Source organism: Phaethon aethereus, assembly GCF_964289735.1.
Source record: "Phaethon aethereus genome assembly, chromosome: 9".
Classification (NCBI taxonomy): domain Eukaryota; kingdom Metazoa; phylum Chordata; class Aves; order Phaethontiformes; family Phaethontidae; genus Phaethon; species Phaethon aethereus.
In genome coordinates, this window is record NC_138585.1 from 28,471,741 (window position 1) to 28,615,919 (window position 144,179).

The 144,179-nt window shown below is 50.6% G+C and overlaps 1 protein-coding gene across 17 annotated transcripts; it reads right to left on the reverse strand.

The window, feature by feature from the left end:
- Positions 1–10,666: 10,666 nt before the first annotated feature.
- On the reverse strand, positions 10,667–85,341 carry MBNL1 (muscleblind like splicing regulator 1; the record flags this gene model as incomplete). Of its 17 annotated transcripts, XM_082003927.1 has the most annotated exons (9): positions 10,667–10,723; positions 14,057–14,151; positions 14,851–14,886; positions 20,624–20,777; positions 21,690–21,743; positions 22,834–23,091; positions 30,400–30,600; positions 36,918–37,088; positions 85,168–85,341. In XM_082003927.1, the coding sequence occupies 9 exons, from the start codon at positions 85,339–85,341 to the stop codon at positions 10,667–10,669; spliced, it is 1,200 nt and encodes a 399-aa protein (XP_081860053.1). The 17 variants fall into 17 exon arrangements, with proteins under 17 accessions (XP_081860053.1, XP_081860069.1, XP_081860067.1 ...); XM_082003943.1 differs by lacking the exon at positions 30,400–30,600; XM_082003941.1 differs by lacking the exon at positions 21,690–21,743 and having other exon boundaries at positions 20,624–20,672.
- Positions 85,342–144,179: the final 58,838 nt, after the last annotated feature.

The following is a 144,179-nucleotide window of genomic DNA, read 5'->3' on the forward strand; positions in this document are numbered from 1 at the left end:
CAAGTTAGACCCTTGTTCGTTCCCTCAAGCTGTCTTCCGTAAGCTGCTGCTTTTCACTCTGTATCTGTGCATCTATTTTAGGACGAAATTTTCAATTCAGCACAGATGTTCAGAACTGGGTTTCATGCAGTAACGATCTTTTCACATCATTTTCCTTTTTGCACTAGAAGTTATGAACAGAGGAAGAAGCTGGAGCCAGCAGCAGCTGTCGGAGGCTGGGTAAAACGACACACGGGAGAGGTTTTCCCCTTCGCTTGCGGCTGCCGATGCCGCAGACCCTGTGAGCACAGTCACAGACCCCTTCACCACCAGGCGTCGGTGTCTCCTACGTCACTCACATCCCAAACCCCACGTTCGGGGCGGGCTGCCATTGTTGGCTCTGTGAGGAATGCACCAGCTACCGTTCACCAGCCCGGCCCGGGAGCAGCCCATCTTCCCCGGTGTGCAGCACCGTACCCAGCCAGGTCCAGAGAGAGACTGATCCGTTTAGCGCATGCATACGTACTAATTAGGAAGGTGGCATTTTCAGCACAGACGTTATTTCACCACCGGATCGGTTTTGCTGCAGGACACGTGGTTCGGCCGCGACAGCCCCATGAGAAGCGGTGACCGGCACCGCACACTGCAGCAGAAGACGCCAGGCCGGCGGTGCCGAGCACGCGGCAAACGGCGAGGACAAGGCACGGGCAAGCGGCTGCCCGTCACCTGCGGCCCCGGCTCAGGGCGCTGCCAGAGGTCGGAGCTATCGCCACCCCAGCTGCCGCTGGCGCGGGGCGCGTGGACACCAGGTCACCCACTCGCCAAGTGCCCCAGCGCGTTGCTGGAATCATCCAAACCCGGCACTCGGCCCCAGCTCCTGCCCACCACGGGGGGCTGGGGGGGGGCTGCCGGGTGCTCGGGTGAACCTGGCGTGGGGGAAGAAATGCAAACCCGCAGCCCCGGCTGGGCGCACGTGCCCTGCGCAGGCTGCAGCCATGCTTTCTGGCTGGTGGCAGAAATACCCCACAAAATGTGGCGCAGCGCATCCTGCAGACCCAAAGCGCAGCGGCTCTCAGTGCCTGACGCTGGTTTTTATCCACCGCTAACGAGCGCGCGCTAGCTGAGAGCTCGGTGCCAAGCCAGGCCCTCCTTCGTGCTGCTCCTTCAGCATTCCAGCACAGCCCACGCTTCCGCTGCGGCGGGTCCCGTGCACGCATGCCCAGGGAGCACCCCGCGCCGGCGGGACCCCGGGCTGCGGCACCGCTGCCACCGCGCGGTGCCGAGCCAGCCCCCGCGCTCCGCCAGCGCTAACCGTGCCCCCGCTGAAACCGCCGGCCAGCACCGGGGCGGCTCTTCCACGGGCCGGCAAAGCCAAGCCGAGCGCGCAGATGGCGAGGGCAGGCATCGCTGCTCCCGGCTGCTTGGCAAGACGTGGGTGCGGGAAGAGGAGGGAAGGGACAGGCAAAGCCCCTCCAAAGCCGCCTGGGCTCTGTGTCCTGGCGCTGCATGGAGGCACGACCCCAGGCAGGTCCACCCAGGTTTGCCAAACCCACACACAAACACCCAGATAGACCCCGTGGTCAAGTGAGCACTGGGAGAAGCTTTTCTTCTGTGCGCTGATGGCAGGACGCGGTGCCTGAGCCGCGGTGAGCGTGCCGTCGGCAGGACACCACAGTCTATCTTTAGCCTTACCAAGACAAGCAGCTCGGCTGAGACTTGCGCGCTCAGCGGAGGTCAGCCACCCCCACGACACTGCACCCTGCTAGCGATAAGATACACGGTTTGTTTTGTACGAAGCGTGGTTTAGGGCTCGTAAAAACTAGCCGTACTTGGGAGGAAGGCAGAAAGCTGCAGCTTCCACTGCTGAGCTTTTCCTGGACCAGAGGTATGCATTTAGAAGAGAAAAATGAGACCTGGGTGGAAAAGGCAACTAGCAGACTGCTCTACAGAAGTGCTTGTTTTGTTTTCTTTAGACAGCGTTTCGCAATGCCCCTGCAGAGTTCCATGGCCGGGGGGCAGCCACGGCTGCGCCAGCCCAGTTGCGAAGCTGCTCCGGGGCTGCGCGCCCGGCCTGGCCCTGCGCAGCACCCCCGCTCCCCGCGACAGGTATAGCCCCGAATACCATGTGCCCATACACAGCCGGGACCGGATAACCAGCACGTCCAGGCAGGAACGGCTTGGGATTAGCAGCAGCGCCGAAGGAAGAGCAGAGAAAAACCAGTTCCCTTGTAACTGGATGTCTTCTCCAGTGCAGCTGCCGCTCTCCAGACGAGTGTCCCACCGCCTTCCTGGCCAAGCCCATCTGGGCACCTCACCGGCACCCCATGGCTCAGCCGCCCACGCTCAGCCCTGCGGTTTTGATCTCGTTCCCCCAGCCCAGGGGACGGGGTGGGCTCGCCCTCCCATAGAGACATACATCCACCCCCCGTCCTCGGCCAGCGCCACAAGTGCCTCCCACCCGGTACCATGTAGCTGAGGGCACGTAAAACAGTCGAAGCTGTTCTGCTCTCTCCACCCCCAAAGCCAAGGGTCCGCAGCGTGCCTGCAGCACCCCGTCCCACCCCTCGCAGGGTGCCTGCCGGGAGGGGCCCCGCTCCGTCGCCCCGAGGGGGGCTGGACACGCAGTGCTGCGCCACGCGCTGCTTGCTCTCGGGAGAGCGTGACCTGTCTTTCCCCACACCATAATTGCCACTCTTCTCTTGCCACTATTTAATTGGGTATTTCCCTGCTGGTGCCAGGTAATTGCCAATATAGGCCACAACAAACTTGCTGAATTCCTGTGATGGGTAAAAGACTCCAAACTGGCTATTTTAGGTCCTGAGAATGTATACGTGACGAATGCCGTACCCTCGGTGCGCTTTGGGGGTTCAGGAGTAACTGCATTCCTGAGACATCAGGTGATTGGTTTCCTCCCGTGCTTTACTAGCACAGGGATAATGCACCTTCACCAGCTCCCGCGAAAAAACGCGGCGCACCGACGTCTTCCCTGCTTTCGCCTTATTCCCTGAGCCTAAATAAACAAGGGAGACTTTTCCACCACCCCGCCAGCCCCAGCCCCGGGGCTGCAGGCAGCGGGCACCCAGCGCGGGGCACCACGCTGCCAACGCTGCGGTGCTCGGGTCTCCTCCGGCACACGGCACGGCCCCTGCACCGGAGGCGCTTTTGCGGAAGCACCACGAAGCAGCGCCAGGTACTGCTGCTCTCACCAGCCACCCCGTGGCCCAGGGCTTTCCCACGCCACCGCCAGCAACCCGCCATGTGCCACTTAAAGCAGCTGCACGTCAGCTGCTCCGGGGCCTTTCGGCCATGCTTTTCCAACACTCTGCACAGCAATAAACCAGGAAGCGTTTTGAGGGGGGCACCCACGCCGCTGGCAGCTCCCCCATGGAAGGGCCCCAGCACCTCGGGCAGGTCAGCTGCAGGAGATCCATCCCCCTCCTAACTCCTTAAAAGCAGCCTTAGGGACCCGTCACCACCCTCTCATGGCCACCACAGAGACATAAACCCAAGGGGAATCGCACAGCCCCAGCACCGCTCTGCACCGTTGCCCAGGAGCGAGAGGAGCGGGGCTGGACCTCGGCCAGGCTGACCTGGCGAGGAGACCTTGGCCAGCGCGGTGCGAGCACCTGGGCAAGGCCTCCCCTCCCCTCCCTTCCCTTCCCTTCCCTCCCTCCACCAAGGTCTCCCCCAGTGCTGGTGCCCTCCCGAGCCGCATCCCGGAGGATCTCCCCCATGGGGCCGCAAGCCAAGCCCACCCCAACCAGCTCCTACCTGCATGCCCAGAGGCCCCCAGCTCCCTCCAGCAGCCACGGCTCCCCGCAGGCCTGCCCTGCCGCCTCCAGCCCTCTCCCCACAGCTGAGCCCCATCCTGCCCCTCCCCAGGGCTGCTCAGCACCGCCGTGGGCGCTGGGGCAGCCTCCAAACCCGCTCTCCCAGCAGCCCCGGGCGGCAGGAGCTGGCGCCTGCGAGGGGTCACTCCGGCCCACGCAGAGCGGGTGCCGCTCTCACCGGCCCCACGCCTCGCCACGCGTCCCCGGGCGCTGCCGGAGGGCAGAGCTGTGCCCGACCCGGCACCGCTGCGCCCGACCCGGCACCCCTCCCCAGCGCCGAGGCCGTGCTGGCAGCCAGCCGCGAGGCACCGAGGCATCGCGTGATGCCGCTGCCGGGACCACAGAAAATGGCGTGATCAGCCCTGCTTGGGTAGGAAGTCGGATTTTTTAATGACAGCTAATATCTGTACGCAAAAAGAACCTCAGAATGATTCCGTTTCCTTCCTCCCAACGCCATTCCCCGCTCTCATCACAAAGGCAGCTCACACTTGTTTCCAGGTTTCTGCTCCTCCTTCCCCCGTGGCTGAACCCTTCCCTCGTTTCAGAGAGCATCTCAGCTGCAGACACACGTGGATCCCTTTGAACAAAACTCTTTTATTTTGGTTTTAACAACTGCTACAGTCGTCGTTATTGCTCCTGCCGTTGATACCATCCCAGTCCTGGCTGGCGAGGTGCCGCAGCCGTGGGCTGCCCAGGCCGCAGACCGGCACCGCTGTGGCAGGAGCTCCTTCTCGTGGCTCGCAGCATCCAAGCGGTTTATTTCTCTCGGCTCCCCGGCGAGAGCCCCGCCGCGGGCAGAGCTGCCACTTGGTACCCGCTTACCGGCAGCTGTGGCTTGAGGTCCCGGCACCGCCCAGTGCGACGGGAGGGACCCGGCCCGGCCGCGGCGGAGGGTCCTGCGTGACGCCGACCTCCTGTGGGGCTGGCGACCCAGGGGCAGCGCCGGCGGGCAGCCTCCTGCCCGACTCGGTCACAGGAGCACCAGCCGACAGCAGCGGCCGGGGCTGCCTGGTCAACCATGGGCACCTCCGCGGCCTGTGCATTCGTTAGAGAGAAAAAAAATCGTGTGATTTTTTCTAATTTAGGACATTCCTGGTGCTCGACACTTTTTCACTTAGCAGCTAAATGCAACGATACATTAAAATGCTGCTGTGTCACAAGCATCCACGCAAACGCAGCGCGAACGAGCCGGGTGTTCAGCCAGCAGGAACGAGGCGTCCCGACGCGCGGGGTGGAGACACGAGTAGACAAAACCTTTGACCCGAGCTCTTCTGTCAGCTTCTCTCAGGCCCTGCCAACGGACGCAGGAGACACCCGACGTCCTCGTGGAAAACCAGTGTTCCAATGTGTTTCCGTTTCCAAATTAAGCCTGTGATTTTTTTGGCCAGTAATTTTGATTATCGGATCCATTTGTGGGAGACGAATCGAGGAGCAGCAACGCGTGGGAACGGGGCTCCCTCTAACGTGGGTCACCGCCTCGCCGCACGCCCCTCGCCTGCTGCGGGCACCCAAACCGCGGCAGGCGCGGAGGGCCCCTTTCTTTTACCTGCGTCTTGGAAGCGTTGCCGCAAGAGGGTAACACCAGCCTGGTCTGATCGGTGGTACCCCGGTGCTTCGTGCTTACCCTCTGGATTTAACAGCATCACGCGCGCTTAGCGTTCTTGATCCCGTGTATTTAACGTACTACGCACTGCTGAAGAAAAAAAACCCCAATACCAGCATATAGGTTTTTTCCCCCAAATAAATTACACCCCTTCAGTCAAACAAACGCGCAGATAAAATTAAAAATGTGTACAAAAGAAAGCGGTGCGATTTTTAACCTGATGTAGAAAAACGTAATTAAGAAAGAGAATTTTTATTAGGGCAATTTCACTTTATTTTTTCCATACAGCAAGGTCAACTATAGCAGTAATAATAAAATAAGCATAAAAACAAATTGCAGCCCAGGACAGAGTACATAATTTGGAGCAACTACAAGCAAAAAGTAAGTCTGTGATTACATAATAGTAAAACCAAGCACATCTGTCCTTTCAGCAGATGAAAGTTGCGGGGTTGCAAATAAGTGCAACTTCGTTAATTATTCAGTGTGAGTACTGGAGAGATCAGATACAGTCACGGGCCAATCGTTTTTTCTTTCCAGCTTTGGCATCGATAACGACAAGGTTTCTTGAATGCTTCCCATTAAAACGGTAAAATTTCCCAGGGTGGTTTTTTTCACCTGCTAAAAGAACAGGACCACTACAGCAATAAAAAATAATCACGTAACAACTACAGCTACGGTGTGCTGTTTGGTTTGCCTGTTCATGATTTAACTCTTTTGTGAAAGTCAGTATCTGTTTTGAAGAATCTTTTTTGTGAACAATAAACCACTGAAATTGTCAGAAACTGGTTTGAATAGCATATATCTTTAATATATTTTTTTTGATACTTTGATAAACATGCAGTAGTTTTTGAATAATGTACGGAATATTTGATCCATGATTTCACCTTGATGGTTTGAAGTACCTGCTTTTTTTTCCTTTTTTTTTTTTTTTTTCCTTTTTTTTTTCCTTAATGATTTTCAGGCAGATTTGAACCAGTGGAGCTTTTGTCAGTCATGAGATCTCGGAAGGATGGCATATCTTTCCAGCTGAAAAAATCCTGGCAAACTACAAGCTGTCCACATAAAGCAAAGCAACTTTTTTGAAGGGGTATGGAGTGCTAACTCTGTGCCACTTTTGCAAGCAATTTTGTTCAGCCTGTCATTTTATTAGCCTTAACAAAACTCCTTGTAATTATAGACATTTTTATTCAAAATAAGATCTTACTATTATACAGGTTTCTCTCTTTTTTGACTATATACAGAAGTGCAAAAAGTCAACCTTCTCTCTATACGTTCCCACATGCTAAACTGCAGCATAATCAACCCTCAAGAGTTTGCACACACACACTATAATTCTTGTTACGTAAACTTTGAGTATTTGGATTATCAACAAAACGTCCCTTGATCTATTGATTATGCAGCTTATTTATAACAAGGCCTGATATTCAGGGATTTCAAAAAATATTTAAACAATATTTTAACATTTGAAATGGATACAGTAGAAAATAAATTTTATTCTAATATCTAGGAACTAGATTTTCTCATAATAACTAATTACAAACAAAATAAATCATCAAAATATTACTCAATTGTCTGCCAGGATTGTTGCGATAGCAACAACTTAACTTCTTACTTAGCAATGATTATATAATTATAAGATATCCATATAAAAGATCTTTGCTCTTTTAATGAAAACTAGACAAGAACTAACAATGACTGACATTCTTACATTGTAATATTAAATCAGTAAAATATAAATCATTTAGTTAACAATAATACGAATACTCATATGACACTACATGTAAATTCAAAACTGAGTATGTTATGAAGAAAACTACCTTTTTTTTGTATTTTGAAAAAGTCATCAGTAAACTCTAATAAAACAAAATTCTATAAACTGAAATGGTATTCAACTGGTAATAGAAAATGAAAACAATCTAATAAATGTAAGAAATGAAAACTACACTTTTAACAAGAAAAAAATAAGTAATATTCTCTAATGTTAAGTAACTACAATAACATGTGAAGTCACCTATACTTTCTTAACACGATTGAAATTACATTGGTATGGGTTTTAACCCGTAATGTAATAATCTAAGGCTTTAATAGATGTACAGTACAATCAGTAAAATCAACACATCATTCTTATACTATAAAGCATCTCTCTCAAGCATAAAAACTCGCAGTAAACTTGGAAGTATGGAGAGTTCTACAACCGAACTCGCGCTTCTTCCACTCCACGCTACGCTACCAGTGACCTGGCCCCCACTTCAGCACTTTGCTGAACAGAGCAAAAATATCCTTTACTAGCTGCAACATCCAAACCACAAAAAGGAATTCCTTTGGATGAATCCATTCTTAAAACTTGAATGCACATCTATTTTTTTTTGTTTTTATTTTGTAAAGGCTTTCTAAGGCTATAAGCAGTTAATCTGAACAAAAAAAATCACATATAAAACTCACTCAAGTATTTAACCCACCCAATTTCTACACTAATTAACATCTCCATTTTTTCATATTTTGGTTTGTCATGCATCTGATGTCAGTGCTTCTTTCGTCTTTGTTTAGAGTCACCATGTAAAGCGTGACTTCGATGAAGTAAAAGTGAAACCCATCTCTGCAAAACATTTATAGTCCTTTTGACTTTCGACAGAGGCTATAAATAGAAGCAAAAGAAGTTCCTCAAACATGTGTTACTGTGTCTCAGAAATGGCTTTTCCCTTTCGTATATCGTGTTATACAGTAAAATATGCATAAATATGACACTACAATGCCTTAAAATGGTTTCTATATATGTCCAGTATTGGTTAATTTGTACGGCTAGAGCATCTTTCTTGTGCTGTCTACTGTTACTGTAAGGAATAGTTGGCCATTTCTGAGACAGCTTTGGTTTGAAACAGAATGGTGCCCTTTGACTGATGAGTACTAATAAAGTAAGTGAAAACGTGGTTCTGAAAATAACACTGCAGAAATAATACTCTAATCGGATGTACAGTCTATGGCACTTCATGAGAATCCTTAACAACGTGGTACTTAAAGCCATTGATGTGCTTTAAAATATACACGGTTGTGGTTTTGCTTGGCACATTCATCTCTGTCAGATACCTCTCACCACTTCTTACAATCTATTACATTAAAAATATTACTCTTAAACAAAAATTACTGTGCATGCACGCTCTCATCTATAATGGCAATTTTAAATACAAGGTGCACCTTTGTTATTTGTAAACCTTGAAAGAAATAAACTTACTTTAAAAAATTATATCTTGGTCTACAGGCGTACCAATACATAATAGATTTAGGGTTACATCATCGTCTGTCTTTTCAAGGCGACATACATGATTATGTAGGAAATAGGCTACGTATGCATATGCAAATCCACACGCATACTTCTGTGCTAGAAAAGATAGACAATGTTGTAGTTTTTAGACAATAATATCACCTCAGCACAAATATCAATTAAATGTACAAAGTATATAGGCAACAGTGTGCAGTGGATTTCCAAGTTCTTGTTTCATCTCGTTAACATGCAATGTGTGGATGTCGTACTGCTGAGGGAGTTTCCGAGTGCTGCTTGACAGTATATACATTATGGCTAATGAGCTCGTCCTCTTCTCAACCCAAGCACACTGTCCTTTTCTCTTTAGTTGTGATCTAGAAAGGAAAGAAGATAAAGCATTTTCAACCCCGTCATAACGTTTTGTTAGCACCACATCAGCCCAAACTCCGCATGTGCAGCAGGGAAGTCTGGCGGCGAGCGTCGGGGAAGCTCGCACCCAAACCCCTCTGGGATTTCCCCTCGGCAACCTCCTTGCAGCGGAGGTTCACTTCACACCCGAATTCCGCAGCGATAAAAGCGCACAATACACTGGCCTCCCGCTGCTCCCGAGCCCCAGCCGTGGGATCAGAACCTGGGGGACGGCTTCCCAGACCCCAAAGCCCAGACCCTGGGAGGCAGCTCCCCACAAAGTGCTGTGTCAGCGCAGCCCAGCAGCCCCGTGCCCCTCTCTCTTCCCAGGCCCTGCTGCTGCTGCGCCCGTAAAACCTGGGAGCCCAACCAGTACCTGGGAGGCACCCGAACGTCCTTAGAAAGCCGGGCCTGATGTTCCCGAGGTAATTTTTTTCACTTAACTGCCCATCCAGTGTAGCTACTTCTCTGGTCTCTGTTGCCTGTCGCACGAGAGACACCTCTAGAGAGCGACTCCTCCTCCACCTCGGAGGGTCTCTAACACGGGGACGCCCCCGCCCCAGCTGACTGCAGAGGGGGGCCTGGTAGCAAGTTCAGGCTGCAGGTAAGAGGCATCTCACCCGAGTCACTCGGGCAGTTTAACAACGTTTATGCTCAGCTGAAAGCAATAACTATTCTTGTAAACCCACTGCGGCAATCAGTTAATCCTCACCCTAAGTACTAACCCCATTACGGCCGAGCCGTTCAATAAAAACCAGCAGAAACAGAGCGCAAGGGAGAGCAAGGTAATACAAATCAGGAGCTATCCTGGGGAGGCAACGTGCTGCGCGTGTCGTCGTGACAACAGGCAATTTAGTGACAGACTGGAAACTACAGTTTACTCATAGGAAGATACAGGCAGGAAAAAGTCTCTCAAGCTTAGACACACAAACCCAGACTTCAAGCTATGCAGGATAAAGGCTGGAGTATGAAAAGCTGACATCCACTATCTGCAATCGCCGTTCACACCAACACACAGGTGTTGGTACAACCTGTGCCTGCGCTGTGGGACCTCTCCTTCACATACCACCCATGCCAGGAAAATACGTAACACACCGTAGTCTGACAACCCGTGTTCCAGAGGTATAGGGCGTCAGCTAGGCAGACAACCAAACCTGTATTTTTGGAGATGCTGGCTTTCCAAATTTGTCGATTTAAAATTCATTCTTTCCAAAGACAGCTTAACATAACCACCTCCCCTCTAGACCTGGCCCTCGGCTCACATCAGTGCTGGAGCCATCATCCTTTATAACCAAAATGTAAAACTCTAACTTCACACTCTGATTTTGCCGTATGGCTATGTACAAATTAATACCGACATCTGGTCCGACACGCTAGCTAACGTGGTCACTGCTAACTACGGGATCTCCACTCAGAGAAGAACGGCATGTCAGTGGAGTTCAGAGCCTCTTCCCCCGTATCTTATTAGTTTTTTTAGAAAGAAAATAAAAACATTCTGTCCCTGAAAAAGACAAATTATGCACACACAGAGGTAAGAAAAATGCAAGCAACACCACACTGGGAACTTACTGTTTGATGACAAAATGTCTACATCTGTGTAACATACTTGTGGCTAGTCAGATGTTCGGCAGATATTATGGGTATCTATAGGTAAAAAATTTAAATAATGAACAACATGTGCAATGAGCCAACCCACAGACACAGCATTTTGCTATAGAACATAAGTTTGGAAAAGTGAGGATCAGCTGTGAGTTGGTGGATTTTATATTGTAACCATAAGTTAAAGTCAACTGAAGTGTTACAATAGCAACTTAAAACTGGAAAACATTGTGTTAAGTACTACTTGACAAATATAAATAAGCATTTTTGGTTGATTAGGAAATAAGAGAAGTTAAAATCTACAAAAGTCATGCAGTGCAGTAATTGAAAATAGCCCTTTTTGTTGGCCTACACAAAATTCTGTGCTTTCAGTGTATCATTTAAATTCCACAGTGGCCTTGTTTCAGTCTTGATTTTGTGAAGTGTTCACTGCTTTCACTGTCTTGGTTTTTGAATGCCAAACGTAAGATGCCCCGAGTTTGATTTTCACAGCTGGTGAAAATTCACTGTCGAGAAGAGCTACCTGCTCTTCCCACAGCCGCTGCGGGCATCACGGTGGATCAGCGGAAAAGCGAAGACTCCCCAAAGCAGTGAAACAATTCTCAAAATGCTCGTCTGCAGAAACAGAATTCAGTACGTGGCTCTCTTGAAGTGCCTCATCAACTCAGTTTCCCGTTTAAAAAAATACAGCATTACAATGAGAGGTGATTACCAGCAGTACAAACAACACACTTGTACCCTACACCCCGTGCTTGGGGCCCAGCCGCGCAGCCCTCTGCGTGGGGTGCGCCGGCTGAAGTCCATGGGCGCGAGCCCGAACGGACCCCGCAGGTCAGGCCCTCGAGAAGGCACAGCACGAGGCACGCAGGCGTCGGAGGAGCCGCGAGTAGCCCTGCCTCACAAACAGAAGTCCGGCTGGAGGGAGCAAATGGATGCACCCAGGAACGGGGAAACACGCTGGGGCATACGACACAAAATGGATTTGTACGATCACAAATGGCTGTTGCACCTGAAAAGCCTCTTCTTCCTGCTGGACACTAAGGCTGGCCTGCTAATCCGCACAAGAAAGGGAATGGGGAGGTTTCTTCTTAACTAAATCGTTGACAGGTCTTGGTGTCGGTTTTTCCACCCCTTGTGCCCTCTCTTCCCCTAGCAACTCCACACAACTCCACAACATTGCCAACTTGTACAGAAACGTGCTTCAAGCATAACGAAGCTTCTCATACCATTTTTTTTCTACTGCTGCAGGACAGGCTGTTGCACCCAACTGTGTAGAAGCATCAGGGACAGTGCTGTCGGAACATACCAAGGACCTTCAACACCAGTCAATGAAGATGAAGGGCCAGATCTTAAGACTTTTGGCATGCATGCACATTGCATCGTGTGGCATTAAATAATTTCAGCATTGCTCACATACTATATACATATATTGCTTATATATGTATATATTGGGGTTTGGCTGCAGTACTGTACTAAGTGTGTTATGAGGCTCCAGGGAAGATACGCATGAAATGATCAGATTCTGCAACGGAAAGTTTCCCTGTAATCTATTTGGGAAAGTGCATGGTTATTTAGACAGAGATGATTTTAAAAAATAATGATGTTTTTCCGTGGCTTGGCTTGTTCTCACAACTCTCTGGATTTACAGAGGATATAGAGACACATTTAAATTAACTCCATGGTGCAATAAATTACAATATTAAGATACCCTGGGCATACAGGTGGTCGCTTGCTTAGGTGACACATATGCAGAGGTAGTCCTATCTATAAACTAGCTTTTCAAAATACAAAGTAATTCTTATGCTAGTTTAAATCCGTGAGTGACACGGTCATTCAGCAAACATTTCTCAAGAGCAGAAAGTGCTACCTGCTAAGCAGACTAACCTGTGTATTTTTTGGAATTGTAACATATCCAGGTCCCTTTTGAGACTCGGGATGTGCGCGCCTATGTATCACTGCAATAGTACAATTTTTGGAATAATATTTTTGAGAGACCAGTAAGCAGACAGGTTAACAAAGAACGTACAGCTGGGCATAGTACAAAATGGTAGTGCTCAGCAGCCGAAGGTGGAAAGGCTCGAAGCCGAAGACTCTGGACTTTGGTAATCCTGCCAGAGCCTGTGGCACCTGGTAGCCTCAGCGGCAGCACGGCGCCCGCCCTGCAGTGAGGCCGGGGGCTCCTGGCTCCGCAGAGCCGGCGCCGTCCACCCCGCGCACAGAGGGGCACGTGCAGCAGGTCACGGGCAGCTGCAAACCTGACAACTTTACGATGGGATTTTGAAATTGTTTAAGGAGTTAGCTCTAGTGACTTCGGGAGCTGAGTATGTCAGGTGAGCCTGCCTTAAAAACTGACAATTCTCTCCAGAACCACATCTGCAAAATGCTGAAGAAAATGTTTAGTTCCCTTTTCTAAAAGGCACATGTGTGATTCCCACTGAGCTGAGAGTAATACTTGCATATTAGACCAGAACTGATGGTTTCATGACATAGGCAATTCTAACTTCCTAGCAAATCTCAAAAAACAATTTGTTTTTATAAGAGGAACAATAGGGTCTTAAAATATTGTTGCACTTTCAGCCAGATGTAGTACAGAAATCTGCGTTTTTGACAAGCCAGCTAGGTAAGAACGACAGGCCGTGTTCTGTTCCCAGGTGCAGCTCCCGCTGGTACGTGTGGGACTGCAGCTCTTCTGCCCCTGGTACTCGCCTTTAGAGCATCGTTTCTGGCTTTTCTGGGAGGACTTTTAATCACTTTAGTAAAGCCCCAACAAACCCCCCCCAACAAGTGGGGTAGCTATTTAGAAATAAAAACAGTCTCTAATGGACATTTTCTTAACTGAAATCTGCCTCCTGCAACAAGTAATTGGCCATTTCCAAGCAGAATCATAAGCTGAAACAAAGGTTTAAAAGAATTTTCTGTGTGGCCCATGCTCAAATGTTTTTGTTTTGCTCTTGGAAGAGGAGAGTCAGAACATGTTCAGACTGCTAAATTCAAAAATGTGATCCTGCAAGGCCTCTGCACAAAGGTTTTACTGGCTTTCACTGGAGTTCTGCACTAAAAGGAACTGCCGGCTTCACAGAAATAGAAATGAATAATGGGTTCCGTGTATTAGCCCTTCCTCTTTACATCTCTCAGAGCAGAAATAAGCAGCATGGCCCATAAATACTAAGACTGAGTCAGAAACCCTATTATCCATTATTTTTAGCATCAGAAATGGAACTGCAGCACCTTCTGAGCACGGATAAAGGCTTATTAAGCTGTGCTGCAGATCTTAGAGAGAATGTGTAGGCCAACAAGAGGTAAAATCAAAACCCCCATGCTCATTAAAAGCACCGATTTCAAGTTGTCTGTAAGGAACAAAGCTGTAAATTAGCAAACCTGGTTGGCTGTGGCTGTTGCAGCGAAGGGAACACTTGTGGCAGATGTTGTTGCTGCAGACACAGTGGCTGGCGTAGCACCGTGCACCATGGGAACTTTCGGAAGGAAAATCATATAAGCAAACATACAGAAGAGTGTAGCAGTATGGGAACCAGAGCGACATGTGGTAGGATAATTGAGCATGGTATTTATCACAGCAAAAAGCCCGAGACGTCATTGCCAGCGCGTGACATGCAATCACAGTGCAAAGCAGGACAACATTCCAGGGAGAAAGAGGGAAGGGAAATGAAAGAGAAAAAAAGGGGAAAATGCTTGTTACCATCAAATCAAGAAAATTGACACAAACAAGCTTAAACATTTCAATACAAAACTCAACAGAAGAATTTTTAAATGCCCTTATATTTACGAATTTTTGTCTTTTAAAAATGCAACCCAAATATTTACTGCAAACAAAAATCAATCTTGTTGAAGGACAGTATACGTCTATGTGGCTATAGTAAGATACAGTCTTTATTTAACACAAGATAAGTTTCTAAACACTGGAACTCATAGTCCAATCAAAATCCACCAAGGAACAATGTGCAATTCAAAAAACCGCTATACAAAATTAACGACGTCTATGTGTCCGTGTCAATTAAATAAAACAATTGCATTTAATTGACAGGTGTTAGTGCAGGAGGCTAAGGGAGATGGATTGGCACGAGAGCTATCAGTTAAAATCTAGCAGTGGATTTTGAGGGTCCGTGAGCTGCACCACAGGTTTAAGATAATCAAGAAACAAAGCTGGCACCTACCAACACTTGTAGCGGGTGTCATGCACAATATTGAGCCTGCCCATCATGCATTGCAACAGGAAGGTGGATTTGGAAAGGGAAAAGAATTAAAACAACCCATCACACGTGTAATTAGAAATTTCATTTGAACAAGAAGAAAAATTGTTATTATGGGAACAGTGGCATGTAACTGTCAGCACAATCAAACCATACAATAGCACAGTGATCCATTAGAACTAGTCCTCAGTGAAGGGGAAAGAGCTGACCGAACTGTGTGCTGGTATATCACGTTTGCCTTTGTAGCACCGTAGAATATTAGCACGGCTAGGAAAAGTTTCCTTAGCTTTATTTTAAAACTCTTTTACATCTTTTTGCCTGTTGACACAAGCTTTGTAACGGTCTTTACCCTGGTTTCCTCAGGTTAAAAGAAATACTTCAAACTCGCACCTGCCTACAGGTGCCTGAGGTCCGCCCCGCCAGGACACCGGGAGGCACGGGCTGGCCGGCGCGGGGGACGAGCACCGCCGAGCCCTCTCCCCGCGGCGGCACGCAGCATGCGGCCCGCTCTGCGCGGGGCAGGCAGATGGCGAGAGGCGGCTCACGGGGCGCTGCCCTGCTAGAGCCGCCTTCTCAGCGGCCGCCCTTCCCGGGTGGGCTGGAGCGACCATTCCTCGCAGAGCGGTGACTCCATCTATACTGTTTCGCTAGCCGCAATCCAACTGCTCCAATATTTAGGCAAACCCCAGGTGAATTTGGCACGCGGTACTTCTGTCATATCTGTAGGATCCCTGTGAGCTGCCGGTGAAGCGGAAGCGATCCTGACTGTCCTCTGGTCTGTTTGCTTAACACGCAGGTCAGAGGAGTGACTGAATAGCTGAGGTCTCCTACGCAGCTTACGGCAGCACCTAAGAACACTTCTTCAGCATTTTTTTCTACACTGTGGGACATATTTTATGGGACATAAGCTGCTGGTGTCTGGGCTCACAACCTGCAACTCTCTTTAGGCCACACAAAAATAATTGAAGTGACAGCACCTGGTGAATTCTGCCCTGCAACTAGAGAGCCAACAGCGGTACGGTGTTTTCAGGAAGATTATGGCATCATTTTAAAAATATCACTAAGTTGGCAATTCTTTTTACATCGCAAAATGCCTTCCATGAGACTGAACTCAGGATTTTCTATTTTTGCTTCCAAGATGATAGATAAATATATACTGGTATTTCAGAAAATCCATTTTTAATACACTATTTACTTTTGTATTTAACAAACAACATTTATTAACGCCGCTAATTATGCTTGACACAGCGGAAACTGAAATAAACTCTGAAATCTGGGAACAGAGATTGCAGTGGAAATGGAAACATATTCTAGAGGACTGCCAGCGGGAGCCACGGCAGTGCTGCTTCCTTGACATTACGTGACCGTAACGGGGGGACAGGAAATTGTTTTAGCTGGTGCCAAGCATTGTAGTGGCTTGCACAGTCTCAAGAGCATTTAACTAAGCGGGGAAAAAGTCAGTCAGTGTAATTACTGCCGAGGACAAGGTTATCCTCTGTCATCACTGTATCTATAAGGCTATAAAGAAAAGGGCATAATCATGTTTCCTAATTACTCTTCTATTTCTGTGTCATGGAAGAGACTGTAAATATTCACAAAGAAAGGTTAAACGAAGGGTAGTCCTTCTGACTTCCCCATGCACAAATCATGGCTGAAGTCAAAGGGACCGCTTGAAAGATTAAAAAATGGAGCAAAATTTGGCTATAAAGCGCATACAGTAAGTAAAACTGCTTTCTCGGTCCCTCTTATGACTTCTCCATGGTGTTAATGTGGTTACAGAGAAGAACCTTTGAGTTCTGCCTCTGTGCAGAAGTGCCCTATTTATAAGGTTGCAGATACTTTATCAGATTTGAAATGCTGTGTCATTCCATGCATAATTACATCTACATGCTAAAGATGAGTTAGATATTCATAATGACTGAAATATCACTGTAAAGCTTTTCAGCTCAAAATTTTAGTCTGAGTTATCATCATTAACATTATAACCAGTGCACACAGTTTTGAAAGGGAATTGAAGCAAATGAACATAAGGCAGAAATGAAAATACTAGCTAGGGTGCAATAACTTGCAAATATGAAGACATAATGCTGTATGACCCTCTTACCAGCAGTAAAAATAATTTTTGCTATGACCTTAATATTCATCTTGACTTCAGAAACTTTGATTGACTAATGAGAATGCATGAATAATAAATGTGCAGTTTGAAATGTTCCCTAGCTTTTCAGCACAAGGCAGAATTTTAATTCAAGGATGTGCTCAGTAACTGATCGTAACTTCACAAACAGATTATTTCTGCAGTGCAATAAAGCTATTTTTATAAATACACTTAGGTTTACTGGTGTTTTAAGCTTTTTTTTCTCTTCTCTCCCTCGTATTATTCCCCTCAGTCTATTTTTTCTGTACAGTATACTAAATCCTAATTAAAAATATCACCATAGACAGCATAAGCACTCCTGCTGAGTTGAACAGTTGTGCCTCATCTTTCCCACCCTAACATTTTGGAGGAGAGCGGTGTTTTTACACAGACCCAGAAGCCTCACGGAGGAAGGTGCTTACACAGACACTGCTTTAGGAAAGCCTCTGTGCACTGGCTGAGTCCCAGCGATGAGCAAGTAAGTTCTCTGGTGTTGAAGCTGCAGCAACTAAGTAAACATGCAATGCGTTAACTTAACGGCAGAGGTGGCTGAAGCCTTTCCGTGGCTGGCTACGTGGTTCAGCTGCCCTGCTGCAATTCCGCCCCTTGCAGGTGCATCAGGCTAACAGCTCCTGAGAGTATCCTGTAAACCTGACCCCCTTCTTCGGGAGGATTACGCTTCTCAAAGACAGTCTGGTCACCCAGCTGACACGCACAGGCCAGGAACAGCTGTACACGCGCAACTGAGGGGACAGTGAGCTGCGGCACAGGATGGTAACAAGCACCAGGGCAGGAATTTCATCTAGTTGCACATAGGAGCTCTCTATCTGCACGTACAAACATACCCCCAGCCAGCTCACGGTTATTGCAGGACAAAGAGCACGTGCAGAGGTAGTGAACACCAAGTAACCGGTGCTCTGCAAGTTCACAGCCCCACAGCGAAATGTTTGCCCGCATGTCTGCCAAGGCGTCAAGAGTCGGCAGCCAGGTCCAAAGTACTAAAACAAGCTGTGAACATCTATTAAGTTGTGCAGAGCCTCCTCATTTGGCAGACTAAGTCCACTTATTTCAACTAGCCAATACCGCAAGTGTTCCCAGTTCTTTCCTGCAACACATTTTAGACTCCCCTCTCAGTCTGGGGACAGCTTCCAGCAGCCCAGGTTTCTGGGAGACCTCAAGAGGGGAGCTGTGCAAAGAGGGAGCTTTATTTGAGAGCAGTGACATGAGTAGCTAAAAGCATTTAATCACTTAAAGTGTGCTGGAGTGCCAGTGTCCATCCCCTGGCATGGGCGACCCCTTTATTTGCTGTCACATTCCCTTGCATACAGGCTGCCAGGATTATGCTTTAAAATTTAGAAGAGGTATCTGGCTTTGTCTGGAACACGAGTGGAAAACTCTCAAGGGTGAAACACCAGGAGTGAAGTGCCCTGCAGAGAGGAGGGTCCTGCCAACATCCTCCATCGGGGTACACACCATCACCGTGTAGGTTCTGGGAGTGTCCTGCCCTTCAGACCTACTGCATTTTCATACATTGCAACTGAGGCAACTAAGAACACATATGAGTAACTACACTTCGGGTGTCTGAACCTGAAAAACGTCACTTTAATTCAGACCCCACTGAATTAACCTGCCTCTGCTCCATGGCAGCGGAGCTGAGGGCACCCACGCTCTGTGCTCTCCCGTCGGTTCTTAGGGACTGACGGAGAAACTCTATTTCCAGACAACTATGCACAAACAGAACTGAAGCTAGTTAATTTTAAGTGGGGAAAAGTAAAAAGGGCAAGGTGGCAGATAAAATTTTCAAACTTTTGGAAAAGAACTGGATTACTGGAAAGCTCAAACTGCTGCTATCTGAAAAATATAAAAAGAAAATTTATAGTAGCTCATGCTAAAAAATCCTTTCCTTTCCTTGTTTAACATGTACTAAACTTCAGTGGTCAAGAAAGGTCAAATGAAGCCTCAAGAACCACTGCGCAAACTCCTGTAGGTTTCAGTATAGATTTGCTAGAGGAAGAGCTGAGATAGGTTGTGTAAGTGCCGACGTGAAAGATCCCGGTCAATGATGTAGTGCAAATGAGGTCTGACGCACATGAACCGTAACTCCAGCTTCTAAGTTCAAAGGGCGTGATTCAAAGCAGCTCGAGTACTTCCAGAAATCATCCAGCCCCTTGCTGATTTAATGGAAGCTGGAAAATTGCATGGTTTACTAAGTACATCAGTTATGCTTTGACAAAACAAATATGTGAAATTGTTTAATATCCACAGGAAGGTCTGTGATTGCATAAGCATTTTTATATGAATTTTAGCACGAGGGCTAGAGATCAGATCTAAAGCTTACTCAGTCAGTCCTATTGACTCCAACAAGCTTTGCAACAAGCTTTTACTAATACATTTCAGTGGTTGCAATGCATTTTTAATAACTTGTTTAGGTTATGAAATGTACTACATCAAGCAACTGAGTTTTGTGCCATTTAATTTATACATGTTGTTTGTACGCCAGATCAAAGAAAATACCTTCGGTAAAAGGCATTATACTGAATTCCTGGGAACATACTTGCCAAAAATGTTTAGGATAAAATCCTTACTTTTTCTTTTGGTAAAGATTGAATAGCTCTATTTTCTTTTCTCCCCTCCCCTCAACGCATCTGCATTACAAAGGGCTGTCGTCACACTCCTTCCAATTTTTTGAGTATAGGTCTATCAGACGTCCTCTGCATACATCCTAGAATGATAGTGCTGTTTTAATGTGGGTTTATATGTAAGAAAACTAACTCAGCTGTGTTAATACGGGTATAAATTCACATGACGTACTAGATATATAACTTTTCATGAAGTGCTGTCTGCAGAACCAAAACATATATTCTAACTTTAAGTGCCATCACTTGTCCTCTGAAGGGATTTCTGCTTATGTAAATAGCACAGGCATCAATTCTTCAGCAATTACACTAGGACAAGTGTAGATTTGATCACTCTTGAATAAGACGAAGTGCACCTTGGTTCTGCTTAGTCCAAAATCAGCCTTAAGGCTTTAGGGGTAGGGGCCTGCACCTTGATTTCTTGTGTAGGTTCATAATTAGTCTATCTGTGAGACTGTCTGCCTGTGCCTTTTTTGATCACTGCACCATAATTAAAATAAAAACCTTCAAGTGTATGACTTGGAACAACTGTTGCTAAGCACGTGAAGGCAAAGGGGTCTTACAGCAAAAAGAAACAAATACAACAGCTTAAGAGGTGTGTAACAAAGAGAAGTTAATCAAGGGAAAGAGGAACAGCAGAGAAGATTTCAATTCTGATTTGGGATGAGAGAGCATGATGCTGATTTTTATATTAGACTGGAAAACACGCACCCAGCTTCCGAGAGCAGCAGAGAGAAGCCAGCCTTCCTGCAGTCAGCACCTCCTCTGCCTGCGGCTCACCAGGCCCCGCCGCGCCCGAGGCTGGAGAGAGGCTGCCTGCGCCTGGCAGTGGCCGCCCGCACCAGCGGCCGCCGCGCAAATACCTCTATACGTGTTTGCCGCCAGGAACAAACGGTTATCTCCTAGTGTCTTTTTTCCAGAATTCCCCTTTCTGCCCCCCCCAAAATAGCAAATGAGAAGCACTTACCTGGTGGGAGAAAGGCCGTATGCTGCTGTAACTGCATGTTGGCAAGAGCTTGCTGGTATTGGAAAATACCAGTGTTAAAGACTGCGGTGGCACCATTGGTTTTTTCAAGCGCAGGCCTCTTTGGTAATGGGGGAAGTACAGCTTGAGGAATTCCCTGAATGGTGGATGGGTATAAAAATAAAGTCCAGTAAAAAAAAGAAAAAAAAAAAGGGGGTGGGGTGGGGTGGGGTGTGGAGGAGGTCGGGAGGGAGGGAGAAGAAAAGGAAAGAGAGAAAGGAAAAAAGAAAAATCAGTAGAAGGCAAAAAAACCAGGCAGCACCATGTTTATCCATGAGCAAGCAAGCAGCATAGCAGACTTAACTACCAAATAAAAGGCAAGGTAAAAGCTTTACAAGGGAGCACTACTTTAGCCTACCATTACAGCGGCACAGGTAACGTGTCGGAGCCATACGTTATGGGAACTGGCGTAAATATCACGCCACTGTAAAGCTTCAGGGTTTCGATCGGGAGCGAGGCTATTGGGGTAGGGGAAGCAGCACTGCTAGCTCCATGAGGATCAACACGTAGAAGCAATGTTAATAGTCACCGTCCGGAGCGGATGGCAGGGCCGCTGGCGCCAACCCACTCCCCGGGCCCCAGCGCCTGCCCGGGCATGCAGAGCGCGCGCCGCATGCCGGCACCCCCGGGCCGCCTCCGCGCCACAGCGCCGCGAAGCCATGCCAACGCACCCTGTGCCCGCGGCCGGTCCTGCGCCGCGGCCGCCCGCGCGGGACCCTCAGGGAGGGGACGGGATGGGACAGGGGGATCGGGAGGGGAGGGGAGGGGGGGGGAGGGGAGGAAAGGGGAGGGGAGGGGAGGGGAAGGGAAGGGAGAGGAGGGGGCCGGCGGGGCACAGGGGCGGCGGGATCCTGCTCGGGAGCCCTGCTCTGGGGCCTGGCCCGGCCGCCCCCGCGCCCCTGTCCGGGGATGGGGGCGGGAAACCGGGATATTCCATTTCTACACATTAACCCCAAACTCGACTACGATACAGCTACATGCCAAGCTAAAAGGTGAAAGGTCATAGTACCAGGTCAAAGGTTGCCTCGAGGGGTCGCTTCAGTGATTTGACAGCCGACTGAGTCTTAATTAGCAGGCAGCGAGCACATGATGGCAATGGCCAGTGGGGTCAAGCGCATTAACATAAACAGCAAGCAGAGGTGCATCATGGGGGCAGCAGTGCATTTGGGTAGGTGAGAAAAAACAAATAAAAACAAATCACCGGATGCCGTGTACAACGGTAACAAGACTAGGCATGCACGGGGGGCCGGCGGGTGGCCCCCGCACGGGCAGGGCGGGCAGGGCAGGCAGGGCGGCACCTGCGGCCGCCTCCCGCCCCGGCCCCCCTCCCGCAGGCAGGCCGGGTGAGGCGCGGGGCGCTCACGCTCCGCAGGAGCGGAACTGGGGCTCCCCGCAACCGGTCACTGGCTCCCCGCCCACGTGGGTGGCGGCGGAACGCCTCTGGGAGCCCGCAGCTTCCGCCTCGCACCGCAGGCGCTGCCGCTCCCGCTCCTCCTGGCCGCCGCGCCCTAGCGCGCCCGCTGTGCTCCTCTTCCCGGACCCTCACGGGGCTCGGCACAGACAGGACAATATGCCACCACAGCCCTCCTCGGGGTGCCGTCCTCTCCTGGCTCGGAAACCCGTTCCTGAGTCGTTCCAGACCTGGCTGCTACAACTATGAGCTTTGCTCGAGTGCCCCGCGAGAGCTGCCGACAGCCCTCGGGTGGGGGACGGCAAGGTGGGCTGGCTACGGGTAGCATTAACACTGTAAGATTGACTTCAAACTAAGTCTCTACAAACACAGACTTTCGGTAACTGAAATACGGGTTTATCTATCTGTGCAACTAGATAGATACACACCTACCCACACACAAACATACAATAAACTATATAAGCATATCTGCACACACACGTACAGACACACACACACGTATGCACACATATATGTACATATAGATACTCTATCAGCAGGCAAAATTAGTGAAACACCTTAACGGTCTGAAACTACTTAAGAGCAGATCTGGCACCACATGCTGAGAAAGCTCATTGCACCGTGTCGTGACTGGGATCCCCGAGCACACGCACACGCACCCCCCTCCAGCGAGAACAGCTAACACATCAGTGACTGCCTCTCGTCAACATACTTCTATTCCCGAGGCAGTTTCTGAACTCACCATGGCAGCTGCAGTCGCTGCTGCCTGGGCAGCTGCAGCTTGGTTAACCTGGTACTGGGCAGCCTTGATCTTGGCTTGCAGGTGTGCAGGAGGGTGAAAATATTTGCACTTTTCCCGTGAGCATCTCCCTTTGATGTAATCCATGCAGACAGTGACTGTGTTGTCGTTGGTGTCGATCATCGCGCTGTCGGCGGGGTGAGCGAACCGGCAGTCGTTCTCTCCCCTGTTGCAGTTGCCACGCTGGTACTCTCGACATACCTGTGACACCAGGAAAAGAAAGTTGCTTAATTTGTGTGAGGGGTGTTGCGGGCACGGCTCGGAGCAGAGTCGGGATTTCTGAAGGTCTGCGAGAGCGCCGTGAGGAGGGGTGCCCGTCCCCAGGTGGAGCACAGCAGTGGTGGGATGGTGGGCTTGGCTCTCTGGCAGCAGGGACCTGGCTTTTCTAAAGCCACTTCTGATGCCAAAGAGCATCAAAAGCCACCGGGATCAAGAGTCAAGCACACAGCCCGCAACAGGGAGCAAGCTGCACTCATGGGGCGTGCGGCGCCACACCAGCCCCCACCATCCAGGCGTCTGCCACGAGAGGGCAATCCAAAACCCGCAGTGGCGGCAGCTGCCTCTCCCGGGCTGCCCGGCATCGTCCTGTGGCTCAGCAGAAGGTGGGCTGCGTTGGGAAAGAGCAGCGGCTGCAGCTAGAGCAGCCACCAGTCCTGCTGTCACACTGCCGCCGCGTGACAGCAGCCGAACGAAGCTGAGGGAATCAGAAATTGCACAAAGAAACCTGCTTGGCTGGAGGGCATCCCCTGCAGCATCCCCGCTGCTGGGACGCGGGCTCCAGCCCGGCCCCGAGCCAGCACAGACCCCTCCCGAACCTCCAGCCACTGCCAGCGGCGCAAACACTAACTTCATCACCACTGCGACAAACTGGCTGCCTCATCACACACCTCGCAAACCCCGTATCTAAGAAAGTGATTTGTGTTCCTTTCATGGTGAGCTCTTCACAAACCGCAAACAAAAACATGTTTGTCATTTTGAGTTTTCCAAAGGCTATAGGAAACAGAAAGGGACAAAAGCAACTAATTTGTTTAAAAATAAAACCACTTTAGTAGATGGAATTTCCTTTTAAAGGTGGGTGCCCATGAGCTTGGATCATCAGTATTTCCTCAAGGACCTTGGCTCTAATCCCTGCAACAAACCAAATTTGGTTCTTATTTGGTTTCTGTCCATGCTAGTGCTCTAAGCTGCTTTTAACCCCTGTGCTGCTTCAAGTACCAGCTGCCCATCATATGAAATGACATCCCCAAAAGACAAGAGCAATGCCATTTGTGAACCCGTTCACAGGAAACATCCATTTTGCCCCAGGGTCATTCCAGCATGACCCTATTTATAGTCTTCTTCCACGTGGTGATGAAGTCTCTGGCTGTACATTTGCAGCAGAGCCAAAGGAGCCAGTTCAGGCACCTCCATTGTGCATCCCCGTGGCCCTACTGCTCACGGCTCGGTCTGTGCAGAACTGTTTCTGCAGCACACATGAAACAGACTGGGGCAATTCCTCATCTGGAGAAAAATAACCACTTGCCTTCCGGGTGATTCTGCAGCCAGATCCCCCCCAGTCTAGACCCCATGCAGCGACACGGACCACTCTGCCAGGTAGAACAACACAGGGTGTAACTGGGGAAGGAGGCAGTGCCTGTTTAAGCCATCAAGAAACACAAGTCATCTTCTGGTATCTGTTGTGTGCTTGCACCATCCCTGCTCACACGAGACTCCTGGTGTCTCTCCCCCCACACTCTCAAGAACACACCAAACGGAGCTGGCATGTCACTGCTTCTCCAAGAGAGCTGTGCTGGGCTGGTCAGCCTCACCACCTGCGGTATGGCTTTCTCCCTTTCATTGGCTAGGAATACTTTCTGGGTCCTGAACCAGTGTCTTCTACCCAAACGCAGGCCTCCCAAATAGACATATTTCTGTACCAGCAATAGTGTGGCCAGCAGGAGCAGGGCAGGGATCATGCCCCTGTACTCGGTGTTGGTGAGGCTGCACCTCGAATCCTGTGTTCAGTGTTGGGCCCCTCACTACAAGAAGGACGTTGAGGTGCTGGAGCGTGTCCAGAGAAGGGCAACGAAGATGGGGAGGCGTTTGGAGCACAAGTCTGATGGGGAGCGGCTGAGGGAACTGGGGGTGTTCAGTCTGGAGAAGAGGAGGCTGAGGGGAGCCCTCATCGCTCTCTACAGCTACCTGAAAAGGGGTTGTGGTGAGGTGGGTGTTGGTCTCTTCTCTCAAGTAACAAGTCACGGGACAAGAGGAAATGGCCTCCAGTTGCACCAGGGGAGGTTTAGACTGGATATTAGGAACAATTTCTTTACTGAAAGAGTGGTCAGGCATTGGCACAGGCTGCCCAGGGAGGTGGTGGAGTCACCATCCCCGGAGGTATTAAAAAAACGTGTGGATGTGGCGCTTCAGGACATGGTTTAGTGGGCATGGTGGTGTTGGGTTAACAGTTGGACTTGATGATCTTAAAGGTCCTTTCCCACCTTAATGAGTTTGTGATTCTATAACAAAAACGGATAATTTCCTTTTATTATTTGTCTAGAAGTAAACTGAAGTCTTTTGCTCTGAAGATAAAGAAAAGGATGCAACTAATGTCAGTTGACTGTCTTTGCTCTTTGTCTTGTACTGATGATCCACAAAACCGAGCCACATGTAAGCAAGAACTACTCCATTAATAACACAAAGATGATATACACAAATTCACATATTAAGTGTACACATATATAAAAGTATCTATATACACAGAGAGGGAAAGAAAATGCATCCACAGATAAGCTAATTTTATCATAGTTAAAAACCAAAGAAGAATGACCAGAAAACTGAAATAGTTAGGCAGATAGAGATAATCTTTGACATGTCCGGAGCAAATTTTCAGAGCTGTCATGCAGTAGCTGAGATAAGGCAATGAATGGCTCGCTCTCATTGCTCCTTAACAGATATCTGAATGATGGTTGACAGCAGTCAGAAACAAACCATAATACTGCTAGTCCTTTTAATCAGTGTGACCAGCGATGGCTTTTCAACCACTGTGATGGTAACTGAGAATGTTTCCAATTCTTGTTTATTTAAAAGCAAGCATTGAAAATGCACACACAGCAATATATCATTCATCTGCTTAAGTAAAGAGAGGCACAGAAACATAGTATGTTGTCTGGTCTTTCAGATCTGGAGAGCTTTTATTTAGTCATTTACTAATAGCTCTGTAATTAGTATTATAATTTTCAACTCAGTATGTTAAGAAACATAAAGAGAGGCACCTGTACGTCTCTAGACCGTCTGCAAAAATGCCAAGTTAGTGCTGCAGTATTACTGACTCGTAATTCACTTAACTTGTTCTAACTTTGGGCTGAGTTTATTCTGATCGCCTGGCTGGGATTCAAGCTGCCCACCCTGGTGGGGAGACAACCGCCACGCCACCTCAGCTAAGGCAGAGGTCCCTCTCTGCTCCCCCAAAAGCTGGGCAGGGGCTTGGCTGGAGGGACATGGACAGCAGAGCTGAGATCCTTGCCCTTCCATGAGCAAGTCACACCTCCTGTCTCCTCTGCATTGAAGAGAATCTGCCAAAATGGGCATACTGTTACCCAGTACGTTCTGAACATTTAAACAAACGGCACCACTAAGTCAGATTTCCTGATTACCCAAGATCTGAAAGTCTCCAAGAACTTCTAAGCTGCTTCTTTCTGGCAAAAAATGGTATATATGAAACAAGCAGGAAACTGCAGCTCAGTTGTGGTAAGTCTTGACTCCTGAATACTTCTAATAGAAATGGATGGCATTCAAACGGAAACACATGCGTTTTAAATAAAACTGTTAGGCAATCCTTTCTCTCTCACTTCCCCTCCTTTTTGCTTCTCCTCTAGTTCGCTGGAAGAGCCACACTTTTGTTCAAGATATTTCTGACAGGAGAGGAGTGTGAGGAAAGCTGTAGGAAAAGCCTGAACCCATGAAATTTCCACTCTAAGATCCAGATTCCTTATGGGAGTGGCTAAACACACTGGACACCCAAACATCTGCATTCTATCCATACAGGCGACACGGTCCAAATACACATGAAATCAATCCTACTGCTAGTAACAGTCTCTGACCTTATCTTATGAATATTCACATTAATTCAGGAGACCAGCCCGCTGCCCAACAGATTTGTGTTGTCTGCTGCTTTCCTTAAAATCCCAGGTATATGTATTGAGAGCTTTTAGCTGTGGAACAGTCTGATTCAGTATCCCAGAACACAAGTGCTAATTAATGCCACAGTACATCATTCTTGAAAGTAAGTATTTGAAATTCTAAGCAGAACAAATCATATTCCAAGATTAGATGCTAACATCATAGCAGTTATTTTTCTCAAGGACAGTTCATTCCAAGGGAGAGTGAGCTAAGCCTTATAAAGCTCTCTAATCATGTCATAACAAATGATAATACCGACAGCAGTAAGCTCACTTAAAGAGCAGGTAGACACATGCTGGCTTCTCTGAGAGGTAACAACCAGACCACGCAAAATCTTTCAAATCAGTTCTGCATTTCTGTAATCCATAAAGTACATTAAAATGTTTTTCTGTTCATAAAAATGATATGCTTATTTGGTATTTGTATACTAAGTTTGGATACTCCAGATTAAATGACCAACAGACTGGAAAGCACCAGCAAATTATCTTCTTGCCTACGTACTTCACTATTTAAACTGCATTTGCTGAAGGGAAACAAGGAGGAAAAGGCACCCCTTCACTGCAACGGATACTAATTTTGTAAGACAGCAGCGTGGTGTGGAATTGCAGAGTCGGTGGGTCAACCTGAATGTGGCTCTTAATCCAGTCAAAATAAAAAGCAGCTTAAAGAAGCTGCATTCCTTTAAGGTGATCGACATGGTGCAATGGCCAGAGCAGAGGCAAGGGAAGGGCCCTGTTAGGAAGGTGGGGCTGGGACAGCCCTCCTCCAAGGCCAAGGACATCTCCCAAGAGCAGAGCCCATGGAGATAAAAGCGATTACAGAGAGAAGGCTGCTGGGTGCTGACGAGCTGGGACGTTAGTCAACTAGAGAATATGGCTGAGAAGTAAGCGCCCTGCTCGACCGCATTCTGGCTGTCGGCTGAGCCCACGGGAGGGCCGGTGCTGCCCCCGCGGCGTTGCCCAGGGCTCTCCTCGGCACGGGGTGCTGCCCCGTGGGAGCTCAGCCAGCCCGCAGGGCCCCAGCCCGCTCCTGAACCACCAGTGTTCCCTGCGGCAAACAAAGTCTGCTCCCGGAGGAATCTGTGCGGGGCACAGTGCCATTGCACCAGGGGAGGTGACAAAAGAGACACGCCTCTAAGTCTCAGCACTTATTTTCAGGGCTTTCCAACTTGGCCATCATCTTTCTTTCCATAGCAGTTGAAAGCAAAACCACTCAGCCTCTTTGCAAAATTTTACTGATTTCTGGTGTTTTTGCTGGCTCTTCTTAACTGATAAAAATGGTTTTTACTGCAAATTGTGTCCCTGGGTATTTTGTGAGAGTAACTCCCTCTCGTGCAGAGGAGTTTGGCTCAGCAGTGTACCACTTCTCTAAATAGCTATATAAAGAAGATGCAAGCGTCCGGAGAACCAAATCCTGCACGTTGAAGTCCCAAATGTCATTAGCTCCCCATGCACTTCGGTCACAGTGTGTCGGCCAGCACAAGCTCTGCCCCAGAGGCACCACATGAAGAGGTGCCCCTGCACAGACCCTCTCAGGCTCCCACGGATGTACACGCTTCCCCGGCCATGGGCAGAGCTGGTGCTCGGGGTCTTCGGGTACGTCCTGCTCCTGCTTACAAACAGAAAGCTTTTGAGCCCGCATGTCCCCAACACCACTGACCAGTGCCATGGCCTCTACATGGGTGGAAGCACAAACACAGCAGCCAATCTTGGCGCTGCGAGCCAAAGGGCTCCCTGCCATCGGCATCCTCCTCTCGGCACTCATTTCTGAATCTAGTGTGATTTATTTATGAATTTATCTAATTGCATTTTGGTTTTAATCCACCTCTGGCGGGTATCCATCATGAAATAGAGTCCTCAAAGGAAGAACATCCCTTGGTGATTCCAGTCACCCATGCGCCAGCTCTCAGCTCGATGCGGCTGCCTCTCCTGCAACCTGACCGCACTTTGGGGAATGCTTTCCTCGGAGAAAACATCTCTAAAAAGGGAAATGATGTGATCCCTCAGAAGGGGAACCTGTGGTGACGTGAGCTCTGAGAATAGTGACAGCGGCAGCAGGAAACGCTCGCTGCCAGATGACCCTCCACACTCCTCCCAGCTCGCAGCCTTTTGAGTGGCAGCTCGTCAGTCAGAGATGCAAGTAAGAAAAAGGAATTAATTTTCCTTGTAAGGAGAATTAATCCCTGTTAATACAGATGTACAGGCAGAAAGAAAAGCATTACAAGTACAACTGGCTGCATTTTAAAACAGAGATCCATCTTGCTCCTCCCATCGTGCTCCCTGAGTTCAGGGACCATATCCAAGAGCATCCACACCCTCCCCATGCAGAGGAGATGCTGCAGCACCAGGATCTCTGAGACCTGCCACCGCCCTGACGCTACAGAACGCTAGTGCCCAGCACTGGCCACTGGGCTGGGGGCTGAGGGCAGAGCAGGAGGGCTGGGGCTGCAGGGACGAGTCACAGCACAGCTCACTCTCTCCACGGCTATCAAAGCTGCCACTGGCTGCTGCGTGGTGCCTGACAGGGAGAGCACCAGCGGCCGTGCTACAGGGAGAGCTGACCTCTCGCAGGTGGTGCATGCCCTAACACCCCCCGTGTCCAACAGACAAACGGGGTGACAGCAGATCACCCTGCCTGCTCAGCCTCTCGCATCACCACCTTTCAACCACCAGACCCAACCGGGGCTGCCAAGCGCACTGCAGGCTGTGCTCGCAGGCTGTGCTCGCAGGCGCGCCCCAAGCGCGTGGCAGCCGGCGGCATGTCGCTGGCTCGCTGCCGCAGCACCGATAAGGTGCCGAAAACACTGTCATGCCTTTCAGATAAGAAAGATTCAGGGCAAGGGAGAGTACCAGCTAGAGAGCACTAACACTTGTCAGGGTTGTAGCAAGGATGATAAGCCGGGCGCGGGAGGCTGGCGGGGAAGTGCCAGCACCATCTGTCCAGAGTGAAAGTAAGAGAGAGGCTGAAAGTCATCTTTTACCCAGGCAGCTGAAGCTCTGCCCTTACACCCGCCCCTGGTGCTCGCTACCCCTGCCCGTGCACCCCCCACGTTAACACTTCTGGACACACATCAACACGGTTTCACGGTGCTCTTGCTGCTGCCATGGTCATTCCTAAAAGGGCTCAATACTTCCACTTCTTTCTGCAATGGAGGGTCAGAAGCAGAACCGCAGGCATTAACTTAGTGTATGATCACTCAGTCACTCCCTGTCCTTACCTGTCACTAAGATGCAACATTATCAGCTAAAGTGAAACTGGCATTATTTTCTTTCACAAGAAAAATATTTTGTATCTAGAAGGCATAATAAATGATACAACTTGTGAGAGTAAGTTACATGCATCGGCTCCTACCTCCAGCCTGTCTGTCCTCATTAGCTTTTGGGCAGCGGCGGCGGCAGCGGCAGGAACTGGGACACCGGGGTTCCCTGTCACCAGCATCGGGGCGGTGGGCAGGATCTCCGCTGGGACCAGGCCTGGGGAGACGGGCCCCAGGTAGGGATTGAAGGCGGCTGATGCGTTGGTGGCTAAGCTCGGTGCAACGGAAAACATCGGCTGCAATCAGAGAAAAGAAGACGACAGACACCTGAAATATTTATACTTGCCATTCCATCAGCATAACTTTTTGGCTATCATCTTGAGCATGATGGCAGTGAATTTCTGTTACTTCTGGGAAAGAAGCGTTTGTCGTGTTTGTGGAACACGAAGAACACCCGTGCAAACGTTGCACACGAGCGAGTCCACGAGGGCAGGCATCCCCGCCAGCCTCCGCTGGTTCTCTGCTCACGCTTCCTGCGCGATTACAGCACGTGGCAACTCTTGCGGCAAACGCTCATTCGACCCGCACTTGAGCAACGCCGTCACTAACGAGCACTCCTCGCGGCCACAGGAGAAAGTCTGAGGCTCTCAGAGGGAGGCGTCCAAAACACGTACAAACATCCGATCTCGGGGAGAAAGGCGTCTGCACGAGAGCCCCGACACACCATCAAACCACGCTCAACTTCAGACAAGATAAATAATTTTCTGACCCTGATGACAGCCAGCACTGGTTCAGAAATTACAGGGTTTAATACAGGAACAAGACTAGATGACCATAATAATTTATTTTTGCAAAATTAAACAGGCTGTCCACGCAGGTATTCAGAAAGAAATGCACTGCATCAAGGATATGCTTTATGTAGACTAAAACATTAAGCCAGAGAAAGAAAGAGCGAGCATGCAAATACTGTTTTTTTTGCTTGGTTACAAAAAAGAAGTCAGATGCCCTTGTATGCTATCACACGTTGTGAAGATAATTGGATGTAGAAGACCAAATAATGCTCTAAGATCAAATGCAGAGCTGTTACACCACAGCAAAGAGTAAATAACTCTTCTGCCCCTTTGCCTCTGAATGCAAAGGCACTGCACTAGCAGTGTAATTGCCAAATAAAATTTAGTCTGGAGTGTTTATCTTTAATATCTAAACACAGTAGTTACTCAAGGCATTTAGGTTTTTCTTCCAAACTCATTTTTAGAGGGAAAAACAACTACAGAGTTAACGCAATTCCTTTTCTCTGTTTCATATCTATTTAAGCCAGACAGCATATAACACCACATGCTTATGTATTCCTGAGGAAATGACTGAACCGTTTGGAAGCAAGGAACAAGTCCATCTGAAATACTGGACAAAAACACATGCAGAGGTTACTGAAGAAAAAAACCTGAAAGTTGTGCAAATGGGAATAATTTCTTTAACATCTCTGGTTCTTCATGTGAAGGAAAAACAAACAGGCAAATTTTGCAGGAAATAAAATGTTACTCTTAAAGACACTATTAATTAACTGCACTTTTCACTACTGTGTTATCAGCAATGTAATAAATGAACATTAAAAATAAAACTACAAACCAGTCTGTTGGTGTGTAACTTAAAGATGTATCAATTTTTGATTTCAGCCCAATATACTCACTATACAGTAAATAAAAGATTACCCCATTTATTTTCTACTGAGATCATTTTATACTAATATAAATAACCTGCAGCCTTTAGACCACTGCAAAATAATAGCGTATTTTATCAGTGCCATTTTATACTATTCTGAAGCTCACAGGTATTTTGCGATGTGCTGTACATGTGCAAATTAGGAGCTGAAAACCTCCCTACAGTCGTACTAGCCCAGACACGGAGCCATGCCGCTGGCAGAAAGAGACCATGAAGTGGTGAAACCTGGGCAGCACACAACCGCTTCTCAGCAGCAGGAGTCTGCCAGGGCACAGAGCCACCCAACACTCCTGCACCCAGAAGAGATTTCTGGCAATACAGTGGCCTCGGAGGACGGGCAGCACAGGCTGGATCTCCCAGGGACCGTCCCCCGCCGCCCCAGCACTGACCCAAGGCTTGGGCGGCTGCGGGACTCTGTCGCGAGGGTCACCCCAAGCACGGCCCTGCCGTCCACGAGCATCAGCCGAGGGTCAGCCTGGGCTCCCCGGCCTGTAACTGCAAACTGGTCTGAACTGGGACCTCAATGCCATGCAGGAGAGGAGAGGCAGGGGGGAGCTCCAGGTCAGGCTGCTCCGCTGGGCTCATCTCTTCTGTTTACTGCTCGGTTGTTTTCCAGGAGCTTTCACTTCCCCGTCTCCAGAAGCAGAGGTAATTCTCTATCAGCATGACCAAACTGTACAACTTCCTACTGGCCTTGCAGTTTGGGCCCTACTATGCTGTGTATCATGCAAAACAGCTAAAAAAGGAAAAGAGCAGCTCTTGTAGATCAGCAGAGAGAACAAAGGTGAAGGAGGACACAGCCTTGGATGCAGCTCTGTGCTGCCAGATGCCACATAACCCACGTTGTCTCCCCTACTGAATGATTCTGCTCTAAAAATGCCTGTGCAGAACCAACGTGAACCTCACCAGCAGGTCTGATCTCCATGGGTCTGCCTTTCAGAGGCACTGCTCACTAACGGGGTCTATCGATTGGGAAGGAGACACGGGGGCACCTTTGGAAATCAGCCTCTGCAGCACAGCGGAGCCACGGCTCCTTCCCAGACAGACAGGCTTTCTGCCAGCGCTCCAGCTCACTGCCCTGAAGGACCGGCTGCCCACACGGAAAGAGCTGGACTCTTATTGCATCTTTAACAGTCATCTACCGAGCGCCTGCCACGCCAAGGAAAGCACAAGAGTGTACCACATACACGAGAGAAACACTGGCACCCTACAGATACTTGTGGGTTACAAACACACCCGCCAGGAAGGCCTGGGACCTTGTGCTGCTGCAGCTTCACACCCGCAGCGTGCAGCGGATTGCCTGTGGAGCACCAGCGCGCTGCAGAAGCACGTGCCTGACCAACAGCCCCGCGGCTTGGGCCTGTGCAGATCGCGCAGCCTGGGAGCTCCCCGTGCTGCCGGCACCCCACCTGCCCCTGGAGACGAGGAACGACCCCGGAGTTTCCAGCCACCGTCACGGTCCACCTCCGCTCTTCTGGTCTCACATCTGCATCTTCCTGCTTCTATTTAGCATTTTTCACACTCTTCTGCACAGGAAAAGGCAAATCCAGGATCTGACATTGCTATTGTGAAGCAATGCAGCATTACCCCCGATGCGCTAGTACCAACTGATGCGCTAGTACCAGCTGACGGTCTAGTACCGACTGATGGGCTAGTACCTGACCATCTAGTACCGATGCGCTAGTACCAAACTGACATGCTAGTACCAACTGATGAGCTAGTACCAACCAAGGTGCTAGTACTGATGCGCTAGTACCAAACTGACGTGCTAGTACCAACCAATGAGCTAGTACCAACCGATGCGCTAGTACCAACTGATGCGCTAGTACCAACTGATGCGCTAGTACCAAACCGATGCGCTAGTACCAAACCGATGCGCTAGTACCAACTGATGCGCTAGTACCAAACCGATGCGCTAGTACCAACTGATGCGCTAGTACCAAACCGATGCGCTAGTACCAAACCGATGCGCTAGTACCAACTGATGCGCTAGTACCAAAGGCATGTTCTAGCTGAGCCCAATTCCCCTTAAAGTGGTTTACAAGCAAGGGGGGCAGAACTGATGGGAGCAGGCAGAGGTCTTCTTCAGGACCTCAGTGTTTGCAGTCAGCAGGACACGCAATCCCCTCTGATCATCTGAAATCCACTCCCTCAAGTGCCAGCTAAAGACAGATAAAAGAATGAACTAAAAACGAAAGATGAGAAAAATCCACAGACAATACTTGCATCTAAGATAATTAAAACATTTATCAAACAGAAATATGAGTGAAAGGATCCCACTGCTTTGCTTACCAAATTAGAGTCTCTCATTAAGTTAGTTCACTTACTTTTATTAAAGCATATGGTATTGATTTTTGTAAAACAAACTGACTGAAGCATCGTTAGACAGGATGACAGAAATCACTTCCTAGAACACCATGAAATATCATCCATTTAAACTGTGCTAAAAAATAAAGTGATTTTAAGGCCAAATTAGTAGGATGACATGTATTTGGAAACACTATTGTTGGGACAGCCAATGGGCCTTGCTATGAGTCCTTGTATTGAATGAGACCGAATTCTGAAAATACACAGTCTGTAATGTCTGAACTCAAAGTGACTGTACACAGAAATTACCCAGGCATGGGTAGAAGATTTGTGCCACACTTCAAAATACACTGACTCAAACTTTGTTCGTTAGGGACAGTGTGAGTGTAGCATAAAGGAGAATTTAAATTTGATTTAAATGTTATCCTCACACTAGCCTCTCTTCATATTGAAAAGGAACGTTAATCCAAAGGACTGCATTAACTTTTTTTTTCATGTTTACCCAAATGTCGGTGTGTGCCTACACACTGCTTTGTATAAAACTGAGCGCGCCGTATTTGGTTACCCTTCATGAAACAAACAAAAAGGTTAACAGAGAAGAATATTTTAAGCAATTGTTCTTATTGTCAGCTGCATTTTGACTTGAGCTTTCTCATAGTCCTGAATATGAATTTCCTGGCACCAATGCTGTATCACTGTACTCAAATCAGGAAATAAAACTAGAATTGTGGCATGTGCACACGCCTGTTTTTGAGCCGTTGAAATTGAAAAATCATTTTGAGGTTGCTCTGGAATTAAAGCTCCTAAAGTACAGCCGCCTTCTGAGCTTTCTAGCTGTACAGACACTCAATTTTACATCTGGTCTGAAGGCCATGAGCAGTGGACACCAGCCCACAGGCAGCCCCGTTTCTCATGCATGAAGGGAATAAGGAGCAGGCTGCACGGCGCAGTGTTAGGGCATCCCCTGAAGCACTGCAGTGCCACAGCATTCGGTGCCTGCATGGTGACGCTGACTCAGCTCATCTCCTTGCCTGGGTGATACAGCCGATTTTATTTAAAGAAAAGCCAATCAAAAGAGAGAAAATAAAATACCGTATCTTTTCACGCTGTGCTAACTGGTACTGAAGTCAATTTACTGTGACGATCTTAGCACAACATTTTCTGCTTTTCTCCCTGACATATACTCTGTCTTGAAACAGCCGAGGCATAAAGCTCTGTGAGAGAGTAAGTTATATTAATTGAATCAAATAAGCTACAAAACGTTTAAGAGTATTCTATAGACCCACAAAACATGGGGCCAGATAACTATTTGGCACAAGTATGAGCCTCCTTTCTGCTGAGCTGATTTTTCCTAAGGATTTAGTTGTATTTTAAGGAGTATCAATTTTCACTATGTCTTTTGAAATAAAAGTTGAAGAACTCATCTAACAGAGTGAATACAGGTTTCCTAATGGAAGGTATCTAAAGGTAAATTCAACTCCCCAAATTCTACCTTTGCCAGCAAGAAAGGAATAAAAGAACTGTCAGAGAAGTGCTAATGCAGATATATTTATTTTAGATATGTTTTTCAACTTTTTTTTCCTATGTTGCTGTTTTACCCATCAAAAGAGACCGCTTCAGCCAGGGCAGCACTGCTTGCCTTTTTATGTAGAATATACCAGCCCTGCTCATACATTAATAAATATCTCTAATGCCTGATCTAGAGATGTATATCAAAAAGGTTCTGGGCCAAATTTATCCATAGGTTAGCGCCAATGACCTCTCTGGATTGCATTAGAAAGGGATCTGGCACAGGGTGTCCAGCTCCCAAGCACGTATGTGCATGGTGGGTTGATGTCAATCATTTTTACATTTGCTGAAACGGGGGATTACTGCAGAGCAAGAAACTCAGCCATGGCGTTCAACTTTGTGGAACACTGCACTGTGCTTACTTACTAAGGTATAAGAGAAACAGGTGTGATGTAATGTATGATCCCATTTTACTGTGACCAGATGAGAGATTTCTGATAGATTCTCCTTCCCCCACCTCTTGGCTTTCTGTAGGAAGTGTGATTATCTGTACTGTTCCTCCTTCCTGCCAAGCCTGAGCTGTTGATCCTGCAGGTCAGACTGACATGCACCACACATCACGCGGGGCAACCTTTCAGCTCTGCCTGACAACGTGCTGTAAAAAGCAAAGTCCAATTCCAGCAAGTAATTCCCTGAAAAGGTTCCCTTGAATGAATGGAAAACATTCCACGGGAATCTTCTCAAACCCAGGGATCTCCTAGAGCACATGAAATTTCAAAGGAAATGCCCATTTACGAAAATCCCACACAGATCACTCAATTTCTTAATTTCAAGAAATATGTAGCAAAAAGTGATTTACATTAACAAAAGACTAATAAATTTAATTAAATTAACAGTATTACTGCAGGTAGGAGAGAATTAAGCAGTACAAAGATATACTGGCTAGCATTTCACTGTATTTGATTCCTCCATCAGTTACCGACATTTGTGGGATTTTACAGCACGTAAAGCACACCCGCTAACTTACTTCAGCTACAACTCACTGTACTCATTGACTGAAGCCAAAAAGTGTACATACCACAGGCTGCAGCGGGGCACCAGGCATCATGGCATTGGCAAGCTGCATCTGCTGGGCCAGCATGGCCATGTTCTTCTGCTGAATCAGGTTATTGCGTCCATTTATCTCCAGCTGCGTTTTTAAGTGTGGTGGTGGGTGAAGATATTTGCAGTTTTCCCTTGAACATCGACCCTGAAGAAGAGAATTGACACAAGTGGCTTAGAAGCCATAGGCGTATCTTTGTTCTTTATGTCATCGACTAAAACAAACACAACACATGCTACAGGCCTCAGAGGAAGGTCCCCGGCTACTTTGCTAGGTTATCTCATACTGACCAGAGCAGACTGACAATTCTAGTACCAGCTGCTTGCTCTGCCTTCGTAACACTGGAGCTCACACTTTCAGTAAAGGGATGGTAACAATAAAAAAAAAAACCAAACCCACAAAAAACCCTAAAAAGGAGAATTGAATCCTTTTGTGGAAAAAAACAGATTCCTTAAATCACACTTTTTTCCTTTACTCATTCATCTTTGAAATAAATCCAAACAGCAACAATGACAAGGCAAAAGATGGCCTTAATTTAAGTAAGAAACTATTTTTATCAGGAAACAAATTAATTCAATATAGTTTGACCTTATACTGCAATTTGATCAGAAAGTTAAAATGCATTCTTCTCATAAGATCTGCCGGAAATCTAATTTGTACCATGATTTTTGTCTCCCCTTAAGGCTGAGATAAATGGTTTGCTGCTGCCCCCCGCCCCCCCCAATTTGTCTCCCCTGCTGGCAGTCCAAAGTTCTTAAAACTTATTTTCATAGTTATTCAACCGACATCTGAGCGATCCTTGCACCGGAGATATACCTGACACAACAAAAAATACGTCAGGTTTTGTGAGTATCTTTAGGCTACGCACCAACACTACAGAAAGTCCCACGAATTTGCAGACCACTACCATAACAAACAGCAAAGAAAGTTCATCTTTGCAAGCAGCCATTCATAATCCCTGAGCACATTTCCTCGAACAAAATGCATTTGCCATTGCACAATGCCGTCCACCTCCAGCAACAACACAGAAGAGCTGAGCGACTGCTGCCAGTCACAGTGGGAAGGTGCAGACGAACGGAAACCCTGGCGCAGGCTGCCCCGCCGCTCGGCCGTGCCGTGCTCGCTGCCGCCTTGCTGGCCCGGGGCCGCAGACGTCTGTCTTCTCCTTTGTGGCAAGAGTCAGAGGGCTCCCCCGAGCCCTTTGGCACGGGGCCTTCCCCGTCCCCTTCGACAGCCCTCTGACCGGGCTCCCGCGGGCGTTTGCTCCTTGGACCGAGGGGTGCTATGGGCTGTCCTCGGCAGAGCTGACGCGCGGAAAGGACCACTGAAGCCACCTCCAAGAAACTCTCCCTAGTAACACAGCTCCAAATGTTGGAAAGCAGTCAAGACAGGGGCCAGATAATGCATAAAAGCTCAAAGCACTACATCTATACTAAGATGGGGGAAAAAAAACATGTGCAGCCTGAGAAAATATTTTTACAGGGGAATGGAGCTTCCTACTGCAAATAAGGATTAGGATACTTCAGTAACAAACACGAATGATTCATAAGTACAAAAAACAAACTGATGGTGGCAACAGGAATCTGTGTTTATGAAGTGTGAATTTTATACCTGTGCATATATAAACATACACGTGTGCGCATATACACACCTGCTGGTCGCTGTTCCACCCGTGGCAGCTCCCCAGGACACCTCCAGCCCCGCACGGTGAGAGCAGTGGGCAGCCGCCAGCGGGGCTGTGCCCGTCCGTGTCCGTGGGGACCAAAGCCAGCAGCCGACAGCCTGGAGCATCGGCCAGACCTACACAGGGGCCAGTGCAGCCTGGAGTGGACCAGCCAAAACGACGAGCGGGCTTATCCATACGCTCGGGGGAAAGCACGCTTTCAGCCTGGAGGAACACTTTCGGACCAAATGACCCTCGGTTCTCTTCTTCAACACCTTACCAACAACGCAGTTCAGCATTTAAGCCATTTTGCAGAAATCAACCAACCTCATTTCAGCACCTCCCCCCAAAGCGTTTCACAATTATACGAAATGGCAGGTAAAAGGCAGGCACTTTGGAACAACTTACTTTATACCAAATTTTCTCTTGATACCAAAGCCCATGTTAATTGTTGCTACCACTAAGTAACACAGGGCAAAATGACACATTTACTGGCTGACTGGAAGATGGTATCTTACATTAGCAGAGTGTAAAAATCAGACTTAATTACTCCTAAATGAGTAACATGCAATATGTGTTGCTGGAACCAGAGAGGAGCAATTAACAAACCTGATTCTGAAATGCAGATTAAACTCCATGTCCCTATTTCAGTGGTGGGGTTTAGGCTGCTCCACACATTTCCAGACCGGATCTGAAGTCTGGCAGTACGTGTTGTACATGACGACTGCTCAAGGTGCTTCATAGACTCAAATGCTTTAAGGTCAGAAGAAACCATTCCAGTGATCTAATGCAATGTCCGCTGGCTCCTGGCAAACAAGGAGCCCCCTCCGCTGTTTCCCCATCAAGGCCATCATTTCTATTCGCTTAGCAGCTGGTCTTTAAGGAAGACAATTTACTCTGAGTTAAAGACTACAAGAACATATCACATCCCCAGGTAAACTGTGCTTATGCTTAGTTATCATTAGCTGCTATCAAAAAGTTTGTGTCTGTCTTGTTTGTATGTCGCTTTGGAGTCCAGTGTGGCATCTAACTTTCAATCTTTTTGAATTTTCAGATCCTAGCAAATTTTCCAAAAGGAATGCAGACTTCTCTGTTTTGGAAATGTCTTTCTTGTCTTATGTATATGTTCCATGGACCTTCAGAAACAGTCCACAGAGTGCGCAGGACTTGGGAAGAGCAGGCTGAAAACCACTGTCAAAAATCTTGACCAAGAACATGGAGTGCATTCATCTCCATACTGCAAGTAGTTTCTTAATTACCTTTTCACTAGATTCTGGTAACTTCAGTCAACAGAGTTGAAGGCAGATTTTCATCTCTCTGAACCTTTTCTGAACACTTTGCTGTTTTTTTCAATCATAAAAAAATGACTACTATCAGTGAGCAAATTCAGAGAAGCGGAAGTTGAGGATGCTGGCAGCCTCCTGAAATGCTGTACCAGCACACTGGTAGGGTTTTACCAGAACTGTGCTGGACTAAAAGTTATTAAAAATGCTCCTGAGGCTCCTCAGGCACACTCTGCAGCAGAGGCCGCCGGCGCATCTCTGCTCCCTCCAGACAAGCGGGACAGGGCCTCCCTCACAGGCAGAGCCCGCAGGGAAACTCGAGGTGCATAGCGTGACAGCGGCAGTGGGGAATCACTCACACAACAATGTGGTATTTGGGCAAAAACCTGTTGCCACGATCCTGCGTTTACTTCTGCGCTCAGGACTCCAGCAGGAGGAAACCCGGCCCTGGCTCACGCTGCCGCTGACAGCCGGAGCAGCGGCTCCCCGCCCGCAGCGCAGAGGAGAAGAGGCCGGGCTGGGCCCAGGCAGTGCTGCTGGAGCCGGGCCTGGGCATGGACCCGCTGCGGTCCCCGGGGTACACGGGCCCGAGCGAGCCACGCTTTGTGGCCACGCTGTGGCTGCGCCACCAGCCTCCTGCGGGAGGCCGGGCCCGGGTGGCCTGCGTGGCCTGCCAGCCAGGCAGGGCAGCGCCAGTGCCTGAGCCCTCCCCACAAGCGTCACTGCTAAGCTATCCTTCCGTCACTAGTACCCATCAGCTCGCACGCTCCCAACAGCGGCGTCACCGCAAGAACGTGGCCCCGCTCGCCATGAGGAGTCTTTGTGAATGCCCTGCTCACAAATACGCCCCGCAGAGCAGGGAAGAAGAGGGCGAGCCCGGCCTGTCAGCCAGGCAGCTTGGCGTCCGCCCAGCAGGAATGCCGGAGCGGGAGGACGTGCCGGCCGCTCTCACATGATGTTTTTCTCCAGCTATCATATCAACAGGGCTCAGGCAGAGAGCCCAGGCTGGACTAACAGCCAGCCTGACTGCCATTAAATCAGGGCAGCATGACGTCTGCAGTATTTTAAGCTGTCTAGCCTTGGCCAAAGCAGGCGATGGGACAGGGAGCAGCGGGTGGCACTTGCCCGCCAGGGACCTGTGCGGGGCCCGGGAGGCGGAGCTCGGCCTGGGGCCGATGTCAGCTGCCCCGACAGGGCTGGGGGAGCCAGGGCTCGCTCCTGCCCCCGCCTCGCTCTGCAGCACGGCCTGCGCCCGTCAGACGTTCGCAGGTCCCTGACCTGAGCACATGGCAAGCACGCGCTGAGCCGCGGGGGAGCCGTGGGGGGACCTGGCTGCCTCCTCAGCCCTGGGGAGGCAGGAGGGATGGGGCTGGGGGGCCGTGGGCTCAGCATCGCCCTGGGGGCTCTGTCTGTCCATCCGCCCCCACTGCCTGCTGGACCCAGTCCACCGCTGAATACCTGCTGAATCTGAACGCCACGCAAACAGGAAGCGGCGAGGGCTCGCAAGGGCAATGCCAAGACAAGACATTTGTTTGCAAGCTGGTCTACCTGCACGTTACCTTCTGCGCCATTCCTCCTCCTAGCAGCGTCTCCAAGACCCCTTCTCACGCCTGTGTGTGCTGCTGAGCTGGTACAGCTCCTGTGCCCCGGTGCAGGCGGCTGGCCCCGGCTGCGGGGACACACTGCACCTCCACCCAAAAATGCCCGGAGGTCCTCGTTTGCCACTCACTCCCTGCTGCTAACAGCCAGGCCCCAGGCTCGGAGGGCGCTGCAGACTTGCCACTGGCTTCACAAGCGCTCAGCAGACACCGCTGGCTGTGCCAGTGCTGCCAGATGGCATCGGCACCCGGCGCTGCTCCGGGGAAGCTCGGTTTGCATCCCGGCCAAAACTGCAGCAGCCAGGAAGTAAAAAAAGCCAAACTGGGAGAGCTGCAAAGATGGCAACTGCAGAAAAGCAGGAGCTGCCACGCTGCATGAGGAGCCAGCACAGGGGTGAACGATCCTGAATGGCCAGGGACACCGGGATGCTACATGGAAGCCATCAAACATGGCTTTTTCACCCTTGCACAGCTCCCTATGAAACAAAAAGTAAACCCCAAAGCATGCAAAGAGCTGAATACCTTAAAAAAGTGGCTATTGCTAATCTCAATTTTTTTTTGACCTACACACCAAGCCCTGAAATCTAGGTATTTTCCTGAAGATTGCTGTGCTCTTGTAAAAACTGCTAGCCAGATTATTCTGCTGAGGAGTTTTTAGTTGGAAATAGGAATTAATAAAAATGTGCTCACAGGAAAATATTTACTTTGTTTATTCATTTGTTGACAGAAAATACCTGTTTTCTTTGAGTTTTCTATTTATTTCCCTAGACACATGGAAATGAGTACCGCTGTCTCTCGGCATGCACCCTGCCTTCTCCGAGTGCCAGACAACAGCACTTGCCGTTGTATCTGGGAAACCACTGCGACGTGGAAGGGACGGAGTGAAAGGGGTAGCCCTTCTGTGTTGTTATTACTTCCCAACCACAGGGAATGTGGTTTTCCTACTTTAATTTTCAAATTCTCTTACAGAAAAATCATTACTTATTGGGGCAGACACATTCTAGATGTGCAGGTTTTTGTTTAAATTATTAGGAAGAAGTATAATCTTTTTAGCTGACAGCAGCTCTCATTCCAGAAGTAAATCTTTTAAACTCACGCTGGGTCTCAATTTTTGTCTTAGTTTTTAATATACACATTTATTTCCTGTTCTGTACTTCTCACTTTCATTGCTCAAAAATGTTGTACAGAACAGTCCATGCGGGTCATGGGATCAGGACACCCCAGCTGCAGCCTGGACGCTTGCGCTTGACCCCATCAGTGTTGCGTCTCCTGTAATGTCTCATCGAGGTGCAGCGTGGGGTTAATCAAGGTCTGGTGATCAAGAGTCAGGTCGGGAGTTTTCTTCCCACACCTTCAGGGGAGCAGGGACATGGTACCCTACAGACCACCACCAGCACCTCCCAGCTATGCAATTCGCTTTTATTCCCCACAAAGTGGGAGGCATGTCATCTTGGTATTTGCAGAATTGTGGAAGAGAAAACATGAAAAACGCAGGCAAAAAAGAAACCATAGTCAACACTGTCTGGGAAAAATCACCCTAAAAATTCTGCATTCTGAAAATACAGCGTAAATATTTCTGTAAGACTTGGATCATCAGACAGGTTGGATTTTGAAGTTACACCAAGATATTATGAGCATGAAATGAGCTCATTTCTGTGAGGTGAACACTACCATGTTTTCTTCAACACCGTTTTTCTGTGAAGCGAAACTCATCCTGTTTTTCAGATGCCACACCAAATGTTAGCAATATAACAGTAATTTTTGCTCTCTGAAAATAATTTCATTTCAGAAAATACCGTGATTGCATGTTTAATAATAAAAAGTATTCTTGGGATTCACTTCTGAGATTGCAAGCTCCTTTATCAACTGCAGTTACGGCTTAGGTAATATAGGCACTAACAATTTTCACCTCTTCCTTGAGGGAATATTTAATGGAAATATCAGCAGAAGTCAATAACTAATTAACAAGAAGATAATTTGAGCTTAGTGTGCTGCGGAGCCTGCTGTGCAACTGCGCCACCGCCCAGCAGAGAAGCGTGACCCACCGGCAGCCCCGAGGCACGCAGTGCAGTGCTGCGGCAGCCCCGACGCTCACCCACCACTTCGGCCAACGTCCTCGGCACACTGCAAACGCTCCTTCAAAGGCCAGACGTGAGCCTTCCCCTCACTCGCTGAGCAGCAGAGGTCATGGCAGCAACCTCACTGCTGACAGCGGGTACATTTGCAATTAACGGCACCCAAGTTGCCTTTGTCCAACCATGCAACTGCAGAGATCTCAGGGTGGCATCGGGTCCAGCTCCTGCATCCGTGACCCTGGTGTCTCCAGCACACCTCTACTGGTTTCTACCTCCGCTCCGGTAAGGTGCATGTGAACCTCCAGTCTCATGCACACTCGGGCCAAAGTGCACACGGTTTGTGCAAGTATCTGCACCAAGGTTGGAAAAGCAGGTTCCTGACTTTGAGTAGTTGCCACTAGGCCTTCAAAGCTGTTCTAAGATCTTACAAACAGCCACAGCTTTCAGTACTCACACAAACTTTAAACCAATTCAAATTCAAAATAATTACTTTCAAATACCTCTCCTTAGAAATACCGTCTAATCTGTCACGCAAAGGAAGAACAGCAAACTCATCACCCTGATGGACTTGGCTCCAGCCTAAAACCTTCTTGGAAAGCACAGCCTGGTGATGCAATAAATAAGGTCTAATTAGCAAACTGCTCTCGCAAGGTCATTACTCCTCTGGGCGCAACCGGTCAGGACTCCACCTGCACAGGGGACCTGCAGGATCTCGGAGCAGCCCCTGCGCAGGGGCATAGCCAAAGCCGGGACGCCCTGTCCTCGGAAACCCCGTGAGCAGGCAACGGGAGGTTTTCCACACCGAATCCTCATGGGGTGCAGGAAGGCAGGGAGGCCCCAGGCCATCCCGCTGTGGCCTGGCACCCGCGGTGCCATCGCCCAGTGCGATGCCCAACATGAACGCTCCTCTGCCAGACGAAGCCCCGGGGCCCCCACCACATCCACCTCCAGCACCCCTGGAACTCCCAAGGCAGGCCTTTCCCTGCCTTTGGTTATTTCCACAGGGACGCAACCTGCGGTAACGTAACATCTTACTGTCACCAGTATTCCCTCTAGCACCGGACGCGTTAGCGGGGATTAGACAGACTGCTAGTGCTGGGATGCCTGCGGTTTTGGAGAGAGGGCATCCTTTGCGGAAGGGTTGGTTTGGGAGGATCAGCAACCAGCAGGCTGGGCACAGCCAAAGTAGAAATAGAGTTTTGAAGGGACAGAGGCTACGTAAAGATCACAGTTACTGCTGTCATCTGGTAAACACTGGGGAAGTGCACACTGAGCACAGCAGTCCTTCCATCGTCGTTTAAGGTTATCCTTCTGCAGCAGTATAAAACCAGAAAAAACAAACAGACCCAGCCAGCCGGTGTGCGCCACTGACTCCGCACGTCCCCGGTACGGCGCTGACCGCTTGTGCAGGCAGGGCATGCTGCCTGACCCACATGGAGCTCTTCTCTAGTCTGCCGGAGTTCGGCAACACTGACCACCTTCCGCGTAGCTGAAGTAAATACATCTGCGCAGACAAGTCTCATAAATGCAGCTGGTCTGGGAAAGTCTTAAACCCAAGCTGCGCCAGCATGCTGGGTCTGTTTATTTATGCTATTTTTATATCACTGCGGTAGCACAACCCAAGTTACCGAGCACTTGCTACACCACTCGGCGTGTTTATACAAGTACTACTGCTCACAAAAGCGAACGGGAAAGCTGCTCATTTTTCATCAATCCACCAACACTGTGCCGTTAAAATACCACCACAGAAGTCGAGGGGCAGAGGAGAACCGAGAGCACCAACGTGCTACTCCCTGCGTGCGGAGATGTCCCTGGAATAAACCCTGGCTCTTCCCCCGAGGCTCCAGCACCGGCCCCATCGCCGCAGGGAGAGGCACGACGCCCTGCCGGCGCGGCGTGAGGAGCAGCGTGGAGCCCTGCACGGCACGGCGGGGACACCGACGGCCGTGGATGCTGGGGCGGCTTGCTCGCCCCGAGCGCGGGCCGGCCACTTCCTTCAGAGCCGAGATGCTCACCTGCACCCCCGCAGCGCTGCCCCGCCGGGACCGCGGCCGCCTCCAACCACCCACCTAGCAAACAAAAAAAAAAAAAAAAAAAAAAAAAAGGCTTTTACCCATAAACACAGCCTAAGTACAGGATCGATATAACAACCTACATGTGATTTCAGCTGGAATTTTTAACATACATTGCTGTTTGGACATGGTCTGTAGCCAAATTAATTCTCCAATTAAAAATTGTTGCCTAGTAACAAGGTTTGAGATGCAGGAGAGAAAAGCGGGGTGCCCGTGACGGCTGGCCGTGGGCGGGCAGGACGGGTGCAAGGAGCCGCCTCTGCCCGGGGTGCACAGCCTGCAGCTGGTGCCGGACCCATGCTGGGATGGAGGTGTCTGTGCGGCCCCTCCCTTACAGGGAAAAACAACCCTCCAGTGCCGCAGGGAAACACAGCCCAAACTCTGCTCTTGCGTATTCAAAAAACAAACAAACCAGAGGCGAAAGAAATACCAGCCCTGTGGAGTTGCTCTGGGTTTTCAGCAAACATTTTTTCCCTCAGGTGGTTTTATGAAATTACGGTTAAATATGTGATCCTACATGCAGCGTTGCTGTCATTAAATCAATGAGACAACCTCCATGCCACAGGATGAAAAGAACCCAGCTTTTAGACCTAAAAGCATCTAGCAGAAGCAGGTTGTAATCTCTGCTGACAGCCTTCAGCAGCTACCACAGCCTTTAACCACCTGCAACATACGCTGGACTCGCCAAAGCGTTTCTGTGCCACGAGAGTGACCACGTCCTGTTTTTCAAAATCAGACCTATGACCCTCTCATATTTAACAGGCTACGTCCTGAAAACAGAAGAAAAAGCTTCTTGCGGCCAGCAGACACTATTTAACAATTATTTATGACTGACATAATTAAAGCAATCACTTTTGGGTATCCCGAACGTGCCACGATTCTGAATGGCAACAGCCGCAGCTGAGGACGCTCCACTGACGCTTCCTCTCGGCCGGGGGGCTCGTGCCGGCGCTGCTGGTCCCCCCGGGCTGCGGGTACCCGACCCACCCGCATCCGCGCGAGCCAGAGCTAGCAAACCAGCAGCCACGCTGAACAGCGCAGCTGTAACAGATTAAATATTTTGGATCCAAAACAAACATGTGAACACCTCCCTCTTTTTGGGAGTATAAATCCCTTCTGACAGCAGAGAGCTCGGCACGTTAAAACGCAAGGAGGAAGATGGCTGTTACGTAAAATCCGAGTATTGCCTGTAAATGGTAAAACTATTTATACTGATGCCCATGGGTTTTACAGCAAAACATTTAACTACATGTAAGCAATGGTTTGCTTTTTAAAAATAAACTGTTTGCCCTCGCTTTGGTGTAGTAGCTCGCCTGCCAAGCAGGCGTTCAGAGGAATTTTTTTTTTGTATTGAACAAACAGAGTTACTGAACTTATTTTACTGACTTTAAGCATACAGAACGCAGTCCTGGTGAATCGGTGGCTACGCTTACGACTCGGAAGCCGGGCAGCAGCCCAGAGGCAGGATCACGATCGCTGAGGTCACAGCATGATCGCCGACTGCACCACGTCGAGGTACAGCCCGTTTGCAGACCCAGCCCACCACACGGCAGAGAAGCCGCTGCACCTCAGCTCCGCGCCGGCTCCGGCGCTGCCCGGGCGCACGGCCGGCCACGCCCCGTTGCTGTGGGACCGCGGGGGCCTCTCCCCAGAGCCGGCCCGACACCGTAACCAGCTGCTGGTTCACCGCCAAAGCCACCGGCTGGGAGCCACGCTTGCTAACGAAGCCTCAGGCAGGTCGTGGGTCTGTGCCCGTGGAGGCAGGCCCCGCGGCAGGCCCCGCCGCAGCCATGACACCCGCAGCGGTCCTTGCCCGCAGAGATGAGGCAGCAGGAAACGCGGTATAAGGGGTTGATTAAACAGCAGCGAATGAGAATAAATATTGACAACTGCCAAATTTCCTATTAAACAAAGGATTTCACACAAACACGCACTGGCCAGTCACAGTTGAGTATCCCCTTCGTAAAACACCGACGCTGAGGGGCGCGGGACCGAGCAGTCAGTGCATGGCCGCGGCACCAGCTGACACCAGGACAGCAGCCACGTCCTTGCCGCACGCGTGCCGAAACAAGCTCGTGGTGCTGCTGCCAGCTGGGCAAACGACGTCCGACTGCCCCCACCTCACCTCAGCAACTCATCAGCCAAAATAACTGACACTAGTAAATCATGAATTTTACACTGCTTAAGCAAATCACTTTAAGCAGAAAAAAAGAAACAACTACAGGGAACCACTGCGAGGTGCCACTCAGATGGCTGCTCCCCTTCCTAATTAACTGCAGCATGTTTACTTCATTAACATGCCTACAAACGTCAATTTGTTTTTACACCTGCGTTATGTACCCAGTTATTACATTTCACCATGTAATAACAACAACAACAACAACAATAATAATAATAATAATCAGGGTAATGACTTCCTTAGCATTTACATAAATCAACCTCTTCAAAACACCGACGTGTTACAGACCACAGGTTTCACTCTCGGGTCGCTGCCCCGTACGAGCCCTCCAGGAGGTGTCACGGGCCCCGGCGGGAGCTAGGATGGTGTCACTGCTGGAATTCACAGAATCACAGAATCGTTAAGGTTGGAAAGGACCTTTGAGATCATCAAGTCCAACTGTTAACCCAACACCACCATGTCCACTAAACCATGTCCTGAAGTGCCACAAATTCAGGCAGGCAGGAATGGAAAAAGAAGCAATAAAAAATCTGGACCTCGTCTCTCCCTCGCCATTTCACAACACGCTTACACACCAGGGCCTGACCCACTGCCTGTTGATTTTCGGGCAGAGCCCCCACACGCAGCTGCCATCAGCCCTGTGGAAGGTGCCGGGGGCTCTGGGGGCACACACGTCTTGCAGCAGGGAAGATGAAATAAATCCCAAGCAGCACCCAGCAGCAACGGCCCCGCGCTGCCCCAACCGCCAGGCACAGGTTTCTGTCAGCACTAACATTAACGAAGTTCTCACGGAGAACACACTTTTAACTAATAGCAACAACAAAATAAAGGGATAAAAACCATTGGGATAATTTTCCAGAGCCTTCAGTTCAGCTTGAGTTTGTCTTTCCTTAAGGCTTTCTGTTGGCCTGCAGTAGCTGCCAAGTGTTAGCAAAGAAAAGCAGAAAATATTTTTAACAGCAACAGAGAATGCCCTGGGTTTTATTAGGTAGCTGAAATATGCATTTATACAGCCCTTAAATATGGGTCTCACGGAGCGGATTTGTAGTAGGGAGTGAGACAACATCACCAGAGCAGAGGGACCTCGCAGCCGGCGGTGACACCAGCGCAGCAACGGCACATACACCGCGCCATCGGCACCAACGCTTTTCCTTGCTTGTGTTTCGACCAATCTCCTCTGCAAAGCCCCAAACCAGCCAATTCAGAATGTCAGCAAGGCTCAGCGTGATTTTGCTTTTACTGGTCTTTACCTTCCTGCATTTAACACCAGGCTTTAGCGTTAAAGTCCCCAGAGAGCAGGAGTTTCCCTGGCAGCATGCCGGGACCACCCCATCCCCATCCCCACCCAGCGCTGGGCAGTGCCTCAGAAACCTGGTGCAAGTAAATGCAGCTACGTCATTTCTGACTATAAACTTAAACTTGTTAAAGGTCCTGTGGTAGAAAGCAAGCAAATAATTTCTGCTTTTAAAGCGTTGTAAACATTGAGCAGATACTTCGAGTACATTTGGTTAAGTCCTGTTTCCAGGAATACCAATCAAAGCTCAGCCATGCCCTGGAAAAGAGTTAACTTTGGGTCGGAGCTGTTTCACCTTGGTTTAAGGTGCTGTTTCACCAAGACCTGAACCCGGGGCTGTCCTGCCACATCCCCTCTGCCTGCCCGGGGTTCACCCTCCGGGGCAGGCGCCCCGCTCTGCAGCAGCCTCTGCAGCCGAAACGGAGCCCCTCCTGGCACAGAGCTGCCTTCCTCGGGGCTGAGGAGGAGGAGGGAGCCAGGGAGCACGGTGGGGGCGGTGGGTGGCCACCACCACCCCTCACGCCCCCAGCTCAGCCCGGCCACGCTGCCTGCAAGCGTGCTCCTTCCAGCTTCGCCCTTCACCACGGCCGCTGGTCCGGGGGACGACTTCTCTCCACCTGTGACAAGCCCAACTGCAATGTATACGCTGTGCTGCAACTATGGCAACGCATCATTTTGATTTATTCAGCTAAATCAAGTCACCAGCGGCTAAGCAGAATTATTTCCAAAAACCCTTCACTGATTTGTATCTTTAACATGCATTTCTTTCTGTGATTTTAGGGCTATTATTGCAGAAAGGAGGAGAAAAAAAAACAATAGGCCATTTTCAGTTTTTCCTGGTCACTTTGGGAGTTCTTTGCCAAAACCTGCACTACTGAAATAGGTACAAAACAAGCATCTCCCAGCTCAGCCTCACAGACAGCAACAGGACCTAGCAGGAGCAGTGCTGCCGGGGAGCCCCAGGGTGCCCCAACAGCAGCAGCCCCAGGGCCCGCTCGGGCTGCACCGTGCTGCTTCCCCGCCCCGACGGCGCCGGTGACCCGTGTCTCCTGCACGTACCTGCCTGGCCTTTACAAAAGGAGAAATCCAACTTGTCTGAATTCCATAAGACGCTTTGTCGCACTTTTTTGGCATGATGTGAGCTTGGTTATAATAATCAAATTGATTCAGCTACAATTTCTATACTTTTTAATTATCTTTGTGCATCTTTTTGTATCCAGTGTAGCCACAGAACACACCAATGTGATCACTTAATGACATCTTCATGTGTGTACCCTGTAGATAAAACTCTCAAACCCCCTAATTTATCACTTTGGCTCACACTGCTAATGGCACCTGTATGGGAAGAAACACAGAGGAGCCATCATATCGCCATGAAACTCAACAGGCTTAAAAAGCAAGCAAGAAAAAAGAAAACAGTAAGTGGACCCAGTGAACCCAGAAGGAAAGAAAACAGCACAGTGGCGAACTCACCCCGCTGTTTCTGAAGTCTGCCGGGGGTGCCCATGGCTTTGCTGGGGGGGCTCAGCACCCCTGCCAGCTGCCACACGGGGACCAAGGCAGGCGATGCACTCCGGCACTCACCCCAGCCTCTCCCCCAGCCGATGGGATGGGATGGGATGGGATGGGATGGGATGGGATGGGATGGCATGGCATGGCATGGCATGGCATGGCATGGCATGGCATGGCATGGCATGGCATGGCATGGCATGGCATGGCATGGCATGGCAGCACCTTCTGCTCTGGCCCGGCCAAGCCCTTGCCCTGTCGTCACCGCAACTCACAGGGCACAGCGCCGCGCAGGAGCAGACAAGGAGAAACGAGGGGAAACGCAGGACGATCCTCAGCGCCAGGAACAGCGGCACGGGGATGGAGGTGGGGACAGAGGTGAGGATGGTCACACCTGTGCCGCTTTGCTTGGCCCCCTCCTCCTCCTCCTGTGCAGCACCCGCACCGGCGTCACCAAAACGTCCATCCAGCCCAAGTCAGCCTGTGACCCGGGGTAAGGCTGCCCGTGGAGCTCTGCCACACCACCGCGAATCCTTGGTTTGTAACAGCCGCTGGCAAAGGCATCGACAGCTTACGGAAATACAAACATGCTTCCAATCCTTTAATACAATTTGGGATTGACAGTCACATTATTACAAGTATTGGTATATCCACATGTGTCTGTATATACACATTATACATATCAATTTATCAGTGTTTATACTTATAACACCACCACTCCCATGACACACAAACTCCATAGACTGACAGAATAACACGGGATTTCTTCCTAAGTGACCCTCCAGCTGGCCCCACCAGTGCTGTACTGCAGGTCGAGGGGGAATTGTATTTTTCCAGGCCTGTACAGGAAAACCAAACGCGCCGCCAAGAGTCGGTCGTCTCCCAGGGGTTGCCCGTGGATAACGACAGTATTAGAAACTACATGACGTGTCTAGCAAGGACTTCAGCAACTGCTCTAACTCCTAAAGCCATAAAATCCTTTTAGAGCAAATCCATACGATGCTTACTCAAGCATGTAATAACTAACATTTTAAGAGTAAAATGAATGACTTCATGTCAAGATCAAGTAAAACACACGCAAGATTTAATCTATTTATCATTACAGCCTCACGCAGTGCCTACCAGCAAGCGGCTGTGAACAAAGCAGCGCGGTACAAAGCCTCTCCAGCCGCAGGTACCGAGGATTACTTTTATCAGCATTTCTGTTCAGTGTATAACCTCCCCGTAAGTGAGTCGGTCTGAAAAACAGCCCCTTTGCCGTCCAGCCTCTGCTCGTCAGATCTCAGTAGTTCCAAGTAAATGATTAAAACCAGCAGTAAGCTGAAGATCCACTGGGTTCCACTGCCACTGTTTAATGGCTGTACTGCAGCGTAATTAATATTTAATAATATTTTCAAGGTTCCAATTTGTTTTGGTGTGGTATGACAGAAAACAGGCAGGTTGTCAAATGCTACACACAAACTGCAGGAACAAACAAAAAGGACATGGTCCTTATTCAGCACAGCTGCCGAAACAGGTCAACGCTATTTACGGCAAATTTAAAAAGGGAATACCACGAGAGGGGTGACACCATATATGTTATCATACACTTCTTGCAGAGTTGATGTATTTTAAAATTGTTTAGAAACTCTCCCTGGCTGTCTGCTGGGGTGTTCCCACCGTCCCAGCCCCGGCACTGCCGCCAGCACCTGCCCGCACAGTCTTTATGGTCCCGTTGACTCAAGCATAGCCTTCTTATCAGACATCCAACATAACATTTAAGGTAGATACACGAACAATTAAAATACAAAAAAGCCCTGCCGATGTAACTGTTTTCATTTGGTTTTGCATCGCACTGGCATTTTCAGTCTCTTCCACCTGGTGAGAAAGGGGAGGTGGCTGGCATGGTGATCGAAATTGCATGATTAGTGTCCTCACCAAATGGAAATACGCAGGAGAATTCTCTATTACAGGTGCTATATTTAAAACTGAATTGCTATAGTTTAAACATAAAATCTTGCTTTTGTGATTTCAAGAGAGAGAAATTGCCAGCACCTCTGGCTTGCATCTGTGAACAGAGAGTAAGCTGAGGCCGAATACCGCGAGCTGGAGCCGGCAGCACGCGGGACGCGGTGCCGGGGTGGCCCCGGCCGTGCCCCTGCAGCAGGAACGGTTCCGCTCTGACGCTCGATTTATAAAGCTCTCCCTAAGTTGCACAGGCACGACACAAGTGCTACTACAGCGTCTTCATAATAAATCTAACCTGGGATCTACAGAAAGAAGCGGCATGGGAGGCGGCAAGGCCCCGTCGCCATGCCGGTCCTTCTGCGCAGAGCCCGGGACCGAGCCCGTCGGGGGGCACCCGCTGCAGAAGGGACACCCAGCCCCGGCAGCCCCGAGGGCTGCCTGTAGCTCCCACAACGCCCGCGGGCGCAGCGTATCCCAGCCCAGTGACCCCCGCCCGTCCCGCTCAGGGCGGCCGGCCCTTCCGACGTAGCGACGGGACCAGCATCTCCCAGCCCGCAGCTGGATGTGGCCAGCGACTGAGGGACCCCTCTCAGGACGTGCACGGGGGGCTTGGGATGAGCTCCAGAACAAGGGCCAGGAGGGGAGAGGGGGGAAAGTCTCTCCTCTTCACACTAAATCATTGACTTTAGAAAGGGGAAGCGCACTCCTCCCTCCTTTGAGCTCCTGGTGAGGCTTTACCGCGACCATCCACCACTGCACTGCAATTATGGCATCGGAGTCGTGAGCAACGTTCACAGATTACAGCTGCAAACTGCCATGCCTCTTTCTAAACAGGAATGATTTGGTAACCAATTCACAATATACCCACTGCAAAACGAAAAATATCCTTTAAAAAAGATATAAAATATTTTCAGAAAATTTCACTCTGATTACACATGCAATTAATTTCCCTCTTTAAGCTCTGCATCTCATTTGCAGCACGTGGCTCCAACAGCTTTCCCCAAGGCTGTAGCTGCACTCGCAGCTGGGCCTGCCTGCACTTCCACCGCTTCTGCCAAGTGCCCGTGTTTTTTAGTAATAGTCATTTGAAGTCAGTCCTTTACGTAATGGGGGACACCGCAGAAGCCGGTGAATCCCCGGCGATACAGCGGTATCTGGAGCTGGCCACGTTACACCTCACCACCACTGCTGAAATGCATCCCCTTTTTCACGGCACAAAAACGGCCGAGCACTGTAGACCTGTGGGACTAAATTAAAAACAAAGCTAAAACCAAGAGCTGGTAACAGGCTGCCACAAGACTCAAGCAAGACAGGGTGTGGGGGTGCGTTCAGAAAAGGGAAGCCCGAACGCAGGTGTTCAGGGTATAACCACGAAGACGCGGCAAAGGGGAGCCAGACTGAGAGCGTCAGTGCCAAGAGGGACGTTCCCAGCCTCACTGAAGACATCTCACCAGTTTTGTTCAGATGTCCGAAATCTTCATTGCTGTAAACCTCTTCTGTGACATCCTACAACCACCAGACTTACTCTGAAAGCTCCCTCTGTACTTACTCCACTAAGAGAAGTGATTTCTACAAAGCTCCGTGCAGTATTACCCGCTACAACCACGTTACTTTTGCTAGTATATTCTTGCAGTGGTGGTGGTTAATCTCACCCGAAACCTCCTCGCGCCGGGTCCCTTGTCGGGTTAAGGTTTTCAGCACATCGGCAGCTTGTGTCATGCAGGTAGTGAAGCTTGGGAGGTCTCTCACCTGCCTCCACCCTAATTCATAGCTTGGCTGCTGAGGGGTGAGGCCCCAGGCGAAAGGAGGACATAGACCGCAACGCCTTGCCGTGCGGGCGAGACGCCAGTGGCCGCGCCGCCCGCCGACGCCGTGCAGCCCCTTCTCACATTCATTTAATGTTAAGGTCATTGCCGAGTAACAAAAAAATTAACGGCCTATCAATAAATTGTTCTCTACCTTCCGACAGTACACCAACAGCCCTCCCTTAGCAATCTGAAGGTCAACTGCTGTCATTATTTTTTGTCTGGATTTTTATTGACGAGAAGTTGATTTAAAAGCACTGGTGAAAATTGCAGCCCCACACCACCAACACTGGGCATCGCTGCTGGACCGTAACCTGAAAATGCCACCACACCGACACGCCTGGGGTTTTTTAGTGACGTGGTTTACGTAACAGTTACACATTTCTCTATTTTCTTGCCTTGCAAATGGAGTTTTTAGAACTTGCTGTCCCTTTGCCAGTGTTTTTCCTTGTTCTTAGCAAACACAGTAACTCGACACATTATTTTAAGTTTGACTGGAATTAATTTGTCAGGTAAATAGGTTATTGATTGAAAAATAATGACTTTGGATTGACTGAAACTATTTCTAGATTTTACTAAAAATAACCTACCAACATCTGTAGGAAAAATAATTAATACAATACTATTTTAGTCAAGTAAATTTAAATGACAAATTCTGACTGAAGTATGGAAAACTGTTAAACTTAATTTCAAAGTAGCATTTAACTTCACAGTTTAACTGAGAACAAGCGAAACAAAAGCCTTCCCGGTTTGTATTTTGTGCAGCCACAGCATCCGAGCAGAGAACCCCACTATTTGCTTTCTGACGGTGAAACCTCCCAGCAGCGACTCCAGCCGCCCGGGCTGCCTCGCCGCTGTGTGCCCTCAGCTTCAAGCTTGCAAAGTCAGAGGTGAATGGATCTGCCAAAGGGTTAATTACAGGCTGGTAATACCAGAACCGTGATTCCTACCCAAAACACACAGCTCTCGAGGAGGACCTGCTCTAACACCTCTTTCGCGACAGGAGGGACCTACTGACTTGGGATTACTCAGCGGAGCACCGGGCAAGGTCAGCTCCCCTCCGGGGATACTACCAGCCCCAAACGTTAACCGAAATCACGGGAAGCTGCAGGCTCTCCGAGGCAAGACTTACCTGCATCACTCCTGCCGGTCTCCCTCCTTTGGAAGGGACGCCGCTGGGTCCAGGCTGATTTCAGCTGATTTTGGTATCTCAAAGCTGTGCTGAGAAATCATCTTATGTGACAGGCAAATGCTGAAAACTTGTACTCCAAATTTTAAACATCTAAATGGTCATTTCCACCACTAGAAGGCAATGAGGTCTCAGCCGGGGGACCAGCGGTTCTCCCGAGAGCAGGCAGACGCACGCAGAGGACGAAGGAGCTGCCCGAGCACACACCACCGGTGAAGGACTACACGATGCCCTCACCCTGCTGATACGATCGATTTAGGGGGAGAGGACCAGCTTCTGGGGAACGGGGAAGACAGAACGTGAAGTCTGCCAGGCCTTGAGGTACTCATTAAAATATGAAAATTATTTTCAGATAAATAAAACATTTCCCTGAAACCAAGGTCGAGCAGTCAAATGGGAACTGTTCAGCGAATCAATACCAAAGCCTGGGGAAATGACTTCAAACGCATCTGCCGAGCTCTGCTCCGTTTGAACGTGAAAAGACGACACTGCATCTTCACCAGGCGAACACCAGGCACGGGCCCTAACAAATCTTTACACAAGTAATGAAGAGCAGGTTAGTGGCACTATGGGAAGCAACTGCTACTTTTACCTGGAAAAGCGAAGTTACTTTCTCAGCACTAAAAACATTTTTCTGAAAGTTTGCAAAAGGTAACAATTTTGAATTACCAGCGTGAGAAATTATCTTGAATCTCTTTCAGTCATGCCACACTGAAATCTCCACCGAGCAACACGCTCTGCTTCTCTCTGCAGTTCTGTTAAGAGCTGGCTGGCATTTTTAGTCAAACCAGAGAAAGTAAGTCCGGTGCACTTCGCTTGCTAGGAAAACCCACTAACGCTGGGCACCCGCTAACGCTGGGCACGGCCATCCATGGCAAGTCGTGGAACAGAGGCACAGAGAAGTGACCCGACTCCTGATTTTCAGGAATGCAAACAGCTCTCTGGTCCCTAACGCCCACACATGCGAGATTCTACAATACAGTAAACTTTCTTAGATGGAAACATATTGCTTCAATAACACCCAAACCTTTCTACTTAATTACTGCACATACCTGGTACTGCCAAAATAAACCGAGAGCAGCAGCTACGGGGGGAGTGGAAGAGGTGTCGGGACAGCGACTCTCTCGGGCAGCACAGCAAATAACAGCATTTTACGGCTGCGGGACACCCGTGCGGTGCCGCTCCGGCAGAGGTGTGTGACAGCAGAGGACAGGCTGCCTTTGGCAGCTGACGCTGAGTTCTGCCTTTGGCAACCAAAAACCCAACGCTTCTGTCCCTTTTTGTACAGTTTGCTTATACAGTAATCCAATTAAGGCCATTCAGTCTACTCAGTAATTAAAAAAAAAAAAAAAGGAGGGACTGAACTAAGACACATAGCCACACAAGACAGGCCTGAGCAGGAGGCACAGTTCACATTTACCCCTAATTACACTGGATTTCAAAACCCGTTTAGTCTAATGGCACTACACCACAAAACACTAAGCCCCGAGATGTAATTTCCACAGGGGCTTCAGCTCTGAGGTACATGAGGATACCAGGGCTGACGGACCACTAACGTCCATCACAGCAGGCAAAAACTGGACATTGCGACCCTTGGAGTAACGGCGTGAGGTCCCATGTACAAACCTGAGCTGAGCCCCTGCACCAGGCGGAGGGCCGACTCACATCTTTAACAGTGGAGGTTTGCTTTTGGTTCACGGTTGCCACCACCGCGGTACCCCTGACGGGAGGCAGCGGAAACCCGACCGAGTGCCGCCCAGCCTCGCAATGCCCGGCGGTGCCAGCCCGGCTCGCGGCTCCCCGTGGCCGGGCGACACCCCGCCAAGCTGCGGCAGGCGCTCGGGGAGAGGTGCCGGGGCAGCACCATACACCCTGCCAGCGGCCGCCGCTCGAGGCATCCTCTGCTGTGGGATGAAGGATGCGCCTTTCGTCTGTGCCCAGCTGCTAAAGTTCCAGCTAATCCCAGTGCCAGGCGCGAGACGGCGTCCAGCAAGTCAGCACAGGACAAGGAAATGGCACAACGGAGAGCGACCTTAGGGGGTTGTTTAAAAAAAGAAACAAAAGGTAAATGAAAAAGTTCACAAGACATAGGAAAGGAAATAAAAATGCTTAGAGCTTCCAGTAATGGGACGCACCAGGCCAGCGGACATCCCTCTTCCAGCCAGCATTACTGCTGTGACCAAAAGGACAAAACCATAAACATACTCGAGTAAAGCAGAAAATACTTTCCCTGTCCACCAAGAACTTCAGAAACTAAAAAAAGCTGAAGAATTTCTCTTCTAGGGAAAAAAAAAAAAAAAAAAATCAGGAAACCTTTAACATTTTTAAGAAAAAATTCCACCTGTTTTCCACAACAGGGAACTTGGTGAAGCCAATGGCTTCAGCTTTTGACAAGACAGTTATTTCCAACAAAACACACCTCTAAAAAACAACAACCAGCCCCGCTGCAGTCAACACAGTCCTCCTAGGACCGACGGCAGAAATGGGTGTTGGGAGCCGCGGTCACAGCCAGGCTGATGCACATGCGCCGGCCGAGCCCTGCGGGGCACAGGCACGTGCTCCTGCACCGCAACAGCCCCCATGGCACACGGTCCCGCCGCCCTGTCTCCAGAGGAACACCAGGCATCACTCCTGGTGCCGCATGGTGCCCTGGGGCACGGCCACTCGTGTGACCCCGGTTCTGGCACCCCCATGTGCCCCACAGCCCATAAGCTCGGGCCGCCGGAGCCCACGGAAGCAGACCTGTGGCAGCAGGTACACCTTACGGAGCAAACCAGGTATTTAATGTAATAAATTGTACTCCTGAGATGGGAGCAAGAAGAATCCAGAGTGAACAGTTGGTCTGCACACCCAACCAAGCCAAGAAGTGTCAGCACCTGATTATTATTTGCTGCACTGACGGAGCCGGAGCTGACAGACGCTGCTGTAAGCAGCGGTACGCTGAACAAAGCGGTAATTAATGTGCAATCACGCACCAGCACAGGACGAGGCCAGCTGTCCAAGGGTCACTGAAATACAGCTCCTCACCGCATCTCGCCATGCTGCCCGTGCTGCAATTAGGCAACTACAAAGTCTCCTGCAGCTTGACACTACCACATTTAACAAGTTATCAATGGCAATGGAATTTTGCAAGACTACTTCCAGTAGTTCAACAGGAATTAATGGTGGCAGCATGCACCTATGAGCAAGGACAAGACATGGACCTCAAGCCTAAAAGCATCCACAGACCAGCAACCGCCCCTGAAGCCTGGTGTGCCGCGGCTGCCCACAACAGGGCACTGCCACGTCCCACACCTCTCCTGTCAGCTAGATACCCCCGTCCCTTTGACATTTTTCTTTTAAAGCTTAAGTCTGTCTTTTTTGAAGTGAAAGCCAAAGAACAATCATTAAAACATTAGGCTGTCAGAAAATTAACTTGCATTTTTCCTTAAATGTGCAAGACAGAACAAACACTGCTCTTCTCTTTTTCCTTTCTACTGCGTCACAATTACAATGTAAGTAAAATTGTTGGCTTTGGCCCTTTTTTTTGCATGTGCAGAAGCATGTAAACACGCTACTTGAACTTCATATTCCATGAAACAGTGAAACCTTTCTCCTAGAGTTGGACTGATTACTAAAAATCAAGTATGAAAGTAAGTTTTATGTAAAGCAACAGTAAACGTACTTCAAAAGGAAACGGCGGAAGGGCTGGCTATATGGCTCACAACTCTCGTGGACACTTTACGTATTAAAAAAAAAAATAGCCACCTGCCGCAGGGTAAGGCAGGGGGTACTTTCTGTTGCTCTTCACAACTCCTTCTCGCTCTCCTTGCTGGCTGCTGGCTGCGGAAGGAAAGGGGTGTTCCAAGAGTGGAGAATTTGGTGGAAATTACACATGATGTTTGTCAGACAGCAGGTACTGAGACACAAAGGAGATGCAGTAAGTCGAGTTTTTAAGCGACCTGGAGGCCAGCTCTACAAAAACGTGTCAGGAATAGCTGGTGACAGAAAGCTACGCCCTCAGGACAGGTAAGCACAGCGCTGGAGAACCGCCAAAATCAGTGCAAATTACAAAAAAAAAGGGCAGGGAATAAAAGAGAAAATAGAAACAATTGATTCTGATAGGTAGGACAAAAGAGCATGAGGAAAAAGCACTGCAGAGAGCACACCACCACAAGGCAAGTGAGCAGGAAGGAGAGGAGAGGGTGGAGGAGGAGGAGAACAAAAGGCTTTGCGAGATGAAGAGGAGGACGGGAAAGCCCAGAGGCTCTGCCCACACAGCGCCAGCAGCACCCGAGGGCTCTGGTCCCGGGGCACTGAACAGGGACTGCAGGCAGGGCGCGGGCAGGAGCCTCGGTAACAGCTCACTGCGGACGTGGTACCACGTGTCCTGACGGCGGCTGTGGCCAGCGCCCGGCCGAATTCCCCGTGCTGCCCCATCTTCCCTCAAACCTGCCCCACACCAGCGCTCGTAAAATGCTCTCCACTCGTTACTACCCACGCGTTACCCCTGGTCTTTACCTTCCACAGAGAGCAGAAGGCTTCCTCTCGCTCTGGTAAAGGTCCAGAAGACACCCATCATTCAGTCCCACTGCCTGCAACACCGGGAGCTGCCGAGAACGCCGAGTCAGCGCCTGCGGGGGCGGCAGCGGGAGCCAGGCCGGGGCAGCGCCGGAGGCAGCCCCCTGCCGAACACCAGCCAAAGCCCCGGCACCACCAGGTACACGCGGGCCGCTATTTACATGGTTCCGCATACGCAACGAGGACTTGCAGAGATACCTTCTGCAGTCAAAAAAAGATGTTTCTGTCTACACACATCTAATAGCTGCTCAGGTGGCCCTTTGGCCAAGCCAGCCGGCACAGCCGCCTGCACCTGCCCGTGCTGCCGACGGCTTGGCAACCGGCACGGCACCCAAGCGCACTCTTCCCTGGCCACGGGGAGAGCCTGTCCAGTGCCAGTGCGGTATCTGCAAGCAAAATGGGGATAACATCAAATCTAAAAGATGGGCTCCGATAGAAGCACTTACGGCACGCTTAGAGCCCTGCCTGCTCTTGTAGCGGAAAGCCTCTGGAAGCGGGCAGGGAGACAGCCTACAGAAATGAGGAGCGCTTTGTTATGTGGGCATTGCTCATCAACGTAAAACCTGGGAACGGGTACTGTTCCACATAATTCGATAACTGACAGAATTCAGCACATGCAAATTAAAACAATTTAAATTAATAGCTTTTACAGTGGTACAGTGCCGTCAAGCGGGAGATGCTCTCCCCCGTGCAGCCAGGCCTGCTGTAGTCCGTAGGTGACAAGTGCTTTAATTCTACAAGTGAAACTATTTTCCATTCTGTGTTATTTTTCATGCCCAATTTCTGCTGGGTGCTATTGATCTTCTATCAGCTTTATCTCTATTAACTTTTAGAAAATGTTTCTCTGAAAGAAAGCAAATCTTAAACTTGTCCGAAGAGAGCGTATTGCCACAGCATGCTGCAGCGGAGGCGCAGGAGGAGTGAGAAGGGGAGGTCGCAGTCAGTTCCATCAACTTTGCAAAACAGGCTCCTTTCCTTCCACTTAATGGCGCCAGCAGCATTTCAAGTATTATTAGCTAAAGAATTTAGGTATAAACCTCATATTTTTTTATAAATCAGCTGATTTTCAGAAAGGCTGAGTGCTTTGTATCCCTCGTAGCTTGTTGAAACGCCAGTGTAATTAACGGTACCGCGGGCACAGGCACCACCAGAACGGGAGCGGCTCCGGCAGCACGAGCCTGTCTTGCTGCAGGACCTCTGGACCCGGCCCTCGGATGCCCGCTCCTCTGAGACACAGCAGCATTGCCCGGCGGCCAGTGGTCCCTCCTGGGGCACCCACCCCCCCGGTGCTCCCCTGGACCCGTCCCATCTTCCAAAAAACATGGGAAACACCTCAAGTGGTTTCTAAAGGCTTGGGATGTCCCAGTAAGCCCTTGGCGGCAATGCAAGGCGAGGCCCGGGTCAGTTACACATGGCCACCCCTAATACACAAAAATAACTTGTTTATTCCTCCTGATGTTATTTTTACAGCCGGCAGCTCCGGGCAGCCGTGGCGGTTCGCTGCTGCTGGTCCCAGCGAAGGCAGGCGGCGGGGGCCAGGCGCATGAGCCCCGCAGGGCGTTGGATCAGGGGCATCCCTGTCCGGCCCGCCCCGGAGCAGAGGGCTGCCCGCGGGCTGGGAGGGCTCCTGGCACCCAGGGGGTCTACAAGAAACACCGTCAGGCACCGCCCGCTCTGCCAGCTCTGCCGGGCACCTGGGAGAGCTGTCCCCCTCCTCCCCGGGGCACCGGCCGGTGCCTCTGCGCTCCCTCAGAGCTCCGGAAGGAAAGCCCTCCTCAATCCAAACATGCCCGTGGTTTCTGACGAGGCAGGAACAAGCTCTTCGTCCACACGAGCAGCTCAGGACAGCTGGGGACGGCGTAACGCTGCCCACTCCGGCAGCAGCCACACCGCTGCTGGAAGGAAGAACCAACGTGCTGTTGCCTTCCGCTGACTGACGGGCGCTTCTCCCTCGCTACTGCCTCACGCTTCCCAGGGTGTTCCTGGAGTAACTAGTTCAAGCTCTTTTGGGGTTGACTTCTCTTTATAAATGCTGGTTTTGGCGGATAGAAGTCCAGCTAGGCAAACGCAAACAGCCGCAAGGGCCGCCCGTACCAAAGCATGGCTGGTGAAAGGTACGTGGGAACACAACGGAGCGGAGCGGGACAGCGGCAGAGGAAGCTGGCAAGTAAATATTGCTCAACACAACACCAGCAGTGGGGAAAAACTGACAGTGTGGAATAACAGGAAGCTTAGTCACTTCTGGAGAAAACCAGCAAGGCATACGAGAGGGGCGGGAGGGGAGCCCGGCCGGCCGTAGCGGCTGGGCTGGGAGGGCCCGGGGTGAGCACGGAGGCCGGAGATCAGCTCGCAGGCGCAGGCCAGGGACGCGCTCCGCCGTGGACGCCGGACCGGCCGGAGGAGGAGGGCTGGCATATAGCGGTTAGAATTTAAGGGTATTTGTAATTTTGATTACCATCACCGTTCAAATCATTCGAACAGCTTCAGAAGGCGAGCCAATACGGCCGCTACAGCACAGGACAGCGCTCCCATTACGGACCACCACAGAAGCGGCGCTGGAGACGAACAGTGGCTGCAGGGGAGCACGCAAGCCACCGCCGAGGAAAGGGCCCGGCAGGCAGACCACGGACCATCACACCAACGTGTAACCCCGAGGCTTCACGCAGGCCGGAGAACATTTTGCTTGCGCACAGAATTAGCACATTCCTGGCAGCAGTACGGTGTTCAGACCATACGGGTACTCTGCAGAAGCCTCAGAAGTGGGGAAAAAAGGTTGAAAAGTTTAGGTTACCCTGATGGCGGTCTTCCACATGGAAAAGTACTCGTTACCCTTAAAATACGGTCTGCAGTGCTCACTGATGAAGGGATACCAGCACTGGGTGTTCGTAAAGGGACTATGTTAAAGAAACACAAATGCAAAATTTTACTACATCACCTGGAGGGGCGTGCGTAGCAGAGAGAAAGATAAATTTAAAATAGTTAGAGGATACATAAAGAAAGCAACCAAAACATGCCAAAATGAAGACAAGCTTGACTAATAAAGTTTTTTACTGCTTAGGCAAACGAGGGAAGAAAAGGATGTAATGAACAAATGGTTCAGCAGCAGAGAAATAAAAAGACTTAACCAAGTTTATGGTTTAAAAATTACTACAGTGAAGGTCTGTCTGTAAGTAATCCAGATTTCAGTGGCAGAGAAAGAGAGCCAGTAATATTGATATCTTTGATAATGGGAGGAAAAGGGAGAGTTAAAAGTCTTTAACAAAGAACAAGTTTAAGGAAGCAGTGGCAGCAAAGGAAAAGGGTCCAGGGCAAACAAAAGCTGGCACATCAGGTTTGTCTTACCTAGCAAATGTGTGCTAAGGCACAATAAAAGCTTCCTCACCAAATAAACAACCTTCCAGTCCCTACAGGCCAACCGCAGCTGGGCGCGCGGCGGGAGGCCTGGGCCGCTGGATCCAAGCGGCGGACCCCGCATCCAGCACTGCTTCATGGCACGGTTTGGGATGCGCTTGGCATGCAAAACAAGGTTGTTTTTTTTTAAATAAATGCAAACAAACATGATCCTGAAGTGGCGTAACAGCTACATGGAAAAACAAAAAGGATGAGAGGAGGATGCCAGTCTTAGCTGGTGGGCAGGAAAGCTTGTATTGCTCATTAAAGGTGCACGTTACGGACACACCAGACACGCGGCGTGGCATGGCTGCGCGGCAAAGCACAACAGAGCACGTGCAGGGAAGGTGCCCCAGCAGCCAGCACCATGGCAGGAGCACTGCCAGACGCCGCGGCGTGGCCCCGCGGCCGTGCAGGCAGAGGGCAAAGGGCCGAGCAGCAGGCAAGGCTGGCCGAGTGGCACTGGTGTTAACTCCGCAAACCTCATCTGGCGGACACCGTGCGCGGTCCACGCTCGCGACACGATGGGCAAGGAGCGGCCCCCGCAGACCAACGGACGGGGGAGTGCCGCAAGACACCGGTCCCTTTGGTTCCCGCGGCCTGGCTCCAGCGGGGATCACCTGATGCTGCAGGTAAAGTTTTGTTTAATTTGTAATTTGTGGTGGCCCGTTGCGGCTCAGCGTCAGCACGCAATAGCAAAACAACACCCGAGGCACGCGCGCAGTCCAACACACCACGCTGTGATCCAATACTCATCAACACAGGGACACGGAAACGTTAACGAAAATTCAAAGTTTCAGCCCATACCGATGAAGTGGCTCATGCTCAGAGCCCGGTATTGCACCGCCCGAGGCAGAGGGGGAATGGCAGGGCGCTGCTGACCCGGCAGCAACAGGGGACTGAACGCCCTGTGTTGGTCACAGATTTTTTTCATACAGCTTGGGAATAATTTCCTGCACTAAGTGCTTTCCAGGTCTCATAACACTGATATTGCAGATCAGTATTTTACAAAGACAATGCTGCATGACAGATGTATGCGCTAATTAAACCATATCTAGCAGCAGCACTGTATCACACACTCCGTATCCCTTTCAGCTTTTACACCAGAGGTTTGTCCTTGCTCACATTCTACGTAAACCAAAGTGACAATAAAACAACAGAACGAAGGATCCGCTGTCACTGTAAATGTGCAAATAAAGGTAGTATCTACGTTGTCCATACCAGTGCAGTGCAAATAAAATGAAGGCTACAAGAAAACATCACTTGCTCCCATGAGCCCTCCATTTTCTCTCTGTTAAAGCCCCTGTATAGACTTTACTTTTAAAAACTCGACTCTCTGTTAAAGCAAAAACATACATAATTTTTACTCCATTGCATAGATCCGCACTGGTAGAACAAGTCCGATAGTTCTCACGCTCGAGGAGCTGGGACTCTGTATGGCCTCGGACAAAGCTGGCAATACACGGACCGCACACCGCGGCACTGATGCGGAGGGGCCAGGAGCCCTCGGCACAGCCGGGGACCACGTCCGTCCGTCCGTCCGTCTGTCCGTCCCCCCAGCTGCGGGCACATCCCTGCATGCCCTGCCTGCTCCTGAGGGGAGGTTGCTCGCTGGCCTTGGCACTGACCAGCAGCCCTGGTACGATTTTGAGATACCTGCATTGTTCTTGCCGGAAAGGACCCGGGAAAAAAATCCCGTGTGTGCTCAGAAATGTGGCTGCAGGGTGAATATTTGGTATCAATCAAAGCCGTGAAAAGTTGAACTGTCAAAGTCATGTATGGGGGGAAAAAAGGCAATGATAGCTCAGAAAAGCTTACGAAATATGCGACAATGACATTAGAGGAGCAGAAAGTACATAAAAACAGCAGAAGCTGTTTTTCAGCATCTGTAAAGTCTTACAGAGCATCTGGGCTTTGAAGGAATAAAGAGGTGAAGATTAATCTGCCCTTGCTGTTTTGCCCGAATTGTTGAATAGAGGAGGTCAATGGACAGGAATTAGTGGGAAACACAGATGGCAGGATTTATTTTTCTAGAGTTAAATAATCACAAAATATGCCAACATACTGCTTTGTGGTCAGAATTCCCTTTAGTTGTTTATTTTAACATGGGCACTGACAACTGAAATGTCCTGTCACAAAAACAAACCGTGCAGCCAGAAGCAGCAGCTTTCCTCCAGCTGGCAGTTCAGCTGCGGGTCCCTCCAGCCCCCGGGCTGCCCCAGGGGCCGGGCGAGGGTCCCACCCCCAGGGGAAGGTACGAAAACCCCAATGCAATGGTGAAATGCATTTGTTTTAGAGAAGCAGCCTTTCTGTAGGAAGCGGCATTTGTACTACTGGCAGTATAAGTTCGTTGTAAGATGTTTCAACAGTTCCACTTCCTTTCCTGGACACACCGAGAAGAAAACAGCCTCTGCCGATATCGCTGTAGCGCATATGAGCTCAACAACATGCCCATGACCTGAAGACTTGAACGCTCTCACTTGAAGTGTTCAGCCACATAGCTGGTGGGAAATTAAAAATTTTCCATGTGTGGGAGCCAACTGAACGGATGAAACAAAAAGTGACATTCAGAAGGAAGACCAGCGTATCATGATCTCATTTGAGAAGCACTTTTTCCCTAAGGTCAGCGCGTGTCAGGCAGAATCAAGGCCACAGAGATGAGAGCATTGGCCTCAGGGCTGGGCCGGAGAGCTGCGTTACAGGTGTTCGCTCTTCAAGAACTTAAATTCTCCTTTAATATATTCCACACAGATCTATGAGGGAGGAAACAACTCATTTCTGAGTATTAAAAGGAAATAAAACCACCATTACATGCCCCTCTTTTCCCCCACATTTAAAAAAAAAAAAAAGCGAGACCACATTGGCTCCAAAGGTAGTCAAAGAAGAAAGATGGGAAACAGCAAATGAGAGCTTTCTACACTATAAGCAACTTTCTACACTATAACCTCCCTACAAGAAAACAAGTCCAAGGGCGATGGCGAAGGACAAGACATGGCCTCTTCCTTTGCATGGGTGAAGCCGCTTAGGCTTCTCAGCAGGGCTGGCAAAATGAATTCTCCCACTCGAAGAGTGAGGGCTGGAGCCTGTCCGCTCCTGTCACAGACATGGGAGGAGGATGAAGAAGAGGATGAAGAAGAGCAGCCCAGACGAAAAGAAAGGAGGAAGAAGGCTGGAGGGAGAACTGGCGTTGCTGCTCGTGGTTGCTCCCACCGCTGTTCCAGGTGGTGCCACACCACGCACCATCCTCCTCCTCAGGCTTCACGGTGTTGATGGCAAGATCAGACAGCAAGCAGGACCCATGCTGCTGATGCGCTCCGGGACTTGGCGCTGCCAACAGCATCTGAACCTGGATTAGGCAGGCCCACAGAGAGAGTTCCCCGTCCCCAGCGCATGCTCGGCAGCGAGTGCCTCAGCCGGGGAATAGGGGCCCGGCCAGCAGCGAAGCAGGTCCCCAGCCATCAGAGCAGTGGAGGCGACACAGCGATACCTCCGCTGCTGGAAACCCCTGCCTTCCTCGGCTCCCGAGGGCTAAGGCACTTCTTAAACAAAGCTAAGGAGCAGAAGCTGGCCGAGTCCTTTGTCAGGCGAGCAGAACAGAACTTACGTAGTCACTTAATAACATTTTGCTACTCGTAATTTAAATAGAACAGAGAGAAAAGAATGAAGCAACTATGGATGGTGCTGGACAAGTGACCTTTTGCTGTGCTCCAGACAACAATAAAATCCAGCAATGCTTTCCAAATTTTAAAAATTAAACATGGGTGTATTTTTAGCAAACGCTATTTCAATTTGTTTAAGCACAAAGCAGAGTTTCTTAATTCACAAAAGGCCCTTCCAGCTGCTGAAGGCTCCTTTTTACATACAAACTCAAAGTCAATACAACACAGCAGCCTGAAAAAAGCTTGGAGGAGCCGCCTGGCACCAGCTGCTGCATTTGCTGGAATAATGCATAGAAAGGCCAAGAATTCAAGAGACGTGGGACGGAATCGCCGGTGTCTAAGGATGCCGCCCCAGTGATCCATGGCCACTTTATCTCCTCGACACAGGCAGGGCCACAGAGTGCACCACGATGACAACAGCCCTCCATCGTCCCAGGCTCCCGACCTCCCACCCCGAGGGAAACCCCCACCCACGCCGCCAGCGCCAGCCTGCACCCGCGGGCCCGGTGCCACACCGAGCAGCGACGCGCCACGCAGCGTTTCGCAGGCCGAGGGCTGTGCGCTCACAGTAAATCGCAGCGGTAACACCCTACAGCGTCACTCGGCCAGCTCACACCGCGAGGTGGCTTGCGGCTGTCAGAAAGGTGCCGCACCTTCCCAGAGACCGACGGCAGTTCTCTCCGGTCTCAAGGAAGGTATAAGGGGAACAAAATGAGGAAAGCACAGCTTTTCAAAAAGTATTAACAACAAACCACTGTACTGCAAAAATACACACAGCAGTAACATTTGTCCATAGGTACAAGCCGAGGAAACCCACCACAACCATCCATACCTTTATCAGAACACATACACACAGAGACTGAAGAAAGTCAGACAGGAACGGGATGTTTCAGCTCCAGAGCCCTTCTGGAATCAGCGGTAGATAAAGTATAAAACCGAGAAAGTAATTTTGACAGTGTAATTTACATCATAAAGTTTTAAGAACTGTCACGGGAAATAAAATAGATTAAGGCCAAGCTCAGCTATTTTTCAAACCAGTGCAGTTAACAAGGGAGAAGAACATAAATAGAAAACAAAACCAAACTACTTTCAGGGTCATCTTTTTCCCCCTTTGAATACCAGTAGGTGCATGAGACAGACTGCAAGGTGAGACTGGCCTTACAGCAGGGAGACCAAGGACCTGTCTGAATACGACCCTGACGCCCCTGGAGCGCAGCGGGCTCGCTGCGCCTGCGCTTTCCACCCGTAACGCAGTTGTCGGGTCTGTGCTGCTTCAGCAGACTCGTCTGTCGGTCCAGCAGCCGCGCCGCCGGAGCTGCTGCGGGGTGCTGACCTAAACACCCGGCCTCGCCCCAACAGAGTCTGACTCCAGATCGCAGCGGGCCGCCCTTGCCGCCGGCGCACGACTCACAGCCCCGGCGCACCCAGACACGCCGCGCGGGTGTGGCCCGCCGCGGCCGGTGGAGCCCACCCTGCTCACCACGCACGGTGACGGCCTCGGCAGCTCCGGAGCACAGCAGCGCGCTGCGTCTACCCCAGCCGCGCAGGGCCAGAGCGGATGAAAACTCGTCTCCCCGTCAGCTTTCCACAAGCAGACACCACAGACAGGAATGAGACACTCTTGGGGACCTGCTGATCCTGCCAAAACTTTCACCTCCCAACGCCCGCGGAGTGGCCGGCAAGCCACGCTCATCGAGCCCGGTCCCAGCTTACGGGAGACACTGCTTTCTCCCTGGCCTCACCGGGAAGGAAGACGGGGATGTTTTGCAGTGGGGTGTGAAAGGAAAGCGCTGACTAAGCCGTAGCTTTTGTGAATGTTTTCTTTTTCCTAAAATGCTTTGTTATACTTCAAATACTTCACTGCAGAAGTTTTATTTACAGATTTTGCAAATCTAAAGACAGGTGTTTAAAAAATAATTAAAAAGTTCATCTATTGTATTTCCCCTACTTTGCTAAGTCTTTAAGCTTTACCACTGGAAAAAAAAAGAAGTCAGCAGGTGCCTAATCCTTCTCAGGTCACCTGGTGTTTGCCTCGTGTCTTTGGAGGGAACGAAACGCTACCCGTCGCCCAAAGCCCTGCTTCTGGTAAACACCACGAGCGCCGCTCCCCCGCCTTTCACCCACACGTTCCGCGGGGAGCTCTCTTCGGGGTTCCTGCACACGAGTCAACTGACGCCGAAGAGAAAGCAAGCACAAAAAAGCTCTTAAAAACAGCCCGACTTGAAAACCTGCACCTGCTGTAGATAGATAAAAAGCCAGAGAAAGCAAGGCGCCGTGATCAGTAAATCCTGTAAGAGCTGGCGTACCTCTCGGCACCTATGCTACGCAAACGCACAGCACAGGTATTACAAACAACTGTTGCTGACGTGTGTGCGCACACGCGCCCGCGCCCGCCGGCTCACAGCTCATTAGTGAACGACAACACCTCCCCGGGTGCCAAACGCTTTCACCAGAATCCAAACCCCTCGCTGGAAGCTCAGAGCAATTTTGGTAACAGATCGACTTAAATTCCACGATCCTCCCAAGCACACGTGCAGCAGCGCCCGCCTGGGCCCGAAGCCAGCGGGCTCGCACGCCGGCGAGGCGGGCGCCGCGCCGGTAAGCAGGGCCGGGCGGCCCGGGGCGGCTCAGCCCCCGCGGCGCCAGGCCGGCCTCGCCGCAGGCGGCCCGGGAAGCACCAGGGCACGCGCGGCCGCCCCGGGGAAAGGGAAACCCAGCATCTCCCAAAAGCTGCTCCCGCTACGCCGGGCCTCCCCGCGCCTGACACCAGGCGACGGCGATCAGCCCCCGCAAACCCCGAAACTGCACAGCCCTAGAAATTTGCACCTCCTGCCCCTCGCCCGACGTCAGTGAGCCTTGCTTTGTGTTACTTTCTGCCATTAATGGGTGAAGTTTGTATACACGCACATATGTATAACACATACGGTATATAACGTGCGTATAAATAGTACGCAGTGTGTATGTACGCATACATGTATAGCACAGAGTAAAACACTTAGTTGAAAGCTTTGTAACAAGCAACTTGAAAGCTCCACTGTAGACATTTTTTCAGTGTCTAACCACTTAGGTATCTACACATCTAAAATCACCAGAAACATCTAAAGAATAAATGCATGACAAACATAATGTAAAAATACCTTACATATTTACAGACATTAAATATCTTCAGCTAATGGCCTGAAACATTAAGAGGCAGCCTCTGCGTCCCTTTATATTTTCAGTGCCTTAGTTACTTAAGCCGAATGTAAAGATCCCAACAAGGCAAAATTAGATGCACTTTCTCCCATATTAAAAAAAAATTTAAAAATCCATTAAGTTATTAGTTTTCTCTTCAGATATACTTCAAATCACGCCAGTAACCACGTTTGCAACTAGGTACAAAAACCATCTTGCAAAGAGCTGGCAGAAACTGAGAACAAATGCATTTTCTGAAGGAATTTAAGAGCCTTTCTGTATGCAACCGATACACTGCCCTCAGCAGTCCCGTTCTCGACATCTCTCGTGTTTTACTCTCTCTTCCTCTTCCCCGGCTGTCTGCTCACACTTTGAAAACAGAGTCCTTTCTCCTTCGGCATCTTTCAGGTGGTGTAACAGCACCTGGCCTCCTTCAGCCTCGTGCCTTTTTTCTGTCTTCTGTCTCTCCTTTTAACTTCTTTCTTTCTTCTGCTTTGTCGTCTCTTCCAGTTGGAGGTTTAATCACACGTTTTATTTCTGTAAGCTGAAGAATGCCCATGGTCATCGCTGCTTCTTCCCGGCGGAGGACATCAAACCCACCCGTTGCCAGCAGCCAGAGCCGGCCGCCGTTCGGAGAGCTGCCGCTTTCCCGCTTTCCCGCTTTCCGTCTGAGCAAGGGCTTCCCCTCCAAGATGCGAGGTGAAAACCCGCGTGCAAAGAAGGGGCGAGGGGCCAGCGCGCAGCCCGCTCTGCCGACCCGTCCGCCCCGCCGCAGCTCTCCTCCTGCCCCCAGCTGTCCTCCAAAACCCGAGGCACGTATACGCTCTCTGCTTTCACTTACAGCTAAATGCACCGTAAAAACTGAGGCAAACGGCATTAACGATGTACCGGTTCCTCAGCTGGCTACGATAAGGTCATTTACATCAAAATTTTAGCACCTAAGCATCTTTGTTCTTCCAGCCTTGAATTAAAACAAGCAAACCAAGCAACCTCCCCCTTACGGAACTCCCTGCAAAAATATCTCTTTAATGTACTAAAGCAAGTAAAAACGGACCTAAGAAAATTGGTTCAATTTCTTATATACCAAATAGAATGAGATTTAAAAACCTTCTGATTTCAAGAAATACTTTAAAAAGGAAGGAGTAAGTGCAGTAGCTGCATTCAGAATCTGGCACAGAGCAACTAGAATGGTATTCTTCCTTCCATACAGAGTCGTAGATATTTTTAAAGAAACTGCTCGTAACGCACCCTGTTCATCTCAATACGCACGGCTCCCATCCCGTCGGCATGCCTGCGCCACCGCAGGCGAGCTGCGCCGCAGGGCTGGGGCAGGCTCCAGCACCCCGCCGCAGTGGGGCAACGGCGCTGTGCCGCTTGCAGGCACAGCCCGCGACCCGGGCGGGCACTCCTCTAACGAACCTGCGCGACGAGGGCAAAGGAGCGACGCTGCCGCCCACATGACTGACCGGGTCCCAAGTGGGGTCAGTAACATGACGACAGTTAAACGAACGTTAATTATGACTAACCACTTCATGATATGTGTGTTCCAGATCATTTTGGTATGAGATACTTGTGTTTATACTCAATCAAGTTTTCTTCTATTTCTCCCTTCTTTTTTTTCCCCCTAAGTATAAAATCAAGCCATCCATAGTTCAAATAGGAGACATGATATAAAAAAGCAGCCAGAAATTCTGGTATTCTGGACCTTAACCAGCACAACTGGCACCTCTCCTCAGGAAGAGCTGTTTACTTCGACATCAAGAAGCCACATCAACTTATACCTGCAGTGGAGAAATAAAAAAAAGAAACCAACCAAAACAAAACCCTCACCCCAGCACTTCAAGAAGGTTTTAAAACCAAATGAGAAATAATTCCTGAGTCATTTTTTTCTGCATTTTTTGAAATCAGCATTTGAATTCACTATCTGTGTGATTCAAAACTTTTTTTTTTTTTTAAAGTAAAACGAGCAACACTGCATACAGCAGGCACTTTGGAACACCCAACTCTATTCAAAGTAACCAGGTACATAAAAAACCTTAATCATTTACAGCTACTTCAATGACTGCCTTTTAGCGGTGCCGACTACAGGAAAACGCAGCTGTCGGCTGCGACAAGCAGCGGACGGATCCTGCGCCGGTCTCAGCTGCTGCTGGCATCCCTCCCGCAGAGGGCTGCGGGGTCCTGCTCCAGCGCAGTTTAACTGCAGCGGGCAGCTGAACAATGGCAAGGTAACAGGCATCGCTGTAAGACCCCTGAAGAAGCCAGAGTCCCTAAACCAGACTTGGACCCTGTGCACAATTTAAGCTTATTTCAGACAATTTCCAGGCTTTTGGAAAGTAATGTTCCAGGAAAGCTTTAAACACAGTAATCCATGAGCTACACAGTTGCCAAAAAGCTGGTGTTTCTGCCTTCTCACAATGGCATTCTTATCTTTGCCAGTTCATTTATTTTAATGATACAAGTAGCTGTACCACAAACAAAAGTCACATCATGCCTGCATCACACTGTGCAGGCATTTAAATTTTGGTTTATATACAATAACTGTGCCTTTCTCCCTCATGTACATATCTAGATACTTCTGAAAAATTATACAGGCCATTTACACAGCTGGCCTTATTTCCCAATTTATGTGATAGCACTCATTCTTCTCTCATTTGAGTCACCAGTTTTTCAACTCGCCTCCCTTCAGTTTTACTCATGACACTTCATACAGGTCCTCTCACCGTGTTAGCGAACGGCCCCTTTACTGTGCTGCATCTTACTGGGCTGCCATTTAAAGAGTTTTTACGTCCGTTTACCTGGGCTGACTGAGGTCTGCCGCAACGGTTCCCGGGAGCCAGGCAATCCCTGGCCACCGCTGGAAGCACAGGTCGAGCTGGCGGCCACATCAGGGGCCAAGTCGGAGTCCAGAGGCCGGAATAGAAGGGCTTATTTCGGTCCAGACGGACAGATCCTACTGCCGGCGCGCACCCACCACGCTTCTGTCCTGCTCTCCCACTCCGCTTTGCTTCAGTCCTCGAGTAGCACCGTCTGCTACGTCTTGAAAAAGGTCCTGGCTCAGCGCATCTATTTCCTTACATTTCACACGTATTTTAGTTGACTTGTTGCTGTTAGGCTTATTTAACAATTGCATGCAGAAAAGTGAATTTCTCACCAACATTATCACATGCCTTTAGGTTTACTCCTCCTAACGAGTCCAATAAGCGTCCTTGCAAATTTACCTTCCCTCAGCAGCAACGCCACTCCACACGCCCAACACTTCCACAGGTGAGAGCACAGAACCCGCACCCGTGCGATCACGGCTCTGTCTGCTCGTTAACAAAATTAACACCAAGAATGTTTTCTGAACACAAAACACAACTTGCAAATAACTTGTAACAAGTAAGTTACCGGGGCGGGGGGGGGGAACAACAATATTTAAATACTTCCATCAATACTTTGTCTAACCCTCTGTTGACACTACCTTTGCTAGTACCATTGGGACAGTGCAGTTTTACTTCCAATGCAATGAAAAGCAGCATTGACTTTACAGTCTGGAGACTCTTTTCACTTGTGCTCTCCACAGTTCATAATAATTTCCAAAAAAGCCAATTTTAACTGAAGCTGCATGATACTACTGTTCTAAAATGCCTTTTTTTCCTCCTGTTCAGTCCAGCCACAAAAAAAGACTAAAATATTTAGTTCTGGCTACAGCGTGCTTACCCTTTTGCTGCAGGTATATTTTGCCAGTTTGCAGCTCCATGCACATTCACTTCTGTGCGACAAATGCTTGGCCAAGTGAGAAATTCCCCTGACCGACAAAACCCTCCACAAGTCCCTTCCAGCATCAACTGGAAATATTTAATCACAAATTACTTTTTTTTTTTTGGTGAAACAATTCCTCGTGCTCCCCTGTCAAAAAGAACTTTGCATTTTAAGGTACTTTACTTTGAAATAAAGTTGCCCTATATATCTATGTGTACCCATCCATCTGTTACCTGCGTGCCTTGTGCAAGGGAAGCATCTTACTCGGCTCCATAAAGCACCAGATGCAGCCCCAGTGTTCAATAAACAACAGGAATAAATAACAACGTAATAAATACAATTTATACAATAAAATCTCCTGTTTCCTCCACAGAGCGTCTACTTGGAGTGTGAAATCTCTAACCGCTCAGCTTGCCCAGTCAGGCGTTTTCCCAGCTTGCCCGCATTTTTATTTGGTTACAATCACAGCGCAAACCCGAGCTGTCTCTTAGCTCAGCTCATTGCAGGGAGGATTTTACCAGGGTACTGGACAAGCAAGGAGACGTGAATGCAAATGATCTTCTGAGCACGCCCTGCCACCAGAAAGCTGAATGGCAGGCACGAGTCACCATCAGAAGCTGGCTCCCAACCCCGACTCCACTGTAGAAAACGGGAAGTGACAAAAGAGCCAGCAGCCTCTCCAGCTCCAGCTCGCCCTGCCTCGAGCTGCACAGCGTGCCCCGCGCTGCTGCACGCCGACGGCTGCGTTCTGCTCGAAGAGCAGGACCCAGTGTACGCTTTTTTATTCTCAAAGTATTTGCTTCACCAATGTCAGCTTATAGCGAGTCCTGAGGTCCCAGAAAACACAGAGCCACAGAACCATTAAGCTTGGAAAAGACCTTCAAGATCATCAAGTCCAACCATCAACCCAACAAACACTTCATTCTGTTGTTTTCAGAAGACTTCAGTTAAACGTAAGTACTCTTGTTCCTGTATTAACGAACAAAGGAAAAACGTGCGCTGTTCTTGACAGGGCTATGCTAGCTGCTACACACAGCTAAAAATCTGCCAGGCTCCTGTGAAGTGAAACCCTCTCCATGGGCCAGTCAAGCCTGGAAAGAGTTCTCTCTAAATAAATGTGCAACCTCTCCCTCACCCAGTATAGAAGAATAGCACTGAAATCGCGCTGGATTTCAGACTGAATCCCGTCAAGATGAAGAAATTCACTTCTGCAGTGGATTATCAGTCTGTGCTCAAATACTGGAACCGCTGTTACAAATTCACCATGGAACTCTGCATGCTCACTTGCGCTTTTACACACGGTTACTCCTCAGATTTCTCTCCAGCATGTACAAAGCACACGCTAGTCAAATTTGTTAAAATTCACTCTTGTGTCTTATAGCAATCATAGAATCATAGAATAGTTTGGGTGGGAAGGTGCCAAGGCCATCTAGTCCAACCCCCCTTCCAAGAGCAGAGACATCTGCAACCAGAGCAGGTTGCTCAGAGCCCCGTCCAGCCTGACCCGGGATGTTTCCAGGGATGGGGCATCCACCACCTCTCTGGGCAACCTGGGCCAGGGTTTCACCACTCTCTGAAAAATTTCTTCCTTATATCAAGCCTAAACCTGCCCTCTTTTAGTTTAAAACCATTACCCCTTGTCCCAACCCAGTAACGTTTATGATCATCTTGTCTTTATGCTTTCAAGACTGTGGACATTCTTAAAAGGGAGTACGTCTAGAGAAAGGACAGGGAGAGAGAAAACACCATTGGAAAAGCTGGAAATTGAAGAAGCATTATTATTGCTAGTGGCTAAAATGCCATAGGGCTTCTGATGTTCCTGAAGTTCTGCAGGTGGGTATTTCCCTTGGAAGCAACTCAATCCATGACCTGGAGATAGGAAAGACTTAAGCAGAGCAGCAAGCAATGACTTTTACTCCTGCAAAGTGGTGGTTACCTAGTACAGCTGCAGCTACCCTGGGTTTGCATGGCTACTCTTGGATTGTCTGTTTTTTCAGTGTGTCCACAAACAAATGATCCTGGTCCCCAGGCACACTGCAGACCCCCTTGTACCTGAGCTGACTCTTGCCCACGATCTGCCCCAGCCGTAACTGCCATCTTCCATCTAGGGTCCAACAGCATGTGCTCCTACGGCATCTCCCCCAATGGAGGTGGCCTCAGAGCCGCCCACCTCCCACGTCCCCACAGTCCCCTCTCTACACTTTGATCCAAAATACGTCCCCTCTCTATGTCGGCTGCTTCCCGGACCCTTGGGCACGTGAGGACACACACCTTCCCCTGAAGCCAGGACGGCAGGACGGACAGCATGCACAGACATAAAGAACAATTTCCATACTCCGCCATTCCTCCTCCTCAAATTTAAATCCCAATTTCACAACTACTTATGTTTATATTTAAGCCTGGAAACTATCCCATTCAAATCAGTGAAATCAGGCTGACAAAAAGTAAACCGCTTTGCTTCCTCAAAAAAGTGCTCCTTTCTTCAAATAGCACACTCTCCCTTTTTTGCTAACTCTCTGTACTATTTCGCCAAGTTAGGAATGGTCCAGAGGAATCTGGAGCCGAAGAGAGTCTTTCCAGGAACTTCACAGGACTTGAAGTGCTCTCGAGATGCAAGCTCAATCCAAACCCGCTACCCCAGCCGGCCCCTTCAAACCCTCCTGCTAGAGCACCACCGCTTTTCAGCAGCCTTTGAGCAAACTTCGAAAGATTCAGCGTTTTCCTGTTGGAGCAGCACGAGTGCTCCCAGCATCCCGTTTCTGCAAAGCAAGAACTTTGCAGGATCTCCAGGATTGAGAACTGGCAGTCAAAGTGCATTGGGGTGCAAAAGACTGCGGAGTTTAGCACTTTTATGAACCTGGAAGTTTATGCAGTGACTGGAATAAAAAAAAAAAATGCAGTCTGAGGAAACAAGATCCTGTTTATCACACCAACGTATCTGCTACATCCAGGAATGCCGCTACACATTCTGAAGCGGGGGACACCACGCAGCTCCATTTCTCTGTAATGGAGCATATCTCAGCTCCGGGCTGGGTGCACAGACACCCGGGGGGGTATTGCCCCTGACAGCACTCATCAGTTCTGCCCCCCAGGAAACCCCGCTGCCCGCCGCAGCCGGACAACAACCCCAGCTGGGCAGGAGGCACACACCGGACCGCTCTGCCGCGACCCTGCCAGCCACTCGCCCTGCAGGGGTGGCGCGGGAGCAGCACCCGCCGGGGACGCGCCGGAGCTCCCGGAGCTCCCACCAGTATTGCCTGCGTACGAGACCAGTTGCCAGCACAGCCTCTGGTGGGTCACGCGAAGCAGCGGTCCTTCGAGGCCTCCCACGTCGCCTCTACAAACACGGCAGGAGCTTGTGAAGCTGCTGTGTCTGCCAGCTTGCCATTGCTGGTGGGAAGCACTCCAGCACCACTACACCTTGCAGATGAAGGAGTTGGATTAATCATCCCTCTTTCAAAAGTCCACTTTATCACCTGTTACTATTTTCCTGTATTTGATCAAAATCTTGGAGCTGCTTCCAACTACCTCTATGGGTATTTTGTATCAGTTAAATAATTAGATATTCCCTAATGAAGAGGCTATGTCATATTTCAATAAATTCAAACATGAACCCCCAAAAAGTTGTCTTATTTGCAAATCCCATATTTCAGTATATTACAATTCAGTGTTTACGTAAATCTTATTTCAATAGCAGTAGCCCTTCAAGTAGCACTGTGCAAATTAAGGAAAAAGACAGAACTCTGGATCAGAATAAGAGCATCTCTCTTGTTATTGTGTACAAAAACCAACTTAAGGGCAGCCCTGGTCGAAGAAACTAAAAGCCTGGATGCCTCAGCCATGGCGTGAGGCTTGCGTGGCCAGGGACCAGCTGCCGCTGTGCTGCTTGCGGGCAGGTTCCCCTGCGCCAGGTCAGTCCCTCGCGATCACGGCTGCCAGCAAGCACGCCAGTTAGCACAGCCGGCAAGGCAGGGACTCGGTGGGGGGGGCTTCGGAGCCTTTCAAGACCAGCAAGACCTCCCTCTCATTTCCCCCAAGCACTGTAACAAAAGCCTGGTGTGAGGAAGCACGCAGCGAGGCAATCGGTGGACAAAATCAAACAGTTAGTGTCACTGAAATTGCGCGTTGCCTGGGATCTTGGTCCTCAGAACGGGAGGGCTGCCCCGGCACCGCAGGCAGTGCTCCCCCCTTGAAGGTGCTCCAGGCAGCATCGGACTCTGCTCTTCCCTTTTGTTCCCATTGAGAGGGACACGAAAGGCAGGAAAGACACAGGACTCACAGGAATACACTGTAATTGCTCTTCACCAAAGCCTTCTCTACCCCAAGCCTGTGCTCGAGCTCGGGCACAGCTGCCCTCGCGCCCTGGTCCGGACCCCGACCAGCGGCAGGACGGTGCAGGGACGGTGCAGGGACGGTTCCCAGGGCGAGAACCACTGCTGCAAAACGGGGAGAGCAGGCGCCTGGCTCCCCACTGAGCCTGGCCCCACACATCCGTCACCAGTCCATGGGGCAGAAGGAAGCACAAGGAAACAGGGAGAGGATTAATGAGGCCTCCATTACTAATCATCCCCAAAACAATGCTGTTTTTTCTCTGAACAGGGTTTTCACAATCTGACCAAATTGGTAGGAGGGCGGCAGACTTGCCTTGGCTTTGAGACTTCTTCTCTAGAAGAAATCAGAGCCGGCTCCGACACGGGAGCTATTCCTGACGTGAAGCACAGACTTCCAAGAAGCACCCCGAGCAGTATTTCCTAAATGGTATCCCATGGGCTAACAAGGCTGTGCAGTCCCAACAAAGAAACTTTAATGCTTCTCCAAAGTCAAAAACCAGATGCAATATTCAGTCTCAAATGTAATTTGTTGCTTCCAACAAATTTGAGAGAGAACCCTGGAAACAATGCATCTGTAGTCAGAAAAACAGAGCAACAGAGACTTGGGGTCATCCCGGGAGGGGAGCGGCCTCACTGGCTGCTTCTGACCACTCGTTTGAAGACTTGGGACAAATGACTGAATATTCTTGATATGAGGTTTTCTTCTTTTATGCCTTTTTAAATTTTCCCTGCAAATTAGTTCAGAATTTTACTGATTTTGGCTGTACACAGCACAGCTCGACTGTAAGTAACAGAAACCCACCCTGTTTTCTATCATGTACCTCTAAAAAATCAACAGTGCTGCAATGCAATGTTCTAATTTTTTAAAATTTCTTCCTGCAGATATAGAGCTGAAACTGTAATATGAACTTTGAACACCACAGTGAGCCATAAGTCTTTGTCTGGATATCTGCTAAGATTTCAAAATGCCATTTATATTCCCACAGAGGAACATGCATGGTTTCGGTTGCTTGGTTTTTTAATGGACTGTTTGCCACTCAGCTAATAATTGCACCATCTTTCCCAACATATTTGCCACTTTCCCTTTGCTTCCTCTTCTGGAGCTCAGCCTACTGGCAGATGCACAGGCTGAAGAGGAGAAAAATGGCAAATCAGATCTTAGGAATTTGAACTGTTTATATTTTCATTTTTTTCCAAGGGTTACTGCTCTACGAGTTTCCTTGGAATCAGACGTGTGTCCATCTGCCACCCAGCCCCTGAGCTGAACCTCACCTCTGTGCCTGAATGCTGCTACTGCCTCGCACGCAAGCGATGCCGTGCACCCCAGCATTAAAATTATTGAAGAGTCACCTGCTGCAGCGTTCTATAATGACACCTCTGCATTTCTTCTTCTGCCCTAATTAAAGGAGAGACAGAGCCAATGATCTGCCATTCTCACGTTATTAATGAAATATCCTTACCATGATTTTCTTTTCTTTGCATTAAAATAAATAAGGTCCTTACTCTACACCCTTACTAAGTACAACACAATGGGGAATGACAAGTCAAAAACCTGTTATTTTTTGAAGCAGTGACGAAGGAGAGAGATTTGAACAACTAACAATTCCGTCTCTGAGGTGGTAGCAATAAGGTGCTCACCAAGTTAAAAAAAAAAAAAAAAAAAAAAGCTTCTCAGTAAAACGTGGCATGTCACTATTACAGAGTTCAGGAGTTTAATTTTTAAAAAATAAGTACTTCAACAACAGAAAATAAAATACTAACACGCTATGTATTGGTAGATCTTAGCCACAAGGCACCTCAGCCATCATCTGTAAAAAGACTTGAACTTCCTTTCTTAGAATTTCAAAAACGCAGAGAAAAATGGATGTTCAAGACTTTTCAGCTGTTGAAGGAAGAGTAGGAAAAAGCTTTTACGCTTCATCAGGACATCGAACTCAAGCATGAAGCAGCCGCCTTAGCAGGAGCATAACTTAGAGCAAAAATTCACTTGAAAGTTGCAGTGCCCGTGGTGAACATTAGCTCCAAGGGGATAAACTGTGATCCAGCCCAAACCCGGCACTGCTGACGGAGCGCACCGAAACCCTGTGAAGTTCAGGTTCGTTCGAACTGGCATGTTTTGGACCACAACTGATCGCAGCCCGTAGAAACCCCGCTGACGGCGGTGGAGCGGCAACTAAGAGCAGCGCTGACCACAACCGGGCAGCACGACAGAACAGCCCGAGCCCTCGTCACCCTTTCCCCACTTTCTTCCTCATTGTTTTTATACTTTCAAAAATATATGGCTAGGAAAGACCGCACGGCAGCCAAAGGATGTGGCGCGCCCAGACAAGCTGCAGGCAGGCTGGCGGGGGGCCTCCGCGCATCTGCAGCCTCCCTCAAGATTTGCATTTGACATCCATCTCCCCATTGTTAAGACATCTTTATCTCGGCTTTCAGGAAACGTCAGATGACTCATCTATCGGAACATCTGATGAAGTTAATGTAATTTCAAAAATGAATCCTACTTAGGCGTATTTTTCCAAGCAAAAAATGAAGAAGAATGTTTTAAAATTATGCTAAAAATCTAATTTCTGTTGCAAACCGGTTTCCTGATTTAGGAACTCAAGAGCTTATTTTTGCTGTAGACAGTTTAACAGGCTTTCAGGCATCCAAATTTAGGAAAAAAATCCTACGGCGTTTGAACAACGCAGAGCCAGAGCTGGAGCTGACTCAGCCACTCAAGAACACGATTTGAATATACTACATAACCATTCTTGTTTTAAAATTATCCTCCTAATATCTAAGGGCTAGATTATCCCACACGCATTTATCTTGATTAATGCACTTCCCTAAGGACAGCCTGGCAGATTTCACCAGGACTAATTATGAAGCAGGGTATTCAGCAGAGGGATGATAAAATCTCGCTCTGATTGACATGGCCGTGACCTCTCCCTTGCACCACCTCGCCGAGGTCACCGAAATGAATGTGGCTTCCCTTTTCTCCCCCACGTTTCGAACACGCAACAACCGCTGTCTGTTACCAGCTCAGAACGAGGAACGAGCCCGTACGGCGCACAGGCAGGACACGTTTCCCAACAGATGACACGTGCCCAGAGATCAGCGCTGCAGTGCCACACGCAGCCCTGCGAACGCCGACGGCGGCGCCTGCGGTGGCAACGCGGCGCGGCGCAGAGACTCTCGGCAGTAGATGCCCCTCTTGGTTTTTTGCTCTGCGTCTACATATATAGTTTTTGTTCATTTGTTCATTTTGTTCATTTCACAGGGAGGAGAAGAAAAACAAAAAAAGTATTATTTCACTCCAGCTGAAAGTTCCACTTCTGAAATCTGTTCTTCCCTCCGACCAGCAGGCCAGTACTGGCTTGCGGCTGGCCGCGAGCTCCGCGCACGCCGCCCCTGCACAGCGGCCGCGGAGGACACCTGGGACACAGGCCAAAGTCTGCGGGGCAGAGCCGAAGGGTACTGCCATCTCACGGAGTCCCCTCAGAAAGTATCTGCTTTGCCTGTTTACGTTCTAAATATAGCAGAGCACGCAGGCCGCCTCCAGCTCGTGAGCGAGTGCTGCCAGCAGGGCCTGCAGCTCCCCGCAGCACCAACGCGCAGCCGCCTGAGGCCAGCTGACATAAAGCTTTCTTCCCAAGACACGCTAATCCTTGGGAGCGCTGCGAGTGGAAGATGCGTTCATAGGTTGTAATGAAAAATTCAGTGTCTAAGTATCTGTCTTATGTCCAAGAGACAGTGCAAGAATAGCCGTTTAGTTAATACTAATATTACATACATTTATAAGAAATCAAGTATTTTAACATTAAGGTCAATTTTCAGGTGTTTGGGTTATAATAATAATTGGTATAATATACATACCGGTTATAATATATATATTGGTTATAATAATAACCAATTAGGCTATTTTAGAAAAGAGAAAGGACATTACATCCACACTGAATTATTCAAATACTAAAAATTGCTTTTGAATGTCCTAATAAAAAATACTATTTTTTTTTTCCCTTTGGTAAACTATTCACTGACCTTACAGGGTCTGGACAAATCTGGTACAACATTTCCCTAAATTGCTCTTGCACAACATCTAAAGTTTCTGAAAGTGCGGAAAACATAACAAAGTAAGTAGTGCTTATTCAGCTTAGCACACACAAAAATTGACAAAGATGTGAAACAAAACCAAAACTGAGTAATTGCTCTTCTACTGCGTGGACCGGGCGGGGAATTCAATGAAGAGACATTCCATCTTCTGTTTACCAGGGGGATTTTCATACATTATCCAAGCTATTTAACTAATTTTAAAGAAAGCGCTCGGGAGCGAGCGGCTCTCCTCGCTCCGGCGGCGGCGGCAACACCAGCCGGCCCTGCTCCCCGGGCCGCAGCAAGGGGATCCACCAGATCCCCTGCAGCCTCTCCGGCACACGGCTCATGGAGGAAGCACCTCAGCCACAAGAAGACCTTTCAGCGTGAACACAAGCAAACATATCTGGTAAGGGTGTATTTTTAAATAGCAGATTCCTTCCCAGCTGACAACTCGGCTACGGCGCTGACTTTACCCGGGCAACAAAGACTCTCTTCGACAGGCTACTGCGAAGCAACGGGGCACTGCCGTAGTGTTACCCACCGCTGTCGTCCACGGACCCTGCAGCTCTTTACAAAGGTGGTGATTAGCTCCTTCGTTAGAAAAGGAACGGGAAGAGCCCTGCTGATGGCAGGAGCGGAGCCAGCCGCGCCGCTGGGGACAGGGAGGCCTGGCCAGTCCCCGGTTTGTCTCTCACCCAGACACAAGCCCATGCTGCGGCTCCACTGGCCTCCTCGGCCAGCACCGATGTTTTGAGGCACCTCCAGCGACCATGGACGTCAGAAACCTGAGCGGAGGATGCCGATGTACAGCGAACGCGGGTGAGGCCTCCTGCAGCGAAGGAGATTCACATGCAGTTAACTCCGGCGTCTCGGTTCAACCTTTTTGGTTGGATCCTCGCTCTCAAAAGCGCAAGGCCACCGCGACTGCAGCGCGATCAAATACCAGTCCAGTGGGAAACTATCCCCAGTGGGATACTGCGGGCACTGCTTTACCGGTGCACGTGCCTTTGCTCTCACGCCCTCCCACACAGAGGCAGGTTTAAGTCTCCAAGGCCGGGCCCACGTTCCTGGCAGGTATGGCACAGCCGTCCCTGCTGCGGCAGGCTGCGCAGCCTCCGCCAACACGCCAGAGGGGCGGCTGTGGTGGCGCCCGCGGTGCGGCGTCCTCGCGGCGGCGGCTGGCCCGCGCCACGCCTCGCCTCGCCGCGAAGGGGACGCGCCAGGCGGGCTCACTGCCGCCCAGGGGCGGTGGCCGCGGTGGGCAGAGGGGCTGGGCCGCTCCTCCGCCTTGGCCGACGCCTCAGGGCCGGGAGTCCCCGTCAGCGCTGGCGGCCCCGCCACTGCTCCTAACTCCAACTTTTTTTTAATGCATCGAAACATTTTATTTCCACATTTTAAAATGAATTTTTCTTCCCCCCAGGTGCATTACAATTACTGTAATTTTAAAATAAATTTGAATGATACAGAAACAAAAACATTTCAATATCCGTAAGTGAAAACACGGTTGGGGGTGATGGAGCTGGGTATTTCGGGCCCCAAGAGTATTTTAAAGGTTCACCCTCTACCCTCACCTCGGACAAGACACATTTTTAAAGTCAGGAACATTGCAGGATTTCTATAAAACTGCTACAAACCCAATTCCTGCGCCGCTCCCGCTGCGACTGGGGCCTGGCTGCACAAGCGACCTGCAGTAGCTGCTTACGGCTACAGCTCGCTCCCCAGAGCACAGCTCTGCTACGAGCCAGCTCCGCACGCCCGGGCTCTGCTCCGCTTCCCGGGATTTGGTCCCAAGAAGAGGAAATGATACTGTAGAAAAAATTGACAGGCATATTTCTGTTTCCCAACTTTTGATTTTTTATGACTCTACTGAATTAATTCTGTACTGTTTGTGGGATGAGTATTTCCAATGCTAAGATTATTTAATTCATAAAAAAATGAAGGGAAGGTGGTGGGATCCACACGCTTAACACCTATTACTGAAACTACAGCCAGAGTAAACCAGCAGCCATACGTTTACAGTGCCTAACTTGGATATGCCTTCTAAAAATCACAGTGCGACTGTACCCTCTCTGCTACAGCTCTGCTTGCCTGTCTAGAGGCACCTTGCCTTCTGCTAAGCATTGTCCTTCCCTTAAGCAAGCGCATTTCTGAAAGACAGCATAACCACAGCAGTCCCAAACACAGAAATACAAGCAGGGTGCTCACAGACACCCAAATAACCTAGGGAGGAAAACACTCTTCTAAGATTCACCATCAGCTGTCCAGAGACACCAACAACCCGCTGGTAGTTATGAGATGGAAACAAATCATCATATTGCTTACGTGGTTTGTGCTATTAAAAACAAAGAATCCTTACAGTGACTTTGCTGTTTCTACGTGCAGTGCCCTTTATTCCAGCTACAGGCAGAGAAAAATTTGGAGGCAAAGAACCAGTCGCTGTAGCCATACCGGAGGATCTGAGCCCTGCCAGGCGTCTCTTCCCTCTATTCCCCCTATCTTTCCCCTTCCCCCGAGGAAAACAGCAAAACAAATCAACAAGCATCAATAAAATAACAGCAGCGGAACATCCCACTGCTGGCAGCCAGCATTGCTCCCGTTCGGGCTCCAGGGCTTCTCTGGCTACAACTGCTTCTTTCATTAACTGTATATCCTTGAAAATAATATAATATTTACTCACTTTCAATGAATCAAAGCAGGCGATTACGCGTCCATTTTCAACTTGGCAGCTTTTCGATGGGTGTGCAAATTTACATTCCGTGTCTGGTCGTGAGCAAGTCCCCCTTTGGAACTCCCTACACACTTCCAGCGTTAGCCATTTTGTGTCCCGAATCGGCGTGACACTAACAGCCATCTTTAGATTTTACAGGTAGTTAAAATTTCCAATAAAACGGACAAACAAGTAGCTGAACTGATAAACTGGAAATGATGAAAGAGCCACCTCCAGAATATTTTTTCCCCCCGCTCCCGCTCCCTATTTTAAAAGTACGTGTAAAATAGGGTGGCTGCAACCTCAAGGAAAAGATGTGCCACCGGGAGTTCACAGTGGGACACTGTTAGTCGGCAGAGGTTTCGTACTTAGAGAACGCTAGGATGACCAGCAAGGTGACCGTTAAACAGTGTGGCCGGGACTAGCCTCGTGCGCTCAGTAACCCATCCTGAGGGCCAGCCGGAGCCCCCAGTGCAAGCATGAAAACGTGGCAGGCCCTCTGACACGGGATTTCCGAGCTGCTTTCAGTAAAGTTGTCTGAAAGGTAATCTCCACGCAGCTGAATTTGCAACGGGGTTTTGTGGTGCAATCGGTATCGATTAGTTTGGCATAGACAGATGCAGCAGTTTAGAGCAACGATCAAGACTGGTTTGTTTGGGTTTTTTTTTCCTCCTCTCCTTGATTTTCGGGCAGAAGATATCTGACCTTCTCAGCAAACTGTTACGTTTACAGGAAAGCAGCCCGCGGCAAGGCCCGGCAGCGCCCTTCTCTCGGGCTGGGCGGCAGCGGGGCGTCTGGCTAGAGGTGGCGGGCGGATGCGCTGTCCTCGCAGTCTAGCTGGCAGCAAGCAAGGCAAAAAGCAGCGGCTGCTCTAGAAGCGGTCCCAAGCAGCAGAGACGTCAGGAAAGGCACTTCTTAGTACCAACCTGCAGAGAGAAGAGACACGTTACAATTCGCCGGGCGGCACTCCGGGGCGCCCCGCCGAGCCGCCGCCGCCCCGCGCAGGGCACTCACGCCAGCCGCCGCCGGGCTGCCAGGAGCGGGGCCGCTTCCCCGTGCGGAGCCAGGCATGATCGGGAGCGAGCCAATCGCGGACAGCGTTGCAGCGATACTCCGGGCAGGAAGCCAATGGCGGGGGCCGTCTTATGAAGGGTCGAGCCTGTCAGACGCTGGCTGCGCTGCCCCGAGCGCCGAGCGCGCCCGCCCGACGGGGCTCGCCCGGCCGCCGGAGGACGAGCGTGTGGGCCCGGGCGCTACCCGACATGCAGCGAGGGGGACGGACCATCGCGGCGGCGCCGCCGGGGCGCCCACGCGCGGCGCGGGGAATGGTACCGTCCGCTGACCCGCCCGCTTCCTCCCGCCCGCGCGCCGCCGCCGCCCCGCCCCGCCGAGCCCCCCCGCCCCGGGCCCCGCCGGCCGCGGCCCGCAGGTACGGGCGGCCCGCGGGTGCGCAGAAAGCCGGGTCCCGTTCCGGCGCGGCTGTCACCGCCCGGCGCCAGCAGCGGCACGGCCGGCACCACCCCTGCGCTCCCGCCGGCTTCTCTCAAGGGCAGACCCGACACGCCGCTCACCCCCAGGACCGGCTCGGCCCCGGTGCCGGCTGCCCGAGCCAACAGCTGTGCGCCGGCGCATAACGGCGGTCGCCGGCGTGTATCACCGGGGGCACCGCGGCCGCGCGTGGACCTGCATTCGTCCAAGACCGCGGGGAGCGAGGTGCCCGCAGAGGCTCGGCTGCCCCTCTCCAGAAGGGGGTGAGCGCTGCCGGTAACGGACTGCCGGCGAACTGCAAGCTCGGGGATAAACACCGTTCCCTGAAAAAACCAGGCAGGCATTTAACACCCGGAAACGCGAGGGTAACCCTGGCACCAGGGTCGGGTGTCTCTCAGACGGGTTCAGACGCCCGGCTTTGCCCCAGAAGCCCGGCGCCACGTGTCAATGCAACCCCGTAATGACCTGTACCCCTTGTCCCAGCCTGGAGCGGCAGCCGCGGGCCCGCCCGGCAATGCTGCGGGACAGCGCCGGAGCCCGCGCGCACCGCCGACGGGGGCACTTCTCCCGCCAGCATCCCGCCCGCCTGCGTGCGGGGGGAAGGTCGTTCACGTCCCGGTCTAAAGACACCGCTCCATCATTTGTACACCCCTCCCTCCCCCCAAAGCGGCTTCACTGTCACCATCACCGTCACCAGAAGTACATCTCGGGAAGCGGTGCTGGTCAGCGTGGATGCAAACCGAGGACGAGGAAAATCTGCAAGGAGCCTTTTTCCAGGGACTGAGCGATCAGAACAACAAACTAGAGGGGAAGTAAGGCACACCTAACACAGCTAACGGGAGTGTAACAGGCACCGTGGTTCCCTTGCCAGGACGCTTCTAATCATGCCCACATTTTTAATCCCTGCTAGCAGGAGAGAAACAACTGTGCGTAATTATTTGGCAAGCACAAGTTAGCAGCTAGGTATCTTCTTGGTTAATACAGCTATTCAATTGCTTCAACTGCCTAAAATTCAGAAGTCAGAGTCATCCCGTGCCAGCCGTGACTACCGATCAGCACCTCAGGATACAGCAGAGACTCAGGCCTTGCAAACTCGTTCTGTAACGAGTGCTCAGGCAAACCAGTTTGGTTCTCCCGCCCGTGCCACGCTACCCAGCATGACGGGTTAGCACCAAGAGACTGGAAAGTGCAGAACAACGTGCCGGGGCCTGGCGCTGCCGCCCGCCCACAGCCACATGCCAGCGGGCCCCCCCAGGCGCCCCGGTGGGACGGGCTCCAGGCGTCCCCAGCCGCCTCGTGCGGGACTGCCCTTCACATCAGAGAGCTTTCGGAAGCCTAAAATGCAGCACCCGGCCTCCAGCCAAGGCGTACCGTGACGCACCCTTGTCCTCCAGAGACACAGATAACGGATCTATCCTCCTTCCCCCACCACTGCTCTTGCACAGCACAAAATGACAACTTTTGAGTGTTATTTTGTTATGACCGTTCATTCTCTGCGAGACCCTCCAGCAAGGGCGATGCTGATGGAGGCAGCACGAGCTCTACAACAAAGCTATGAAACAGCTCTAAGCAGGGATTTTCTCCTGTTTTTTTCTCTGTTCTCGGTTTGGTATACAATCCATACCAAGCATTGATTTTTCCAAACACCAAGAAGGGTTACAGCAGCAATTGATATATTTTACAGGCTAAAGCCAAAGCAAGTTAAAAGCCACATTTTCCAAACAAGATATTTAATCCCACTCTCATTAGAAGAGTAGCCACCCCTAATGAAGACAGACAGCCAGCATGAAGGCAACAGGCAAGATGAAAACAGAAGAAAACTATCTTTTTTGCTCACATGTAGTGAAAGGAGTAATCTTCCTGGTAAAACTCACAAAACTGTTTTATTCCTAGCTTTGTAGTAAGTCTTCTATTTGGAGTCGGACTAGCCACTTACTCGCTCCTGTTGAGGTCAGCGACATATCTGTAACTGCATTAAAGGCTGAATTTCACCCTTCATTCTTCAGGCTGCCAGCTACAAAAAGAGCAGCATTACTCCGAGGAGCTGTGATGCCTCAAAGGTAAATCTCCTGAATGTGAAGAAATGTTAGATGTGTATTTTGTTTGCAGAGTTACTTGAAATTTGTTTTGTCAGAACCTGTTATCTACCTGACAACATAGTCAGAAATGTCAGCTTTTAAAATAGCCTTCTAGCAAAAATAGAGTGACTTCAGACCAGAGGTTTATCTTCAATATCTCCACTAAATAAAAGAAGATGTTAGCATAGAATTATAATTTTTTACCTGCATAAACTATTTTCCCCTCACTTTGAAATTCTCTTGTGATATTCCAAGTCCATAAGGAGTCCCCAGTAAGCCCCAAGTACTAAAGGATACCACTGCCTGCAAAGATATCCAGCAGACAGATGAGATGTCTCTCTTCGGGACGTCTCTGATAAGCGAGGAAAGACTGCAACAGAGCCGGGGGAGGAACCACAGTGAGAGGACAGGAAAGGGGTTGAGCCGATTTTCAATACTGTGGGGTTTTTTATTTAATTAAAATTTATTCGGGGGCTGGCAGTTGTGAGACTCCACCTAGTAGGCCATTCAGTCCTAAAGACTGTTCTTAACCCACGGCTGGTTTTTGAAGTTCACCTTTTGAAATTTGAAAGTTGTTTGCTACTCATCTTGGGACTGCTGCGAGATAAAGCAACATGCAAGCATAACCTTGCCTTCACTGATTATCAGGAATACAAGGAAAATGAAGCTAAAAATACTGAAAGCAAATTAAAAAGTGATTCTCAGAAAAGACAGAAGAGAAATAACACTGAGAAATCACTCCTTAAGAGGGTAAGAAGGGGGATGTAGTTGTCTGCTGAGCTGGGTCAATGAAAACGATTAAGAAACAAGCTTCACAACTCGATGGAAAGGTTATCTGGAAGTGCCCAAGTAAGTGAAACTAACACAGGAAGAACCATGTGATTATGGTTTCCAAGTTCTGGTTGAAGATGTTCAGTTTTTATTACTTCCCGTTATTGCTACAAAGACACGTTGTACAGCCAGGTTAGGGATACGTTTTCCCTCCTCTTTTTGTTACAGTCCATGACAGAAAAATGTCTGAACAGGAGCATCTCACTGCACTGGGAACCGTCCCCGGGGAGCCACTGTTTTCACTCTTCCTCTAACTGGGTTTGCTGGACGTTCCTGTCTTCTCTGTCTCAATTCACACACGTCTCTTAAAAAAACAGATGTATAAAGCTGGACAGGCAAAAAGCACAACATTGAAGACGAACACTATTTTTATGCTCAGAGAAAGTGGAAGCTGAAAATGCCAGTCTCAGTGACACGAGAACTGTCAGCAAGAGCAGATAATTACACAACATGAATCCATCCTCATGACAATGACTCTAATGAGATAGGAAATGGAATAAAATCAATAGTCTATTTACACTGACAGTACAGTCTCAAAGCTTGAAATTGCCAAATGGCTGTCTTCTAAATAAATACAAAAATTACTGACTGCCTCACAGTATTTTCAAAACATCTCTGCCAAATTCAAAGTTTACCAATAACATATCTCCACATAAAATTTGGAAAAGATACAGCAATTACTTCATGGCACAACTGAGGGATATAATTATAGCACTGTCACAAAATTAAGCAGGAACAATGAGCTAATTAACATCTTGGCCACATAACAGTGAAGGGTTGGTTAAAGAAAAATATTCTTTAGTAAACTACTGCTGAACAAACCAAATTGGTCTTGTACTCTGGCCCTGCAGGAACTGTCCCCACTACACCCACAGGACAGCACAAAAAAGCAGAAAGACGCCGCTCTCAATTTTGTGCTTTCGCATTGGGAAAAAGTAGCGTGCAACAGCAGCAGCACAGAACAGCCAGCTCTGAAGGGGGAATGCCCTGATGCTGAACCATTTGAGATGGATTTCATGGCCCCCCGCAGCCCAGCAACTTGTGACTTAAACAGAGCTTAGTAAAACTACAGGCACATACTAGCATTAAACTACTAGGCAAGTCCCACACCAGATTTGCAAAAAACTGCCAACACTACTTCTATGACCCAGATATTTTGCAGAATATACCTAGTTTTAGTAGCAGTAGTACTAGTAGTAGTGTTTTAAAGGTTATTTCTGTACTGTTTTAGCTCTGACAAAGCTTCTTGGGAAGGCAGTGCAACCTCCCACTGACTTCAGTGGGCTTCTTAGGCAGAGCCTCATCAGATGCATTTTCATCTTGAGTGTATTTCACAGTTTCCGAAACCGTTTTAGCAGAAACACCTGTGACATTACATCTGAATTTAACACATCGAAGTGTACCCAGTTGATGAAAACTGGATAAATAATGAAAAAAAAAAAGGCAACATGTCATAAAATAAGTGCCCCCAACTGCACACAAGTTACTGCAGAAATATTTCCTTGAAATCAGTTCTCCGAGATTTATGTCCCTCATCAAACTGTGAACCAATTCCTAACAACAGTGTAATGGCACTGATGTACAAACACCATAGCCCGATCTTTTCTTACTTTGGATTAGAGTAATGCTATTTTCAATTCAGAAGGCTATACTGCAAATTCCATAAACCCTCTTTCCTCTAAAGAGTAGACAGTTATGCATTAACCACTATTACCGTAATTTAAAAAGCAACTTTAAAGTCAAGAAATATGCCTATTGAAATTTTTCTTTTTTTTTTATAGCCTATGGTACATATCACTCTCCTTTACAAAATTTGGGACTTCAGAGACATGCAGAATTCACATTATCTGACAGCATTAGATGGATGTGTATTTATAAACTAAAGTAGGGAAAGGTCAGTGTCTGCCTCTAGACCAGGAAATGTGTGTACTAGCTATTATTCTGCTCTTTCAACTTGTAAGCCAGAGACACAAAATGGCAGGAAGGACTACTCTGCATTTAATCCATTTTGCCGTTGATTTATGTATTACAAAGCATTCACATATCCATCCACGCCACTGAAGTTGCAAATACTGTTCTGGTAGTAAAAACATACCCATACGATAATGCCTTCACCGTAACATTTACATAACGTATTTTAGAAATAGGAAGTTCTGTATTATCCTGGCATAGGGGAATTTCAGCCATAAAAGAAGTGACATTTCCCACACAAGTCTAAAAAGAAGTTGTCTATCTTTAAAAATAACAATAATCTAGTGATTTAACTTAAAACTCAAAGAGGTAATTTAAAAAAAAAAAAAAAAAAAAGGAACTGAAATAACCAAAAGCTCTTTTATTAAAATCGGTCTTACGTGCTTGTTCTAATTAATATTAATTTTAAGCATTGCATTTCTATGCAAAGACATTTGAGAGGCTGTAACAAAATAACCATGCACTCTTCCAAAAAGTACAGAGCTATTTATTAATCACTTTTGCACATTAAAGACATTTTCTTTGATTCACTGCAAACGTACGTAAGCCAAGTGATGCAGGAGAGGAGCGAGATGACCTACGTCAATGGCATCGCACCAAGATCGGTCTCCCACAAACCCCGCGTCTCCTCTGGGGCAGCACCGGGAGCGCGAGCAGGGCTGGCCCGGCAGGTCGGTCACTCCGAATCGTCCACCCCACACTGTCCCAGCCCCCAGAAAGGCACGTCTCACCTGTAACACGTTCCCTGCTCTCTCCTGCATCGCGCGCGCGGCTGATGTTCTAATTCCTGTTACTTCTCCTCCGTGTTTCAGCGGGAGCAGGCGGGAGGTGCCTGGCAGCCCCATATTGTCAAAGACCGCGGCGCAGGCAGCAGGTTTTGGGTGTTCCGCTCAAGAACCCAGCCACACGGCAAACCTCAGGACGAGCCCAACAACTGAAATTCAAAACTGGGATGTGCTTGTAAACAGTGGCAAAAAGGATTGCTACACATCACTGAAAAACACTCCCATACCGACAGGGGATTTCTAACTGTACCTGTGTACATGTATAAAATGCTGTATACCTAAAAAACCTGATTATTAGCATCATCCACAATAACAACTGCTACAGCAAAGAGCAATGCCCGTGACTCAGCAAGGGAAGCAACCGCTTCCCTCTAACACCAAATTCAGCTGATGCCGATGGTTTCAGGGAGGAAAAGCGACCCGGAGGAGCTCTCACTTGTGTGAGACGCAGCAGACGCCCAGCCTAGCTTCGTGCAGGTCAGATGCCTTAACATCTACTTTATAGCAAGGGAAAATACACTGGCACCTTTGTGCTAAGGTTCCCGCTTCTTACAATCAGATACATCGTTTTTCACTTCCCTTCCTAAAGCAGCTGCCGCGTGGCCCTGGTTGCAAAGGGTGGCATTTTCCTTCCCCAGAAACGGCTGGATAAAGCAGTGGGTAAAATGAGTCCTGAGAGACCAACCTGCTGAGCGCCTGATGGATTATGGCGTATACATGGTCAGTACTAACACTGTTATTAATTTATTACTAATAGCATTTGCTCCAGCCAACAAGCTCCTCCACGTAGCTTCACTAACCTGCCCCGGTCCAGACACCCCCTCCCGCATCTGCCCCCATCACCAAACTCTAGCTTTCAAAGTTCTTGCCCGTTCACAAGATGACTGTTTTGTTATGTGAATAATTATGGATTAGCAGTCTGGATACAGCCACTGCATCCCTGCACATGCCAAATTAATCGCCGAGATTAAACCTGAACTTAATTACCAGAAACGGAACAGGCCATTCATGTCATCTGCTCCGAGCCGGCGTGTCGACCCACTCCCCTGAACCGCCGTGCACCCCCGCTCGCCCTGCGGAGAGCCAGACCACCGCAGCGGGGACGTCTATGGCAAAATTTGGTGTGGGGCACCTTACCACTAACTGCCTGCTGCACAGAGGGGCATGCTCCTCGCGAGGCGAACCCAAAGTTGTAATTGCGTGGATTGCTTCATCTTGCATCTGACTCGAGGGCAAACAAAAAGGGACGTGAGTACAGATAATGAGGAACACGTTATCCAGGGTTCCGCTTTCGGCAGCCAGTTGGAACTCGGGTTTCGATGGCCTGGTCACTTTGGCTCAGTAGCGGTGAGCTGTGGCAACACTGTGACAATCACATGCTTCTCTCCAAGGATGAGACAGTTACGTGGGAATGGGTGAAAACGGGATCGCCGGTGCGGTACGGACTGAAGGAGAGCAGCACTCCCTGGAGAGACGGCGGGCAGCGCCAAGCCAGCGCCCGGCACCGCAGCACAGCACCTCCGAGAAAGGCCCGGGGGACCCGCGCCTCCGATATCACCCGTCTCCAGTCGCAGCACCGCCATGCCGGGGACGCCCCGAGCAGCGAGGCAGCGCCAGCTTAGCACAAGGACGTAACTGCCCGGCTCCTGTCAACATTAACACGAACCACGAGGCAACGACAGTGCTGGGAAACTACTCCGGCAGCTGTTGCAAGATAGGAGATAAAGCTGACTGCATTGCAGTTCAGAGCTTTCTGTTTCGCACAGGATCTCAAATCCAAAGTAGAGTATTTTCTGTGTTTTAATACATTCTGGCCTTACATTTAATTTATATTTATCAGTCATATCCTTCCAGGATAGTAAAAACCTTATACGACTTATCAGCAAATACAATGATTCTAAAATAATTTCTTTTCCTTATTTATGCAAGAATCTAAATCGTAAAGAAGGGGGTTTTTAAACTCTCTGTGCTCTGCCACCATCCAAGGAATCAGAGATAATTGTTATGCACTAATCTAAGAGCAAAATGATTCTTCTGTTTACAGCACGTTTAGGAGGCACTTTCCTTAACGGAGATCACTACACATACAGTGCTCAGCAGCACAGAAACACTCATTGATGCAATTAATTTTGCATTGTGAACAACCTCACCCAAGATAAATAAATATGTGTGTCTTCAGACACCAAGGCAAAGCTCCAAATCAGCCACCAGTATTAATAAGAAATAGTAAAAACAGAACGACTATGCTTTATTTTATGGAAGAAGTGAAAAATGTCTTTGAGACCATTTTTTAATCAGTATTTTCTGTAATTTGTTGTTATGCTTGTTCATCCTTGAATGAGGAGACTTACGCAGCTAACAATAATAACGGAAAACAACCCACTAAGCGGCCCCTGCTCAGAACAGCTTCTTCTGCACAAAACCTCAGCCAGAAGAACCACCGTGACTGTGGAGGGACCGACTCGCTGACTTACGAAGGGACTTTGGAGCAAGGCCCTTCCCAGCGCGCGAGACGGCAGCAACGCAGTCGACAGAGCCTCCGGCGCGGTGCGCTGCGCGCAGGGATTAAGGCTAGCCTTCCTCCCCGGCTCTGGAGGCTATGACTCGTCGGAAGGAAAAGCAGCTCCCGCGTTGTAGCCTTCCCAACATCAGGCTCTCCGATCTCCCGGGAGCAGCCAGGCTCTGGGAATGACATCAAGAGCTGGCTTGGGTGTTTAATTTTGCTAACACTCATTTTGTTCGTGGATTGCCCGCCGTCTGAACGAGCCAGTGGTGTAACGCTGCTTCGGTACATGCTTGCATACAACTTTTCTCTCGTTTTTAGCATTTTGCTGGGGGTAATAAAGATGAACTTATGGGAGGATGAAAAAGAGATTTCTGGTTACTTCAGCACCCAGAAGGCCCTTCCAGCAGGTCTGTGCTCGTACGGGAGGGAGCTGCAACACCGTCACGCCTGCAACCCTGCAGACAGCACTGCAGCAGAAACCCCAGCCGCGGCCGGCACGAGGTGAAAACAGCTTCAGGGACACCGTTGGTGTAACACAAAAGCACATGAGATCAGCCACAGGCTGTTATCATCTGGGCTTAATAAACTTGTATTTAAAAAAAAAAAAAAGAGCAAGCAGCAGCCTGGAATGGAAGGTGCAATGAGTGTGGTGGCACCTTCTTCTGCATCACCACAAGTGGTAGCTACAGGGGCTTTCCAGCTCGGCCAGCCGTTTTTGTGTCTGGGCTACGGATCACGTTATAACCCACTACCTTGCTAAGTTTTTATTTATGGCTGTTGCACGTTTGGGCTGTAATCTTCCACAGAATAATCAAGGAACGTCTCTGAGGCAGAACGAACATGGACCGTTCTTTACCCTCTTGCATCCTTGTACTCCTCATGGTCTCATGTTGCTGCCGGATCGCTCTTGTTCCAAGAACAAGTGCCTGCGACCCGCTCTCGCAGCCTGTTCTGCTCAGGTCAGGCTGAGGGAGCGGCGTTTCACACCGCTGGAGCAGCGCACAAGGCTCGCGGTCCAGCCTCCAGCAGCCTCCTTCCTGAGCAAGGAGAAGTGAACTGTGTCCTTTTTGCTCGCCCTGTAGGCAACCTTTTTTACGCTCAACCGGTGCCAAATCACATAACACATAACCTTCAAATTCCCATTAATTCTTCCTCCAGAAAAAATGGCCTCTGTATATTCATGCAACGTAAAAAAGGATCATTTTCCCCAAAAAGCCTGCTACAACAGAATAAAAATACCAACTTTAACATGTCAAAGAACCACAACTGTGGAACAAAACTTTAGACAAAAAGTGTCTAAAAGACTCGGGTTATAACCCTCTTATTAACGTTACTTTAAACATACATCATTTTTAAGCTAGCCAAAATAACAGCGTGAAGAACGCTGCCACATGAAAACCCAATACAAAAAGTGCTCAAGCCCACTTAACGGTGCCACTCCCGCGCCGAGCGCTCATCCGCAGCTCCAAAGAGCCATGGCAGAGGCCCCTGCCACGCCGACGGCCAGGGGCGAGCCCGCGGACGGGGGAGCTGGCGCGGGCTCAACGTCCCCCCCGCCTCCAGGGCCAAGACCCCCCTCATCCCTCCCTGACCCCCCCAGCCCTCCGGCACTCGCCCAGCTACCGCTCGTAGCACCGCACGGCAAGCGCGGCGGCCCACGCGACACCCCGAACGTCCGTCATCGCTGTCCATTCCCGCTGTTTTTATCCGCTTTCCCATAGTATTGCTCACGTGGAAGATTCCTCTCTATCCTCTACCCGAGTTCTCCTCGATGTGTCTCCTCGTTCATTAACGCACCTGCGCAAGCTACCCAAATTGAGCAACACAGTGAGGGAATTTTGGAAAAAGCTCAAGAGATTATTGTTTTCCTTGTATTCTCACCCTTACCTCTAAAAGCCATTTAAAAATACCGAATGTGAAAGCTTAAAAGTCTAGTCTTATACAGAAAACATGGAATATTTGGAGAATAGCTTCTGAAAAGATGTAAGAAAAAGCAATTTTTATAAAAATGGTGACTAAAGACAGAATGCTTAGAAGTTGCAAAAAACAAAACAAACAAACCCCAAGCAATAATTTTCTCAGTCATGCAGAAAAATGAGTGGAAGAAGTTCAAACTCTTGTATTTTAGTTGCCACCATTAGCTGTATTTAATTAGAAGAATTGAACAGAGCTGCACCTACTTCTCACCAAAAAAATCACATCATTAAAGATTTATTTATGGAATATATTTGCACATAAATACAGGAGCTCAATAAAATGCTGATAAGCAGCAAGATATTTTCCCAGGGACTTTTTTCTAAGCAGTTTGCAAAGCTAAGTCATAGCACCAAGTGCCTGCACTCCCAGAAGAACATTTTTAACTGTTCCACGTCAAAAAGCTGAAGAGCACATAATTATATCAGCAGCACCACGGACTTACTACCTTGGGTTTTTCACTGCTTAAAGAAGTCTCAAAGTCAGTTTGAGTTTTGCCTACTGATCGATCACTGAAGGATTTCTGTATAAAATTACACCAAAAACCAAAAGTGATCACACGCAGTCAAGAATGCTGCCCAGGCACTACTGAAGTCTTCCGAACACTGGAAGAAACATTTTTTGTTTGGATTTTTTTTTCTTCCCCAGCCTCAGAGAGTCACAGAAAAAAAACTCCTGGAGTTTATTTCTCACAAGTAAATCATGCCGTGTTTATCAGTACATGCAGTTGACAGGACCTTTCTTCCATGGAAACCAGATGGCACAAGCAACACCGAAATAGCCAGTGTCAGTTGGGGCGGCGAGCACCGACCCCGGGGACCGGCGAGGAGGAGGAAGGGCGGGCGGTGCTGCACAGCCCCAGAGCGGCCGCCATCCCGCCCGCACCTCCACGAGCAAAGCTCGGCAGATGCTGGAGCACTGGCTCCCGGGTGCCCGCACACACAGGGACACGTATTTTCTATGGTGAATCCAGGCCTAATTACTGCTGCCTTCAGCTTGGCAACCTGCTCGGAAAACCTGACGCATCTGCCTGGGTCCGCCAGCTCCCGCAGCACACACGCTCCTCCACGGTGCCCCTGCGGAGCGCCGAGTTTAAAGGCTCCAGACCTTGGGTATATCTAGGCCCAATTAACGCGGCAAGCTTCGTTTTCTCCTCCAGCAATTTACTTGAATTCAAAAGCAAAGCTTATCTCCTTGACACCGTAGGCGTCACTGCAGCGGAGATAACGTCACTGCGATGCCGGCCTCGGGAGCGCGCTGCCGCCCTGCGCGCCCCGCTGCAGGCTGGCCCGCGCCGGGCCGCGGCCACGCGCCGGTGGGCCATCGCCTCCCCATGCAAAGGGGGGGCCTGGGGTTAAAGAACGGCCCGGAGGAGCGCCAGGGGCCTCACAGAACCGAGCTGACGAGCTCCGATCGCTCTCCCTTTTTTAGAAGGAAAAATTCCCAGTAACTTCTCTGGAAGCAGGATTGGGCCCAGAGCCCAAACATGCTCTGGGTTCCCAAGCCCTTACTCACCGCTCGCAGTCGGACTCGCTCGCGCAGCAGCCAGCGGCGCAGCAGGAACGTGCGGAGCCGCCCCAGGCAGCGCGAGCCCGGGGTCCGGCACCGCGCCGCCCTCCGCTCCCCCGCCCGCACCCGGCACCCGCGCCCGGCTCAGCCAGAGAACAGTCCTGGGCTTCGTGCTGCCGGCGTTAAGGCCATACGTGCACTTTATAAATACTCTCCCTCCCTCCCTGTGGGCGCGTGTAAAGGGTGAACGCAGCTGCCGTCAACCGAGCTTCCCATGCAGGCTCTTCAGGCACACTGGAACGTACAGCCGCCCCGGCCAGGACGCATTACTTACGGTGCTTCCGACAATTTACTTTTCCCTCCAAATAATACCTGCTCCAAGTTCAAGCCCAAGGCATATTTTGCCTTGCCAGATGATCTGTGACCATCTCATGACTTACTACATTGTTATCATCGCTAAGCTTAGCAAACAGGGCTGCTAAGTCCATTAATCTTCTGGAACATGAAGTCTGAAACTGTAAAAAACAAAACATCTCGCTACAAGATACATAAAATGTGGTATAGCGAGATAAGGGGAAAATTCACTGCGCGCTCTGTTAATTTTTTTCTGTGCTACTGCAAGCAAGACTGACGCACTTTTCTAAGAACCAACTCTGAATATAACGCTAATGACAAGTACGTAAGTGAAAAAATTTCCTTTTACAAAAGCAGCCCCTCTCAGGGGCAGACAGTAAGGCATGCTTCCAACAGGAAAACCTGGACTATATGCAGAAATTTAAGCTGCCACCTGTAAATTCAAACAAAGAACTGATAAAATGAGTCAAATGCAGCTGGGTCAGCGATGGAGGGCTATCTGAAAGCTCACTTCGCAAAGTGTCAAGTGACTAGACATATTTTAACCCATCTAGGACTTACTCCTTTTTATTGTGCTGAAATCCATTCTGATCCAGCCACCAATATACGTCGCAAAATATTTTTCTGTGAAAACGAGTATTTGGCACACCTGCCAGGCGCCCAAGGTCCTACAAGCAAGGCAGCAGCCGCGCACCTTCGGAGAGCGCGCAAACAAGGGCCAGGAGCTCTTTCTCCGCCAGGCTTCTCGCCAGCAGCGAGCGGCGGCTCCCGGAGGCAGCGGGGCTGAGCTGGGCTGCCCGTGCCCCCGCGCTGGCCTAACGCCCGTTATGCGCTTGGCTTACGGAAATGATAATCTGGCTATGCAAAACTCACAGCCAGTTCTGGTTTACTCAGTCCTGGCTTCCTCGGTTTTCCTGTGCGATCTGTAGATTCAAATGAAAATGAAACCGAATGTGCGAGTTTGCATCCTAGTGACAGAAGTATACTTTTAGCTTACAAACTGCTGCTAATATCGCTCATTAATACCAAAGAGCAATCATCCCATTGAAAATTGAAGCTGCATTTAGTGGGAAATTAAGTTAGACTTTAGCGAGGACAAACAGATTATATTTATTGCAAACTTTGACTTTTTTTCTTTATAGTATGTTAAAAGATAGTTTTCCCAGCTACCTAAAATAAAGATACTTTGGATAAAAATATTATTTTATAACAATGCATCATATGCCCATAATTTGAAACATGGACTACTTCACAGGGTAGCAGCTGACAGCAAGCAGACATTTTAAATAATCGATCCCAGAGGAAAAGCAATTCTCCGGATACATAGCTGGATTTCATGCCAAGGTCAGCACACATCAAACCCTCACACAGTCACCAAACAGCCCGATGGGTGCGGGCAGCCCTGCATGCGTCGACCTACACCAGCTCAGCGCTGCCGCTCTCCTGTTGCGTCCACTGAAGCTATGGAAGAAATTTCAGATCAGCCTCAGAGCAGGAAAATTTACTGCTGGTTCTGAATGCACATTAGCAGTGTAAAATAACGATTGTCACTGGCTTTATTCTCCAAACAAAGCAATGACAGAGACGTTCATGCTGCACAAACTGTGGAAGGTAGAACGGGAAGGGGTGACACCGACTGCTCGCCTGAACGCCCTGACCAGGAACCACGCTCCACTACACAATGCCATATGCAAAACCTTCACCTCTCAGCTTTTGATATTAACTGTGTATTTTTTTTATCTTGGGACATACCCAAGTTCCATCACAACTGTGATACAGTTTTAATGGTCCCTTCTCTTTCCTTGTTAATTGCTCTGAACTCTCATTGACACTAACGGGAATTACAATTGCACATATTCACGGCAGAACAGACTCCAAACACCATGAGGACAGCAATAAAAAAAACATTCACATGTTTATCCTTTCGGTAAATAATTATGGCGTAGTAGGAAGGAAATGTTGTTTACTTTGCTGCATTACTTGGGAAACTAAATTTACAATATATAAATGTCAATAAAATAATTTAAAAAAATAATCACAGGCAACTGCTCTAATCCCTAAGGAACTCAAATAGTGGAGACCACCACATACGCAGGCAAAGGAAAGGCCTGGAGCCTCTGCCCGGCACGGGGCTGAAAACAGCAGGACAGATTTGAACACCAAGTCCCCAGGGAAGCGATCAAACCCAGCCAGATTCCACACTTTACAGCTGCTGGGTGTATAAAGCACGTTAACCAAAATCCTGGATCTACACGTCCGAGCTTTGCTCGCACTCCGGCAGATCGCCGAGCCCTCCAGCAGCACCTGCACGTTTGTGTGCAGGATTATTGTGCCACCGCTTACAAACGAGCAACAGGACAAAACCTGATTATTTCAGGCAGCACCTGATCACTGACATTGGTGTCCTTCCTTGTTCACACGGGAAAACCGTCATAAAATATGCAAAATACAATCACAGTAAAATTCCTTCTGGACAGGAGTAGTTGCAGGAATTTTTTGATAAATATTCATAGTTAGAGAAGTCATCTTCAGCGTGGACAAAAATCATAAAAATATGTCAACAAAAGGGAACAGAACTTTTTTTGCAGTTTTATCTTAATGAGCTGGTCTTTGTTAACAGCAAGATTGCCTCTTTATAGTATTTGCATTTAAAATGTGCATACGGCAAAGGAAAACGCATATTAAGCCTTTGAAGGTAATGAATAGCTGCTGCAAGGCATCTTTTATAATCCAACGTGTGCAGTGTCCTCAGTGTTAGCGCTGTTGGAAAAATGATGCTCACAGTTTATATATGTGGTTCCTAAGTAGCAATCATCCTCCGTTCTGGACATCAAGAGGTGCTAGGGCTCATCCTCCTAATTACAGGCACTTCTGTGTCCTTACCACCTCTGCATTAAATCTGAGGCAGCAGAATAAAACAAGTACTCAAAGGAAATAAAAACAGAGAGGAAAACATATGTTTCAGTCTGAACTGGCCGTGAGATCTTCATCTACACCACACATCTAAGAACCTTCACTGCAGCCACATAACCCATCCTGGTCAATGCAGTGAGACCACGCAGCTTCAGTGGTCTGTCTCCTCCGGGCGACCAAAATAACGGCCCTGTGGAGCAACGCCCTTTTGACTGCTTAATGCTTCTTTCAGGTGTTTGGTGTGATGCATCACCACCTCCTGCACTTCTAATTTACCGTCCAGGTTTCCCATACACATGGGCTCAGGTTCAGGGAAGTCAGATTTGCCCGACGCAGGGATGCAAAACGGTGCAGCTGGGACACTGTGCAAAGGCCACAGAGTAGTACATTCGCCAGGCCGCTGAAAACCCCTCGGAGGACAGGCTGCAGTCAACCACATGACAGATTCTTCTCAATGGTATCTTCCCTGCTTGCAGAATTTTGGGAAGTAGCATTTTCAGTGCTCCCGAGACATGCAAACTGGACAACCACTAGAAACCTCCATGCAAAAGAGGTTTTTAAAGAAAGCAACAGCAGCACCTGCTACTTTCAAATGCTTGTCAGTGTGTGGTATTTGTCATGGAGGTGTCTAAAAATGTTAGTTCGTTCAATCCTTGGCCTCACTATAGGAATCAGAGTATAGATAAACTCAGTAATTATTACCTAGTAATACTAGAACATGATGAACAGCGTCTGAGACTTAATGACGCAACAAAGTAGTAGAATTCAAGAGGTGGAGTGAGGCAAAACAAAACTAATCGTTCTCCAAAACTGAAAATTTATGTCTACATTTAAGGCTTGAAGCAGCTTGATTCACACTTACTTGTTTCTGATTGTATTGCTGAACTTCCCACAGCAGAACAAACTAACAGCGTTTCCAGTCTAAGGTAAAATTGGCAAAAAACCTGAATTTTTTAGATGCCCCCCCCAGCATGCCGCCACTGGCAGCAGCAGAGGGCTGCGTGCCCGCCGCTGACCCCAGCCCGGCGCGGAGCCTCACCCCTGCCCCCAGCCCCTCCGAGGTGCCCGTGGTGCAGCTGCTGCGATGGCCAGGCACCCCGGGAACCTGCATGGCACCCCACTAAACCCCATTCCAGTACCTCGCTTAGGATTATGCTTTCACCGGCTCCCAAGTCTCACCGGCATGAACCGGGCTGAAAGCCCTCACAACACTGTACACCGACCGCAGCCGGTCAGTGAAGGAACGACTCCTTGGCCGTGGCTGCCTACAGAAAAGCCTATGAGTAAAGGCTCTTCTGAATTACGATTATCATTACTTCCACAATTAGGTAACATTATACCAGAGAAATTTTAAATTAAAATTCTCTGCTTCCACTAATTAAACTGTTTTATTGATACTCCTGAAGATGGATACTATCCATTGCCTTGTTAATCTACTAGATCTAAAACTCTAACGCCTCCTCCACAAGGGTGAAGAACATGGGTCTGACATCTACCTGGGGGTCTGAGCCGTAGGCAGTCATCGGATACATGTGAACTGGCGATTTCCCGTGTTTGCAATACGGCTTTCAGCCCAGAAAAACACGAAGCTCGTGCCTATCCGGCACGTGGCACAGCTGTGCTTCACAACACTTCTGAGACAGCGAGCATAAAGGAGGATTTTGTGGGTAAATGAAAAGAAATCACAAAGCAAGGCTGCTCCCACCGCAGGGAATGCCGGCGCTGTGCAGTGGATGTATGGAAACCATACCCTCCGCTGCAGCCGAGTGGAGTTTCCACAGGACAGCTTTGGCACTGCTTCCTGACTCAACCAAATTACTAATTACTCACATAATGCCCCGATTTTGCCCATTGATTCAACTGCCTCCTAGTACCACAAAGCAGCCTTGGACGCAGACCCTTGCCTGCCATTCAAAATAAATTTAATCCAATGATGGCTTTAAGGAAATGAGACAATAAATATGCCCCGTCACTTTCTCTCTCATATATCAGACTACGAAATTGGTTGCCTGTGTATCTTGCCTTAGTAGCCTGAGTAAATAACAACTGCACAATCCTGTACTTTTAGGTGTCACGTAAGCTAGGCAGGCTCCACAATTACCGTTAATTCATGTACAGAGTATGTAAGATGTACATGTATTTAAATGTACAGAGTAGTAAGTTTTCAAAATTTTCTCAAGTCTGGAGACTAACTCGTTATGAAACCTCGAGTGTTCAGTCATGGCCATCGCTTTTCTATTTAAACATCTTTTGTTTCAACTAAGCCTGAAGAAGTTTTGTAGCTCAGAAGCCCAGCTTTTAAGTCCAGGGAAGTCCAACTCCATTTTACAGTGTTCTAGTCTAGACCTGATCTGACATGAGCTGAGGAAAGCAGAGTGACACAGGCCTCACAAACTTTAAATTGCAAAAGCACATGCTGCAAACGCAGAGCTCAGCTCAGCATGCACCCAGCATCCCCGTCCCCTCCAGATGGACCATCAGGGTGCTCAGCTACACCAAAGACCTGACGGGCAGCGTTCACGGCTCAGCCCGCGCCGCCTCGCAAGCAACAATGCTCTTGGGTTTCCGCGCTGGCACGCCTCAGACTCCCACACACAGCAGTTTTTGTCACCCATTCCAGTGAAACCGGGGATGCCAAGGCTTTAGTTTCTTTCTCTTCTATCTACTTTAAATTGCCATAGTATCCCTGTATGCCAGCGGGTCTGGCAAGGGTCAGCACCAAACGCAGGCAGACAGAGCCTTCAGGGAGCTGCGTGACGCCCGCCCGCACGCACGCCCCGGCAGCGCCTGTGATCCATCGCACCTTCCAAGTGCCCGACCTCAGGCGCTCACCCTCAAACTTCCCCTGCAGTAGTAAGTACCATCGGTTAATTATTCATTATGCAAATTGTTTCCTTCTTGTCACTGCGGAACGTGTGTTGTTTCATCACAGCCCTTCTTCCTTAGCACTAAAGAAGATATAGCCCAGTTATTTATTCAACATTATTCATGATTTACATACCTGTCTCCTGTCCATTACATCTCCCGTTAAACCCCTCATGCGGTTTCTCTCATGCGGTTTCACTACCTCTACTTCCTTATCACCTGTGCCCTTCTGCAACTGCTGGATTTTTGCAGCACACAGCCCCCCTCAAAAAATCACCAAAAGAAATAATCACACATTTTTCTAAAACAACCATTTTATACAGACGACATCCCCGCATTTTTCTCTTCCACTATACTAACATCTTCACAAACTGATTTGTTTGCACGAACAGTTCCGAATTCAGAAACGCTCGGTTTCCACCCAGTTCATCTAGCAGCTCCCGAAGGGACAGGCAGCACAGCCAGCACGTATCAAGACGGGATTCTGCTCGGCACCGCGATGTGCACGCACCCCGCCTGGTGACGTCCCTTTGAAGATACCGTCTCCTTTCAAAATCTAACCTAAATAACTGCGTTTTTTGCGAGCACCCGCATTTCCAGGGCACCGGCAAGGCGCAGTCGGGTGGGCAGCCCCAGCACAGCGGCTGCCGCGGCTGGAACCCCCCCATCCTGCCCGGGCACCCCCCCCGCCCCGCCCGGGCACCCCCCCCCCGCCCCGCTCGGACCCCCCTCCCCGCCCCGCCTCGTCCCCGCACGCCGCCGGCCCGGCCATCCCGCCCAGCGCCGGCGCCGCGCCCGCCCTCGGGGCTTTCCCTCCCCCGAGCGCCCCGGGACACGCCGCTCGCCCCCGCGCCTGCCCCACACGGCAGCGGGGTCGCGGTCGGGAGGGGCTCGGGGCCCCCGCGACGGGCCACGCGTGGCGGACTGCCACAGACGGGCTGCAACACCAGCGGCTCCGCCAGCGCCAGGAAGGGACGCGCGGGCGGGCGGGGCCGCGCCCGGGGGCGCCGCTCCCGGACCCCCCCGGGGGAGGACGGCGGCTGCCCCCGCCCAGCCCGCGCCCCCGGGAGCGGAGCGCAGCACCCCCCTTCCCCCTTCCCCCTTCCCCCGCCCCGGCAGGCCGCCGCCTGCGGGCCCGCCGCAGCCGCCGCGCCGGGGGAGGCCGCCGGGCCCGGCCGGGGGTAGCGGCGCCCCCGGGCACCTGCAGCCGCCCCCGCCGGCACTCACCTCCGGCATGCTCGCGGGGCGCGCGGGCGGCGGCCCTGCCCGGGCACGGCGGTGGCGGCCGCGGCGGCCCGGCCCAGTCAGGGGCTCATGCTGACAGCGCCGCCGGCGCGGCGGGCGGGAGGGAGGCGGCGGCAGCGGCCCGGGCTCCCCGCGCCGGCCTCGGCTTCCGCCGCCGCCCCCGCCCCGCCGGAAGCGCGGCCCGGCCCCGGCCCCGCGGGCAGCCCCGGCCCCGGCATGGCCCCGCGGGGAGACCCGGCCCCGCGGGGCGCCCAGGCCAGGCCCGGCCCGGCCTCGCTTACCTAAGCCAGGCGCAGCCTCCGGGATCCGGGCGACACGAAACCGAGGGAAAGGCGACGAGCGGAGGCGTCGCGGGCGGCCCTGCCCCGGGGACTCGCCCCCCTCATCCTCCCGCGGCCCCGCGCCTCAGGAGCCGCCGTACCCGCGCCCCCGCGCACGGGCCCGGCCCCGCCGCCCACTCCGGTTTGGGAGGAAAGGAAAGGGGAGGAAAAAAAAAAAAAAACCAGCAAAGCGGGGGGCGGGAAGCGAGTGGAAAACGGCAAAACAGCTCGGCCGCCCCCGCCGCTGGCCGCCCGCTGCCAGGTCGGCAGCGCAAGCGTCCTCGGGCTGCGCTGCCCGCTGTAACATGGTTTTTCCAGGCCCCCCCCCGAAACGCTTTTCCTCTAACGAGGCAGTAGTACGGATCTGCTTGCCAGAGCAGGCAAAAAGGCCCTCCTTTCGTCTCGTTTCCCGCTCTTTCTTCGTCTTGGCAAATAAAACGCGTTGCAAACGAGTAGTTTTTGCCCGTGTGGCCCCGGCGGGGCGAGATGAAGGCTGATGGCTGCCGCTGGGTCTGCGGGCAGCTGCACCGTCCGGCATGCCGCTCCCCGCGGGTGCCCCGGCTGCCCCACACACCAGAGAGCTGGCCAGCACCCACCACGGTGGCCAGGCGCTGCTCTGAGCCTCCCCGGGCTCCGAAGTGGCCCTGTCTCTTCGAGACCAGCGCGCCCATCACCGAGGTGCCAGTTCTGCTCTGCCGAGTGTCATGCAGGCAGGCACCGGTGCCGCCACGCCGGTGACACCGGCGGGAGCTGTGTGGAAAAAGGAGCTACAGTAGTGTAGGCGAGTCAGACACAACGTAAAGGTGTCCCTTGCCAGGACGCTCACGTCTAGGGCCACGCGCGAAGGATCCTCAACAGAACCTCATGGCACTAACCTAAGGGGCAGAATAAGAGGAAGACATACACCTAAATACACAGAGGGGCAGGCAGGCTGCCGGGCAGGGGGGCGTGCGCAGGAGTTCCGGGGGACGCGCGGGGCCCCGGCCCACTGGTGTCGGCCCACCGGGAAGCGGGACAGGAGCTCCAGAGATGGTGGTGACGACGAAACGGTGGAGACTGGAAACAGCTTAACACCAAGACTGAAGGAAGCACAGCAACGATCTTCCAAGATTTAAGGACACTATAAAGAGCAGGGAACAATCTTGTCTCTGTATTTATGGTGGTGAGGACAAGAAGGTGGGCTTAAACTGCAGGGAGAGAGATTCAGGCTGGACTTAGAGCAAAAAAAAGGACTGAGAAGGGTACTAAATCAAGGTTAGACACTCATCTCGAGGAGTGGTTTAGGTATACTCCATCCTGCCTGGGGCAAGGGAAGGGATTAAGTGACCTTTTGTGGTCAAACTCTGCCGAGGTTTGCTCTGATCTATACCTCTCTTTTAAAATGTGCAGCCTGTTCCATCCCCCGGGCTCACAATATACCTCTTACATTGTTAATTCTTTTTTTTTTTTTTTTTTTGCCATTTGCCATGAAAGATTCCCATGCCTTTGAAAACTATGTTTTTCAGTTCTCTATATTTTACCATTTTAATAAAATCAGCGGCTGGATTCTCTGACTTTGTCTTTTGATATCAAGTTCTGTCTTAGCCAAACTCATACCTAAACCCTACAAATATTTGCACTGATTCCAGGAGATATTTTGCTTAGTATCTTTTTCCAAGTATTATATTGTATGAAACGACTGTTTATTGATAAGGTTGAGTATACTTTCATGTATATACACATACATTTTTTAAAAAAATCAATCATTCTCTTTTCCCTTCAACTTTTCATCTCAATTTCTCTTTTCTTCCACAGGGAACAATTCAGAGAACAGTTACCTTATGGTGAGCACTCCAGCAGTTCCTGTTCCTCCCTGGTCCCTGTTACTAAATGTAATGGTAGGCCAGCTAGTCCCCTCTCTAGGAAATCCCCTCTTCCCCCTTGGCGCAGGCTCTGCCCGAGCAGCTCCTGCGGGTGCTGAAGCCCAGGCTGATGCCCGGCCCCCAGCCTGCAGGTACCTCGGCGGCAGGTTGCCGGTTGACCAGCGCGGCCGCCTACGCCGCTGGTGCCAGCGCTGCGCTCCCGCCTCTCTCTCCGCAGGAAGGACAGTTACCACAGGGAGCTTCCACCGAGGCTTTAACCGCTCTTGGGTTTGGAAAGCGTGATAAAACGGATATGCAAAACGCTCGCAGCTCCGCCTCCATAGAGCTTTCTCCTCACTTTGGTTGTGAAAATTAAGAGCCATCAAATAAATGAGTGTTCAAGGAGAGAAAACGTGTGAATCCTATAAACAAGTTCTGCTCCCACCATCATCTACACCATGCCAAAAAGACATCACAATGTCTATAAGGAGGCGATCTGTTCTGAAGTCCTGCAGTTGTTACGCATCGGTCCTTCACCGGCAGGGACTGCAGCACGGGGGCATGCACGGTGAGAGAAGGGGTTCAAGGGCTGCTGCAAGGAGCTGGGTACCACGCACTTCGGAAATGAAAACAAACAAAAAAAGCTATAGAAGGCTTTTCCATGGTTAAGTTTTCAAATTTGTTCTCATCTCCCTTCTAGCTACCTGACAGCTCAGGCCCATGCCCCAGTCCAGCACAGACACGTCACCGAAGGGGCTGATTTAATGCTCTGGTGCCTGTGCCACTTGGGATGTCCCGTGCCCCACATCTCTCTTCCTGCTCACCTCCTTTTGTGTGGAAGTACCACAAACTCCAAATGCCTCTGTCCTTTACACCTTACGCCCCTCGGTGACTTTATTCCGAACTCCAATCCCTCTACTCTTTGCTCTTCTCAGCGTTACTACCACTCGACTTCTCGACTGGAAGCACCCAGTGGCCGCAGCGACCCTTGGGGCTGGATGCTGTGACAAGCAGCGGTCGTGCAGTGGTGCCCTGTTGCCAGAAAATGAACACCCAGCCTCCCTCCCCCGGAGCAGGCTCCCATTTTCAGCCGTGGTTTAATTTCAGCCTCTCTCTGTTTCTACAGGCTGGGACTCCCATGCCACGTATTTTTTTAAACTGTGAGGCTGGTGTTCATCCCCAGTCAACATGAACAGCAGACAACAAGGAAACCAGAAGGCACATCGACATCAGGGAGGACAAGGAAAAAGGCAAAGGCTTTACCTCCGGTATCAGGAGTGTAACTTGCTAGTGTTAAACATCTCTATCAACACAGATGCCTTGTTCCAACTTTAGCTTGTGGGGGGTAGTAGTTCTGCTAGAACTTTGTCTTTCCACCTTCTCCCTCTTGAGCTTGTCTTTTTTCCCAAATCTTGTAAATTGTGTTTATAATTCTGAGCATCACTTGTTACCCATGCCCAGTTGTCCCAGAATATGTTTATTTCTACCCTACAAATCAAAAAAATGAGTACTAAGGTGGCATCTCCATTGCAATTAAATGCTACTTTTATTAATTTATAGATACTGAGCTTCTGTTGACTTCTGAAATTTCAAATGATCACTCAGAATTACGTCCGCCACATCCTTCAGTCCGTAACAGAATAAGCCAAATGTCTTTGCTGTTTGCTTTGAAACTTATTAGGCTCGGAGACTAGAAGAAGTCTGCCTTTAAATATGCCTTTTCCCTGATCCGTACTTGGGGCTACACGGAGCGAAGAGTTATGCTTTCTGAAATGAGGTGGTAATGTGCTTTTCAGCTTTAATGAATAATTCCTCACTTTACTTTGGGAGACAAATAATATTCCCTGCTCAAGAGATCTGAACTCCAGCTGTTTCCTTCTTAAAGCTTTTTGTTCTATTATACAGCCTGCCATCAATATAATTAACTTTTCTTCTTGTGTGCTCTAATCACACCCTGCAACAGCACTTCTGAACCCGAGATGAGAAATGGGATGCCTTGAGCGTCCCTCCTCGGGAGCCGCCCCGACCGAGCAGCCTCGGGGAACACCCTGGAGCGCCCAGTGCCCGAGGAAGCGAAGGCACATCACCGACGGGGAGAGCTTTCCTACATTTTCTGTTTATCTTTTTTTGGCTCTGTTATAGAAATTGGAGACTGAAAGGACATGAAGAAACATTCATTTGTCTTTCAGGAAAAGATGCCATGAATTTACACTTGCGTCTCAAAGAAGTTTAATCCAGATCAGTAAAAAAATTGTGACAGTTGCTATTTTTATATTTGCCTGCCTTACATGACTTTGCTGGTACAGATGCCCTGCTCAGATCACTTCAGCATTGGTAGCACACGCCTTGGTCGTCTCTGGGAACAAATACTGTAACGGATCATTTGTTGCTCTTCCTGTTTCTGTTCTATCACAAAGAAATACGTGAGGCTGTTTCCTTTCTATACGCTTACATCAGTATGCTGGGCATTTTCAAAGCAGTTGTTCCGGTCACAAAGTTTTCTGTACAACCTCCTTGCTGCACAGATTTCTCTTAAATAACTTCAGTAGACCAGTGTCCGCACAAATTCTCTTTCCTGTACACAGAGCTAGCTTTAGAAGATAACTGATGTTGAAGCTGTGCCTCCATGTCCTGGCTCGGCCGCGGCAGCAGCGCGGGTACGTGGACAGCGAGACGCTCACAGCTGGAATGGCGGCTCCCTACCCAGCCCCTCCACCCTAAAAGGGCCTAGCTCCACCGCCGTTACTTGGCCGCACTGCTAGATTAGGTTTATTTAGTTTCACTTTCCCGTCAAGTCCATTTTCACGTGACAGCGCTCAGCGACCTGCCTGCTGCGTTTGGTACTTGCTGCCTGCGACGGCGGCAGCGCTGCCCGCGTCCCCTGCCGGGGAGCTGCCAGCGCCGGGCGTTCCTCCTGCTGCGGGCTCCTGCTGGCAGCCCTGCCCAGACGTGTCCCTTCTTTGAGAAGGTGCGGGGCCGGCTCGCCTTCTCCTTGGGCTTATGCCCTGTTACCTGTGACGCCGTTTCTCACTATTAGTGCTGTAAAGTGAAGGAATTCTCTTTCACCTAGGTTTATATAGGTTGCAGGGGAGTAAACCCTGCAGCACAGGTGCCAAGCACAAGCTCTGCAGTAACAAGATGTCCGGGCAGGGCATGCGAAAGAGGAAACTGTAAGAAAATCACAGATCCAGTGGTCTCCCAGCTTAGTATCTGGTAACGACAATTTACCGTCTGGGATACCAAACAAGACAATGGACTAATTATCTTCCAGCAGAGAAAGATAAAGAAATATTCCATCGTACACTCAGCTTCATATGTCATTCAAACAAAAAGACATAAATTAGGAGACGAGGGAAAAAAGAAATACGTTGTAAACAGAGAAAGTATTTTGAGAGACATTTTATGTTTTAGAGTCACTACGTGTTATTACAACTGGCGCAAAAAAGAGGAACTCTCTCGGCTGAGCTAACGCAGCCCTGGCACAAGTGAAGCAAGAGCCTGACCTCTGAAAATGGTGCAACGGTTGCCTGCCCTTCCCTCCGAAAGCCGTGAGGACGGCTGCACGGCCAGCGACCATCCAGCCCAGGCGCAAGCACAGCACTGGGACACCAATGTGTCCTGGGTGCCACGCGAGAGGATGGCTGTTGGCATCCTCCTGACAGCTACGCCTCAAGCAGAATAAAAGCACTTCCCACTTAGTTCCTACTTCGAGGTGATCTGAAGGGAAAGGTTTGAAGGAAAACTCAGAGTGACAGGTCATCCTGTAACAGGCATGGCATTAGGGACATAAGGTGAAAATACATTTAAATTTTCTCTTTGTCATTACAAGTGTGATAAATACTCTAAAAGACTACTTAAGTCTGCAGAATTAAGAAACTTGTATTATGGACGCCTTACAGATCATCTCTAGCCCTCCCTCAGAGATGGGTTTCTCAGGACATTCGGTACGGGCAGGAGAAGGTAACCTGTGATGCATGAACCATGGCGGCAACCGTTTTTCAGTCATTGCTCCATAAAAGCAGCCACCCTGGCAGCCTGCTGCCCCGCCGCGCAGCTCAGGGTCCCTATAGAGGCCTGGTGCCTATAGGCGGGCAGGTGTAAGTGACCGGAGCTGCACAAACTGATGGGCACGCAGCCAGCAAGGACCAAAGCCTCCAGCTCGGCTGGCACCAGCACCCTACTTCAAACCCCGGCTGCTGCTTGGGGAAGACTGTGCATCAAACGGGAATCCTTTGCTAAAGAAGAGCAAGAAGAAGTCAGTTAGGAACCTAATTTAATTCAGAACTAGCTGACAAAGTCCCCGGACTTCAGCCAGCTGGTGTAGCTGGCCCCGGGGGCAAGCAGCCTGGGTGAGCCGCCAGCCCGGCACGCTCCCCGCTGCGTCGCGCCGGTGCCCGCAGCACCCCGGGCGGGAACGGGCACAGAAAGGGTTGTTGGGCTGCGCGGGCACTTCCAACCGCGCACCCGAAAGCGAAGCGTCTCTCTTCAGCATTCTGGGTGACGCAGCGCTTCCAGGATGACGCCGCCGGGAGATCTGCAGGCTCCTCAGCAGCCCGACCCCAACCCCGACCCGCGCAGCGACGACGGCAGCGCCGGGCTGCTCTTCACTGCAGAGCTCCCACCGCGAGGGGCACAGGCTGCTGCCGTGCCCCGTCTGTTAAATGGGGAGGTAAAAGTCGCCACGCAAATCCACCTAGCTTGAAGTATGTCTCGTGGCTTCATTTTGTCATACCAAATGGCTGGAATACAATAGTCACAAAATAAACCTTGTACTCTAACTTTCCTTCCCCCCACCCGGCCTTTATTAAAGGCAGATCCACAAGTTACTGCAAACGCAGACTAAACACCGTTATGATCCTGTTCGCTTCCTTGGGCTGTTACTTGTTCAACACTCATGAAACTCAAGTTCCCCCAAAAGGTCTGACATTAAATTTCAGTCTTGCTGATAAAGAAAGCGATCGTTACATCTCTTCTAACACAGTGCAACTTCTGCAATAACGAACTTCCGCTTCTGCTTCACAGCAACATGGAGGCCGTCGCCTTCACACTACAGTGCTGAAAGATTTTTTTTTCTATTTTAATATTATCTGCATCTGCGTTTTAGTAAAGATAACATACAAATTTCAGACTTGGCCCCTCCACTGTATTGTCCTTTTATTTTAAAGCCTCCTGCAACTATTAAGTGATACTAGTTTTGTTAAAAGTAATAAAGTATTTTAAATCTCTGCTAGTCTACAAGCGTATGAATAAGCAAAATCCACACTGCTAATTTCACCGCCAGTAACTATGATACATGCTCTGCCCTTTGCGTTCTTTGTAAAGATGATTTCTTCATTGCTCTCCAGTTCGTGCCGGAGCCCAGCTGGCGGTGCTGGGGTCTGCCTCTACGGGGAGCAGCGTGGGCGCTCAGCCCGGGTGGACCCTGCCCGCGATCCAGCATCGTATTTAACCACGGGCCACTGGCGGGACGCGCTGGCGGGACGCGCTGGCGGCAGCGTATTTCACGGCAGGAAGCCGAGGGCTCGCGCTCAGGGCATTCGTGTCGTTTTAATTTCTCGTGGGCTTTACCGACAACCCCCAGGGAGCCGGAGCGGGGCTGGGGAGCGCTGCTGCGGGGACGGGCACCCACCCCCCTCGCCCAGGGCCGGAGGGGACCCCGGCGCGGGGGGAGCAGCGCTCGGCCCCCGTTGAGAAACACCCGAATTGCGGCACAGCGATGGCGGCGGTGCCTCAGCGCCGGCATCCAGCCCTGTCTCCACTCCACCGACAGTACAGAATGAACTGTTAAAGCAGCTCCTGGGGCTCTGGAAAGCACATGAAAATCCTTCTCTCAACTTTTCCAGCGGAGCAAGCACCACGGGAGATTAACCGACAAAACGATAGTAAAGCAGAAGACAAGAGAATGACGCACCCGCCAGGAAGGGTCTGCTTTGGAATCTGACTGCTACTTTTAATGCTCTTAAGAACTGCAGAGTTTTGCTACTTAAACTTACATTTAGTGCTCATTTCTTTAACGTATCAGTTAAATCTTCGCTAACTTATCTCAAGACAGCAAGAGCTATAAGCCAAAGTAGGCGCCATGAAATGCCAGCAAAATGAAACAATTTACCTTTCTGAACGACTTACCGTAACCCACTAAACAACGGAACACTGTTCTGCTGCGAATTTGCATGGCCGGCAAGGGCCACAAAGTGGGGTAGAAGGCGAAGTTCTTACCTGGGGGCTTCCCGCGCGGGGTGCGTCGGCGCGCGCTGCAGCGCTCCGGCAGCGCAGCCACCGCCTCCTCCGGCAGGGCGAATTACAACACGCTTTTTTTGCAACGGCAGGATGGTGGCCTAGCGAGAGGGGAAACGGCGAAAGGCCAGCAGAATTACACTTCCCAAACCCTCCAGGCCTAAGGATGTGAAATAAGCTATTTGCAGTAGCATGCAGCGGTAACCGTGGCGACGGGCTGTGGTTTGCATGTGTATTTTCTTAAAGAAGTAAAAATTACTTTCAGCTAATAAAAAAAGAGACGCAAGGGGAAGTGCTTTTGCATTGCAGCCACATCTCGAGTTGCGGCGTGGCTCGCTGCCGCGGAAGCGCGCATCTTGGGCACAAGCGCGCGGTTTGAAATGCACCGGTTGAAGACGCCTGCGCCGCGACCCGCTAATCTGCCCATGGGCATCTGGTGGGGGAACGGGCTCAGGCCACCCGGCACGGCCATCGGCTGCAGGCCCTGGAAGCAGGGCGATGGATGGGGCGGTGCCCTCGGGGCTCTCTTCCTGCTGCGAGCGGCAGATAACGGCTGCCTGGCCGGCGCTGTCGCTGCTGCTGCCGGCGCAGTGCCGGCAGTGCCCGCAGCATGGCCGGCCTCACCAACTAGAGACATTCAGACCCGTTTTTGTTGTTTCTGCTGCGGCTGCCAGCGTCTCCGGGCTTCCTGCGCGAGCAACAGCCCTTCCGCCCAAAGCCCTGCGGAGCGAGAGCTTGCCGCGCGCGGCAGAGCCGGCTAGAGACGCCCGTCGCTCAACGCAGGGAGGCAACGCTGTCCCCCCAGCTCCAGTGGCCGCTGCCAGCCTTCGCAAACCCGCAGAGCAGCTCCCGGCCCGGGGCAGCCCCTCGGCAGAGCCGGCTGCCCGGGGCGGGTATTGCCCAGGGGCGTGGGGGCGGCAGCCGGGGAGCAGCGGCGCGGGCACTGCCGCGGCGGAAACGCTGCCTGGCCTCCCCTCCGCTTGTTGAAGCTGCTCTCCGCTCGCGGCCGCGCGCTTGCGCGGCGCGGTGCACGAGGCCTAAGTGCAAAGCGGCCTGTTCCTGAGGAGCCGCGCCCCTCAGCCGCCCCCGCTCCCCGGCTGTGCTGGAGGTGCGGCCTGCCGGGGACAGCAGCCTGCGGACCGACACCGGCAGGACGTACGGACAGCGTGTCGTGTTTCTTTCCGCTCCCCTACCAGCGTCTCCCTCGACTGCCGTCGCGCTGTCAGAAAGCTGGTGTCAGGGCACGAAGGTTCACCCCCTCACCCTACGGGACGTTGCATGAGTTAACGAATAGCTTTACAAGCGTTACTCAGCCCATCCCGGGGCACGCACCAGCTAACCCAGACCTGGCGCGCTGGCAGAGCGGGCACGGCCCCAGCCAGCCCCACTGCTCGGCCGCAGCGCCGCGCGGCGCTGGCAGCAGCGGCGGCTGCACCAGAGACCGGGGGAGGAAGTGTCTTCATCTGCACAGCCTCGTCGCCGCAGGCGCTGCAAGAGCTGCCCAGATCTGGTCGTTCACGTTGGCGTCGCCAAAGCCTGAGGTGGGGCGGGAAGGCAAAAGCCGGCCGGGACAGGCAGGTCCGGTGCTGGGCGATGGCCCCTCCGGCAGCGGCAGGGAGCGGCCCGGCCCTGCGGGCTGGGGAAAGGAGAAGTCGCGCCGGCGTCGGGGCTGCCTTCTGTAACCGCTGTCAAACTTCGCGCCGCGGGCTGGCCGGAGGGAAGGCTTCTTGCAGCGGGCGCCGCGGCGCTGCCCCGACCCTCGCGCCTCCTCGGCAGCAGCCCCCAAGGTCCCCCTTGTCTGAAGGGCTTTGAGCTCCTGCCGCTGGCCTGACTCTTCCAAAGAGCAGGGCGCTGCGGGCAGCACCTCTCACGGATCTGTGCCGGGACGTGACAGAAATAGGCAGCGGGCTTCGCGCAACAGATCGACTGTACTATGCCACGTTTGTTTTGCAGGCGGAGGGACTTCACTACTAATTCCTACAGGATGAAGCACCAAAAGCTCTTTTTTAGGGAGCAGGATGCTCCAGGTTTGGTATTTGACACCTTATACAAGACCACATTTCACCTTTACACCTGGAAATGAGGACATGATTTACAAACCAGGCTTCGTCCATGTTAAAAGCCCAAACAACAACTATTAACAAAATAGGCCTTCACAGGGGCAACCCTAGGAAATGTTTTTTAATGACTCAAAGAGGTGCTTTGCGAGGCAGCGGTGGTCCAGCGGCGTGTTTCGGGAGCGACGTCCTTCCATGCCACACCGAGCTGCTGCCAGGCTCTCCCCCCCGGGCCGGCCGGCGCGGGGCAGGGCACGGACCCCCGCCCGCAGAGACAGGCTCGCCTTCTTTAGAAAGTGCTTTAAGTAGGTTGGCAAACCCCGCTGCATGGACGCTGTTGAACTGTGTTAGGGTAACGTTTAAGCTGAGGCTACGATTGAACGAGATCGGACACTGCTACGCTAGCTGTCCACGGGCAAGTCCGTAATGCGCGGCGGCTGCGGAGCGGAGCACATTTAATCTTTAAGTGTTACTTGCTCTTTAATATGTAGTACATTAAAATGCCTTAACTGTTTAAGGGAATTCATACCATAGACATCCACTAAGCAGTGAACTTTTAAATGATGTATTTATACAGCTCCTGGTTATTTGGGGGGGATGAAGTCCGAGCCCACAAACTTCACAGGTTTTCCTAGGTCTTACGATGAAAAAGGCGATGGAAGTTTACGCCGCAAGCCGCCGAACGCCACTGCGGGAAGGGGGCTGGCCGGAGGCGGCAGGGAGAGAGAAGGCACTGCTACGGAGGCGGGGGAGAAAGGCCGGCTGTCCCGCACACAGCAGCCCCGGCGAGAGGAACGGTTTCTGTGTGCCAACCCCCGCGCTCCTCTGGCTGCGCATCTCGGCCGTAGAGAGGGGCGACGCGGAGCGCGCCGGCCTCCCCTGCCCCGCGGGTGCTGCCAGGCGCCGCGTGCTGCCTCTCGCGGGACAGGGTCAGCGGCGGCACGTTAGCCCAGGGGAAGGCTTCTCAACTCACGCATCTGAGCCGCACGCTTTGCCGGGACGCAGCGGGCGCTGCGCAGAGCTGCAGCTTGCCCTGCCCGCGCGCCGGCACCCTGCGAACCCAGGGGTGCTTGGGGCCAACGCTGGAAGGCAGCGTGTGCAATTCCAGCATGTATGTTTACCAGCAAAGTGCTTCTCACAAGAGAAAAGTCTCATAAATATTACTGCTCAGTAACTGTTCTCAGAGGCAGGTAAGCAATCAAGAGAGCTGGAAATGGCCTGGTACGCCTGAACGCTGAAAAATTGCGTAAAATCAATGTAAGGCTTTTTAATCAAAGAGCTATCCCATCTAAAAATCTTGATTTTCTTCTCTCTTCAGAAGTGTCACAGTTACCCCAGATCTACCAGGAGGGCACGTCCTGTGGTGCTGCCTGTCCTGCGAGGCACGGGGCAAACTCCGCTCTTGGCAGTTTCAAGAGTAAAATCTTTCCCTGCTGGGGTTTGCATCAGTGGTTTAATCAGCTGAAGTAATTAACTTAGCAAACAGAGCGGGAGAAATGGAGTTACCTTCTCCAGCAAGAAGTACTTCTCTCCTTTTGGTAACCAGCAGTCTTCCCCAAACGGAGAGTTCGAACGAAAAGTCAGATCCAGGACATCGCAAAGATCCAAATCTTGAGTCTTGATTTCAATTACTAATAAATAACAGAAATTGCAGAATGTAAATGATAAGCTCTTTGCTTAGATTTTGGAACAGTCTTCTAAGAAATATCTATTCCTAGTGTAGAATTTCGTGCATTTTTGCAAGGATGCGGATACCGTGCGTGAGGGATCTTCACTCTTCCCATCGGGAAGAATTCTTCCAGGCAAAGCAGAGGCCCGCTGGTCCTTCAGGCTTTTCAGAGGCTCAGCAGCCCGGTCAGAGTAAAACCGCTGAGGAGGGTGAAAGGTGCCCAGAAATTTCAACCACAGAGACACAACAGGTAAAATTTTCCATGAGTCGCAGCTGCCTGAGCAGGAGTCCGGCAGACCCTTGGGGTCTCCGTCAGAACAGAGGCACCCCCAGAGAGGGGTCCTGTTCTGGTCTGAAAAATCATGGCTAAAATGACAAAGAGGTTTTCTCATTTGTCGTGCAGCTCTGGCACGGCTGGGCAGAGCGTGGTAGCAAACGTCACCCCTTCCTGGCTCTTCAGGTGATGCGCTTCAGGGTGATATGAATACACGGGCGTAGAAAGCGTTTAGAGCAGGGCCAGCACGCCTGCCCCGCAGCGTCGGGCACGCGGCTGGGGAAGTCTTCACGCTCTGATGAGTGAGTGAAGCTGTTCGTTAATTACTGACTAAAGACAAACTTGTTGGCATGTTTTTGCTCAGACTGTCGTTTGCTTTTCTGTGTTTCCTTTGCATCGAGCTGAAGTGTCATCAGCACCAGACTGCTTAGGGAGACTCATGCGGGGAGGTCAGATGACAACACTTTCCGTATAGCTTTTTCCTTCTTTATTGCTATTACTCCTAAAGAGGTGTCCAAAGCCTGAGGTCTTTCTTAGGCCTTATTCCACAGATATTAAAATAATGAGTTCCTTTCGAAGGGCTTTCTTCTCTCTTGAGCCTGGATTGCCTCCAGCGGGAGCTCAGCGGGAGGAGGACTGCGGAGACCAAGCACAGGGTCACTGTCTGCCTTTCGCATCCGTGCTGGAACGGCAGCGCTGCTGCTTGGCAGCTCGGCGATGCTTTCTGCATGTTCCCCGGCTGAAGTCATCGCCCCGCGCGCGACTTGTTGCTGTGGAGACGCCTGTATCGCAAACACGGGAACGTGATGCCAGAGAGTAAAACAGCGTGCAAAAGCAGAAGAGCTGAGCAAAATGCTTTTTTCCCCCTGCAAATGTCATTAGCAGTTGCTAACCCCACGGAGGAAGGATCTTCAGAGGGGATCGAGAATGTGCCTGTTCCCGGGGCTGTGCAGGGCCACGCGTCCCGTCCTGAGGGCGGACGTCCGCGCCTGGGGCTCGTGCCGTGCGGCGCCAGCGAAGCCACCGCCGCGACACCGCGCCTGCCTCCTGCGCCCGGCGCTCCAGGGGTTTGCCATGATTTGGGCTTTGGGTGAGAAAATGTAAACCTGTCGAGACGGTCAATTAGTAACTGATGTGACAAAGCCGTGAAGAACCCTCGCCACGGCACGGCGGCCACCTGAAAAGCCCCGGGAGGAGAGGAGCACGGGGCGCTGCGGCTGTGCGGGGCCGGGGACTCCCTGGGCGAGCTCGGGCTCCTTCCCACCCACAGCCACCCAGGGCGGGGGGTGCTTCACCCCCACGGGCAGCCGTGAACCGACGCTGCCATCACAGGGCTGAGCACCTGCGACAGGTTTTGGGGGGTTCTGGTTTCTGTTGTTATAGATCGTTACTGCATTTGCACCCCTCTTTGGGTGCCACTTCGTAAAGAGAGTCCGGGTGCTGGAGCGGTGGGCAAGCATGACCTGAAGGTTTGCTGAGAGGCCGGGAGACCAGCGGGTCTCGGGGCAGGGCCTGAAAGAAAAGTCTCGTTCAGAACGGGCAGCTCTGCCGAGCCTCGGCAGCCGCCCAGCGAGCCAGCCCCGGCGTTGCCGCCGGCCGCGGAGGCGAGGGCTCGCGCAGGCGCCCAGCCCGGCAGCTGTTGTGGCAACTGCCGGCGAAGCCAGGGTGCGCGATCGCTCGCGGTTTGGAAACAGCCCTACTTTTGACTCAATAATACGATTTCATAATTATGCAAATTATAGCGGCTGCTGAATAGATGAAAAATTTGTAAAACAAACTGGTTTTCCGAACCCAAATATCCTCCATAATGCTGCAAGGCTCCAAGTTTATAATCAGTATTTTCTTAACGGGGAGCTTTTTGGGGGAAGATCACTCTCATTAATACTGTTCTCTCTTAAAAAAAACCCAAAACACACATTTGAGCAAGAAGCAGAAATGTAAGAAACACCGTTTACGTACTTCACCGCGCTCGTGCGTTACGAGGGACGTACCTGGCACGTACGCCTGCCTATCACTCGCATATACGGCATTTCCCGGTTAGGACATCCACCACTCGACAGCGCGGGGCCCGAAAGAGAGCGGCGCAGCCGAGAAGCAACAAGAGCTAAACCAAAATAATTCTGCAGGGGATTGCTGTCTGCGCAGCAAACCCGGGCGGGCACGCTACGGCCCCCTGTTCCCCTACGGCCGCTTTGTTGCGGAGCGCTGGCGTTGGATTCCATTTCTCTTCCAGCATTTTCTGCCGGGCTGGGAGCCCTTAGCAAGGCCCAGCAGGGCCCCCCGGGTGGTCCCGCGGCGGGCGCCCGCCCCACTCCCTGCCCCGGTCCTGCGGGAGGGCGGCTGCGAGCCCGGAGCTGGCGCCCGCGGGGCGGCTCCTGGGAGCCTGGGCCCCGCGCTCCAGGGGGGTCCCGGCGCTTCCCAGCTCCCGGTTCCCCACTGCCAAACCCGGTCCTGGCACCCCGGCCCTGCAGCGAGGCGCGGCGCCGCAGGCAGCCGCGGGGCCACGCGGAAGGGCCGGCGGGTGTCCCAGCCATCAGGCAGGGGAGAGAAGAGACTGTCTTTAAATATGGGAAAAAATTGCTAGCCCCAGGAAGGATAAAATAGTCACCAATGCTTTAGCTGCTCGGGTAAGAAGCAACCGAAGCCGCCGGGAAAGCAGGAGCACCGACGGCACAGAGCAGCCCGGGAAGGAGAGGGTCTCTGACGCCGCGTTGCCTACAAAAGCCATTAACTCTGGATTTTTGTCTGTGGGACAGGAATGAAGATGAACAACAACAGGGGAAGGAAAAAAAAAAGGAAGCTAATGTATTAAGCTGAAGCCACATATTCATATGCGGATCTAGTAAAATACTAAACGAAGGAAAAAAAAAATCCACTTGGAACTTCCTGAATTCCACTGTTTTCCCAGTGAAAAAGGAGAAATCCAGGCCATTTCCATCAGAACAGAACTGATCCTACGGTGCTGTTTTCTTTTTCCGTGTTGAAGGGTTTTCTGTTCTGCATTTATCAATAGGTTTAGCACTTTCTTACTAAGCTGACATCGGTCTGGCCAGACACCTGACTTTATCCTTTTCATTATTTTTCTGAATTTTGGTCAGGTCTTCGGCTCTATTCTGAAAAATTGTGATCTTAAAAGTTCTCAGGGGCAGGAGCATTTTTTTGTTTTGAAGTAAGGACACTGATTAATGTTTAAAGTGTTATCTGAATCGGAGGAAATGTGGGAAACATATGGACAATCTCTTGTCTCCCTAGTTAGGAGATAACGTATCCTCTCCCCATTTTTGTCCCAGTGTTTGGAGAGAACAGCTTTGCCTTCCTGCTGTATATCATGTCGAACAGATCCAGACTGGAAACAAAGGTCTCTTCCCCGATACGGAAACTAGTAGCAGCATCCTAATATTTTTATGTTAAAAACCTGTTGAATTTGTAATAATGAAGTGGGGCTGCAAAAGACCCTCTTGTACCTTCTCGTGTTGTTTAGGCAACTCCGACGGGCAGCAGCCGGAGCACCTCCGTTCCGCCGAGCTCCCGCGGGTGCAGGAGGAGGTTGGCGCACGGAAGTAAAATACGCAGTGCCTGAATGTGGAAGACGGGAAGTGCAGAACTGCAAAGTGCACCAGGCAAAGTGACCAACACTTATTTGGCTTCTGTGTTTTGCGTTTTGCCTTTCGGAAGTCAAATCCCGAACAACATTGATCGCTACTAGAGGCCTTTCTGCTGGATTTTTTTCCCCCCTCTCCTTTTTTTGCTAAAAGTATCCAGGCATAAAGCAACAGATAGTTTTAAAAAGTGACTAGAGTATCTTCTGCGCCAGCGGGTGCCTCGGAGAGCAGGCTGGCCAGCCCTCCAAACGGCTGGTTCTTGCCGTCTGTTTCTGCTCAGCACCGCTTTGCTCCTCGGACACGTGCCAGCGTAAGCATGGCATTTAAAATAGGCAAGCCAGCCCTGCTCCCGTGCATTTCGCTCTTAATAATATAGGAGAGTAGCTTTATTTCACCTTCTAATTGACTTGATTTGTGAATCTGGATCCCAGAAATATTCTCATTTTATATCAGGAGCAACATACGGTGCTCCATTAATACTAAGTTACTGGACTGGCAAGGTTACCAGTTCATCCCCTACCCCGACCTTCTGTTTGCTGAAATACCTTTTCTTTTCTTCACTACCAAAATACTGGTGTAAGACCTATGACACAGTTAATTGTCACTAACGGCTTTGCTGTTTGACATTACTTTCAAAATCCCATTCCACGCCACAGAAGTAAGGAAGACCTCCAGTCTAAGCATGCTGCAGCCCTTCAAAGTGCCATTTCCCCCTAAGATTCACAACTAATTTCATTCCTCCGAAACCCCAAGGACTTGAGAACGTGGATCACCACACTGAAGTGTTTATTATTTCCTGAGGAATGTGGGTTTGTTTCTGCAACCATTCTGCCAACACCGACCTCTCAAAGGACAGGCTTCTTGACAACACAGTGATCTGAGTCTCGTTCACATGAGTCAAAGCAGATGCATAATATAGCGGAGTCACAGATTTTTAGGAGTGAAAAAAGTTTATCTCTATTTGCTGAAAGGAAGCACGTGCTGTCGCTTTCCAGCGCGTTTTCTGGTGCTTTGTGCAGCCCTGTGTCAGCAGGGCCCAGCTGACGGCGTCACCCGCCTTTCTGTGGGCAATGCACCACTGTTGGTCTTTTCTGCAGGTTTTCAGGCCTGGTACTTTTTGGTTTTTTTCTTTTCTTTTCTTTTTCAATTCTACCTGCTCTCATCCCACTGGCAAACAGCCGGCATAACTCCTCTCCTCCCCTCCTTTTCACAGCCTCCCTGTTCTGTCGGAGCAGTATCGCATTCCTGCCCATACCGACTCAGCCAAATTAAATATTAACTCCTGGAAACGTTCCTCATTTCTCCCTCTCGCTTATCCTCTGGGCGAGGCTCTCCCTTGCCGGTATCGCGGCGCCCGCCGTGCCGACGGCGCATCGCGGCGCCGCGCAGCCGCTCTGCGGAAGAAGGCTTTCCCCTCTGCTGCGTGGGCTGCAGCACGCAGGCGGGCACGGCCAGGAAGACCTGAGCCTCCTCGGCTGCCGCGCTGCACCACACGCCGGTGCCCGACCTGCTGCTCGCCCCTACGTCGCTTGCGCCGGGGACGCGCTGCGCTCACAGCTACGCGCCAGCGGCACAGCTGGGCCTTTCGAAGTGGTGTTTCGGTTTGCTGCCCCGGCTGTCCGCGTCGCTCGCGTTGGGTTTGTGCGATCCCTACCGAGCTGTGTCATCCGAGAGCGTAATTATCTTTCCCTTCCACATCCTTCACGATATTAAAGGTCATTTGACTTAACCTCAGCCCTTTGACATCTTAGTGAAGAACTATCTACTACTGGCCCCTTCAACAGTCCTTCACCGCACGCAGAGCTGTCTCTTCGATACCGCTTTGTAAGGCACGTTACCAAGTGTCACTGTATAAAGGTGACTTCAACATAAACCCTCCCCGGTCACAACTTCCGTCAAGAGGCTCGTTCTCTCTTGCTTCTCATTTCTTCCCTTACTTCAGCAGGGAGACTAGAACTGAGCTGACTACAGGGGAAAATTATTTTTCTCCTCCAAGGTGGTACATACAACCCCCTGCAGTAAGGCTCTGGAAGCAACCAAAACCACTGCTAACGTTTTCAGGAGTCGCTAATCCTTAACAAATTGAGACACTTGTCATGCAGCCAGAAGTTTCACATGGATTCTCCCTTGTGCTGCTTCAGTATCAGCAGCATAATTTGGGAGGTGTTACGTGCATGCTAGACTGGTTTTCCAATTAAATGCAGGGGTAAAGCAGAGGGTCATTAGTGTGCTGTATGTATAAGGGCTTTTCTTAGTCTCCTAATCCCGTACAGCTGCATCTATCCACGTCTGGTACACCAGCCCCGTGCAGACGGTAGCTCACGGCGCTCTGCACGGCTGCAGCACAGCGAAGCCATCGCGCCGGTCACAGCCGGACCCAGCCCTGGGTGCCCCGGTCCGACTGTATCAGCCTCCTCCTCTGGAGCCATCTGGAGTCTCCGGGTTTCAAGAAACCACAGAGCAGACCATCCAAAGCATTCGTTTAATTACCGTGAAGCCGCAAAGCAGACTAAAGCAGTCACTTAATTAGCAGCCGGTTGAGGGAGGCCAGATCAGCACCTCAGCCGCCGCTCCAGCTGGGAAGAGGGTGGGAGGGCGAGCACCCCCGGCGCTGCGGGGGGGAAGGCCCCGCTTGACAACACTTGAATTCCATCAATTCTTAAATTTTAATTCTTAACAAAACAGTCTATGACAGTCCCCAAAAAGTAAACGAGATCAGCACGAATAACACTGTTTTCAAACCAACATCATATCTGGAACAGTTGTAAATGTTCACTGGAATTAGAATAACTTGCAGTTAGAAGCCAGCCAGAAGTAGAAGTAACTCAGATACCTTCATCTAAGATAGAAATCTTCAAGAAGAAAGAAAACAATTAACTGCTGATTTTTTTTTTAAATATAGATGTCCATTAACCTAATTCTTTACATTTTGTGACCCCATGTTGTCAGACAAGACAGATTCCCAATCTCAGTATAAACAATGCCTTTGACAGCCACTGAACAGCTCCCGCGTGTCTAATAAAAAAGGAAAAAGCCCAGCAAATATCGCAACTATCGCTCTACTTACCCATGACCAACCGTCATTTCTTTGTGCCACACTCATCCCTCCAGGATTCTAAATGGGCCTTCACGGGCCAAATCCCAGCACTTTTTCTTTTCTTTTGTAACTAGATACAAAATATTAGACTTGTATGCTATTTCACAGTTGAAGGCCCGCAGGATTTGCACAAACAGCCTTTCAACTAACGATAAAAACCTGGTATTTTATCATGGAAACATTCCCTTTGGCCTTATTTCCACCCCTCCAAAGAGCCCAAGCGCCCAGTTCGTGCACCGGGAGCACAGAACAGCGTTTATTCTACCAGCAGAAAACGCCCCGTAGCCACTTCAGGTAACAATAAATTTCAGTAGGATTTGGGAACTAGTACTGGTAACAAACCTCTTCGGTAAGCAAGCGGAGGAACAGACGTGGTAAACGAGGTTTGCCTCGCTCCTCCAGAGGCTCCGCTCCTAATAAATCACCGGGGTTAATTTGGGGATTGCCCTGTGCTCGCGGACTCGTGCCGAGCCTGGGCACTCATGCCGAGCCTGGGCACAGGCACTTTTCTGCCCCCCCAGCAGAGCTCTTTCACCTTTCCCCACCCCTCAGGAAAAATACTATTTATGCCAAAATATTTTAACAATGCAGCAGCTTCAACTTCTTATTTGCCTGAAGTATTGCGCTTTAAATGATCCAGCTTGTTAGTTTGACACAAAGGAGACTGAATTAAGCAGAGACCCTGAAAGAATTCAAACCCTGGACATGGAACCTTCTGAAAACCCATCCTGGGCAATAATGCAGAAATTCAGGGGGGAAAAAAAGTCGTTTTCCCTGTCTCTCGCCTGGTTTGGGTCCACAGCAGGGTCCCTGGCTGTCAGGGCTGTGCGGGCCGGCTGGAGAGGCAGCGTGGGCAGCCTCAGCCCGGCAGGCAGCCAGCAGCACCCTGCCTGCACTTCCACACCCTGCCTGAGGCTCACGCAGGGCTGCCCCACCGCCCGGGCAGCACCCCACCACCCACAGCCGCCCCACCACCCATGGCCACCCCACTGCCTGGGCAGCACCCCACTGCCCACGGCTCCCCCCCACCTGGGCCTACCTGTCTCCTGCATCTCCCCAGAGCTGCCGGGGAGCCAGCCAGCCCCCTCCCCATGCTCCGCCGCGCGAGCGTGCCACCGCAAGGAGGGCACTGGCAACGCTTCCCAGAGCACGCGGGGAGCTTTTGCTCTGCATTTCACACCTGCACCGAGCGGTGCGATGTAGCAGGAGGGCAATCAGCTCAGGTAAAGAACGGCACCTGAGGGACAGGTCCACTGACCTTCACTATCGTTGTGTGAAACAAAGCAAGGTGCTGTTGTATGCTTCAGCGATTAAATGACATTTGGAACTGCAGTTGGAGTAGAGGCATCAAATAGTTTACCAGCCACATTCAGAAACTAAGAAATTCTTCATGGGAAGACACTGTAGCCAACTACTTATTAGCTGCTTTTAATATTTAACTAGAAGTACGTATGCTGCTGTGCTAACAGAAGCAGTAAACTCTGATCTGTGCGAAAGCTCTGGCATTTTGGCATGTTATCAAAGTATTTCCTTTGCTTTGCGAGAGGGTTTTATATATCTGCGATCCAAAGCAATCGCATTTTCCAAGTATTTTGTTGCAAAACTGCCAAGTTGCACAAGTGGAAGTACACGGCAACTCTTCCTTTACGCAGAACACAGCAGATTCAGGAACGGAGATGTTTTTGAAGGATCACAATCTAAAGGACAGCTATAACTTTTTTCTGACATCTGTTACAGCAACATCAGCTGATTAACATTAGCTCACCAGAGTGGTATTGACTGGATTTACCACTGAAATGCTGAGACCTATTAATATTGCTGGCTGACTTTAACACTGTGAGGAGCAGAATGGCTCCAAAATAATACACAGCCTTTCACGTATACTCACGGTAACGGTGCTCGCGTAGTGCTGTGTGATGGGAAGCCTATGACAGGGACCACCGTTCCCCGCCTGCTAACGAGGGAGACTAAAATTAGGTTTCGAAGTCAGATTTCATTTTGAGGTGAACCTGGGGAGTTATTGCAGGTTAGCCTACACATGCACTTAACTAACTACGTTATAATGAGCACAGCATACATGACTTTCTGTGCCCCACATATTTTAGCCAAATAAAGAGAATGCTATTTTTTTCATTTTTTAGCAAGGGAGTTCAAAGCCCTGCTGACAGCAGTGCCGCAGCTCCAGCTCCACACCCTGTGCCGGTGGCTTACGCGGCGTTGTATACCGGTATTCAGTTTCACAGCCCTTCTGCCAGCCGCGGCAAAGCGAAAGGCCTTTTCACTCCCGTTTTAGAACGCCGCGCCGCGCGCCAAGGAGGCCGTGCTGCTCCTCTCCTTTTAAGGCTGGGCGCAGCGCGCCGGTGAGCCGAGCCCAGCCCCGGCAGGCCGGCGAGCGGCCGCGTGCCGCGCAGGAGCCGCCGAGCCGGGGAGCTGCCCTGCAGCAAAGCACCGACAGCTGCTCTGCAGAAATGCTGCCGGAGACGGTGTCTCGCAAACCCTCCGGGAAACCGCTGGGTTTGGGCCACCAACCGCCCTGCCCTCGTCCCGTCGGCCACGCATCTGCCGATCGGCGGTGCTGCTGGGAGAGGCAGCGGAGACAGGGCCGGGGGCGTGGGGACCCCGGGGGTGTGCCACGGCCTGTCGCAGCCGCCTGCTTGCACTGCTTTAAACAGCCGAACGCAGCCCCTGCGGTGCCTGGGCGCAAGGCTTCTGGGAACCCTCGTCTCAAAGCACAGCCACGAACACCCGTGCGTGTGCAAGTGGAAAAACACCTGCGAGCCGGTGTTCGGGTGGCGGTTTCTGAGGGACCGGCTGGACCTGCCCTGCCCGGCTGCCATGGAAGGCCTTTGGCTTCGGCTCTGCGTCAGACCGACGGCACGGTTCGCTGCAGGGAAGGAAAAGTGTGGCGGGGAGGTTGTTTCCACATTTCAGCTCCTGCTCGTTTCCTCCGGCGCCAGGGGAGGATGGCTGAGCGTGCTCGAGGAAACAGGGCGACAAGCGGCATCCCGGGACGGGACCGGCCGCAGCCACCGCGTCCGGAGCAGGAGGGCGGCCCCGGGGGCTGCCGGGGAAAAGCAGCGCTCAGGCAGCGTAAACACCGCGGACGGGTCGTTTAGTTCCCTGCCTAGGAGACTGTTTTATCACTTTATTGAAGTGATGCTTAAAGTTCCCCTCCAACCTTGCAGACTGAAGTACTCAGATCGATGTACCTTCTGCACACACCCCGTTTCACTTTTCCTTCTTTTATGTGGAATCGTAAAAATGAACCACCAGCCCAAGTGCTACACAGATGACCGTTGGAGAAGACCACAAAAAATGCACTACCTGCTTTTTAGAGATTCCTTAATTCCTGCATGGCGCCTCTGGGGAGGGGCACCTGCACCCCTTAGCCCAGGGCCCGGCCTGTGCTCCCGTGGCGGCAGCTCGCTCGAGGGCATCCGGCTGCCGGGGGTGCTGTGGAACGCAGCAGGTTTTACCGTGCCCACCTGCCGAGGCAGCGCAGGGTTGCGCTTCTTCCCCGGCCAGGCGAGGTTGCCGCCGTCAAGGCGGAAGGCAGGACGTGGCAAAGGCAAGAAGGAGATGGCAGGAGCCGACCGGGGCTGCTCGGGGCCCAGGCGCAGGGAAACCCACGGGGCAGAAACACGAACTTCTGCTCAGCACCAACCCTGCCCTTGGCAACCCCTCACCCCCGGACAGGGCGAGCCCCTGCCCGGAGAGGGGGAGGCCACGAGGGAGGACCCCGGGGCCGTGGGAAGGCAGGGGCCGTCCCAGGGGGTGGCAGAGAGCGGCGGGGAAATATTTGCACGGGGTTAATTAGTCTTGTGTCAACGCACAGGCGGTTTGCAACTGCCCTTCAGGTAAAGCTGCCGGGGTTCGAAGCCCCCTGCAAAGCAGCGCGTCCCCGAAAGCTTTCAAACGCGGAGCGCGTGCGGGAAGGGGGACGCGTTGGGCTGCGGGGGCGACCGGCCCCAGGCTGACCCTGCCGGGGGCTGCGGTCCCGGCAGGGCCGCAGGGCTCGGGGCGCCTGGGGGCTGCGCCGCGCCGGGGCCTCGCGGCGGGGACGCGAGCGGGCCGGTCCGAGGCGGGGAGCGCGGCTGGGACGCCTGCTCGCCCTTCCTCCCCGCTCGCCCTGGGCCCACGGGCTGGCTCGGCTCTGGCTTTCATCGGAGGGACAGCGAGCGCGGCCTCTCACGGCTGTGCAAACACTACAGCTCATCCCCTTTCCCTGCTCCACGCGCCCGCATCCCTCCCCTCCCGCGGGACTCGGGCGCCGGGTGAGCCACCCGCCAGCCCCGCCCGCGGTGGTCATTTCACATCGTCCGTTATTTAAATAACCAGGGGAAGGGGCAGCTTTATGGTTTCAGGCATTGCTTCCCTGCCGTATTTCTTTACGTGACGGTTATTTATGGTGCTTTGTCTGTTTCGGTCATTGCCCACTTGGCCTTTTTGTTTTGTTTTGTTTTGTTTAAATACCGGTTTTCAGTGTCGCAGTAAGAGAAAGGAAATGGAATGAGGGGACAGTAAGATATGGCGAGACTGTAAACTTTAAAAAGAGAAAAACGTTTTATGGGTAAATGAGACAAGTCTATATGCAGTCCAGAAAACCGCAGATTATTCTGCGTACTTAGGGGAAGTGCAACAGCACACTCATCCACCCCTAAATGACCAAGATGAAGAGCTGACAAAAACCAGGGGGAAATCCTGTCGCTTCGATAACGTCGGAGTAATAAAATCAAGAAACAGGGCCTCAGAGTTGCACATCACCACTACCATCCCTGGGATTTCTAAGCTTTCGAAGTATTTATTAACAGGAAATAATCTGAATCAAGATCTGCCAGCCACATCTTCCTGTGCCTCTGGGCACCCGGCCGATCCTGCGCATCAGGATTTTAGTCGTGCCAGGGCTCATCCTCGCCCCCGGGACCTTGAAGGAGGGGTGGTGTTCCAGCGGGGCCGTGGATGTGCCGCTGGGATGGATCCCCACCACCCCTTCAGCTGACGCAGCCGCCGAGCTGTGCCGGAGCCCGCGCCGCTGGGAGCATCCCCTGCTCCCACGCGCTGCACGGGGTGGCACTCGCCTCGCCCGGCTGCGCCTGCGCGGCTCCCGTGGCCTGGAGAGCCGGCTGAGGGCCACGCGCGACACTAGATCTAACCGCAGGGCCTCAGAAACCACCAGCTCCAGATATTTCTATAAACTCAAGGCTGCGGCAGTTTTGACACGCAATGAGACATAAAGCTGTGGCTGATGGGGTACGCGCTGCTCTTGCGGGTTGGTTGCCCCATGCGTGAAGCACCACGCCCTGCACGACAACCCCGCTTGGCTCCAGACTACCTCCCTGCCCTCTTCATGGCTTCCTACACGGGCGATCCAGGAAGGAAATAAAATGAACTAAATGGCACTTCCCACCCCGGCGGCAACCAGAGGCAGCGTGACCTCAGCCACGGCAATGGAGACCGCACTGCCGGCTACCGAACCAGGACGCGCTGCAAAGCTTTAGTAATGGCTCGGAAAGCGGAGGAATTCCTACGTTCCTGGTTTTCAGGCCTGGTACATTTTTGCATTTTGAAAATTACTTTAGTGATGGGACTTCTGGAAAATGGACATTTCTGTAATCTTTGAATAATTATTATTATTTTTATTAATACTAGTTGGGACTACATTAAGAAGAATATTCTGAATGAAAGAAGTGACCTTATTTATGCAGTGCTCCAAATCAAAGAACATTTTGCTTGAGTTATTTTTTCATCTAGCGGTTGACCAAATGATTGATAGAATGTTGTTCTCACCATATATATGGCTTGTCAATCCCCAAATCTTTATTAAAACTTCCTAAATCTCAAGTTTTCTATTAGAAGGCTTTGCGCTCTTTGACGATGGCTGGGGCAGGGCAGCCAGGACAGCTTTCTGTGGATAGAGTAGTTATGATAAAGCCTTGAATCGCAGAATCTCACACTAAATATTCTTAAGATGATGAAGTATCTGCTTGTTGAAAAACGTTTTCTGTGCAAGCTACAGAAGGCTGCATAAGCATGCAAGGGAATTAGTTGACTGCATTGCTGCAGACAGTAATAGAATTACTCTCCAATTACTTGCAATTAGAAGTTACAAAACATTGCCATAGTGATTAAGTCCCTAGCTGACAAACAGTCAAAGCTCTACACGTGCCAGACAGCAGTTGTCAAGTTTCAGAGGAGTGAATTGGCTGTTCCTATGGGTCTGTGCCGATGAACCGTATTGCTGGGTACCGCAGTGGTTCTCAGCAGCTCTTTGGAGAGCCTGCCCCAAAAAGAGTGCTGAGCGTCACCAGAATTAGCAGCCTGGCTTTGGGGTCTTCCAAATTAAAATAAAAAAATCTACATTAAATCTGATGCTTTGTCATAGCAGTAGTAGATGGCAACAGTCCTTATTATGCCCATATGCTACAGCATGTTAAAAGTGTGATAAAAAGACGGAAAAAGAGAAGGGAAAAAGAAAAAAATTAATTCCCTGTCTGAAGAGTGCAGCAGTGGACCACAAGTGCCGTGGAGGAGGCTGCACACATACATTCATTCTGAGGTTGTCAGGGGCCACCCGCCCTAGGAGTGGATGTTTTCCCCACTGCGTTTCTCAGCTCACCAAAGCACCTGAGGGGCGCGGGGCACGGCCAGCCTGGGAGGCATGGTGCGCGGCCAGCCCGTCGTGCGGGAGGCGGCGGGTCCGCAGGCGGGCGCGGGAGCGCGCTTCTCCAGCCCCCAGCAAAGAATGTGCTGCAAACAGCGTTAGCGCAAGCAGCGCGCTCCGCTCGTCTCCTGCACTCATCATCATCTGGAGAAAACTACGGAAACACGCATTAAGGGCCCCCAACGCAAAGCGGAGAAGTTGAACCGCGAGGACGGCAGCAGCACGTGGGAAGGGATGACTCTCCGGCGTGGGACCTGGATCCATTGTGGGAGATGACTGAGACCGGGGGGTTGCCGCAAGCCCCCGCGCAGGGGCCGGCGCAGCCGCGCACGTCCCCGCGCCCGCAGGCCTCCGGCCAGCGCCACCCCGGGCTGCCAGGAGCAGGCACGGACGGTGCTTTGCAGCTCACGGCAGAAAACGTGATCCCGTGGCTTAAACGAAATACTTGGACATTACCGAAGCGTGCCGTCCCAGGCCTGCAGGGAAGCGCCGCAGCGCCGTGTCGGCAGTTACGCCCCTCGTCCCAGAGATGCCAGGGCCCAGCTGCGGTGCTGCGGCCTGGTGCAAAAGTTACATCAAAATCTCGTGTCTGTAGAAAATTTCTCGGTCACTGCTGAGTGCAAATTCAAATTCCAAGGTATTCTAGTTCACGGATCACTACTGCCTCACCCTTCGGTAACTCCCTGTCTCTTCAGTAAACCACAGTCCTTGATTTCTGTAGAAGGCGCTGCTAGTTCTGAGAGACCTGTGTTGTACTTTCAAACACACCATCTGCTCTGAAATACCCTCCAAACAAGCATTTTTATAGCACATATTTTCCCAGTCTGAGGAGTTAACCAACACAGATAAAGTATTTTGGGGCTGGCGTTGGGTTCGCAGCATCTCAAGAGGCCACATTGCTTCGCTATGACAACTTCCCCTGCAAACAGCCCTCGTCCAGACACACCCAGGCCCATCCCTTCATGTCCAAATTAGAAGTTATCAGGTCAAAAAAATGGGAAGACAACAGAAGTATTATTTCCGTCTTCTTCTCACTTAGGATCCAAGTCTGGCCACATCAAAAAAACGAAACACAAACAATTTCAGGGATTTTTTTCTGTAGCCACACATTGCTCGAGAACTACAAACGGGCTGACGCACGTACCCCTTAACCAGAACACGGCAAACAAATCCCAGCAGATGGACAGAAAACAGACAGAAAGCTTGCCAGTCACTTTGGCACAACCCAAAAAATCCCACGATCTGTTTTTCTATGACACAATTGTTCATAGAAATAGCCATCCCGTTCGTAAAGGGTACGGGCTCACGACCGTATTCTGGGAACGCTTGCTTCAGAGCACAGCCTTTCCACAGCCTGCTGTCCCACTGGAATACAACCAGAACAGTACTCGCTCCATAAAGTTCAGTTGGTGCAATCATTGCCAGCTAAGGACACAATAGGGCATAGGGCAATATCTCTAGAGCCTTGGGTTAATGATTATCTTATTCCGTAAACATAAGCTGGATTTTCTAACTCAATATTTAAAGTTGTACTCTGTATTTAAGTAGTAAGCATAGAAAGAAGCGTGTCATAACAATCAGATTTCAGGTAAATGAATGTTAGGTAATTTTATTTTTTTTTTTCCCCAGTGAAAAAGGCACCACCTTTGGGGGATACACAGACCTTCTCGACCCGTAAGGCTCCATGCAGCACCGGTGGGGTCTGGGCTACGGCAGTGCTTTGTCCATTCGCGAGCTGAACTGTTACTGAGTGTGGAGCACGGTGCTGGAGGTGGTAGCTTCAGATGTTGCTAATGAAAGCAGCAGCAAAAACAGAAGGTTAAATTCAACAGCTTCTTTTAAAGATCACTTTAACTGAAAAATTCTACATGGTAAATGCCACATCTGGGATCAACCGAGTAACAGCAGTTTTGGGGAACAGGCTACTGATGGAGAGACGAGATGGCCAACAGTGGAAAACTTCAAGATGACAGAGCATGACCCCACTTCATTTGGGTTCTGCCAAAAGCTCCTCTGGAGCTGCAAAGAGCAGAACCCCCACCCCGGTGTTTCCTGGGGTAGCTGCCGTGTTGTTGGAGAGATCTCTGCTTTGGGGCAGCGTCACCTGCAGAAACGCAGTCCCGGCTTCCCGCTGCCGCGGGTCTCTCCACACCTCGTCTACAGTCGCGCTTGACGGAGCACTTCAGCCATCTCCAGCTGTGTCCTTTCACCGTCTTCCTAGTTTACTCCCAGGGGTCTGTTGCCTGCAGCCCCGTAACCTCGCTCCAGGATGAACTGAGCACGCGATGACGTGAAAGGTGGCGAAGTCCAGAACCTCCGCAGGGATCCCAGCAGAGCACTAGGCCAGGTGCTAGCTCTGTGCACTGGCGAAGTCACTGCTGCCGCGTAGCGCCGCGGGCGACGGGTGGAGAGCTGACATCTCGCAGGCTTGCTCCAAAGCAGGGCAAGATGCCCGCGGGCGCAGGCCGCAGTGTGCAGGGACGGGAAGCCCGGCTCCAGCCCTGCCCTCCCTCCTGGTGGCTGGCACGGCTGTCCTGGGCTCGCTGTATGACGGTGTGCTCACGCTCCAGCCGCGTCTGCTAGTACAGATCTTATTTTACCCAATCCATGAGCTGCTGTTCAATTGCTTCCTATGGCAGTGGCCATTACGGATTTGAGGTGGATTTACCAATCTGTGTTCAAGGTCAGAAATTACATGAAGGTAGAAACTCTGATTTAATGAAGGGGAAAAAAAATCCTTTCTGAATTCCTTACTCTCACAACTACCTCACATTATTAGATAATACTAAAAGCAGAGGTATTTCTTCCAACTGTGAATTCCCATGTAAAAAGTGTTGAGGTTCTCCACTCCAGAAGGAGTGATATTACTAATGATTTGCCAGACTCTTCCTCCTGCCCCGGCGAGGCTCGTCTGAAGCTGATGTATGCTGGAAAACAACCTGACCACTGGATTGATCAGCTTTTGTGCCAGGCTCAAAAACGCTTTTCCAAGCCGAAAATGAATTCTCATCTGCAGTATGACCCGGAGCGTATTTGTGTCTGGGTCTGGCCCTGTCCCAGAAGCTGCGGCGATGCTGGTGATCACCTAGAGCCGCAGCAGTGCCGTCAGCAGGGCGTGAAGGCGGAGAGCAGAGCGAGGCTTCTAATTTGTCCCGGCAGAATACTCGGTTTTGAAAGATTTTGGCATTTCAGGAAAAAAAGCTTCTAATGAATCCACTGCTAGCCTGCCAGTGTGCTAACCCTGCTCCTGCAAGGCGCTCACAGGGCTGCCTCTGCACGCGGGACCCCCGCGCCAGCCCGGGGATGTCGAGCTGCCGGACGCCGCTGCTGGCTGCGGCGGGCTGGGGCGCAGGCTGGGCGGGCAGCGCTGCAGCCGTGCGGGGGGCACGGCCTGTGGGGCACCACGGCACCAGGGACACAGGCAGGCAGAAGAATTCGGCTGGGTTAGGCACAGCATAACATGAAAGAAAGAAAGTACTCGCCTCCTGTCACTAACCACTGAGAGAAAGAACGGGTGAAGTGCAATTCAAGCACGAGGCAGCTCACGGGAAGTGCGATGCGCTCCTCCCTCTGCACTAGTCTGAAACACCCACCATCTGCGCTACGTCAGCAGACGACACAGCCGGGGAAACCAGACTGAAGCAATTACCTGTTTCCAAGGGCTATTACGGCACAAGACAGAAAAACATTTCCAAACCAGAACCAAAACCTTTAGTAATAGCATAAAGTGCATATTTTTTAATGCGACTAGATTACTTTTGCTTTAAAGAATTGTGTGGGTAAATGCTTAAGAAAGTACCTTTTAAGAGGTGCTGCCCGGGGAGAAGGAGGGGATGCTGCAGCCAGCTTCAGGAGCCGAGCGGGTGGTGGACGCGATGACGCAGGGGCCTGGATCCAGCTGGGGTATGCAAAGAGCTGTGATGAAAAAGAGCATTTCGAAAAGTAACATCCAGCTTTTGAGCTCTGGGTGCACCGGTGGCGTGAAACGGTGCCTTCTATGTTGCTTGGAACTGGTTGCATGCGAGCATCGCGCCCGGTGCTCGGCGGCGGCCGGCGCACTAGAAGGGCAGGGAGAGGGTGCTGGCGCCCAGCCTCTCCCGCACTTACACACCGCTGTCGAGCCACTGAGCAGGAAGGATTCCCAGTTTGGAGCAATCGCCAATTAGAAGAAAAGGTAAAATGAAAAAATATACGTTAGAGAGGTCAAAGCACATGAGCTAAAGTTGCACGTCAGAAGGGAGCATTGGACCGGCCAGTCCTCATTAGAGATTTACTATTAATGACCTCATCAGGTCAGAACTACCTGAAAGACGAAAATCTGAGTAAATTGGTGTAAACAGTAAATACCAAACTGCAGCCAGAGTCCTGTGTGTGAAAGAGCAAAGGTATATTCAGAGATTTGTGTTTCCATATTTTCACTCTCCCACTCTGACAAGTATATTAAAAATTACACACTTTGGATGATAACGTCATGCTCATATATAAGTAGTTTTAATTATTATTTACGTTGGGATTTTATCCAATCCTGTAGGAAACAACGAAATTCATGGCAGGGTTACGGAAAAGCAAACCCTTCGTTCCTAAGCACGAGAAACTGCTCAGCTTTACATTCTGTATTCAACTCTCGGCAGCGGCAGAAAGATTTAATCCCACCGTCCCCGTGTTTCTGCAGCAGCTCAGGCGACACACACAAGCAGTCGCGGGCAAGCTGCACCGAGCAGGCCGAAGGCAATCCAGGGGATCCCAGAGGGGAAGCAATAAAACGGTATCAGCAGGACGCACCGCGTGCCGCTAACTGCCGACCTGCGCGTCAACCAAATCCCCGTACGACCCCCCAAAAAGCAAAGCACAGCGGCAGCCCCGGCAGAGGGCTGGGCAGGGGCAGAAGGGGGTTTCACAGAGGAGCAGGGCGGCCCAGATGAACGGCTACGCCGGCGTGCAGGAAGGTTTCCAACCAGCCTCCCGGGCAGCAAAGCCGGTCACGCACCCCGCGGGCGGCCGAGGGCAGAACCGGAACGCCGGCACCTGCTCGCGCAGGCTGCGGCCGTGCCGGGCGGTTACGGTTCCAGCGGCCCAGTCCCGCAGCCGGGGCTGTCTCTCGGGGGTGGAAGGGGCACGGGCGGCGTTCCTGCCAGCCTGCGGGGCCACGGACGGCGGCCGTGGGAAAGCAGCCCTGCAACAGGAGCGCGGGAGAGCGCTGGGCGGCGGGAGATGCGTACGGATTTTTTACTCTTACGTTATGAGCAGAGCCATTTAGTAAGCGTTGACTTACTGCCCGTTATTCCTATCAGAGGTAAAAATGCTAGTCAAGCTGCTGCGTTGCTGTTCAGCTGATCAGTTACGATTTGGTAGTTTTCTCAGCAACATTTTTAAACATTTAGCTTCCCAGGAAGTATTGATAATTATCGCAGGCTGAATTGCAGATCTGGCAAATCCAGTGGACAGTGCGTTTTGCTTGGTGAGATAAATATGCAAGTGTCTTGTTTATAAAATAAACAGCAAAAAAACCCCCAAACAAACCCCCAAAAATACTTGTAGCATGAATGTAAAAGCTACTTTGCTAGAGCTTTTTATTCCTGAAGATACACTTTCTGTGATTGAATCTGCAGTTATGATATTAATGGCAATTTACCCTCAACTGTTTAAAGTGTAATTAATTACTTTGCTATTATACCCCAAAACATTTATCCTTTATTTTGCTATGTGACATGTAACTCAAGTAAGTAATATTACCGAGCTGTCACAGTTTAATCATATGAGTAACAACAAACTGAGGATTCACAGACCACAGCCTTGAGTTTACCTCTCGTTGCCGGAGCAAACTTTAAACCTCTCCCACGGCAAGGAACGCTGCTATTTGCCAACGGACCCAAGCGCGGCCCCGCTGGCCCCGGCGCACTCGGGACGCCCGTCTCGCTGCTAGACGAAGGATTGCAGCGAGGGAACACCTCACTCGGGCGCAGGGCTGGTTACGGTGCTGTCATAGCTGCAATGAGAAGACATGTTAAGTGTATTTCAGTATTAATCGTGTCTCATTTTCATGCCTGAGGTTAAGTCTGATTTGCCCCAAGAGAGGTAAAGCAGGCACCGAGCACAAGGTCCCCACCATCGTCCCGGTGCCTGCACCGAAGGGCTGTCCCGCCTTGTGCTCCCTCCGCTGCTGCCTGAGCCGGCCCGACGCAAGAGTCACCTCAGCAGCGGGCGGTTTCATTGCAGTAAAAACCTCAGGGCCTGCAGAATGCACACACTTCCTGTTCCTTTATTTAAGTGAATTGGTATTTTTCCGATTTTCACAACACTTTTTCAACTTTCTCCATGGAAAACAAAATAGGTCGTTCCATTCAGCTTCTGGTCATAAGGGTATTGAAAAATCCTAGTGAAGAAAAACTCTCCAAAGCTTCACATTACTGTATTTATTGCATTGTGTTGTGGCCCAGCCTGTGCAAAGCAGCATGTCAGGAGTGAAAAGCCAGCTGTGGAGAGCTGCTCCTTTCATGGGTCACCAGATACCACACTCCTAATGCCAAAATATTTGTGATGCACTGCTGCTTAATTAATAGCCTTCAGATGGCAAAGGAAAAGTAACAAATACGGACAAAGAGCGGGGGAATGTCAGAAACACGTCACGTTTCTTGCCCGCGCGAGAAGTCAAGCTTCTGAACACTGCATTTTCAGCCAAGGTGCCTTGGTTCCAAGGGTCCAACGGTTCCAGGCTGGTTTGCCTCGTCTGTGGCAGACTATCCCCCTCTAGCAGAGCGACAGCACAGGCAGAGGAAGGGGAGTCCCGAATCACGTGGGCATCGTTATTTGTACCTTATGTTGTAGAAATGGATATGAAAGAAATATATGAAAGATCAATTTATGGAAAGACAAAAAAATAAATTAAAAGTGCACATCCAGACAAGAAGTCCATTAAAACAGATTTACAGGTTGCCTGTTAAAGGCATAAAGTCTAAACCTTCTTTAAAATAAGAAATAAGATTTGAATCCAGCACAAGAAATCAAATTCAAGTAAATTCCTTAAACATAGTGTTTCAGAAAATTATTATTTTCCGTTATATCAGTACATTATACAACAGGTTGAACTATTGTAATGATATGCAGCAGCTGTCATAAAAAGCGGATATCTCTGATATAATTCAAAATAGGAATAAAGTAGCTAAGAGGAAGCACTTAAGTCTGTCTATTTTGATCTTTGTCTTGTGTAAAGCAATACTGAGTCTTACACAGAGCAGTCTGAGAACCGTTTTAAGAAGCGTGCAGGCTTATTCTTTCTTCTTGCGCAGACGGTAGGTGTTGGAAAGCTACTTTCACAAACACGACAGTCACACAAAACTCCTTGGAACCTCATGTATTTTGCAGTAAGCGGAGGAACTGTTAATGAGAACAGGATAATGATAAATAAACAGTAATTCCTCTCCACTTATTTTGGTACCAAGGTCAATTTTGATGTTATTTCTTCCCTTGCCAAGCTGTACCAAATACTATGCCCAAAGGTACTGCCGTCAGGAGAAAACAAAGGCTGTATTAACCTCTGATGGTAACCAGAAAATTCATTTCTGGCCTCTTTTAGGATACTACTGAAATCACTCTAGGAAATAACAAAAATTAAAACAAAGGAGAGCATCTGCACACCCAACTCCCGTTCCACGCACAAGGGGAAGTTGAAAGATGTGCAACTGGTCCTAGGCGAAGGCAAGGACGAGGACTGGGATGGGCATTCGGGGCACACAGCGCGCATCCTAAAAAACATAAACAGAAGCTGTGAATTAAAAATGATTCTATGGAAATAAAGCCATGTAAAATATGTCGTGACACTTTACTAAGTGAAGCAAAACTAGCGGCAAGAAGCACCACGCTGGCCATCCTACCTCCGGAGCAGGATCTCCCGCCAGACGTCCCCCGATTGCGGCACAGCCTTGCCCTTGTGCCAAAGCCAGAGACCCCAGCAGTGTTGGGGTCCCCACCTCCCACAGGGACGGACCCCACCAGCAGGGTGGTCCCCGCACGTGGCTTCTCGGCGGCCATCTTCACGAGACAAACATGGACGTAAGGTTTGGGATGAGATCTGCAGGCGTGGAACAGGTAAACTCTAATAAAATACTCTGTCATGGCAGACAACACCGGCTGAATCGTACATCTGCGTTATTGAAGTTACACCCACTGAAGTCTTGGCTTGAGTACACAGAATTTCGGTAAAACCCAGAGGGGTGCCTGCCGTCCCCCCGGCCCCGCTGAGCCGGCGCTCTGCTGCGTGCTCCGGGCTGGGCAGGCGGCTCCGGCTCTCCGCAGGACGGTTCTGCAGGACGTGTGGCAGACAGAGCGGGACAGTCGTCTGGGCAGCTGCCGAGAGCAGGCATCGTCGGCAGCACAAACGCTCCAGCACAAACGCTCCAGCACACTGTTTTCCTAAATGGCCTGAAGATCACATTTCGCGGGGTATTATCATATTGAAACAGTGAACTTCACCACATGCAGGAAAGCAAAATGAGGAAAAATATCGCTACCACCATACTTTTATGTTTTAGTGCTTAAAAACTGCTGAAACGAGTTTCCCATTCGATAGAAGCAGCTCTGCATTACATTGATATTTGGAATGGAATGAATCTGCTGAACTCCCATAGAACGGGCCCTCTTGTCTTCCCCTTCCCGCCGCTCCACACCCGGGCCGGAGGGCTCAGCGTCAAACAGGAACGTGCCGGCGTCCGAGCTCCTGCTGTGGGTCCAGGCAGCAGTTCCGTCACGAGTGGAGTGCCCTGGTCAGCGGTGCCCGGGGGCCGGCGGTCCAGGCTGCAACTCCGGCTTCAAACAGGCCAAATTCTTTGCTTAAGAAAGAGTCCAGCGACCAGCTCAACTGTGTTTTTAAGAAAGCTGTTGGGACAGATTTTTTCCTCTATAGTCAGATAAAAGGGGGAGGAAAAAAAACCCCCACTTTTATTGTGCCGCTTCAATTTCAGAAAAACGACCCTTCAGGTCACTCTCCTCAAACATACACGCTGGCCAGAACCCTTTATGTACGGGCCACAGGAGCGAGGGGCTGGTGCGCGGGGCTGACCTGCAGGCACCGCGCACGGCTGCCCCCGCCGCAGCAGCTGCTGCGCCCCGCGCCCCCGGCACCGCCGGCTCCCGGGGTGTCCCGTCAGCTCCCGTGGGTTTACACGCGTTGGGGACGAGAGGGCCGCGTCTGCACTCATTAAATCCCGCAAGGGCTGTGAATGGAGGTATTGCCGCAGCGTTTCGGTGCGGATTTGCCGCCCGCTCCCAGGGCTCACCGAACAGACGCGGCCTCCGACGGAGGCAGCGGGCGCCGGTTTCCAAACACGTCAGGCAGCGCCGAGCTCAGAAGCAGCACGAGGCTCCAGCACGGGCTGCGGATATTTCTGTAAGGCACCGTCCTTCAGTCCTTCCCAGCGCCTGTTTCCCCTGCACAGAAGATACTAAAGTTTTCTGGGAGAACTCTCTGCAGCAGCGCTTGTCTCACCTCCCCCCGGCGGAGCTGGGCCGGGAACAGGCGGCTCGTGCCAGGAACAAAATTCCTCTGCAGGGAGGCTCCAGCCCGCGGGTGTCCAGCTCGGCACCCAGCGCCCGGCGGCCGCTGCTGGAGGGCCTGCCCCGGGCGGGGAGGCCGCCCGCGCCCTCCGCTGCCTCTACAGTCACTCAAACAAGACCTTAAAAAAAAAGGCACCTTCCAAAACCTGGCTGTTAGCGTATTAATTGCGCGTATCAGTTTGCATATTAAGCTGACGTTACCGCCATGATAAGACCGAGAGCTGGCGCTTGCGTGCCATTGAGCCCCGTTTTCACAGGGAATTATTTCCTGCCCCCTTCACGCTCATGTCCAAAGCCCCGGGGAACTGCAGACACCTTTAAGCTTTCTGGGTGCAAGTTTCAGCAGAGGCACCCAAAACATCTTGGGGAATAACATGCGAACCAGACCCAGCTGTGAGCTTGGCTACTATACGAGCTATACCGTACAGCCCTGTTTTGACCTCACAGCGTATCTCCTTAAGGATTTAAGCCCCCGGCAGCATCGCGTCCAAGGTGATCCGCGTCTCCTCTGGCACAGCTCCACGTCAGCGCGGCCCGGAGCTGCGCGCTCTGCGCTGCGGCACCCTGCGCGAGCACGGACTGCGCTGCCGGGCGTTGTTCGGTCAACAGCCAAGGCGGAGCCTCGCAGGGACCTGCCTTCATCCGGAGCCGCGGGCGACGGTGCCTGCGCCGCCGGCACGGGCGCCGCTCCACCCAGCCGGGGCGCGAGGGCGGCTCCCGTGAGGCGGTTTCCAGGGCCGCCGGGAAAGGCTCTCGCGCAGCGCGTACGGTGGAAGCGGGGCGATGGCGGCCTGCCCAGGCCCGGCTGGCTGGGAGGCTCTGACTCCGGGCCTAGCCCCCCGCGCGGGGGTCGAGCAGAGGAGTGTTGCTGGCCCCCGGGAGAAGAGCGCCGTGAGATAAGCAAAACTGAGTCCATATTGGAACTTGCCACAGGGCGACTAAATGTGGTGTTAGTAATTACATCGTGACCTCCCTAAAATGCACCAAGAATAATTAAAAGGCGATGAGAAAAAACAGCTTGAAAAGCAAATAGGCACTGAAAATAAACTGCTGGGTCCCATCAGGAAAAGGCTATTTCCCCGTGACAGAACTATACACGCAAACCTAAGACAAAACAGCATTGCTTGGCGTAGCCGACACCTAAATAATGCCCTGCAAATATACCGGTTTCGAAATGCGCAACAGAAACCAGAATTTCTCCACACAACATAAAGAAAAAAAAAATTTGGAATGCTAAAGTCCTTTCTCTCCGCTCAAAAATGTATTGTTAGATATAAAATTATGGTAGTTGAACCTCCTACATAAGCTTTTTTAGTCCAGGCCTTTGTAGAAGTGCACTACAACAGGATAATGTTTGTTTTTACTGGCTGCTGCTCACCCTGGAGAAATCACCAGCCATTGTGCTCCTGCAGAAGGAGGATTTCCTCTAGTAAACCTGCCGGTAAAAAAAACAATCGGGCATCCTGATAGCTTTATTTGGTTAGAAGAATGGTAAACTCGTAAAGTGCCACGAGCTATTCAACAGAAAAAGAGTAGATGCGAGCACCCAGGGTTCCTCGTTTAAAGAAATGTCAATTTGAAACTTTTCATTAGCTGATTAGAGGAAATAAGATGCAGGGGGTCGGTTGTTAGTTTAAAGGAAAAAGAGAAAGTCCCGATTTTTTTAAAGCTAGCTTGCGTGCGCTACCGCGGCAAGGACGGAGAAAGCACGGCCGAGCAGAGCGCGGGCGCAGCCCGGCACGGGCTCCCTCGGAGCCCGCGGCTCCTGGCCGCTGACTCGGGTTAGATTTGCAGCTCGTGCCTTCATTTACACGGGATATTTCAGAGTTTGTAAACCGGCCCTGTGGAATAGCATTTTTGCACGTTACCTCCCACTTACTACCTCTGCAGAAATGTATTTTGTGAGGATAGTGAGACCTTACAGAAGTTATGGATTAGAACAAACACCTGAAGTAGGCACCAGGGACCTGTGCTGGAAAAGCGGAAGGAAGGAACATACCGTATCAAAGTACTCTTATTTCTAACTTTATACTGTATTTAATAGCAACATGCTTATTAAAGCAGTGTTTTCCACTGCAAGACATACAGTCCATAATTTTGTACCAAAAAATTCTAAACTTCTCTAAAAAACCTCGAAGAGCTTCCCAAATGCCTAGCGTGCAGCCACGTGTTTTGCAATGTTGAATCCTATTAAACTCCCCTGAAAACATGTCAGGAGATCCCTGGTAATGACACACGCGATGGCTAAGTGGCGGTCGGACAAGCCCACGCAGCGCCGTCACGTGTTAGCACTCACTGTTGAGGCAGAAGAACCCGGCCATCGGCGGCACGGACGGGCGGCGTAGGAACCGACTAAGGAAAACTTGACGCAGCAGCCCCGCGGGACCAGCGCGAGCTCAGGCCTGCGCTGGTCTCGTCACAAATTTCACCTGCTGTGTTATTACAAGAAATCTGGCGTCGGTTTCAGTTAAAACCCTGTTCACCAGCGCCGTAGCTTCTGCCTTCGCTGCCCACCGAAAGGGCGCTTAACCAGCTGCGGCACACAACGCAGAGGAGAGCGACGCAGCTCCGGAGCCCGGCGGCCCCGGTCTGCCACGGGGCGGGCGAGGAGACGGGGACTTCTTTTTTTGTCCGTCAAGGTGTTCGTTAAATCAGGGGTTTTCCTTCTTGCCCACTTTTTACCTCCCACTATACACCAGAGCGGTGTCTTCTGCTGGGATGGCTCCATGTGTCAGGGGACTTCATTGCACAGGTGAGTCATTTACTATACTAATCAAAAGAGTGGTGTCATTAATTGATGTTTTCAGCTCTACAAGTGTAAAGATTTACCCAGACTATTGAGTATAATGACCATCAAGCAATTATTTAGAGAGCTTCCCAGTTCTCTGCAACCCGATCACAGCTCTTCTTTTGCATCCTCATTCAGGGATTCTGAAACAGCATTTTTTTTTAACTTTATACTCTACATTGTTACTTCAAAGGTACTGAAACCTACTATATTATGTCAATGGATATTTTGGCACTCTGTAAAATTTCAGTTATAGGCCAGACAGAGTTTAACACATTATGCTGTGAGAATGCCCAAGTGCCCCACATTTGTCTTAAAAATTCACCTGTCATTTTCAAAACATAGTTCTCCACACCTGAATTAGACAATGA